This window comes from Mangifera indica, unplaced genomic scaffold, assembly GCF_011075055.1.
Source record: "Mangifera indica cultivar Alphonso unplaced genomic scaffold, CATAS_Mindica_2.1 Un_0083, whole genome shotgun sequence".
NCBI lineage: Eukaryota > Viridiplantae > Streptophyta > Magnoliopsida > Sapindales > Anacardiaceae > Mangifera > Mangifera indica.
In genome coordinates, this window is record NW_025401175.1 from 1 (window position 1) to 121,960 (window position 121,960).

The window sequence follows — 121,960 nt, forward strand, 5'->3', positions numbered from 1 at the left end:
AAACGTTTAAACTGACCATTTAGGATTAGAGCCCAACTTGAGCCAGCATTTGTTAGGGTTCGGTTTGAATCCAGTTATACAATAAATACTAATTATGATATGTCTTTATGATAAGACGTCATTATTAGTTTATAATTAAAACATATTATTAATACATATAATTTTATTAAATACATAAAGAGTGTAATCCCCTTTTTAATTGTATATTCTGTTTTATTTTTTATTCCTTCAAATTTATTTTAATATATAACTTTGTTTCAAAAAAAAAAAAACTATGATATAACTATAATTTATTAAACTTTCCTCTTCTGATTTATTATATTTACTTTTTAGTATGTACTTTAAGAAATTTAGTATATATACTTTGACAAAGGGTACTTCTGAAAAAAAATAAAAGTTTTGGGTGCATTGTACAATTTAAAAACCTTGGGTGTGTAACTATCCTCAAACTTTAAGGAGGAAATTGTAATAATCCCCTAATTTTTTTAAAAAAATCCTCCCACTATTGTAATTTAGATGACACTTTTTTTATACTTTTGTATCAGTAAAAAAAAAAAAATTTTATTCGTTGATGTGATATATACTTATAATAAATATTAATTTTGATACTAATTATTTATATTATTATATGATTGACTCTTGTTTTATCATTATTTTAAATTTTTTTAACTATATAATGATATATTATCATTAATATTTGAGTTAATAATTATTATATATACACATAATTTAGTTGTTTTTTAGCTCATAGAATACATTTTATGTTGGAAACAATTAAACATGCCAAATTGAGTTATGAGAAATTCTATAAATATTAAATTGGGTGTACCCGAATTCAAGTTTGTGATGAAGCATATTCGAATATGATGCAAGATGTTGACATTAATTGTTTCCACAACATCATTTGCCCACGTACTGTTTTCTTTTAGGAGACTTGATCTTTGTACTTTTGGTTTTATTTATGTGTTTTTTGGAGAAGAGGAAGAGTAAAACCTCTTTTATAAACAAAAATAACGTATTTTCAAATTGTAAGGGAAGTTAGTTTTAGACTTTAAATAAAAGTTCAATTGTAAAATAATATCTACATTAATTATCTTTGACAATTAAAGTAAATCAGGTAGATCGACCTGTTATGGATAGACTCAAACATAATATTTTATGTCACATCTCATATAATAAGAAAAGTATTCAACCGTTAATATAAAAGACACTTGCGTCATTTTTATTTAGTTTTAAGAATAAGTGTCCTCTAGTTGGCAATAACCCTATCACATTATTCACCCAGAAAAAACCCTATTACGTTAAATAATCTTTTATTAAATTAAAGGAGGTGATTTAATTTTTTAAAAAATATAGGACCTAAAATTAACTCCAATAAAGTTTTTATACCAAATCGGGATTCGGCGAGGGCTTTTTTTTTGTTTTTGTCTTGAACCGGGCAAAAAGCTGCTTTTGGGCCTTTTAACTCTTCGACTGGGGGTTCAAATCGGGTTAAAAAATTACCGCTGATAGAAGGGTACAATCAATATCTGAAGACCAGTCAAGGCAACATGTTGAATTTACCATTTTACCCCTACGCCTACATCATGCCAAACCTTATGTCTCAATTATAGTTTAACAATTCCAAAAATAAATAAATTTGCCATTCTAGCGCAATATATCTCACTTTTTTTTAAGGGTCAAAGGAATTTTTTTCGCTTAAGTTTTGATACGATCTTAAAATTACATTTTGTGTAGTTTAAAAAAATCTAAAATTTTATTTATAAATTTATTAAAATTAAAATTTTATGTTAGAAACAGAAATAAAATTATTATTTTATTAATAATATTAAAAATATAAAACTGATTATATTTTACCCTTTAAGTTTTAAAAACTAATATTTCACTTTTATATGAAATTTTCTAACTTTGAAAAATCACATTTCCCCCTCTCAAACCTTAAGGTTTTTTTTCTTTTTCCCTCTGGTCAATATCTCCAGTGCTGATGTCCCTCTCTACCACCCTAAATCATTAAATCTGAAGCAAATCTCTTCATCTCTGACTTTTAAGTATTGGTGCAGTAATAATTCGTTGAATTTCATAATGACATATTATCATCAAGAGTAGTATTATACATATTTATTTTTAGTATATAAATATGTATATTATTATATAATTAAGTGTCACTTTATTTTAAATTCAAAATCGTCCAATCATATGATAGCATACATAAATATATACATATTTTTATAGTTAAAATAAATATACATAATTTTATTGTATCATAAATATATAAGTAATGTTAATAATTTGATATCATTCCTTATTAATTAATACTATGATAGATTATTAACATTAATATAACAATTGTTTTACTTACTTTTTTACATCATAATTATGGGATACGATGTGATTAAATAATAAAATTGATAAATGCAATAAACAAAATCAAATAACTAAATTCGCTATGTCACACCAATTTATACAAGTAATAATACTTTAAGTAAATGATTGAGTATTAATGAATATAGATAAAAACGACGCATTATTATATGATTTTAAAGTAAATTATTAGATTATCTAATCATATGATGACACGTCAATTTATTTTTACTGATAATACTCATTGTTTGTACATTTAAAATCACTCGTTCTTCATAATTAAAATAAATTTTATGCATGAAAATGTAATATAAATACCCAAAGTCTTGGTTGTTTTTTAAAAGAGTAATACTATGTATATATATATTTTATATATAATTTAAATATATATATTATGTGTCATCAAATAATTTGATGTTATTTTATTTTTAATTTAAAATTATTTAATTATATAATGATATATTATTTATATACCCAAAGTATATATTAAAACCATTTACACGTAGTTTTATTGTTTTTAAAAATACAAGCCTTTGGCCCGACAAAAAGAAAGGGGTTTTTAATACTTTATTTATTGTTGGTTGAATGGTAAGGGATTTGTGTTTTTTTTTTTTTTTTAACACTTTATTTATGTGGCCTTGATGTAATTTTTTAGAGGCTTATTTGTAACTTCATATTGATTATCCGTAATTTTTAGGATTGGGTTTAAGTCAAGCTATCTAAGCTTAAATTAGAGTTTAAATCGAAGAAGTCAAATTCGAATCAAAGATTAGGCTAGTTTTATAAACAAATCGAGTTTGAATATATTTGAATATTCAAGTTTGATCTGTCTCGAATCTAATACAAAATTAACTTTTTTAGTCGAGTTTGGGTCCTAAGTTATCAATCTCAAACTAAGTTTTTTTTAATTTAATTTGATCTTGTGTTGGGCATTGTTTGGGTCTAACATTGATAAAATCTAACCTTAGTAATTTCCTACATGGTCATAATAAATTTAGAATTTCATAATATACCTAATTGGACGAGTTACTTTTCCATCACAAATAAGGTTCGTACTATGGTTACTTATATATTTGCTTTCGAGTTTTATATAAACAATAAATCTCACATTTTTTAAAAGAGTAAAACTATATGTACTAATAATAAATGTTAAATCTCAAAAGTTAACGAAATTGATGAAGTACTAAACTTTCAACAAAACATACGTAACAAGACTAAAAAAAGAGAGGCATATTGAACTTGTGGGCAAATGCTCTCTATGCCTTTCACTTTTGAGTTATGATGGCCCAAAGATGAATGAATAATTTATAACTTTACAAATGATACCATTAGGAGTGGATTCAAGTTCAGTCAAATCCGAACTGTAAACAAGACAAGTTAGGTTGAAATTTAAAAAATAACTCAAATTTGATAAATTGACAATGAAATCATTAAAAAAGCCATAAAAAAATGTTAGAGAAGAAGAGTGATTATCAAAAATAATGATAAAGATGAATCATTGGAAAAGTTGTTAAGAAACGAGAAGGGTCACCAAAGAATATGAAAAACTATAGAAGAAGATAAATTTATTAACAACTTTCCAACGATTCATTGGATTCAAGTCCACCCAACTGAATCTTAATATAGGGCTATCCTCAAGGTTGTTTTGAGTCAAAACTGAATCGACTCAGTTCAATTTCAATTTTATATATTATATGTACAAATAATAAATACAAATAAATTAATATATTATCATATAATTTAATAATTTAACTTTTTATTTTAACTTTAATTTAAAATTTTTTCGATCACATATTTATACACCAATTTACATACCCATTAATATCCGCCGTTTGTACGTGACTTTTTTCTCTCATCTAGAAACATAATTTAGTTAGTTTCTAATTTCATTTTGACAAACATATATTCAGTCAAATCGAATGGTTTTATTTTTCAAAATAATTGACTTTTTTTTTCTATGTTTCAAAATAGTCCAAATTCCTAATTACATTTTTATGATCAATTATATACTTGACCTATACCTTATTATCTATATTTATATATGACTTTCATATTTAATTTACAAATCTTATTTTTAATGTCATGCATTTTTTCATAAACAACAAAAAAAAATATTACCTCTGCTACCGCAAAATATGTGTAAATTATCAATAATATATTATTATATAATTAGGTAACATATATGACATATCACGATAACAAATTTTTATTCAATAACATGGGTCTTTTCTTTATTATTATACGTTTTTAAAGTGTCATAATCCTTACGGATCTCTTATTAAAGGGGTAGGTATGAAAAAAAGAAAAAAAAACAAGAACAACCCGATAGAAAATTCGTTTTGAAAAATGAATTTAAAGGACATGAACACGTTAGAGTAGGTCAAATTGATGACCAAATTTTGGTCCAAAATTGTTTGCCGGCTGAAAAGAAATTGAATGGTTTATATGAATGGTGCGTGTACCATAGTCAATTCAGAACCAACTGTATAAATTTGGTCAAGAGGCCATCGATCTTGACATGTTGAACACAATAAAAATGCATGCCCATTTATTTTATAAATAATGTTCAATATCAAGCAATTCCCGACTGATCCTTTCCTATTTTGATTCTTTTTACTCTCAAAATAATTTGAGCTTCACTTCTTTCTTCGATTTCCATGGCCTTTTTCTCCAACATCTTCGATTGTTTTTCTGAGCCATCTCCATCCAAACAAAGTGAGTGTGTTTGCAACGGAGACGTTTGTATGATTAAAACCAACAAGGACTTCGGAGAAAAATCGTCGAAAAGCAAGCGAAAACAGGGTTTCCGGATTCCGTTTTCCAGCCTTTCACCGAAGAGAGGTTGATGCAAGTACAATGGGTCATAGGAGCTGCTTGGAAAGGTAGAGAAACAAGGAAGATCCGGGGGGTACTCTGAGATCAACCGGCATACTTCTACTTCACCGAATTGTTAGTGTTACTATTTGTATACGTATAAATTAGTCATGACAATGAATATTGTATAAGACATCTCCTATAACAAAAGAAAGTTCGACATCGTCAAGGTTAATGATATGAATATCAAACGGTGTAGGTTTACCGGTGATGTGTGGACCGGAATAGTTGAATAATCATTATTATTTTCAGATAGGAGATTTGTATGTCGAATATGTTGTAGCAGAGCCAGCTCTGAAAGTAGGCCATGGAAATGAAATTAGACAAATCTACTACTAGTACATGATGTATGGTATTACTTATTTCTATGGAAGTTGCTAAGGATTCTTAACCGCAACAGTTATACGATTTATTCAAGGCGCAAATCCAATCCGAATTGATTTGGATCAAATCCACAACTTGACTCCAACAAATTAATCTCAAAATAAATCTCCAACTGGATAACTAGACTCTAAATAAATCTGTTTGTTTTCTACAAATATTGTTCATCCAACCGATGATACTGTTTACACATTCGATGACAGTGCTCACCATGTCAATAACCCACCAATGATATTACACATCAACTTGAATGAGCTCTCAAGCTGGCATAGATGTCGGCTTAAATCAAATCTATCCCTAATCTAGCCTTTAAACAAATTATCAAAATCCATCCAAGAGATCCAGCAACCAGAGTAGGTGAAGCGGTATCATCAATGCAATTTTGTTGAAGGGCATAAAATACAACTACATTCTAGCCAATAATAATTCTAGTACACCTGTAACCTTATTTACAAGGCACCCATCAAAGAGGTTCAAAGATCAACAGCTTCTAATCAATTGGGCAACAATCATTGAAACAATATCTTCACTTGGCTCAACTCTCTCTTCCAACCATTTGACCCTAGCTCCCTGGGAATATTCAGATAAAATTTAGGGCAATTCCATTTTCCATGCCAGTGATTCTTGTTAGGAAAAGATGACAGAAAAAATAAGAAGCTCTATTCAAAATTTTCCTCCCTTAAAAATTCACCTTGAATGATTCAATATTCTGCAACTTCTAAAAATGGCTTGAGTCGAGGAAGCAATCCGACATCCCCAACTTATTTCATCCACTTCTGAACCTAAAACTTTTCAACTCTAAGTTCCGAGATAGGCCACATTTATGCCAGATCATAAGGAATTGACATTCTTACAAGTTCGCGATGTTGCCAAAAATTACCTTCTGACTCTTCCCTGAGTCTCCAATTGCAGAAAAGCCAACACATACTCAAAGCTGCAAAGCCAGGTCTGGCTGCTGCGGGTCAACGAGAACACCAGAAGACTGTTTTGCTGGAGATCCGGGAGAGTGGAAACCAATGTTCAAGTCAGGAGGAAGTGCTTCCTGTTTCTGTCTTGGTTGGGAGTGTGGACTAAGGCCTTGCCAAGGGGTCTGAACCTGGAACCTAGATAGATCATGAGTTACTACTTGAGGGAAAACCATGGGTCTACTTTGGAACTGAGCTTCATTTACTACACGAACAGGTTGTGGTACAAATGCCTGGGGTGGAAAACTGTTCTTCTCTGACTGAAACTGCATACCTATAGAATGAGGGAATTCCCCTCGAACTCGAGAAATTTGAGTATGGAATTCACGAGTTGGGTTGTATAATGACTCAGCCAAGATCTGATTTCTGGGAGAACTAGAATTTTCAGTTGGTGGTCTGAACCCCCCAGCTCCTATAGACATCCATGCACGGGCAGCTGCAGCTGCAGCGTTGTTTGAATCATCTCTTCTTACAAATGGAACCGAAGGCATAATAGGTGGAGTATTAGATGGGGCCTGATTTGAAGAATTCTGCTGCTTTTGAGCCTTCTCATTTAAGATTTTCATCAACTGAACTGGATCATTGACGCTTTGCTCCTGTCCATAGGGCAAGTACGAAGCTGCCCTGGCCGTCTGAACATTATCAGAAGCTGGACTAAGCACTCTAGCATTCCCGGAATTGCTTGTCACTTTTCCATTGGGCAATCCTCCACTACCAACTCCATTGCTAGTAATGTGCTTTGGAGGTAAAGGCTGCATCAGATTCATATTCCTTGCCACCATCTCATTTGGCCTAGAAGCTACCATTTCTATTTTCTTTGTAAACTGTTTTGCAGCAACAAGATCACCATTATTCTGGCTACCAGAGGGAGGCAAATTCAATTCAACTTGCTTTGAGACCTTATTCTCAGGCTCAGTATAAGTCCTAGAAAATGGATTCTGTTGCTGAAGAACACTAGCAGGGGTACTGGGTTTTGCTTTGGGAGAAGCAAAGAATGGGGGCTTTCCTTCTGAGGATGACCCATTTGGAGGATGAAACAAAGATGAACTCCCTTCAGAAACAGGCTGACTAACATGATGTACCTTAGTAGGAACAGGGGTCTTAAAAGCTGATTCATCTTTTCGCACATCAGCAATAGACTGGTATTTTGTAAACAGGGAAGATTCTTTCTGTGAACAGGTCTCAAGCATCAATACTGGGGTCGGAAGTGGCTCATACTCTCCTACCCATCCACGACCAAACTTGTATCCTGGAGGTAGTGCTTGCTCAATCCTCTGAGAGGCAACTTTCCAAGCAACAGGACCAAGAACTGCAGCAAAACGGGCCAAGCTCCTAGCATAGGAATACTCTGCATGGAGACCAACCTGATTCAAGAAAACAAAAAATAAATTGATTGTACTGTATAGTATATAAGTATTGAAAAAAAGAGACATTGTGCGTTACATACAGCAACCAGCTGCTTGATTTCACCATCAAAAGTTGTAAATACTGAATCTGATCTGACCAAGGGTTGAGTGGATAAGTTATAAGTTGCACGACGGTTCTCATCAACCACAGATGGCTTCCTCCCCATTTTAGATAGGAGACCCTTCCCTGAAACATTGATGTGGTTATTAGGCATCCACAGTTACGAGACATGAGAAAAACCTACACAGTACTGATCTGACCTAAGATAATAACATCACAACAACAATGCTTTGGCTTCACAAACTTGGAAAACAATTAGAACCTAGTTCTAGACATGGGACGATGAAATCTCTCCCACTCAAGCAAAAATATCAACCTCCAAAATTTCAAACAACAATATAACAGAATAAAATCTCTCTAATTATCACACCTGATGACAGTTCTTCCGCCCTCTCTAAATTATTATCAACATGGGAAGAATTACCCTCTACAAGCCCATCAGTAGTACTTGGCCTCTCACAACCACCAGCTTGGAACGCAATAGTACCATTCTGAATATCTCCGGTGGTGGCAAGAGTGGCACCAGATGAGAAGTCAGATCCGACAGGTTCTGGCAAGGTCCGGCTGAAAGGAGGTTTCTTAGTTTGCTTCTTTGCCAAAATATTAAGTTTTGGTCGTTGTTCAGACCTAACATCTTTCTCTAACTTGAGCTCCTTCTCTATCTGGATCTCTTTCTCGGGCTTGAGCTCTTTCTCGGAGCGTTCAATACCAAGCCTTAACCTATGGAATTTTTTCCTTGCCAGCTCTTGAATAGTTCGTGCCTTGCAAAAATAATTGGCCCATCAGATTATTATCCAAATGAGTATGGAACTGAAGAAACAGAAGAGTGCAGCTTACCTGTCTATAATATATACTGTCTGGTGCATTGTATTGCATGGCATTTGAGCATATTAGAAAAACATCACTCTGCATTAAGGAAAACCATCTTTACGGTCCAAATATATTAACAGAATATGAAGCATAAAAGAAAGGCATCTCTAACCAAGAAATGGCTCATAAGATAAATACAACCAAGTACATGGCAAATGAATGGAATCATCAATTTCCAGAGTCAAATAATGTTAAAGATTGCTATTTGTAGCATGCAAATGTCTAATTGGTGATGTAATTTGCCACCTTAAGCAGATGGTTCCTCCAACCTTTTGCCCCTGCAGTCCCTTTCACATATTTATATATCACTCTTAAAAGGTAAAACTACAATAACCAGTCTGAAGGTCAAGTTCCACTTGAAATTTGGGCAGAATTTCCTGTCATGTATTTATCAGAGAAATGATCACCAAATTAACTTTTGCATTGATAAAATAGCAAGCAGGTATTGCCTTTGTCAGACACAAAGATGAAATGGTTCAGAATTAGTAGCAAGAAAAAGGGTTGAGTAACTAATCGGATTGCAATGGAACATGCAACGGCACCTTCATTGACAATCAGCATGAAGAACATGTTCTGGATGTCCCCTTGATATGGGACATTTTCTTTCTGACCCCAACTTTTCAACACTAATCATTAATCTCTCCCATGTAAACAGACAAATACACACACTAGCAGGGGAAATTATCATTTACAGACTCAAACATCCACAAGCACATAATAGCAAAGGTACAAAATTTTCAAATTATAATGCAAGACAAAGAGGTAACAATCATGAATATAACATGCACAAGACCAAGCATGTCTACCTTAAGGCACTGCTACAGAGTTGGCACCCCTATTAACTAAGACATCTTCATTTGAAATCAACTGAACTCAGTGACCAACGAAATCCAACCAGCCCAGAAGCAAAGATAAGCTGTCATGAAGGACCTCAAGTCCACCAAAAGAAGTATAATTCAATCATGTGCACCAGAAGAAGTATAATTCCTCAAACCAGCACATTACAATAACTGAAGCAAATACAGCATCCAACCATTGTATAGATGAACTAAACTCCATTATGACTAGGGACCTAATAGAAATAATTTCAACTTAATCTGGAAATGAAGGCAGCCTTGTATAATCGCTCTTTCTTCTTTCTTTTTCATTCCTGAGTATAATTGCTAGTTCACTAACTAAACAAACAACTTATCCCGCTTCACAATTCTACCATTCTCTTGAATCAGGGGATGGGATGTTCCTCGATGAGTCCTCCTTCATGTAGAAGCATAGTGAATTGAAGATCACATCAGATGTATAAAATAGATGAACAGTGCAGGTAAACACTAAGCACCATAATTAGCATTGCCAGTGCAACAAAAGCAAAGAATGAGCTCCAAGAGTTCAATGTGCCAAATGTTTACTATTATCAGAACACACCACCAAATTGACATTCCTGGCTCAGTGGGCATGTCTTTGCAGTGAGTTATAACAGATGACTATTCATTGATTGCAAAAGCAGCGGCACCACTAGGAATAGAAATTTCAAGAAACCAAGAAAGTCCCAACAAAGCCATCATTAATTGAGCCAAAACGCAACAAACATTGTCACAGCATTCTTAAACACACCCACTTCGGTGACAGAAGTTACACAATCCAGAACAGATCCACAAAGAAGCCCCAATCCCAAGCAAGGAAACAACTCCATGAATCCAAAAATAATGAAAGATATACACTAACCTCAAATTGATCCAAGGTAGAATATGATCCATTTCCCAGCTTCTTCCTCACAGTAGCAAAGTCCATCGGATGCTCTATCACATCATGATAATCCGGAAGCTACAAAAACAATCAATACCTCAATCTTGTATGCAAATTAAGCCTTCCAAAAGCAAACCAACATATCAAACAACACATTCCACACACCTCCTCAGGATCAACTGGCTCTGCATACACACCATATGTATCCTTCCTGCCACAATTTCACACATAGCAAACCATCAGCAACACGACATTAACACCACTAGAAACACAGAGGTAGAAAATAAACAATGAATCACCCACTTTTGCAATTTGTCCAGAATCAACTCCAATGATTTCTTATCAGTCAACGGAATCTCAGCCGGTTGATTCACCGGCGTCCCTAATAAATAAATAAAAGCCCAAGTTCAAACAAACCAACATCGAAGAAACACACAATATCTAAAAACCAACCAGAACCTCACAAACCTGAAGCCGAGTCCTGCCCTTTTGCCCTCGCTTTTCTCCCCCTCGCCTGTCCAAAACCCCACCCACACAAATAAATATTACATGACAGCGTGTGCAAATGAAAGACAACGACAGAGACAGAGACAGTGACAGCTAAAGCAGACAATACGTGAAGTACAACACACAAACAAAAAGAGAGTAACAGAACCTTTGTGCGAAAAAGAAATATAGATATAGTTGTAGATAGACATATAGAGCTGGATAGAGAGAGAAAGAGAAAGTTTAGAGAGAGAGAGAGGAGTGCGATCAGATTCTGTTGTTGTTAGTTTTTGACAGTTGACCCGACCGTTATTTATCTCTCTCAAATTCTCACACAAGTATTTTTATTATTATTTCTGAAAGCCTCAAGAGCACGACACAGTCGCCAAAATCTTGAAAAATCTCCGAGATTTCAGCTGACCTGGATTTTTTCATACGTTTAATGAAAATACAATTTTTTACCTCTTCATCATAATTATTATTATCATCGTCTTCTTCTTCACTTCCACTAAAATCACCACCGTTGATTTTCCTCTTCTTCAACGGTTTATTATCCTCTTCCTCTTCTTCGTCTTCCTCCTCCTCCGAAGTGTGTCCGCCACGAGACCGGTTGAGAGCCGGCTCAGCTGACTCGCTCTTCTGATTCAGTTTCACTACGAGCTTCAGCTTCTTCTCTCTCCTCCTCTCTTCCTCCTCCTCCTCGTCCTCCTCGTCGAAGTAATCCTCGTAGTAGTCTATGTCGTACCGCACATTTCTCCGTCTTATGCTCCGCCGGACCTCCGATTCCGGCGCCTGCGACTGAGAAAGCGGTCGCCGTGCCAGATCTGCCTTCGATGGCCTCCCTTTCTTCTTCCTTTTCACGATCTGGCCCATCTTTCTTCTCTCTCTAAGAACACAGATACTCACTCCACTATCTTTCTCTCTCTAGAACTCTCAGTCCCCCCCTCTCTCTCTCCCCCCTTTTGGCGCTGCTTCTGGCTTGGCTTTTTCGAGTGAGGGAGGCCTTTGTGAGATCCGAACGTCGGTCCGAGCCTGGTTCTGAGACGCAGAGCTGAGGCTCGGGGGCATAAAATGATTGAATTTTTCGTGTCCTGGTGTGTTGTAATAACGGCGTTAGTGGCTTCTAATGACGCCGTTAGATGCTGCCCGCTGCCCCTGTAGGGTTTGCGTGTCACTTTGCCTGATGCCCCGCTCTGTCACGTCACCTCTGCATTTTTCTTTTCTCTTTATGCGCGAGAAAGTGCATGCATCTAACAAGTGATAACCTCGCGCGTGTCTACACGCCCTAAAATATAGCCAAAACCAATAATAATAAATATATTATTAGAGATGCTTATATGCACCTGTTAGCCGACTTCATAAAGTTACATTCCTTATTATTTAAAAAATATTTAATACTAAAAATACAAAATAAATAATAAATAAATAAACTTTTTTAAAAAATCGATTGAGTTGAGACCTATATAAACAGTGATTAAATATATCACAGATTTATAATTTTTATATAAAAATAAGACTAAATAATTTCAAACATTACCATAATATCTTTAATACGACGATTTTTAAATCTATCAATTATCATCCAAAGTTAATATTTTTTATATCACTTTCAAAATTTATCATTTCTTATTATGAGATTACACCGTTATCTTATGTTTTAATGAGATCATTTATCAATAGTTATTATTAGGATAAGTATCTATATTTAGGTTTAAGTGTATTCATATTATAATTATATAAATATTTTTTTCTTATAAATATATGGTGATATAAAGTAAATAAAATAATAATTTATAATACCATTATTAACCCTAATAATAAAATAATAAATATAAATCTTTAAGTAATTAATCAAGCAGTTTTAAAGATGTGACAATTTTTGTTATATTTTGTATTCAATTACACTTAATAATATTTTCAGGGTTAACAAATGTCGGTGATTGAATTCAATTTGTATATATAGTAATTAAAAAAAAATGTTGAGTAATTGCTAGATGAATTAGAATAGAATCTTAATTAATGGATCACTAATTAACTTAGGCTTATTAATTAATAAAAAATTATGAGAAATTGATATTTGGATACTTAAAAAAAAAAATGAAATTTGGAGACAGGAGGCTTTGGTCTAATTATGAGAGTTGTATTGGGAACGGAAAAGGTAGCCCACGCTCCTCAAAGCGAGTGAAAAAAAGATTTTCAAATTTTCAACAAAGTATGAGAGAGGCTGCCGTGACTTCATGTCCAAGCTCTAGAGTCCAAATGGAGACTTTGACTAAACTACCCACTAAATATAGCTTCCTTCGCGGCTTTGTAAAGGGTTACCTAGTCATTTAGTTTAACTTTTAGGGCCTTTGGTTTATGTGCACAAATCCTTTACTTTTCGGTGCCCACATTCAACATATCACACAGATTAATCATAGCCGTCAAAATCAAAATGATCATGTAATCAACGCCTATGATGATATTTGGTTCATCAGAATCGCAGTGATTTTAAACTAATCAGGCGGTGACACAACGCTGACGCTTAAAACTTGTTTAAAATTTTTTAATCCAGCGAAAATATGTTAAGGCATAGGGTAATTATGCTAATTACTGACAAGGCCAAAGGTTTTTTCATAGGCCCAAAAAACCCTGATACGTTTAGATTTTCATTTCAACACCCTCTAATTTTAGAAATGTTACACTAATTCTCTTCCTTCTTCTTTTTTTTTTTTTTCTTATTTGTGGTATGTACTGATCAATTTCAAAAATATTATCAATTCAATTTTTAAATTTACATCATTCCATTCTTTAAAAAAATATATTGCCTCTTGTTAATACAAAAATTTGTACTAATAAATGCATAAAATTTTAAGTATAATTTTATACAAAATTTGAAATTGAGGTGTAATTATATGTAAAATATTACAAGGATAAGGATATTTTCTAACACCGTTTGGCTTATGATATGGTGTGCTATTTACATCTCTGTTGTCAATAATATATTATATATATTTATATTATTATATAATTAAATAATTTTAAATTAAAAATAAAATAAAATTTAATTATATATGTGTTTATTTTTGTATTTAAAGTAAAGTAAATACGTATGCTCATAATTATATATAAAGGGTGTTTATGTCAAAAAATAAAATACAAGGGGTTCTTGAGGGAAAAGAAGAAGGAAGCAGGTAAAAATCAGGAACTGTTGGCTCCTGAAATTCAGCTCCTTAGGGGCCCACGAAAACGTGGGGGCAGAGGAAGAAGGTGAGGGAGTGGGCCCCCACGAAAGGTGTGTTTATGGGTGGACCCGGAAGTTGGTAATGGAAATTATGATGATGACTTGGATCAAATGAACAGTAACATAAAACATGTTAGAAGACGAGACAAGTGAGGGGAAGAATAAATGGTGGCCGTTGGATTCCAGTGATTTTGATGGCGACCGAAACTTGTAGCCAATCACATAACATTCTTTGATTTCGATTTATAGTTAAAAGACCTGATTAATTGGCCTAGGTCCAAGAAATCCAGTGAGAAGTTCATAATTATTCTGTAAATGAATTGAATTAATATATCAATCGAAAATCAAATATAAAAATATGTCATTTGAAAATTAGATTTTACTTTGGTTATTAGATTGTCTTATTTTTTAAACTAAATTAATAAATCGAATTAATATTCCAAATTTTGAATAAAAATAATATTTGAGTGATATTTTATAATTATATTCAAAATTAGTTAATCAAAATTTTAGTTCAAAAATATTTATTTTTTATTTAGTTTTTAATTATTTAATTTATAAATCAATTTAATTTCGATTTATGCTTTTTGTTAAACCAAAAGGTTGGTTTGGTTAAAAAAAATCTTAAATTAATTTAATTAATCCAATTTGAATACATCTAAATATACAAATAGATCGTTTGTGAGTTTATACCCTATATACTTAAACATTATTTTGAAAGACGAACTATACTGATTGGTTTTTTTTTTTTTTGATAAATCAAATTAATCAGTTTAATAAAAAATATATATATCAAATTTGATTTAGGTCATAACTAATACCTATTTTAACCAATGAATTAGATTGGCTTAGAGTTAAAATTGGTAAATGGTATCAAAATACATTTCAGCTTTTAAAATCGATCGTCATGCTAACATCACGTGGTTATAACTTACTTTAAAATTTAATTATAGCATGTCAACATTATTGTTTCGGTTAGTCAAATAGTTGACCCATAGGCTAACACTTTGAAAAATATTGCTTGTATGTTATTCTATAGTTAAATTCAAACTTGTTGAATATTTAGGAGGGAAAATAATAATTTCTCATTTAAGTTTTAGTCAAATCTTAAAAACATATCTATGACAAATAAAAAATTCAAACGCCCACTTATGAATTAATTGTTGTTAAAATTTTCAATTAAAAATATAAATAAAATCATCATTTTACCTCTAAACTTTAAAATTTTAAAAATGTATATTATTTCCCCTCTTAAGTTTAGAAAACTAACAATTTTTTTTCATAATTAAACTTTAAAAAATTTAATTTTTTCCCTTTTTTTAGGTTTTAACTTTAGTGGCTTAGAAAATTTGATCGGTGAACAAGAAGAAACAATAATTATTTATAACGAAAGACAACTCTTCGTTATCCAAATCAGGACAAAGTGACGAAGGATGACATTTCATTGTAGTGGGTGGTCGTCCTTCATCATTTTTCGTGGTTAAATCTAGAAGATCAATAGAAGACAATCAACCATCGACCGAAATAGTGGTAGCCAGAGAAGGGATATAAACCCTATGGGTAAAATATAAAATTTTCAAATAATGAGAATAGGATGAAGTGTTAGTTTTTAAAATATGGGAAAAAATGATATAAATCTTAAGGTTTTAGGGTTTTGAGATAAAATAATGATTTTATCTCTGTTTCTAATTAAAAATTTTGAAGACAATTAATTCATAGGTAGATGTTTAAGTTTTTCATCTGTCGTAAGTATAATTTTAAAATTAAGTTAAAACTTGGGCGGAAAATAGTTTTTTTCCCCTATTTATGACAAATATTGTTATATTATGGAATAATCTTATTACATGAACAAAGTGATATATAGGGTAATGTGAATACTTTGATCTTAGAAGATATATTATGGTATAATGTCATTATAGAACATTCAATAAAAAGAATATTATGGTTATGATATTGAAGGGGATATTAATATTCCTAGAATAATGGAACATATCTATTAAACATTAAAGTATTTGGGAATTTTTTACCGACATGTCAAGCATCACTGTATGCTTGGCAAGAAATACAATAAGCATTAAAGCTTTCAAATTTAAAGTAAGGGTATAACTAACCATTCGAATTGCCAGTAAAAAAATAAATAGTAAAATTGTTAAAAAAAATAGAATTGCTGATAAATCATTTTTTGGTGCAACGATACTAGCTTGGAAAGAAGAATGAAACCGAGCTAAACATCGATTCGAGTTTGTATAGTTTGAATTTGAGTTGAATTCACCTTTAACCTCGAGGTATAACGCTTGGTTGACTACCCATCCAGTTAGCTTTCACGCATTGGGCCCTCCAAGAGCATCACTTACGGCCCATCTACAAACTCCCGGGGCCGTACCAGCCCATTTCGTCCATTTTCTCTTTGCCTCTCATTCCTTTCCCTCCTCGTCACTTTTCCGTTTGCAATGGAGAGACTAAGAGCACTGGTGAACGAAATCGCCTACGCTCAGGACCACGCTAAGCTCAGTCCTCTCCAATCATCTATCGTTCCCTTGCTCTCCTTTGCTTCTTCTCTCTACAGCGTCACTCTCTCCCTTCGTCGTTCTCTCTACCACTTCGGCTTCTTCTCCAAGCACAGGTACTTCCTCAGTCTCCCCCTCTTCTTCTCCTGAAAGAACATAAATATAGTTTCATCAGTGTTACTATGTAACTGGATATGTTAAGCTGAGTTGTATTGACTCAGTTTAGTAATCGGATGGCATTGTTTAATTATGTTTCTTGATTTGAAAGACTGGCAGTACCAGTGATTAGTGTTGGGAACTTGACATGGGGAGGCAATGGGAAGACACCAATGGTTGAGTTTATAGCACACTCTTTAGCTGATTCTGGGATTTCACCTCTTATTCTTACCAGGGTACTCTCTCTTTCTTGTATTTGTTTCCTTTAAATGTTTTTGGAATTATAGATTTGAGAAAGAAGAACCTAAATTACGTTGCTTAAAATTTTTTTTTTTTTAACGGAACCGAAGTGGCGCCTCTTTTGCAGTAATGGGTAAAATTTGCCTTGCCCGCTTGTTGTAAAGATAGAGCTGAATTAGTGTTCCAAGTAGTGGCAAGCAACCTGGATTTTTGATACTATAAGATTAGTTGAAAAATGGATACTACCATCTTTCAGGGTTATGCTGGTGGGGATGAAGCTAGAATGCTTCAGAGGCATCTCCTTGGGAGACCTGTTAAGATTGGTGTAGGTGCAAATCGGGCGGCTACAGCTGCTTCTTTCTTTGAAAAATATGGTTATGTTGATCCTCGTGGTTGTAGATTCTCCCAGAGAATTAACATTGAAGAGAAAGTGGGGGATCATCTCAAATCAGAACAAATTGCTGTTGTAATTCTAGATGATGGAATGCAGGTAATAGTTTATTCTATTTATGTGGGTGATGGATAACTTTGATGCAGTCTCTATAGTGTTTAAATAAAGTTTCTTGATGACCTGATCTAGAGGATCCATGAGACCGTCAATTGTGAAACATTTACCATTTCTCATTTTTTAAGTTAATTCTGAATGGTCTATTTAATTGCTATTTTATCTTTTAATTTGAAGATAGCACTGGAGCTTGTCGCGTGATCTGGAAATTGTAATGGTTAATGGGTTAATGCGATGGGGAAACCATCAATTACTACCACTTGGCCCTTTAAGAGAACCTTTGATGGCTCTCAAACGAGCAGATGTTGCTGTGGTTCATCATGCAGACTTGGTATTACAATATTGATCTCCCAACTTACTGTTTTACATGGTTTCAAATGATTCGACAAATATCCTGCAGTATTGCTGATCTTTTATTTTATAATATGTTCCGCATGCTGTGTGTTTACAGATGGTTTTAAGAAAAGGTGAATAAACAAAAAATGAGTTTATGCTTCTCTCATGCAGATATCGGAACAAAATCTCAAGGATATTGAGTCAGAGATTCGAGAAATTAGGAATTCTCTTCCAATTTACTTCACAAGAATGGCTCCCTCATGCTTCTTTGAAGTGGAAAATGTCAACTCTGAAATACCTTTGACGACAGTGTGTAATTCTGTTCTATTATGTGTTTCTGCAATTGGATCTGCTGATGCTTTCGCACAGGACCTGAGGAAGGTATTTTTACAATCATTTTTTTCCCATCTTTTATGGACATTGTTTAAAGAATTGTTGTCTGTGATCTTCAGTCCATGGTTGATATATTTTGATCCAAATATTTTCATGTAAAGTAGATTGTTTTTATGTGTATCATCTTTTTCTTGACTTTTTCTTCATATTGGTTACTTGATGCAGTTAGGAGCGCATTATGTTGACCGAGTTGATTTTAGTGACCATCACTTATTTCAGGCAAAGGTATCATTATCTTTCTCAACTGCATTGATGGTATATTTGTCATGTGCATGGACAAGTATTATTTCACACAATGTGCTTTAATCACAACTTATTTCTGAACTGTTGAACTACAGAAAACAATTTGATTATAGTTTGCTTATTCTAGCACTAGATATCTAGTCTCACAATCGCATCAAGTATTTCAACCTTGAAACTTTCTTTTATTAATCAAAATAGGACATTGAGATGATCAGGAAGAAGCTTGGAGAACTTGAGGTCAGGTTCAACTCCAAGCCGATCGTTGTTGTGACGGAAAAGGTAAGTAGCGTGTGTGCATTTTTCTATTTCTCTTGATCATGAAACAACTACTTTTATAAACGAAGTTTAATTTCTGAACAACTTCTCCAGCCTTATCAATACTATTTTTGTGACAGGATTATGATCGAGACTCTGAGGTTTTGAAGCATTTGCAGCCGTTTAAAGTTCTGGTTCTATGTTCTAAATTACAAATCATGCCTCACAGAGGATGCTCCGAGGATAGCTTCAAGAAATTGTTAAAGGAATATCTGGAATAATTATAGGTAAAAAAAAGCTCTGCATACACCTCATACATGCATAATGTCTTCATAAAATTTGTTTTCTGTGGGGTGGGTAGGAATGTAATGGATAACATCAGTCATTATCTGATCAGTAACATTTTTCCATGGCAAAAGTAGAAAAAAAAAAAAAAAAAGCTTAAAGACAATGGGGCCTGAGTCCTGATATATACCAAGACTAGGAAGTTTCTTAAGATTATAAAATCAAGACCATTATATATATATGGAGACAAGTGAACGTAATAATCTGAAATTGAGCCGATTTGATTTAAATGTTTTTTTTTGGGGTGTATTTTTGGCTTATGCACGAATTTGCAGCTGAGAAAGTTGGGTTGCCAACTTCACCTCCACATCTTTCCCTTAAATCCAACTAAAATAAGGCCCCATTATTCCTCAATGGTGTCAACTTTGCCTCTGGAGGTGGAGGCATCTTCAATGGATCTGATCAAGCTCTTGTAAGTCGCAAACAATTTTATAAAATTCTTCTATCCCATCTTGTTGAAATAAGTAGGGGTGTATCCAAAGTGAACTGGCTCGGATTGAATGTACAACTTGATTCCTTTGTATATTTAATAACATTGTTTATCCTATTGTTAAAATTATTCGTTTCACCAATGACATTGTTCATTCTGTCCCGATGATATTATATATCCACTTAAATAAGCTTGAGTTAGACATTGTGGGTTTCAATCTAAGCTCGAATAAACCCATGCTTGGATCAAATTGACCCATGGTGTGATTGGATACAAGATGAGTTGAGTTTGAAAATGAGCCAGCTCAATAACCCTTAGTATGATTGAATCAGTTGATTGAACTGAACTAATTTGGTTGGGACGTAGGCCAAACCTAATCTAAGTTTTCCCCAAAATTAAAATAAGTTGTTAAATCGAAGTGAATCACAGTCCAATTATTAGAATTTCTTAACTGGCAGTTTGATCAATGTTTTGTCCTATCAAACGCTTATACTTCTGGTGAATGATATATATATATATGTGTGAGTGTGTGTGTGTGTGTGAGAGAGAGCGAGAGAGAGAGAGAGAGAGAGAGAGACATATATAAAGATTAATCCTAGTTGTGGATAATTATTAGGAAGTAATCTTTAGATTGAAGTTTAATCCTTTGAAAGGCAGTTGGCTTACATAATGTCGTTTTGATTAGATCAAGTCGGCCTGCATGAACCAAGACTTATTGACCCAATAAAATGTTGTCTATGTCACAAGCAATAAGGAAATTATACGTAAAACAACCGGCAACTATAAATAATTATTATGATTACCATTATAATAATAATTATTATTATAATAATAGGCCATGTAAACAACCACAATATTATCATAATTGTGAAAAAGAAACTGAATATAATGATTATTTATTTATTTATAAATCTATAAATTAAAATAAAGGTCTTAAAATATTGTACTATGATGTAAGAATATCCATCAACTTTTACATGTTTTAAGAGACCTGATCCAGTCTTCATTCTTTATGCTTACCATGTCTTTTTGGTTTATAATATATGTTTAATATTAGATTATGATCTTACCTTATATTCTTATCTAAAATTCTCTTTTTACAAATAAATAATAATAATAATAATTTTATCATCTTATTATATTTATTATTTATTCTATCATGTTCAAAAATTAAACATATAGTTGAAAATAATAAAACATCGTATATCATAATTGACAATGACTTGTCATCATATAATAAAAATTTTAAATTATACGTAAAGTAATATTTAATGACATAATAATACATCATAAATTTGAAGTTTACTCCCAAGAATGGATGAATGTTGAAAGAGTTGATCAAGTACAAAAGATTGATGGATAATTTATCTTATTATCACGAGATCAAACATAGTATATTTTGTTCATACGTTGAGTCAATTCATGTATGAGGCAAACCATATTAAGAGGCAACTATGCGAGTTTTTATATATGTCAAAAGTGTGCAAAGTCATGGTTTGTTTTTATGTTAACAAACAACCTTGTTCTCAAAACATATTGTGATTCAGATAGGGCAAGTTGCAACATCATAAGAAGATATGGGGTATTGTATTTTACTTAGAGATTCTCTCATTTCATGGAAATCCAAGAAGCAAACAAATGTCTCAAAATCACATGTAGGAGTTGAACATTGGGCCGTGACAAACCCTCGTTTGGGGTTGACATGATTGCATTATATTTTGAAAGACTTTACGGTTACACAATTCACTCTTACACCTTTATTTTGTTATAATCTTACACATTGCGACAAATCCCTAGTTTCACAAACACGTAAAACACATTGAGATGAGTTGCTACATTGTCTTACAAAAATTGCAAGTAAGGTTGATTCGTCCTTCATACATGCCCACACACTTGTAGTTGGCAGATGTATTCGTAAAAGCTATAATAAAAAACCGTTTATCACATTACGTAACAAGTTCGAGCTTCATAATATTCATTGTCTAACTTGTGAGTGATTATTAAAACTGTTATATTTTGTTTCCATTCTTTGTGTGTGTGTGTGTGTGTATATATATATATATATATATATATATATATATGTATTAAGTATCCTTGCCATGTATTACACATAATATTAGCTTAACATTTACTTCTCTTGTATAAGTATATTGATTTTTTTCATAGAATCCAAAAAAGAAAATATTTTATCAAATTTATTTATTTATTTTTTTATGCAATCCTAAGATAATGTAGTTAAGGATTTTCGTGCTTTAATCAATGAAAGCTCCATTTCTAGTCAGAAAAAAAAAAAAAAAACTCAAAATTATTTATTTATTATGAAGAAGGTGCTACAAGGTTGAATTAGTCAAAAACATTTGTATAGAAGTGCTCAAATGTCCCAGTCCAACCCTAAAATTTTGAAGTGTTACATCAATATTAGGTCAAAAAAACAAATTTTTATAGAAGTATTTTAAATTAAGAGCTTCAATTTAATGCCTCACACCACGTCAAAAAATTATATTACCCGTATCTATTTTACTTGTTATAATTATTATATTACTTTTAATTATGATTGATCGGAATTTGATTTGAATTAACGTTAAAATCACTTTAGAAATGAATAATACAATTAAAACCGTAGTTAAAGTGTAATTTCAACCAACATCACACTTACAAAGGATCTAATTTTACTAGATCATATTTGTTTAATATATTTTCTATTAAATCGCATTTTTTTTTTATTTGATTTAGCCATTTGAGTAGACAATTTTTTTAATTTTTCAAAATTTTGAAAATAGAAATAGCTTCAATTTTGCTTTACCATTTGCTTTTATTTTTTTTACGAAGTTGGGTTTTGAGTAGATACCTTTAGTTTTGGAATTCAGCATGAACACTAGTGAAACCTTGGGTGGGAAATAGTTATTTACTTGCACCGCAATTTTAGAGTATGCTTGTTATATTAGTTAAGCTGAAAAAAATAAACTTATTTCTTAAAAGAGGCATTCAAAACGGCGACGGTTAGGTAGCTTTCTATAAATTTATAGAAAGAAATTTAATATTTATTTTTGAAAAGTTCAAAAAAATATCGAATCTGATTTTTTTTATTTGTTATTTTGTATCATTTTTTATTATATATATCTATTTTCTTTACTTCAGCTCTGAGATCACCCTCCGCTTCTCTTCAACCTTAACGAGAACCATTTGTTTTTCCTACAACAATGCCTTGAATTTTGTCTCGCCTTTCCGTTTCTTAGGCCGTTCCTTTAAGCTACGCACCCCCGGCGCACGTTATGGACACCCCCTCTTTTGTATCTAAAGCCAGGACAGCCTTCAATTCTGCTGCGGCAAAAGCGGAGCGCGTCTTCACTGACTTCAAATCTGACCGAGGTACCCTTGATTTTCTTCGTTATTTCCATTTTTGTCCCTGCCTCGCCCTCTTAAATTCGATTTTTGTTAGATTTTTTTCTCAAAATTTTTTCTTGGTGTTTTTGACTTGATCGGAGAAGATTCGGAGAAAACATCGCGCAGTTTACAAAATGACGGCCAGTCAAAGGTGCGTACAAAGATACGTGCATTTAGTTTATTTGTTTACTCAATTAGATTTTGTTTTTTTTTTTTTTTAAATCCTGTTTGGTTGCCGGTAAAAGTAAAGAACAGGAACCTGAATTTTAGTTTTTCTTTTTTGGAGAAAAGATAAAGAGTTGACTTTGATTGGTTAAGTGTTTGTGCGAGGCTTGTTAATGATTTTTTCTTTTTCGGGAAAAAAATTAAAATTTAGTTATGTGATGTGATGTGCATTTTATATGCTGTTTACTGCATGTTTCTGTAAACCAGACAGCACAGAATTGAACTTTCAAAGTGATTAAATGAATGTTGAAGAAAAACATACGAGCCTTTATATACGACAAACAGGTTCTTTTAGGCTTTGTGTTTGGATTATAGTTGAACTTAAATGGCGTGACACAGGGTCACAATGCGGCCAAGCATTTGGATACGTTACGGAAGCCTGCTTCTCTAGGGACAAAACAAGATTGGCAAGATAGGCTTCGGAACATAAGAATAGGAAGAAGAGGAGCTGAAGAACCTGATAAAGTTGATAGCACAACAATGGCAGCTCCATGTTATGATGAAAATTTGTACTTACTTAACTTGAAAAATGATCTTGAAGCAAAGGCAAGAAAAACTCAACATATGTTAAGTCCTAATGGTCTATATTATTTCTTTTACCTCTGTGGTTGATGGATGAGGTGGTGGCGGTTGTTTCTACAGGGGTCAGATCTGAATTCCTTGTTAGAACAGTTAAATTCCATTGATGTGAATGGGATTCCTCCAGCATCCGTCTTGAAGCAATTGGCTGTAGCTATTGAGTGAGTATTTGGGCTGCTTCTTATATCTTATATTACTTCTGTTGGGTAGTTGAATCTTTCACTTATGTTGTAAAACAGTCTCTCTTTCTATCAAATGATTTGTTTTCCCTGCTTTGTGGGATGTACTAATTTTCAGTTCATTGATGGATGATACGTGATAAGTGTCAAGTATCTTCTCATTTATGCCGATTATGTATCATCCTGTAGAAGACCAACTGTTTTAACTTCTGAGCACTTTATAAGTGGTCAGATGAGTAACATCATTTTTCATCATTTTATGGTGCTTAGAGTATGATTTTGTGACTGCTTGTCCAGGAGTGGAAAGAAGTTTAGATCAATAAAAGATTTATTGGCATCATCTGGGAGTTCTTCACCTATTTTGGAAAGGGCAGGTTTGAGTCTCTCTGCAGTGAAGTTGTTTGTTCTGCGTGACAAAGATGATAAACTTGAATCTGACTTTGACAACAATGAGAAAGTGATGTCGCTGATTCGGTTACTATTTGATGCAGGTAGATTAATGCGTTAAACCTTGATATTTTCATATTTTGGTTAAAAGCTTTTCTACTATAAAACTTGGGCATTATCCTGTGATGATCTTTCACTTCCATTGAAATATCTGCAAGATGTTTGCAGAGGGAAACTTTCTCAGAAGGAAAATTCATTCTGATTCGGAGGCATCTATTACCTTGGCAACTTTGGCCAGAGATATTCATGGCACTCCTGCTGAAAGCTTTGTTGTGAAGTTATCTGAAGTTATTGGAAGCTTTAAAACCCTACGAAGAATGGCATTATTCTGGTGCAAAGTTGTTTCTGAAGTAAGTGCCTTGTACAGAGCTCTAATAGTTTAGTTATTAATTCTGCTTCCTTTTCTGTTTGTCAGCTAACAAACTAAATCTCAAAATTTTACACTTGCAGCTAAGAAGACTTTGGTCTGAAGAGCAACATATTCCTGGCATTCCCGAGGATTGTATACCAGATTTAGACTCCTGCCTTTTGTATCAACGATTTCAGGTTATCAATTGTTGTCTTTCTAGGAAAAGGCGTCGCTTTATTGCTACTGAATCATTAGATTCTGTGATGAGGCAATTCAGTTCAAATATTGAGGGTTCATCTATTTCTATGGGTACATCTCCTGTAAGCTCGGCATTATATGCTAGAATAAGCAATGGAGAACTTGTTCTACGACTAGGTGCTGATCGTCCAACTAATTTAACAATGTTGGAAACTGGTGAACCTGTATATTTCCCTATCGCTCAGGTTTGTTAATAATTAGAACTAAAAGGCTACCTCTTAAAACCTAATTCCATTCCTCTGATGTATGCCTCTCTTTGCATATATAGGAAGGGCCTTTGCTTACAGAAGATCTTATCAAGGAAACAGAGGAGTTTGTGCTTCGAACAGGGAGGTCAGTGTGGATGTTTAGTAACTTTAGTTTGACGTGGTCAATTGCATTTGGATTTTGAAGTATACACTCAACTATTTGAAGATTTTAAATAAACGAAATTAGGGTTTATTAATTTTTTTTTGGTCCTATTATTTTATTAATTTGTTATTTTTCTGTGGGCAGTGTTGGTGCTGGATGTTCTCAGCTCCTTTCCGACATGCAGGCTTTCAAGGTAATGTATTAATTCAAAGTTTGCATGTTATATAGATTGCCTAGGTCCTTTCGATACTTCCGTAATAATCTCTATATGTATTGTTCCTAAAGGTTATGTTTGATTGTGTTAGGCTGCAAATCCAGGCTGCATTTTAGAAGATTTTGTTAGATGGCACTCTCCCCCTGATTGGACTGCTAGCAAGCAGATTATTGGAGATGAATTTGATGGAAGTGATTGTTCGTCTGCGAAAGGTCAACTAAGTTGTCGAATGAAAAAAGAAGGTATCCCTTTTTTCCCTCTTAATGCATTGCTTGGTAACTTATGCATTGTTAGTATTTTAGGGCAAGGGAAGAGAAGATGATTTGTTATATTCTGGTTAACTTTGCAAGTGGAAATCAATTTCATCTGGTTTACCACCTGCCCTGTTCAATGTATAGGATTTATCAAGTTGTTAGGCGAAGCCCATTGCTTTTTGTTTTATCATGTATGAAGGCTCGTTATGCACTTTAAATTTGGAACATATTGTAAAATCACTCTGATACATGATTGGGCATGAATGTTAGGTAATTTGTGGATTGAACTTTGGGAAACAGCTAAGCCGGTCCCAGCTGTTAGACAAGCCCCCCTCTTTGATGAGGATTTAGCAGTGTGAGTCTGGAAGTATTGCAATTGATTTTCTTACTTTTTAAATTTTTGTTTTGTGTTTATGATTACAAGAATTGCATGGTTTGTCCTCTGCAGGGAGGGTATTCTTAATGGCTTAGAGGACATCCCACCTGCCGAGCTTTTTGAACAATTTTTTGTTTCTTTAGTAAGTTACTTAACCATAAAAGAAGATTTATTCCATTTTTTTTCTTCTACCTGTAACGTATTATGGCCAGAATTAACCGTTTGATCTTTCAATGTACTAATGTTCTCCTTTTTTCTGAAAATTTTAGCTGGGTTTGGGATTTGTAATTGCTGAGGCGAGACTTTCTGCTGACGATAATTTGTCCAAGCTTTTCCATGATTGCAAAGACTATGTTGTTGCCACTTTTCAAGGAAGCGGCTGGAGTGAAAAGATTGATGAAATTTGCCAGGTACAATCTGTCATACTGCAGAAGATAGCTTTCAAGTTCATTTATTTATATATAGTTTGCAATCAGTTGATAGAATACTAGAATAGCCTTTTTCTATATATGAAAATTTCCTTATACATGCATGCCACCCTTATTACCAAGGTCTGTGCCCAAGTTTAATAAGGTAGACTTGAAAAAAAGCTATGTCCATGGTTTTCATACCTGGGACGTTGACCCAATGAAAGGATTGGTTTGGGTCAATTGGTAGACAAACTGGTTGACTGATGGTTGGACCAGTGATTTTTTTAAACAAAATTAAAAAAAATTCAACAATTTTTACTATTTAATCATTAAATCTAAAATCTGGATTACATTTACATAAGAATGATTTTGGGTTGATGGCATATACGCACTATGTTAACTTTTTGAGATGTTGGATTCAAGTCCAGCCATGAAATGGCTAAGACCCAGAAGTCATCATAGGAGTTTGACCGGGGTAAACTGTTGGTTGAACTATGACTCGGGGGTGGGTTTGGATCCAATCGAGTATAAAAGTATCTCTGACTGGCTCCTAGTTGAACCGATCAAACCGGCTAGGCTGGTCTAGTTTTTAAAACCATGGGTATATTCAGCTAAGTTTCATGTTGAATTTATGTTCAGGTTTATGAAACAGTGGAAACAATGTTAACTCATCCCGAAGAAGTCCTGATGAATCAGGCAGAATTCGCCACCACAACTGCAGACGAACCGAAAAGCCGATTCAAAAGACTCACTCTCCACTTTGTCAAGGATAGACAACAGAGAAAACTTGCCATAAAAGATCTGAAAAACGCAGACGAGAATTCGACTCATCCGCAGCGTCAACCATTTGCGAGTTTCTTTGATGGCAAGTCTTCATTATTCTCAAAGAAGCATCCTAAGCCAGATAGTCCATCCCCATCTCTTGAAAAACCTCCTCCAGTTGAATCTGAGTGGACCATGGTTTAACCATACCGGTATTATTTTTTAGTCTTTTGGGTAAGGTTTTGGCTGTAAATGTAAATCATGGGAACTGTAAATTATCTTGAAATGAACCAAAATAGGATGCTCGAATGTACAACATTGAATTTTTTTCCTGTTGAAATCCGAAGGAACGAAGAAATGAAATGGCATATTTATCATGAAATATTGAGTTTTTTTTTTTTTTATTATTTAAAGGATTGAATTATCATATTGTTTTTAACAATGCTTCTATTAAAAGCAACTTTGGTGCATTGATGTAGATATATTACGCAATGATGTGGATAATTTATGTGCTGATGTAGGCTTTGATAATCTAAAAAAAATATCAAATTATTCTTTACCACAATTTATTTCCACGGAAATCACAAAGTATACTCGAAATAAGCAAAATATGCTCATAATAAGTAAAACCCAATCAACATTAATCTCTTTGTTATATTTTTGATGGTAGATATTTTCTAAGTTAAATGTTTTGAGTTTGTTGTTTTATTTTTTATAATTGTTTAATTTTGTATGACTTTTTTGCGGTAAATTTGATGATTTAACTGTGAATTAGTTTTAATTCTAACTGTGATTTTGCTCATTTGGGGTAAGTTTTGTCTATTCCCTGTGGGTTTTGTGGCTATTGTGAAAATAAATTTGGGGAATAGATAAATTTAATATTTTTGTGGGTTGCAATTGCCCCGTTTAGAGATGAATTTAAGTTGAGCTTGAATTTAAATTTAGGTTTGACGCGTTTTTCTTAAGTTAATTTAAATTTGACTTGGTTCAGAAAAGGTCAAACTTGAATTTAACTATAATATCGAATCGAATTTAATTTGATATTATAATCGATAAATCAAACCCTTCTCTAAACTTGAATAAGAGTTAATATAAAATCGTTTTGAGTTTGTTTAGTGAACGAACTTGAGCAAGCACCGCTCAAATGCACCTTTACCCGGGTCAACGTTAAGTAAAAAATTATCTTGGTGATTATATCTAAATTGAAACGAAAATCCTTATTATTAATTTTTAATAGCATTTTAGGTGAGGCCTGTTTTTGCGCACAAAAATACAAGTTTGATAACTTAAACGGAAAAATGGAAAAGTCGAATCTCCTCAGTCGGAAAGTACATATTTGTAAGTGTTGTTAAATTACAGGAATTTCTTTGTTAGGCTTTTGGACTTGAATCTTTTTTTTCCTCGTCGAATTCTGAGGACTTGGAGTTGGAGATAATACTTGGAACGAAAAAGTTTGCAATGAAGTACATGAAGAGCATCACAGCACTGCAATTTTATTTTTGCATTAAGAGAGTGAGAATGAGGAAAAATAATTGAACGTTAAAGAGGAGAAATTGTAGGAAAAAAATGAAAAAGACGAACCTGGTTTTGAGAATCACCGATATGTCTCCGGACTTGGGTGGATTAGTGGCGGCGAGAACCACTGAATAATGCGAATCAGAGATGGCGGAGCCCGCCCTTAACGAAGTGAATGTTGGAGTAAGTCTTGTGGGTTTTATACTCCTGAAGAGGCGAAGCAGTTCATCATTGTTGGTGTGCTTGGGATTGAGGTGTGAAGTTATAGAAGGAAGAAGAGAAGGGTGGTGGCAATGGACTCTGGTCGTGGAGATAGGGAGCGTCATGGCTCAACTTGGGCCGATGAGCGACGGAGCAAGGTGGTTGTGAATTGAGTGAGATTTGAAGTGGATAACGTTGGATGAGAGTTGGATATTTCTTCTCCTTCGTAAAGTGTAGACAAATTGATTAGTCACCACCCCAAATAATTTGCCTAAAATGATGAGTTTCTCTGTTTCGCACCCCTTTTTTGTAACTATAACCATTGCCACCCTTATATTTTTTCATCTTCCCACATAATTTAAAATATCCAAACTTCGTAAAATATATAAATATTATAATACCTCATCATTTATACTTCTAAAATATAAATAAATTATATTTTCTTTATTAACTTAAATATTTATCACTAAAACTTTATCATTAATTAAAAAAATTCTTAATGATTAAAATAATAATTGATGACGAATTTTATAATAATATTATAATCGGATAAAAAAAAGTATAACTTTATTATAATTATATTATTTATAATATTTAATTTATTATATTTTTTTCTCTTTTATGGGTAATTTTTGAAAAAATAACCCCTCTTATTACAGATAAAACATCTATCGTGTTTATGTATGGATCACTTCCTTCTAAAAAATTTTCTTTTGTTAAACTTGTAATATTTTTTTCTCATGATACCAAACTCAAATCTATATATTCTAAAGGACTTCTTAACAAGCGAAGTATACAGGAAAGCATGGAGAAGCTTGATCGGATTTGCGCCAATTAATGACCTATAATTAGGCTTAAAAGTTATATGTACAAACAAAGCAGTGATTTGACACGTATTTTTAATGTAATTAATGTGTCTAATCTGAAATTAAAGTAGTATTGACCCTTCTTTTCACCAAATCACATTATTGGCTTGTCATTAATTATTTAATCATGATTGGTTCCATCCCATTTAAGGGGCAATGAAACTCAACTCAACATTGACTTGAAAACTGGCTTGATTTCTTATTAGGGCATAAATTTGTCTTCCTTCGGTCTACTGATTTCATGAGTTTTTGGACTTTATAATCTTAATTGGTTCTAAATAAAGATTTATTTATGTTTAATTTAAATTTAAAATAATTAATTTAAACTTATTTAAATTTAAAATTTATTTGATTTAGACTGTGCTCGGATCTCATCTTCCTTCCACTAGCTTTTTTTTTTTTTTTCCCCTTTCCTAAAGGTGATTAATTTTGGAAACCCACGATAAACTTGAAGGTACTCAGAAGTCAAATTTGGCATGCTTCAAGTTTTTACATTTAATAATATTAATTGCCCAATAAAGGTCAAACTAATTCAGGATGCCTTTGTCCCTCTATCCTCCACCTCTATTTATTTCTACACCAATATCCCTTTATATTGCCTCCCGATGGTAGTTTAACTGATAAATAAATAAATATAGAGATATAATTGTGTTTTATATGTAAAAAAAAATATAAGTTTTAATATTTTAAATATTTTTAATTTATTTGATTTAGTGGTATCAATTATTTTTTCTGGGCAAGCAAACTGAAATCAATAACTCCCACCAAAATGTCCTTCTTTTTTTTTTTTTTTCATGTATTATTTTTTTATCAGACTTCTGTACTAATTCCAGTGTTCTCCATGTGCCTTGATTTAATACGCTGTCGGCTTGACGTTCCATTTGTATGGCTAGTCAATCCTTGTCCACCAGATGCCTGCAATGGTAGATGACCAGTAGACTTTCCAGTATGCTGGACAATTAGCTACGGCCAGCCACCGTCAATCTTATGTTTGAACTTTACGTACGTTATATATGAGCTTTGTTGCAGTATAGCATTGGATTATAACATTAGTGTAAATTTTACAAACTTGTACACAAGATTGAGTACAATATAACACTAACCCAATAATTAGGATGTTTCACTTCAATACAAACATATCATGAGATGCTAGTGTATATACTTAAGTCTATTTATGAAGTGTGAAGTCTAACTTGAGTTTTCTGACTCTACGGTAGATATTTTATACTTTAACCAATTGTTTTATCTATAGTGATTCATCACTTCTATATATTTGATCAACACTATCATTATGTTGTCGAAACACAATACTTGTTAATTAATCTTTGAGTAAGATTATGTGTGCTAATAACGAGTAATTTATATAATAATGATGACATATTATCATATGATTTAACGTTATTTTATTTTTAATTCAAAATTACTGGTCATCGTTAGGATAGGAACTAATACTTATTCTCAGTGTATATAGTTTTATTGTGAAACTTTAACTAGTAGTGTCCGATTTTGTTATAAAATCTTCGAATTTGTATTGGTATATGTCCCATTGTACTGGTATGTTTATCTGTATATATACCATTAGCATTTTCCTCAAAAAAGCAGCTTTTGAAATATCCTTTAGAACTAGCTAGTATCATGAACATATATAACTTTTTTATTCTTAAAGTAAATTTAGAGAGAAAAGGTGGAGATGGGCGGGCATGAATGGAGACTGTAAATGCCGTATAGATGCAACCAGTAATTCATCAATTGATCCATAAATGGTCCATGAAATTTGGATAAACAAAAGCGAACTAGCCCTAAAAAGTTGCAGTAGCAGCTGATAACCATGCAAACATTGAAAAAACTCCATGCAAATCCAGATCAAAAGTCTCCTAATGATCATAAATGACCCTGAAATCAAGTTCCCGATTGGTCAGAATCGATCCCGGTGGGACACCTTTAGGGTATTCTTTTTCAAAAGTGACAGTTGTGTGCATTAAGTATTACAGCAGTGTTTATGGATGAGCCGATGAACAAAATTTAAGACGTTAACCGTACTCCCTCTTAATATATCTCTATATAAATTGCCTTCAAGCTTCCACTTCTCATCCAAGAGTCGTCTTTTTAAAGTGTGTTTATAGAAAAGATGGCTTCTTGTTCTTCTAGGGTTCTTGTTTTCTTGATTCTGGGTGTTCTTGTGTGCAACATTGATGGGAGGAGGCTTGTGGGTGAAAAGGGTGGTTTGGAGGAGGAGAAGAACTTCATTCACCATCCTCGGCTTGGCGGTGGTGGTGGACTTGGTGGAGGTGGTGGCGGCGGGCTTGGTGGTGGAGGTGGGTTAGGTGGGGGTGCTGGAGGTGGAGCTGGGTTTGGAGGGGGTGCTGGTGCTGGGGGTGGATTAGGTGGAGGAGGGGGGCTTGGCGGAGGTGGCGGTGGAGGGTTTGGTGGAGGTGGTGGAGGAGGAGTAGGCGGTGGGTCTGGTTTTGGAGGTGGAGCTGGATTTGGTGGTGGTGCTGGAGGAGGAGGTGGAGGAGGCTTTGGAGGCGGTGGTGGCGGTGGACTTGGAGGTGGCTCTGGGGGTGGTTTTGGAGCTGGAGGTGGTGCTGGTGGCGGCTTTGGTGGTGGACTTCCTTAAGGCACTACTCTTGTAGCAATTTTTAGTCGTTATTATGAAATATGTACTATCAAAGTTGTCATATAATTATCTTCTGGTAATGAAGAAATTAAATAAGCTCTTTGCAGCATAAATGAGCTTAATCTGTAGTTTAATTATCGTAACAAATCAAATTGTATGATAATCACTGTAATTTCATGTGATTTCTATGGATTAAAGACTTTTGTGAGACATTAACGTTTCAGTACAATTTGTGAGGTCCAAAAGTTGGTGATCGAATAATGCACTAACTAGTACATTTATAAATATGTAGCGCTCCGCATTCTTCCTAATATTAGGCAGAGTTGATAATTTTTAACATTTTGGGTAATTTGACATAAATGATACAAAAAATATTAGGTTAAAATTCAGAAATTTTATATAAAATTTATTTCGGATCAATTTGACATAATTCGAATGTTTAAATTAGCTAATATTAGGGTTTAAACTAGCTAAGTAACCTGAATCGATTCGAATGTTTTAGAAAAAATATTACTTTAATAAAATTTATTAAAGATGAATTATAAAAATGTTGAAAGATAATATAAATAATAATTAAAATATTTATATTGTTGTGTTATTGTTTATTTTTATTTAAATATTTTATTTTATTATTAAGTAGCAAGAATTTGATTTGATTAGTCAGATTATAAACATGTTTTAAAATTCTTACTCATATTATAATTATATATTATATTTTTATAATAAAAATTTGAAATCTCTGCAGATTATATATAGTTATATTTTTGTATAATTATAATTACTTATATTATTTTTTATTTTTATTTAATTATTAAATAGTAAGAATTTAATTTAGTTAGGCAGATTATAGACGTGTTTTAAAAGTTTTAATGTGTAAATTTTTAAATAATTTGTTAATAAGATAAAATGTTATATTATGTGTTTTATTAATTGTATATTGAGGTAATTTGATGAAGAAATTAAAATGATAAAAACACTTTAGATAATGAAAATAATAGATAATTTTAAGTTAATTTGAGTCAGATCAGATCAATTCAAATATTAAAGAGTTGAGTTAGAATTAAAAAATTTCAATACGATTTTAATTTGGGTCAGATTAGAGTTAAAGATTTTTTACACGAAATTTGAATTGACACAATACGAACATTATCCAATGATATGAACTATCAAATTTAATATTAGAGTCGACTCAAATAATTTGGGTTTGAATTCAAATTCAGATAAAATAAGTTGAATTTGAACTAAAGATAAAACTCGTTTAATGAATATGTCAAATTTGAATTAATTTAAACATTTGAGTTAACACTAACTTGGTTCGAATCTAAAAATAAATTGATTTCCCTTCTTCCGACATTCAATATTTTGTGGTAGTCTTAGTGTGCTTTGGCAATGGTGTAGGGAGCTGTCGGTGGGAGAGCTGGAGCTGGCTATGGTGGTAGTGGTGGAGGACAAGGTGGGGGTTTTGGTTAATTTTGGAGGAAAATCTGCATTTGGTGGTTGTGGTAGGGCAGAGGTGGCCTAGGTGGTTGACATGGAGCGTTGGTGGAGTTGGCATTGGTGGTGGTTTGGAGGAGGAGTTGGTTTTGACGGTGAACTTGAAAGGGAGTCATTTCTCTAAATACCAAATTTTTCTTTTCTTATGATTTTTTTTTTGCTTTCTCCAAAGATATTATCCATCAATTGAGTGACCCAAGTTTATATCAAATTAACCATTTTAGATTAGGCCCGTTTGTAATTATTCCCATGAGCCCAATTCATAAGCCCAATTTATTCCATTTTTATTTAATTATTCTACAAATTAATATTATATGATATATTACGATATAAATTTGTATGAATTAGTTACTATTTTTTTTTTTTTTGAAATTTAAGGAAACCACGCGCCGCTTCATCTGAAAGTTTATTTTTGTCCAATGAAATCTCGCCACCTCACGAGTTCACAAAAATGCCTGCACGAGATTAAAGTAAAATTTCCTGAACCAATTACAATAAATAAAAAATCAGACTACCCTAAATATATATTCCATCGACTTTGCCGTGGCTGGCTCCAAGACCTCCTCAATAAACAACAACAATAACTCGCTCTTTAAATCGTTCAGGTCGATTTCTCTCAACCTCATTTCATTTATTTATGTAGATTTTATATATTTTTATGTGTTTTATGCATTTCTGTTTGGTTACCGCGAAAGTGAAAGAGAAAACAAAGATAAATGAAATCGTTTCTTTTTTGTTGGAAGAAGCTACTATATTGTCTTGTTTCAGCTCAGATTTGAATTTTGGAGTTTTTTGTTGTGTTTTTTTCCTGCACTTTCTCCGATATCAAACAGAACGCACGCAAACAAGCACGTTTGTAGTTACACGCGCACGCTTGTTGTAGTTAATACTGATTGTGAAATATAGGTGAAAATTGGATATCATCAAATCTATGTTTTTTTTTTTTTTTTTTTTTGTAAATTGTGTATATAATATTGTTGCATTTTCTCGGGAACCAAACAAGGTGTATTAAATCACTAAAGTTTTTATACGATGTATATACGTTTACATAAGATCAAAGTAAAACCTGCTGTTGAAGCTTCTTAAGTTGTGCTATTAATTACTTTTTTGTAGAATTTAGTTTTTGGTATCAACCTATTTTGCAAAATGCATTTGTTGTATGATGGATGTATTGGATGTTTGTGATATTTAACTTATGTAGTCAAATTTTACATGTACTGAGTATAGCTTCAAAATTGTGATGCAAAAGAAATGTGGCATGTGCTATGAGTGTTTTGAGAATATGTATCCCTGGGATTGATTTTGTGAATAGGAAGAGGCTATACACGGTTATAAGTGATGCAAATTAGGGAATGTTTTCTTGGTGTGTCTTTTGAGATAATTTATAATTTTCAATTTGTTTGTGTATAACTTATAAGAGCTTTTGTCTTTGTGAAGGCAGAGATATAAACCACAATGCTGGGGATTATACGGAGAAGAGTCGCCAGTGGAGGCTCATATACTTCGGTTAGAACTGTTCTTTTCATGTTGTTTTGATTGAACTTGTGGCTTTGGGTTTTCTGTTGTGGACTATTCTGTTCTAAAATAGTTTTTTTCTCTTCTTTAAAATCATTCCAGATTTTAAGGAAGTCAATGCAGACAGTTCAGCCGTCAGTGTCTGCTTCTAGAGTTTCAGGGAGGGAGGTGTGTATTTCTTTCTATAATTTCATTTTTCACTGTCTTGTCATCTGTTCCTATCTTAGTCAAGTAGGTGTATCTGATTAAGTTTATGAAAATTCTATTTTGGTGTAAGCAATGGCAGAATACTGAATATGATATTACTGCAAGGTTATATTGGAGAATTATGACCCAAATCTGAGTATTTCATATTTTTATTAATCTTGGTTACAAGATTTACATTGAAACACATGAACAGATACTTATCCATCCGAGAGGACTTGGGCATGTCAGGAAATTTAGTCATGTTATTTTACCAGGTAATCTTATGAGTACTTCTTGTACTCTCCACATCAGTAGTTGATCCATAGTCTTATCATGTGGATAATCTTTAGAATAATTAAAAAGAGTTTTTGGTGGTTGCAGGATGCTCTGTTGGTTGTCAACCAAAGAGGTTAGTAAAAATGTTTTATTGTATACTTATTAAGTGGTATTTTAAGATTACATATGAGAGTGATAATGTTGTGAGCTTAGGACAGCACAATATAAGCATGTATCTTCTTTACTTTTCATTGGATTAGATGTTAAAGGCCTATTCTCAAACTTGACTAATATATAAAATTTTTGGTCTTAACACTAAACCTTTGGGCCTAGTAGGGTTGTTTTATATGATGATCACAAGGAGTCAGTGATAAATTGGTTAAAAAATTAGCTTAGTTTTTTTCCTTTTAAAACAGTTATATAATTCTATGTCCCTTTTCCTTTTTCTTTGTGAGTTCACAAGAAGTGAACTCGATCCCTGATAGGTTTGAGATTTTGAGGGCGCCAATATTATGCCGAATCATGTTATCCATACTTGCCATTATGAACCAAGAGCCTGATTGTATTTTTTCAATTTTGAATAACCTTCTCTGTTTCAATTATTATTAGAGTTTTATTTTTATTTATTCTTTGGCCCAATGAAGGTGTAGTGTGGTGTAATTTATTGATAAGCAAATGGGAATTAATTATTGAGAGGTTAAGACGATACAAATTTTAATGGAAATGTTTCTGCTTTTTCTTTTTAATTTGGGTTTTTGCTTGGCTTATTTCCTCATGATATTTCTTATGGGCAGGGATTCCATTTCCAGCACCCAGCAGGCAATTAACATGCAAATGTGGAGCAGGCTATTTTCTTCAGAAAGCGGTATGACATTGATTGGCTTGTTTAAAGTGACATTGTTTTTCAAAATTGTAGTCTTTAAGGTGCTGTTTACTTTAGTAACAATGAGGAAGGATTGGTTTTCTAAAGGGCTGTGCACTCTTATTATATCAAAGTTACTTGAATCTCAAAATTTTCCTGCTGTTTCCTTTCTTTGATTGTTGAAGGGGATTTGGTTGATGCTGTTGTCCCTTTTATGGGTGAATCCATAACTGATGGAACTTTGGCGAAATTCTTGAAAAGTAGGTTTTTTAGTATTCATTTTCCTGTACAAGTTTTTATTCCTTGTCATCCATCATTGCAACTGTTTGATTGTATATGCTTCTGGTTTTTGAAAATAGATCCTGGAGACACTGTAGAAGTTGATGAGCCTATTGCTCAAATTGAAACAGATAAGGTACTCTGTACCCTTTCACCTCCTTCCCATGCCATGCCCCCTGTTTTCCCTTTTAGCAGTGAATTAGAAAACTGGGATATTTCTTAATACTTGTGATGTTAATCTCCTGCCAGGTAACAATTGATGTTGCAAGTCCAGAAGCAGGTGTGATTAAAGAGGTAATGCTAAAACGTCTATCCTTATTACTTTTCTAGCTTTTTGCACAATGGTTACTTTTTCCCCATCTCTGCTGTGATTAAATTTATTGATGTTGATACTAGCTTCTGTATATTAATTTCGTGCAGCTTGTAGCCAAGGAAGGAGAAACTGTGGAACCAGGTTTCAAAATTGCTATCATTTCAAAGTCTGGTGAAGGTGTAGCTCATGTAGCTCCCTCGGAGAAAATACCAGAGAAGGCTGCTTCTAAGTCATCTCCTGCTGAAAAGAAGGAAGAGAAGCCAAAACCTAAAGTTGAAACAGCACCTGTCTTGGAGAAGCAGCTTAAAGTGCCCTCTCCCCCACCTCCTAAGCGCTCTGCAACTGAGCCCCAGCTTCCCCCTAAGGACAGGGAAAGACGGGTGAGTTTCGTCATGATTCTCTACTTAGATAAAAAAATGTTTGTGGACATCTATTTTTATTATTTTCTCAGACATTATTTAAGAAAACATCTTATTGAAGAAACCGTGATGATCTTGCTTGTCACTTCAGATTGTTCATGATTGCAGGTTCCTATGACAAGGCTACGAAAAAGGGTTGCTACAAGATTGAAGGACTCTCAAAATACATTTGCAATGTTGACAACATTCAATGAAGTTGATATGTAAGTTCAATCCGACTGTATTGACTGCTACGTGTGCCACTTTTTGATATTTATGGTACTTAGATATTATGATTTTCCTTTTTCTCATTTTGTATATCTGGTGTGCATATGTTCTTGCCAACAATTGTAGAAGACTCTCTTAATTTTTATATTCATGCGACCGTATTACCCTTGTTTTTCTAATCCACCACCACCTTGTAATTATATATATCACTTACCTTGTGCTTCTACTGCTATATAAACTCATCTCTGTCTCTTGCAACTTCTGGATGATTTCTTTTATTATGCTTTTAATCTTTCTTCCAAATTAAAACAAGGAGCAACTCTCCATATGTCCATGTGTTCCCTGTGTTTTAAGCTCTGCTGTCTTTCACAGGGCATGACATCTTGATAGGAGTGTTTCTGCTGCTTTGCTGAACATAGTCCTTATTAAATTGAAACTGTATTTCTCCAAAAGCAAGTGTCTATATTATATTTCTCTCCATAAATCAGACATTGTATTACATATATTTCAATTACTCTCAAGTTTGGTTTTGTGGTTTGCAGATTACATGTTGCTTTAAATGAATTCAAATTTTGAGTTGTACTCATTGATTTATGGATTATACTCTATATACTAACTTTTTATACAAACTCTCTCATACAAGGTGACGTGTTTTAAAGTGATTGGATATTTTAAATTAAATAATTAGAGGAGATTGCATGACAAGCATGGAGGGCTGCCATATCTGTTCGTAGGGAATAGTTTGTTTAAATTGTTTGTATATGTGGCATTACTCTTAATTGAAGTGCTCAGAAAACTTCTTGTGGGCCGGTCGGTAGGACTGTACTTAACTGCTCCTTTCTTTGATGCCTGATCTGTAAAATAGCTTGTCTGTGCTTCTTGCGGTTTTTCTAAGATTATTCTTTAATTTTATGTTTGCTTATTGTAGGACTAATTTGATGAAACTCCGCTCTGATTACAAGGATGCTTTTGTTGAAAAGCATGGAGTCAAATTGGGACTTATGTCAGGATTTGTGAAAGTATGTATTACAACTGCTTAATTGCTTAGGTAGAATATGGATGAACATATTTCTTGTGAGGTAACATTTTATTTTTTCCTTAAATTATTTCAGGCTGCTGTTAGTGGGCTCCAGAATCAGCCAATTATAAATGCAGTTATTGATGGGGATGATATCATTTACAGGGATTACATTGATATCAGTATAGCTGTTGGAACTCCTAAGGTTTGTTAGTATTTCTTTAATTTAGTCACTTGTTTGCAACATCTATTACAATATAGAGCAGTGAAACCAGGCACATTACATATTCCCCTTAAATTTCCAAGCCCAAATACATCTTTAGCCTCAAAGTCCTAGTGAAAATATTTGAATTAAATGTTATATCAGATGGATTTGTCAATGGTTAGGGTGACAACCTTGGAAGCCTTGTCTTTCTGGTTTGTAAAGAAATATGTGATTTTAGTAGTATTTTATGTGTATGCGTATACATGTGCTGTGCTTCACTTATGTCTGTATTTTCTTATGATCATGGTGAAGTTGCAGGATCCCTATATCTTAACTTCTTACCTTAATTATTTTCTCATCAGGGCCTTGTGGTTCCAGTTATCCGCAACGCTGATAAGATGAATTTTGCCGAGATTGAGAAAGAGATCAACACCCTTGCAAAGAAAGCAAATGATGGATCGATATCCATCGATGAAATGGCTGGAGGTTCATTCACAATATCTAATGGGGGTGTTTATGGAAGCCTTTTGAGTACACCCATCATCAATCCTCCTCAGGTATGGCTGCTTTGATGTTTTAATGAAACGTCATGAAACTTCATTGCATTGACACTTCAATCTGCTTGGCTAGGTTGCCAACACATAAACCTAAGATCTTCTTTGTTTTTCCTTGTTTCATTTGTCTTTTGGCTGATCCACATATATCATGGGTGTAGGATTTTATTTATTTATGGTTGCGTCTAACTTGATTAACATTTCGACAGTCGGCTATCCTTGGTATGCACTCAATTGTGTCTCGCCCTATGGTTGTCGGTGGCAACGTAGTCCCTAGGCCAATGATGTACATTGCTCTAACATATGACCATCGGTTAATTGATGGAAGAGAGGCTGTTTTCTTCTTGCGTCGCATCAAAGACGTCGTTGAGGACCCACGCAGACTGCTTCTCGATATATAGAAACCAAGCTGCTGTTCCATTTCACGCCACACATTTCTGGTAAACCCAGGATCAAATACTCTTTAATTCATCGAAAAATAACTTGAGTTTGAAGTTTTGTAGGGTTTATTTGTCAATTTACGCCCTTTTCATGAGTGCTTGAAATGCGGCTTTGCCAAGTTGAATTGGAAATGAGAATTTTTTTTTTTGTTTTAATGAACTATTTTTTATTGGTTTTTCCTGTCGGTCTGTCACCTACGCTTTCGCGTTCCAAGATTTCTTGCTTCTGCATGTCTGTTGAAACAGAGAATATATTACCCTAAATAAACTATAATTTTTGTTTGTGATTTGGATGTTTTTTGATATTCATTTATTACCATCCGAGAATATTTTACCCTAAAATAGAGGCAGGCGGATTTGGATCGAGTTAACTAGTGCTAGAATTTATTTGACTTAAATAAATTGAGTTAAAGTTGGAGTTTAATTTTAAAGCTTGGTTTTAATTCAAAAGTTTGTAGGTGTTGTCGCATTAGAAATTTTTTTCTTTTATGATTCTTTTTTTTATCATTTTTCTGACAATTTTTCTTCTTATAATTTTATTTTAATCCTTTGAATTTTTGTTTATCATTTAATTTGATGAATTGATTTTTTTTAAGATGCACAGTTGGCTTTAATCCACCCGATTGCAGCGAACCCACGCAACTGTTCAAAAGTCCAGAAAATGGACGTGTGATCACAGTTTCAACAGTCTTGCGGCTTACTGCGTGTTAAATGTATTCATTGGACTAACTGGCTCCCATTTTTAATCAACTATTGCAGCCAACGTCACAACCTCATACTGAAGTCTACGTCCAAGTAAAACTACCGCTCTCAAATTGCTGACCAACACACCTTCTCTTTCACATTCGCTCAACCAAAATTTCCTCCATAAATCTTCTAACCTCTAACCCAACATCTCTTGATATTTTCCTCAAACTTGCAATCACAATTTTAAAAGGACGAGTCAATGATTTGAAAATATTTTATTTGTTGTAAAAAAACACTCCACAAAACTTTATACACAAATTTGAATTCTCAATATTCAACTCCAATGCGGTTTCATTGTTCACAGAAAATAGTTAAAAAGCTTGTGCTAACAACTATATCTGGTATACTCTTTTACTTGGTGAATTCGCTTCCTGCCCAATGTTTGGGTAAACCACATTTCTCACCCTTTGAATTAAAAAACTACAAGCCCAAAACTCAACCCTATTACCGAAAAAGTCTCTGCATAATATTAAATAAGTAAATTATCATATTAACTCAATATATATCATTTATAAAATTACCATGTTACTCTTAAAGGGGTTGTTGACACCTAAACGAAAGCAAATCAGAAAGATGTAATCTTGTCAAATTACACCACCCTATGTGTGATATTGCTAGATTAGACCAAATTGTATCTTTTTGATATGATTCCAACTGTTGATATGATCTGATTGTCGGTATCACACCTAAAGTATATTTCCTAGATTACACCTTAATTGGTGCAATTTTGACTAGATTACACATTTCCGAGTGAGTGAGAGCAAGTGATTTGAAAAAATTACACCTTACAACAGAATCACACCTAGAAAGATGCAATTCTAATCATATCTCACCTCATCTCCCAATGCGATCTAGCACTGACTCTTTTTTAAGTTAATTTTTAAAAAAAATTTAGGACCCACATTCAGGAATAACATGAATACAATACGTAACAGTTTGTATAGATAAACTATTAAAAATAGAGTTAATAGGTGCAATTTTATCTTAATTTTGAATGGTTATTAAAGAAAACAGAGATGGGTTCTCGCAGGCAAAACATGCAACATTATTTGTCTTTTGCTTTTTTCAATAGTCCGTGACCTGTTGAACATATAGTAACAGAATTTTTTACCTAGGTTCTTACCGTCTGATGATTCATATAGTTGATAATGTCAACCTTTAATTCAGAACAACGAAATTACAACTAAGAATACAAGCAGCACATGCCTGGTGAAAATGGTGGAATCTCTGCACTCTTCCAACTTTGATGAGATAAATCTATGTTGATTGATTGAATCAGATCCTGACTTCTATGCCTTGGTTGAACAAGTGTTCTTTTACAGACTGAATCGGCACCTGCAACTCACAAGACGGTTTTGGACAGCATATTAGATCACAAAGATGCCCAAGGATTGTCACAGAAGTAATTCATTCTGTACAAGGAAAAATGGTTACAAGGACTAAAATAATTAACAGTCGTGTCTTGTTATTACCTCCTTCCGATGGAAAATGCCGGCAGCAAGGGCGGCTGATGCATTTGTTTTCATGAACACATCAGAGAAGTGTTCGACAGCACCTGCACCACTGCTTGCGATGACGGGAATGCTCACAGCGTCTGAGATCAACTTTATCAAATCTATATCGAATCCTTTGCCTTGACCTGAAAAAGTAAGTTACGTCCACAGAAACAAACAAGCATGCTTCAAATTAAGATTTGATGCTAAAAAGGAAAACATATAATTGTAAGTTATTGAAGGACCGGAGAGTTCTTTATACCATCACAGTCAATGCAATTCAATAGTATCTCTCCGGCTCCCAGCTCCTCAACTGCTTTTGCAAGCTCATAAGCTCCAATTGGTCGACCTTCTCGCCCACCGCTAACCTTAAGAGAAATCATAGGGAGTCATTTAAGATGCTCAATAATATAACCCGTCGTATTCAAAACTACACGCAATCTCCTAGCAAACTAAGGAGTTGGTGATTATGATAATATGTCTTGTCTTGGTCATCTGACTCTAATTCACGTATGAGCAGTATAAATGCAAAAATAAAGGAAGGAAAGAAGACTTACTGTACATTGATACCATGCATATTCTTCTCCGTTTGGACCTAACACCACCATTAGAAGAATGGTCACTAACAATGCAGGTAGACGTTGAAAAAGCTTCAATCCAAACCAAAATTAGACAGTCTCACTACATTCGGAGGCAGGAAGAGTAAGTTATTCTTACTTCAAACTGCCAAATAAATCTAACATGCAACTAAACATACTTAAAATTGCCCAATAGTCATTTGAAAAACAATTTGAACAATCAAAGGATAATCAATCTTACAAAAAAGTAGTCAGAAAAGATCCATGGTGAATCTAGGATTCCTCATAGCAATGGCTGATAGTCCAAGGGACACACCCAACCTAACAACTGTTCTTGGTGGACTTAGAACATCACTTCAACATTGGTACAAGACAGTTTATAGTATTTTTATTTCATTTCAACATAAACAATGAATTAATTAAATTCAGAGGAATTAACAAACAGGGTTTTATGGATACCATAACATCGCACCTGATTGGCTAATCTAAGCTAAATGATAAAAAGGAAAAGAAGATGAGGAAAAAAGAAAAAGATAACTGCTTTGTCACCTGGGTTTGTCACTCTTATAGCCTTGAACTCCACATCATCAGGACTATTAAGGTACACTCTACGAGGATCAATACTGACAACCACTGCCTGTAAAATAAGCATTCAATCAACTAATACAGTGTCAAATCTCCATGCCTTTCTAACGATTAACTTCTCTAACCTAAGTGTAAATTCCAACTAACCACCCAGTTTCATACAAGCTAAACATTACCTGGTTCCCATAAACTCTAGATATTTGTTCTAAGCTGCTCTTTCCAGTCTTCACCTGAAAAAAACATGTAAACCTATTAATAGGGGCACATATGTTGATATGATCAGATCAGCTCCAGAACTATCATGGAAATAGATGATCAAAAGTATCGCATACCCCAGTTTTTAAATATTCTTCGGCAACATAAACTGCATCACTTCCAATAGAAATCTTGTCGGCCCCAGATCTGAAATACTCTGAGGCTACTTCCAAACTAGAATAGTACCTGAAAAAGGAACCTCAAGATAATCATGTCCATGCACTTAACGAGAGAATGTCACATGAAGACCAATTAGAAACCACAGAATTACAACACTTCTTGGAGATATCACTTAGAGGACCTGAAGACAATGATACATAAAAATATAAAACAACAGTTTAGACCATAACACCCCACAGTATACCTGCCATTGGCATCAGTAAAATCTCTTATCCCACCTCCAACAGTTAATGGTACAAATACATTCTCTGAAGTTAATCTTAATACCTACAAGACACAACAAGTAAGTGAAAAGAATCTACAGAACAAAAGATATTATAATTGTGCTAAATTAATGATCCACGAGGCAAAATTTGTTAAAAATTCACTTCACATACCTGCAACATTGGCAAATCACCTAATGGGAAATCACGGAAACCAGTAATATTCAAAAAACTAATCTGAAAATCAACCCAATAAACAAAACTGTGAGATCAACATCAAAATTAGATGTACCTCTTTTAAATAAATCTAACTATTAACATTTGTCCTATGCTACGATAGCCTACCTCATCAGCTCCATCTTTATAATACTGTCCAGCGAGCTCTACAGGCTTGCCAAGGTTTCTCACCTGCAATAAATTATGACACTCTCAATCACAACCAAATATACATATGATAAATCAAAGGTTCATTGATGTCAAATTATCATAAATTATAGGCAACCATTTTGGCCCAAATATTTGATGCTGATATCCATACAAATCATATGAACAACATTTTAGAATTCTATGAAGTACCTCATTCTCTTTTGTGTGCTCTCTTACATCATACTGGTCTCCTTTGGTGACAACAAGATCTCCTTTATCGTTTGCTCTCACATCAAGACAAGCAATAACCTATCAGAATTAACATTACAATTTAGTGCCCACGTAATCAAACATGCATATTACAACGAGTGGGAAATAATCGATAAAGCCATTTTATCTATTTATCAGCCAAAACTGATATACACTTCCTAACTTACAATTTCAAAAAAGAACAGAAAGAACTAGTAAGAAATCACAGGATCAACAATTATTACCCTCTTTGCAAGCTGTGAGGCCTTCCCTTCAGTTGGTTTCTGTCTTCAAAAGAACCATTTAATCATTAGATGGATGATAGCAAGGGAAAAATGAGAGTCAAGTACAAAGGCTACCTTTAGCATAGTTGACTTTGGATACAAGAACCTTCTCAATACGGAAAGACCAACATCTGAAATAAGCATTTCATATTAATGATATCAAGAAGAATGCCCACCAGATAATAAACATTTTTAGAGCACTTCTTGCTCCAGATAACTAATAATTGTCTGATGATTATTTTAGTTTTCAAATATATTGACATCACAAATCTAAGCATTTTCCTTTCAAATTTCTCTTCATAACAATATTTTGTTTCAACAAGTTTTAAATTGATCAATGAGAAAAGAGAACTCAGTAGTAGATATCTTAAAGAGAAATTTCCTTACCCAGAAAAAAAAAAAAGGATAAATAAACTCTTAAAAAGAAAAGTACATCTTACCTCCACTCTTCTCTGGATGGAATTGAACTGCATGCACATTTCCCCTTCTAATAGATGCTATAAAATTGTCACCATAGTTGCATGTAGATGAAACCCACTCTTTGTTGTCATCTGACTACCAGAACAAATAAATAAATAATAAAGGGATCACCAACCTCCATACCAAATTAAGAAAACATGATTGATGTGCTCAAGAGCCATTAGCAAGGGAATATATTAAAGGATAGCAAGAAGAGAGGAAGCAAGGCAAGCATACTGGCATGGCACGATAAGAGTGGACAAAATAAACATGGCGGTTTCCAACATCATCCAAAATTTCGGAGTCTTTTGTGATTTGCAAAGCATTCCAACCAATATGTGGTACTCTGAAGCCATTAGATGAATCGAAACGTCCAACCATTCCTGGTATCAAGCCGAGACCTTCAACTGCAACATAAGCAGAAAAACAAAATTAATTTTCTAACATTTCCTTTATAACATGCTAACATAGAAAGTACCATTTTGCTTCACTAGAAAACAAGGTTCAGATAAGCATCTATATTATCCAAGCCTTTGACAACCGGGACTGAATGCTTGTCAACAAGACAAGAAAAAACTTCTCTGAAATTTCAAAAACTAACCAGGTCCATTCTCCTCGCTAGACTCAAAAAGGAGCTGAAGTCCAAGACAGATGCCTAAAAATGGGCGATCCTTCTCAATATAAGTACATAATGCTTCTGCCATTCTGCACCATTAAACGAGAGAAAACTTCCACATTGACACATCAAACATGTAACTAAATAGTTAAATCGCATAGCAGAAAGTCGTAAACACAACAAAACTGAAACCAAATGTAACAAAAGAAATAATCAGAAGTCATGCGAAAAATGTTACCCTGTCTTGTTGAGTACATCCATGGCTGCAGCAAAAGCACCAACACCAGGAAATATAAGCCGGTTTGCATTCAGAATATCTTCAGGAGTTTGCACCTTCATGGAGGGAAAAAATTATATAAATGGAGACGGTTAAAAAAATCAAATTTTGGACATACTGGATAGATTTTTTGATTGTATATTTTTTTTTTCAAAATAATATTAACAGGGTACAAGCTTACACACATCTTTAATGTCAAAACCTAAAAAACGAATCGCATTTCTCACACTACGAACATTTCCCGCGCCGTAATCAAGCAAAGTCACAACTGTATAAAATGATATCAAATGAAAAAAAAAATTATCACTCTCTCAAAATTATATTTTAAAAAAAGTACAATATAATTAAGAATCTGAGCAGAGAATGAGAGAGCACCGGAGTCTGAAGAAGAGGAGAAGGCGCGAAGCGAGAGGGTTGAGGATGATTTGAACTTGACTCGACTGTATTTGTTTCTATAGAAAGCATTGTTGCGAGAAAAAAGAAGAGAGGGAGAAGAAGAGAAGGGGGAGAATGATCGAGCGTTGCTGCACAGTTGTGAAGCTGAAACTGAAGCAAAAGGTGGTGGTGGTGATGGCGGCGCCGCCATTTGCGGCAGCTCTTTGTGTTGTGATGGGGAGTGCTTGTAGTTTGTGGTATCTCCGACTTGATGTTAAATTGTTAATGTGTTATTACACTAGCATATTGTTTTAACTGACTAAACGCAGGCGTTTCAGAATTCTCCTGATAATTTTACCATTTCCACTGTATTTGGAAATTATTTACTAACAAAAAAAAAATCATCGAAAAAAAATAATTACCGGAGAAAAAGAAAAAAATTATCAATTAAACTACCTTTGATACGATGATATTAATATCAATTTCAAATTGAATATTGATAGCTCGACTCAAACCCATTAAGAGTGTAACTCAAGTTAAATTGCTCGACTTTATTAGTGTTAAATTGAGTTTAATTCGATTAATATTAAATTGGGTTCGAATTTGAAAATGATTAACTTCTTGAAATAGCAAACTTATAGTTAAATTCAAATAAAATCTTAATTTTAACGAATAATACACTGACCAAATTTAAAATAATAGTTTAAAAATTAAAAAGAAGTAATAATTTTTTTGAGGTGAGTTTTAGAGTCACGCATTCCTCACTGTATTTTGAATAAATGATATATTATATGGATTATGAATAATATTATATATACTTATTATTATAAATATATAAATAAATATATTTATATATATTATCAAAATATTAAATATTAATTTATTTTTAATTTAAAATTATCCCATGTATACCTTTCAAATAAATGTATACAAAGTAGTTACTAATTGGTTAATTGTTTTATTGATTTGAAATTGGAATAGGAGTAATGTTAATTATTTAATTAAGTCGTTAATCAGAAAAAAATCTTTCATTGGCAGAGTAGATCGGAGTAATTACAGTGGCATTTTAGTCTTTTTGCAGAATTCATATGACATCTTTTGGCTTCTTCTACTTTAACAATTATTTTTCAGTTTTCAGGAGCTCCATCTCCGCACCAGAGAGATCGAGGCACTGACGAAGACGACAAAATCTATTTCCCCATCGCCACCTACTATCCCGGTCGCCGGTAATTTCTAATTTCTCTTTCAATTGCTTTGATAAATTCGAATTGATTATAAATTTGACATAAAAACGTAATTTGTGAAAGCATTGCCGTGTAGAAATACGCTATGTCATCTGCTCAAGATCCGTTTTATATCGTTAAAGAAGAGATTCAAGAATCGGTAAGCTTTTTTTATTTTCAATCTTCTAGAAATTCTATTGAGATCTGCAGCTTCTAATGATTAGGTTTTCGAAATGTTGATTTATGGATAAGCTGAACTGAATTAGTGGAATTTTCATTTTATTTTTTGCTCAGATTGATAAGTTGCAGTCTACTTTTCGTCAATGGGAAAATAGTCCTGGTGATAGTGGAGAGCATATGCATCTCACGAAGGAGCTACTTGCCTCTTGCGAGAGCATTGAGTGGCAGGTACATCAAATTATTGAATTTTTGTAGTTGAAGCTTAAACTTGAGTTTTAATTATATAGATACTATAAAGGTAATGTATGAAATTTGATGAGGATTGGCTTTTTTATTCAGCGTTTGAATTGAACTCTAAGGTGTTCTCTTGCAGCAAAAAGAAAATAAATCTAGTGTTTGAGTTTAAAAGTATTAAGTAATGTATATAAGGCACCTAATGAAATTTAATCTCAGTCTCAATCTAGTTGTCAAGAATTAGCTGAGTTTGAGTAGTAAAGCCTGGTGTGTGTGTGCGCACCCAAATTGTGACCCATCAGTGGGCTAACTTTCTAGTCTGATTTATATAATCTCACTGATCCTCTTTCTAGTGGACCTTCATTAAATTGAAGTTACTATTCTGGTTTAAAGTCGTCTTTTGGATGTATTCTTGATGCAACTTTATAGTGTGAATTGGGGTTCTGGTTTCTTATCTGCAACCACTGAAATCCTTCTTTCTTGATAGGAAGGTGGATGAATTGGACAAAGCCATTGCTGTTGCAAGTAGAGATCCATCTTGGTATGGCATTGATGAAGTGGAACTTGAAAAACGAAAGAGATGGACCAGCACTGCTCGTACTCAGGTGTCCATTAAATAAATTTATTACACAAAAGGTTTTAGTAAATTTGTAAAGATGTGCTAATTAATATTTCATTGTAAAGATAGCTTAAAGAAATTTGTTTGCTACCATGGTCACTCTCAGTTCTATCTGAAGTTTTGGATAGTGTGCTGCATGATGAATCCTGGCTTTAATCTTTCAGTTATGGAACCCTAAAGGATTACCGTACTTCATTAGGTTGGCAATGTGAAGAAAACTGTCCTAGCTGGACAGGATCTGAATAGTTTTGGGACCACTAGTGCAAGTGCGATGCGCCGGGAACTAATGAGGATGCCTAATAATCATCAGGCAGACAGATCCAACCAGTATGCACCCCAGGATAATGATGATTTTATCCAATCAGAGTCAGATAGACAAATGCTTCTCATAAAGTAAAGTCTTTTTACTTCTCCCCATATATTGTCTTTCTTGTTCTTCCATGTGTTTCTTTCTGTAATAGTTATCAGTTTGAACTGGATTAGGTTTGTCTCTGATGACCTCTTCCATGTGTCACTTTCTGTGAAAGTTGATCAGTTTTGAACTGCGTTAGGTTTGTCTCTTATGACCTCCTGATTGTTGGTTTTAGGCAACAAGATGAGGAGCTGGATGAGCTTAGTGCCAGCGTGGAGAGAATTGGAAGCGTTGGTCTTACCATACATGATGAACTCCTTGCACAGGTTTGGATTAATGAGTTTATGTTTGTTGTAATGCCTTCATGCCGTCCACCACCATCTCTCTGGTAGGAGCCGGCAGAAAGGTTACAGATTGTGTCTGTTTCGTCAAGAATTTTGGTGAAGTTACAAACAATAAATATGTATGAACTATCTTGGTCAACTCCAGTTGAGGCATTTTTGCTTATTTTAGTGTTAAACTTCAAATATTTTGGTGCTTCAGGAGAAGATTATTGATGAACTTAGTACTGAAATGGACGGTACATCAAATCGTCTGGACTTTGTACAGGTGATTTTCTTCTTATCCATGATATAAAATGCAGGACATCATCTTCGAGTCCTGTTATTGATCATTCAAGTTGCAGTAAATTTCAATCGATTAATCAATTAAATAATTTGGTGTTAAATTGGAGTTAACTTTATTCTCTGTTGCAGAAAAAAGTGGCTATGGTCATGAAGAAGGCTGGCGCCAAGGGTCAGATAATGATGATCTGTTTTTTGCTGGCTCTGTTCATCATCCTATTTGTTCTGGTCTTCTTTACCTAGGCTAAAGAGTGAAAACAAACTATGATGTTCACATATAGAGAGGACATTTAATCATTCGGAAGAGGAATACAGATGAATGCAATGGTTAAACTGGATGTGTTGAGCTTGAATAATTGGCAGTTTGGAAATGCTCAAACAAAGAAAGAATCTGTGCGCCTGAAAAAAATTTATTACTTTAAACTTGACTAAAATTTCATATTGAAAAGTTTTGAGTTCAAAATTTGTTGGATTGGAGTTTATATAATTCTTATCTTCTGAATTTTTTCTTAGATGTAATGTTTGTATCTACAATTCAAGTTCTCTTATTTATATATATAATGGTATTGCCATTGTCAAGATGTCTTTAGACTCTTACGATCAATGTTGTTTTAAGGGAATGCTTAGCAAACTGTTGCATATAGGCACAACTGAATCACTATTATAAGCAAATGAGCAAGATTACCTTTCAGCAGCTTGAATTCGGTAAGGTTTAGCTTGGGTTGGATTTGCTCTAAGCTATTTGAGCTCGAATTTTAGTTCAAGTTAAAGATTGGGTTCGTTTTTATAAATAAGTTGAATTTGAGCTGGCTCAAACCAAATATAAAGTAAATTGTTTTCAAACTGAGTTTGAGTCTTAGTTTGTCAATCTCAAATTGACTTTTTAGGATTTGAGTCAATTTTGAACTTGGTTTGGATTAAATCTAACCCTAGGTTTTTGAATTCAAGTTCGTGAAGGTTTTTGTTTTAAATTCAAGTTTCTGAGTACAGTAAAGTTGCAAAATGAGTATTAGAGATGTTCTCTTTCCTGCTTGTAAAGAAATTCTGTACCTCAAGTCATGGAAAGTATTAAATTCTTTGATTGAACTGTAAGCTTAGAAAAAGCGGCTGAAGTTTTCCAAAAACTCTAACAAGAACCAAAATGTGGACAACTTTTCATCCCAAGCTTCCCCATATAACTCATTTACATTTCTCTAAAGCCAAATCAAAAGCTTTCCAAGAACTCTGAAGTAATGATTTATCTTTTGTTTACAATTGTGTTGACAGAAATGAGCCTGATTCTGATCCTTGTGTTTAGAAACCCTCTAAGGAATTTGCTGGTGATGGGGTTGGACATGGTGAAGCAGGGGACAGGTCCACTGATTGCAAGAAGTGTTGGAGCAACAATGGTGGTGGTTTTTACTGCAACCCTGTTCACTGCAATGGAGATTCGGAAACGTTCAGAGGAAGGTGGTACAATCAATCCAACAGACGAAGTTCTCATGGCAAACCTCTTTCTTCAAGCATCCCTTATGGGTAACTTATTTCCGTAGCCTTTTGAATATTAGTCTTATTACCTTATATCATCAATAAGGTAACATAATACAACAAGAACTTAATAAGAGAAACCTTAACTTTTCTTCCACCAAAAAACCGACTCTTGTTCTTTATCTCTTGCACAAAAGCTTTTTCTTATTTCCGGTTGAAGACTCGCAAAGAGAAAGTAAACCCACAACCACCACCAAGGTTGTAAAGAGATATACAATGATTGTTCACATTACACACTCAAATAGGTATAGGAGTATACGCAAGAAGAAATATGAGACTTTCATTGATTGATTGAGTAAAAAATCTCCCTTTTTTCTGTTTCACCGAACATTTTTTTCCTTTTTTTTTGTCTTTCTCCACTCTCTTTTTATATGTTTCATAGGATATTATCCCTTTATACACGTTTTTACAGACTATTGTAGAAAATCTTTAATCGTTTTTAATTTATAAAGCTTTCACGAGAAGTTTATTGACAAAAGAAAATTTTCTTCTCATCACTCTTCTCAATTGTCTGAATCCCATTTAATGAACATAACCCATCAATAGGTTATTTTTTTGGATAGTTGATAATCGTCCGAGTGAGCTAGGGATCATGACAGGGTGAGTTGAGTTGTTAAAATACATCGCTTATCTGAGCCTTTGTTTGTGAATCAGGGTTTTCTCTTTTCCTAGCACTGATGGTAGATAGACTACACTACTATATCAAAGAGGTCCATCTGGTGAGGAGGCAATTGGAACAAGCAACTAACTTCAATAAGAATCACTAATGAAGCAAGCAACAAGGCAAAAGTTGAACTTCCAGGTTCTGACTGAGCACCAAAGCCGAAAGGTGCTATCGAAATAGGTTCTTCTAAGCAAACATTTATGCAAGAATAAACTTTGGACATGAATGTTTCTTTGCCTTAATAATAAATTAGAATTTATGTTTAAGTTTATATTGAAAATAAATAAAAATGTATGTGAGATAATATGATTATGTTTCTTTTTCTTCTTCTATGCCTCTTCTCTATGAATTCCTTTTTTCATCTTCAACAACTCTTCTCTATTTTTTTATTTACTATTCACCAATTCGAGGAAGTCAAGTTCGAATTGGTTATTTTAAATTCAAATTAATTTTTGTTTGAATTTGGTTCACTTTGATTTCACCCCTTAAATGAACTTGATATCCAAACTCTATACTAAATTGACTAAGGGATGAGGGGGAGTACAAACTAGTCCGAATAGTAATTGACAAGCATTTTATGATATTATATATAATATTGATCATATTCTTTTCATATTAACTAGAAGAGCTTAGTATTATGACATTAAAACATTAAATATCGACCAAGAATCCAATCATGTTTAAAAGTTATCTTTGTAAAGTTGATCAAGAATCGTAGGGCATAACCTCGCAACCAAATGTCAATGGGGTTCAATAAATTGGGGTTCCATAAATTAACAAGAAACAATCCGCATAGCAACTTAATTAGGAAAACAAGTAACCTAATCCTTTCAATAACAGAAAGACATTTATCAACTTGTAAATCTTAACCAATGTAAACGCAGGACTCAGCAACATGGGGCCAAATAGTATTGATGGAGAAAAGTTGTACTATACCCACCAATCCAAGTTGGGTTGCAAATGAAATTGCCATTAAATCATAGGCAAAAGAGAATGGTCAAGCTGACACACCACACATTACCAAACCAATTGCAGAAAAAACTTCCTCTTCTTATCATGACCAAATCCCTCCAATTGTAAAACACTTTCACTTGGTCATAATTCAACCACCAATTCTAGATATTTGAAAGAAGAAGAAGAAGAGATAATGCGAAAACATTCTTCACCCTCCACCACATACACCCAATCTTCTGTGTTCACATTACCAAAAATGTAGTTGACTAGTTGAACTTCTAATTTTCTTTGCTTTCATTATTATAAAAAGCCAAAAGCTTCAAATCCTCCCCTTTCATGTTGTGCTACTTCAATGGGCACTTGATTAATGTCGTGGTTTTCGTATTCAGATTGGATGTTGACCGGATGAGAAGCCAGTCTAAGTTAACTAATAGTAGGACTAATTAACCATTTAGAAGTGATATTATATCTTTTCATTTGTTTAGGGATTAAATTGATATGTATTTAAGGATGATTTTGTTGTTTTGTTTTTGTGTAGTAACCAAATTGAAAATTTCCCATAAGTGTGTGAAAATCGGGTGAGAGGTCAAAAAACCCTAGTCGCATACTAGTCTCTTTTGTTTTTTCTCTTTATTGATGATCTTTTGGCTAATAATAACTTTTAACATCAATCTCATTATTTTTGTCAACTCATTACTGTCTTAAGTCGATGCTTTACCTGGAAGGGGACACAAATTTTTTAATTGAACTACAATTCAATAAATCTAATGGATAAAAAGCCATTGGACCATCCCCCAGAGGTGGTACCAATGGGTCCTAGTTGGATTGATTAAATTGAAAATTTTGATTTGAGTTTTAAAACATTGATTAATGTAGATTAGGAAAAAGTAAAACAAGGTCTCTTAATTATCTGATATCATCATCTCTTTTGAACAAAATCTTTATAATTTTCTATGGTGGACTCAAGATACCACTTTATTACGTTTCCAACAATTTCTAGGGTTGTGAATCTTGAGATATCAGGAGAAGCAAGATTATTAGGGTTTAGGGTTTGAAAGGAAAAGATTGGTGGCAAAATACAAGTCATGAATGTTGAGATTACAGAATAATATACTATTCATCAATATGAATAATCTAATCATCTGCCAAGATTAAGTAAAACAAACGACAAGGGAAAGTTTGGTGGATCCAGCATTGATAATTAATTTAATTTTACTTCTGTTTTGGAATGCAAGTCATCTCTAGGCATTGCAAGGTCATGGGCATGGCAGTGCATTTCTGACGGGTTCCAATTCCCACTAGGCCAATACTTTGGCCTTGTCAATTGGATCATGTTTCTAGACTTTCATGGATTAGTAACTACCACTGACTTATACAACTTGTCAAAAATCATAAGTCTCCTCTGTTTACACTTTAAAAAAAATCTCAAACCCAACATAGAGATTAGCCGAATAGATGGTTTTGTTAAAATAAATATAAATGTTGACGTATTATCATATTATTGAGTAATTTTGACATAGAAGCGTTTTTACTATAGACAAAGTTCAAACTAGTCACTGCAATAGAGAAGAAACAAAAATGAAAGCAGAAAATTGCAATCTGAAATGAAATCAGTAAAGAAAAAAACAACATGGGCATAAACTGAGATAAATTAAGAAATGAATCTTCATTATCATCTATCTCAAAGCAAACATTTTCTAATACAAAATCATCTGTAAATATAGCACTTTCAACAGAGGATTCCAACAACAAATCTTCATAAAAAATTGAGCTTTGAACTCCTTCTGCAGAAACAAGATCAAAACTTCTTGTTGCAGCAGCTGGTAACACATTTGTTTCTTCAACATTATGATCTTCATCACTGGCTCTAACAGTGGTCCAATCTTCATCATCCCAGCTCCAATCTGCTGCAATTCCAAACAATTTCTGAATCCTTTCGCCGGCAGAGTTCAAAGAACAAACTTTCTGTGTTGAGCTTTCTGGGCGCACTGCAGAATCCCAAATGCCATGATCCAAAACTGTGCAGGGAGAACTCATATTAGCTTCTTCAATGAAACAATCATAAGTCTCAATTGCTTCACTGACAAATGGATGTTGAAGAAGCTCTTTGGCTGTCCATCTTTCTATGGGATCTTTTCTCAAGCACTTGCTCAAGAATTCCTTCGCCTCCACGGACAGCCACCGTGGTGTCTCCGGTACCTCACCGGAGAATCCAATCCGGTAAAGGGCTGAAACCGGGTCACTCAGCTCCGGCCAAGGGTTAGTCCCAGTGGCCATTTCAATGATTGTGCACCCAACAGCCCATATATCAGCTGCAAAGCCTTGTTCTTCTCGCCTCGCCACCTCCGGTGCCATGAACGCCGGTGTACCGGAAAATTCGGATGCTGCAAAACTTTCATCGTCATCAAATTTGTCCACAAATTTAGCACAACCCAGATCAGAAATCTTTGCAAAACCATCTTTTCCTATCAAAATATTCTTGCTTTTGATGTCACAGTGCACCAATCCGTTCATGTGAAGATAATCCAAGCCTTTGAGGATCTGGCTCGTGTAGAATTTGATCCTCTGCTCATTTAATCTTCCTCCACGCCTTTGAATTTCATCGTGAAGTGAGCCACCGGGCGCAAACTCCATGCAAAGATTGTACATTTCTTCTGTCACATTGAAGCCTCTGTACTTAACTATGTAAGGAGAGTTCATTTTGGACAAGAAATTTTGCTCTCTTTGTAAAAACTCAGACTTGGAAGTCTCCGTGGACTTCACCGCTATGAGCTCGCCGGAAGGAACCACCGTGGCCAAAGACACCGTGGAGGTGGAGCCACGGCCAATGACGGGTCCTCTTTTCCACTCCATAATAAAACAATTCTCTGAACACAACTCACAATTGAATTGAAAAATCTGTAGTCTAGTTGGTATTTATAACCGTTTGAAATGTGTTTTTTATCCTTCAAATACATGGGCTCCCACATACTTTAAAAAATAACAAAAACACCCCGACTCTAATAATATAGTCAAAAAGAGTTGAATAAATACTCTAATAGAGATGTGTTATTGTTAATTTTCAAAAATGCCTTAGACTGAAACAATTTTACCAAATTCCACCACACGTTAATGAATTCCTTTTTTTTAGTCCTCACCATTTTTGTCTTCAATTAACATTTTAAATTTGATCGATATATCAATAACGCAATATACACATTATAAAAATCACACGGTTTGTACATATTCCTTTGTCCTAACCACTACCATCTTCAGAGCACTTTGAAACACTAATTCATCGTGAAAACTTTCTCCACATTTCTCCGGGTATATAATTGCTCAAAACCAAACCTTGAGGGGGTGAAGGGAAATATACCATAATTTAATTTTACTTCTGTTCTTGGAATGCAAGTCATCTCTAGGCATTGCATCGTCATGGGCATGGCAGTGCATTTCTGACGGGTTCCAATTCCCACCTGGCCAATACTTTTGCGTTGTCAATTGGATCATGTTTCTAGACTTTCATGGATTAGTAACTACCATTGACTAATACAACTTGCCAAAAATCATAAGTCTCCTCTGTTCACACTCTAAAAAAAGTCTCAAAGCCAACATAAAGATTGATAAATTAAATGACTTTGCTAAAATAAATGCAAACATTGACGTGTAATTTGAACATATAAGCGTTTTGACTATGGTCAAAGTTCAAACTAGTCATTGCAATAGAGAAGAAACAAAAATGAAAGCAGAAAATTGCAATCTGAAATGAAACCAGTAAAGAAAAATACAACATGGGCATAAACTGAGATTGATTAAGAAATGAATCTTCATTATCATCTGTCTCGGACCAAACATTTTCTAATACAAAATCATCTGTAAATGTAGCACTTTCAACAGAGGATTCCAACAACAAATCTTCATAAAAAATTGAACTTTGAACTCCTTCTGCAGAAACAAGATCAAAACCTATTGTTGCAGCAGCTGGTAACTCATTTGTTCCTTGAACATTATGATCTTCATCATTGGCTCTAACAGTGGTCCAATCTTCGTCATCCCAGCTCCAATCTGCTGCAATTCCAAACAATTTCTGAATCCTTTCGCCGGCAGAGTTCAAAGAACAAACTTTCTGTGTTGAGCTTTCTCGGCACACTGCAGAATCCCAAATGCCATGATCCAAAACTGTGCAGGGAGAACTCATATTAGCTTCTTCAATGAAACAATCACGAGTCTCAATTGCTTCACTGACAAATGGATGTTGAAGAAGCTCTTTGGCTGTCCATCTTTCTATGGGATCTTTTCTCAAGCACTTGCTCAAGAATTCCTTCGCCTCCACGGACAGCCACCGTGGTGTCTCCGGTACCTCACCGGAGAATCCAATCCGGTAAAGGGCTGAAACCGGGTCACTCAGCTCCGGCCAAGGGTTAGTCCCAGTGGCCATTTCAATGATTGTGCACCCAACAGCCCATATATCAGCTGCAAAGCCTTGTTCTTCTCGCCTCGCCACCTCCGGTGCCATGAACGCCGGTGTACCGGAAAATTCGGATGCTGCAAAACTTTCATCGTCATCAAATTTGTCCACAAATTTAGCACAACCCAGATCAGAAATCTTTGCAAAACCATCTTTTCCTATCAAAATATTCTTGCTTTTGATGTCACAGTGCACCAATCCGTTCATGTGAAGATAATCCAAGCCTTTGAGGATCTGGCTCGTGTAGAATTTGATCCTCTGCTCATTTAATCTTCCTCCACGCCTTTGAATTTCATCGTGAAGTGAGCCACCGGGCGCAAACTCCATGCAAAGATTGTACATTTCTTCTGTCACATTGAAGCCTCTGTACTTAACTATGTAAGGAGAGTTCATTTTGGACAAGAAATTTTGCTCTCTTTGTAAAAACTCAGACTTGGAAATCTCCGTGGACTTCACCGCTATAAGCTCGCCGGAAGGAACCACCGTGGCCAAAGACACCGTTGCGGTAGAGCCACGGCCAATGACGGGTCCTCTTTTCCACTCCATAATAAAAACAATTCACTGAACACAACTCACAATTGAATTGAAAAATCTGTAGTCTAGTTGGTATTTATATCCGTTTGAGACGTATTTTTAATACTTTTATAACAATTAGCTCCCCCATACTTTAATAACTAACAAAACACCCCGACGCTAATAATATAGTCAAAAAGAGTTGAATAAATACGGTAATATAGATGTGTTACTGTTAATTTTCCGGCAATGTCTTATGCTGAAATAACCTTATCAAATTCCACCACACATTAATGAATTTTTATTTTAGTCCTCACTATTTTTGTGTTCGGATAATCTTATAAATTCGACTGATATATCAATAACATAATATACACACACGATAAAAATCACTTGGTTCGTCCATATTCCTTCGTCCTAACCACTACCGTCTTCAGAGCACTTCGAAACACTAATTCATCGTGAAAATTTTCTCCACATTTCTCCGGGTATATAATTGCTCAAAACCAAACCTTGAGGGGGTGAAGGGAAATATACCATAGTTATAACAGAGTGTAAGAGGGGCCAAGAGAGGAGGGCTGGCTGCAGGCGGACGGCGGTAATTAGGCGAAGGAATAAAGCCGGACATGTGAGCATGTGGCGAGATGGCGTTAATAGCGGTAGATAGGAGAGAATATCCTAAATCAAGGAAGTTGGTTTTGCGGCGGCAGTTAACAGAATGTGAAATTAAAATTAAAAAAAAAATGTAAAAAAATCAATGTGCTCGCAAGCTGTCCTTCTTATTGTGCATATACCATGCCTTTAGACCCGATGGGTCATCATTCCGATGAAAGAGTCGGTTCGGCTCAATGAAAGCTCAGATTTTACCAACATTGAAATTACGATTGAATATAAATTCTACTTATTCAATCTAAATTACGAATTAATTCAAATTATGTTTAATCCGAATTAATATATACCAAAGTATCTTGATGATGAATAAAATATAGTAAGAATTGGTGACTTGGTGCCACATAAATTGATCAGCCCTCCTTAAAAAATTGCCATATTTGAGAAATGGAAGAAACTTTAATCATGTTCCAATGTGAAAACATAATTATTTTCAATAGGCAGGCATTATTATTAGACTCCTATTACCAAATGAAACCGCGTGAATTTCATTCACATGCATGACTCCCTACTTTTTGACGTGAAGAATCAATAAAGTTTTTCAATTGAATTTAAAATAATATATATATCAATGGATCCGAATCAAACCGAAACTAGTTTAGGATCGATTCGATCAATATATCAAAGCTATAATACCCAATTTATATTTAAATTCAAACTCATTTAAATTAGTATATAATGGTGACAAATTTACGGTAAACTTAAAGTTGACTCTTATCGATTTTAAAATATAATTAGTATAATATGTATAAACTATCAATATAACCCTTAAATTTTATTTTATCTTTTAAAGCTTGACCCCTCTATATTTTACTTTTATCAAAATAAACCTTACAAATTTTATTTCTATCAAATGATCACCGTTATAAACAATATCGATAGGTTATTGTAGTAAAATTCTAATTTAGAATCAGGTTATATCCACCCCTGATTGCAAGTAGAAATATGTATGAGTAAGATTGAAGCAATTCCACTTAATGAATTGCAGTCATCTAATCCGTATTTCTTTGCTAGCTTTGTCTTCTTTGGTCGTCGGCCGAAAGCTGGCCGCAACTGCATCTCATCTTTATTGCTTTTCAGTCTCTTATAAACTTTCCAGCTATTTCCATCAGCTGAATCATAATCTTTTTCTCAACTTCTGTTTTCGTCTTCATTTGGGTTCGAATAAAGAGATCAATACAATCACCCCCACTTTTTGTTTTCCTCCATCACTTCCATTCTTATCTCCGATTGCTTTACATCTTTCAGAACTCAGCTTGCATTTCTAGCTTGCTGTTGTTGGGTCCATAAGCTCATGAACCTACAGCTCGACTTTAGTAAAAATATTGAGAAACTCTTAAAAGCTATAAATTATACACTTATACATTTAATAATTTTACTTTTTTGACTTTGATATATGATAATTGATAAATATATAAAGTTGCGAGGTTTAAATTAAATATTTAAAAATTAAATGGTTTAAATAAATTTTTGAAGTGAATTCGGATTAAACTCAAGTTAATCAGTCATATCTTGAACTAGAATTGAGAACTCAATAACTCATCAAACTTGAACCAAACATTACTTAATTTGGTTTGATTCGATTTCAACCATAGTTTAAAATATTACATTATAATTTAATTAAACACACCTAAATAGATATTATTGGTTGAAATACAATAGAAAGAAATATCTAATAATAGGTAAAAATATTTTTACAAATAAGGGTGGATATGATATAAATTGATTCAGTTCGAAATCATCATTCCACTTGAGATTATTTAGTTTAACTATATATTTAACTTATTAATGAGGGTGTCATCTCTCATATAATATTGTTCATTTCATTAATAGATATCTAATGATTTTATGAACTAACTAAACAAACCTTAACTTGAATTGATTATTATAAATTTTATCAAAATTCAAACTTAGCATTGGAACACCTCGTACAAGAATGGAAACACTCAATAATCTCAAACCCTTATTGTGACAGTCAACACAATAGAGAGTTCGACCGAAAAACCTCGAAATTCAAATAAAGTGATTATGGTAAGCAATCAACAAGGCTGACCAGAATCAGTTCAAACCAAATTCCCAATGGAATTTTCGGAGACCCACTTCTTCCTTGAGCAACCCAAACTGTTGCCTTTCTTTTTAGTCAAAATGCCATGATCAATCAATCTTGTAGCCGCGCTTTGTGTTCACACAGTCATTTACCCTATTTTAGTGGCCTGATTTGCGAGTTTCGATTCAGAAATCAAAGTCTTTTTAGTCATTGTCTTCACTAAGTGCTCATCTTTTTTGCAACAAAAATGGATTTTGTGACATCTTTACGAGGTCAGTATGACACCTTTAACAAGGGAATTTTACCGTATTCTTGACCCAAAAGGTGTTTACCAAGCCAACAAGATGATAGCAAAACCCCACTAAGAATTATGGATCCATCAATTATAGAATAGGAACTTATTCTATCACTTTTTCCACCGAAACTATCAACATAAGATTAGGATTACCGGACTCTGAGAATCGACAAGTGTGGATTCAATCCGACTTTACAAATTTGAATCTAAATTATAATATCCAATTTAAACTCGAATTCGAATTTGTATACAGTATCATTGTAGTGTCATTAACACTAAACAATATCATAAGAAGGGACAATAGTTTCACAATCCAAATAAATAACATCACTGAAGAGTTTACATGTAAACCAAACTAAAACTCCAATTCGAAACTGGCTCTTCAAAACAAATTTTAAATTCAATCTAAATTAGCTTGATTCAGGGTTCCTGGGGTTAAATTCACAAAAGGACATATTCCCAGATTTCACGGCCATCCCATCAAAGCTACCACAATACATACGCCTCTTCACCACATGATTGATTAAATTTAAAGCAATTGTATCCCATTGGAATAATTCGTCATTCACATCACAACCAATCCGTTGCAGATGAGAAATCCGTTAAATTCACAAAAGGACATATTCCCAGATTTCATGGCCATCCCATCAAAGCTACCACCATACATACGCCTCTTCACCACATGATTGATTAAATTTAAAGCAATCGTATCCCATTGGAATAATTCGTCATTCACATCACAACCAATCCGTTGCAGATGTGGAATTCAGTACAGCAAAAACCCCAAATACCAAAACCCCATTATCAAAATTTAACCTACTCTCGATTTGAATCCGAAACTTAAATATTTTTCCTAAGACCCAGTTATTCATTTCGCGAATCACATGGGTGCTGATGTATAGAAATAAGAAAGTGGGTGATTTTAGTGAACAGAAATTCTAGTAACCATTATTTAAAAAGAGAACTGCATATACAGCAGGGTAAGATATTAGTAGAATATCAGAGCCTCCGATCCCAACACAGACACAAGTTCCATTACAACAGGATGATTAACCACTTGACAAACATGACGTGATTATATCTCCGTCAATAAGTTGCGACTTACTACAATAGAACGTAATAGACACAGAACACCAACTATTTACATTGTTCACTCCAACGCCTTCAACAAAGATAGAAAAGCAACATTTTAGGCGGCTTCTGCGAATCCAACTCTCATATTGCCGTAGTCAAAAACTGTATGGTAGGTGCCCATAAAAACATCCCCCAAGATCCTGCATTGTCACAAATACAAGTGGCAAGGTTTCAGAGATTATACAAAATCCCCAACATGCAGCCTTTCATAATGATGATTAGGGGTAGATCTGACTCGGTGTTTAACTCAAAACAGTGGAGCTCAACCAGAGATAACCCCAACCTGAGTTCGAGTCAAGCTGACTCAATTTGGAAGAGTCACTAAAATTTATCTTCTCTAATGATTCTTTTTCATTTCATTTTTTGTGGCTTTTGTGCCAAACTCATCGTCAGCTCAAACTAAATTTTCCAGGTCCGTATCCACCCCTGATATAAAAACAGATAAATTAATTTGAGAGAATAGCCATACCAGAGAGGACCACGTGGTGGAGGCACATCTAGCGCTGTAAATCCACTAATGCATTGCGCTGCTTCTCCCTCACCAACTTTTAGGATGTACTGTCATGGCATCATCCATATGAAATTTGTTAAGGATTATCGTGACAAATACAATAAACACAATTACCAGTCCAAACTAATTTATAATGAACCTGCTCAGGACTGAGGCTGAATGTCTTTCCACCGATGGTAAAGGCAACATTAGGCAAGGCAGACAAAGTGCTACAATCAACAGCCGATTCTCCCATAGGACTGGGCAGCCGATCACAGAGCTGCATTACCAGAGGAAAGCCTTGAGGAAACACAAAACTGGGACTCCCACAAACATACCAAATAAAAGGACACCATTTCACCTCATTAACATAGCTAATAATCCGCTCCTGTGTTTGATTCTGCTTGAGCTGGTTCTGCATCCATACAACTGTCATCTCACATGTTGAGCACATTGCATCGTGCACACCACCGGATGATCTCTTTGCATTCTCATCAACGACACTCTCAATGCCCATACTGATCACATCACATTAAAACAATTCAACAAGCAATGTATACTCACACAATTCACACGCATCTATGCAAATTATTTGCGTGTGCAATATTCATAACATTGTCTATGGGTTTAGTAAAAGAAATACATTTTTCAAGACAAACAAGTCAACAATTTACCTTACACCTCGAGTCCCATCAAATGTGCACAAACCAATTTGAGAGCAAATTTTTTCTGGCCCATCCTGGCAAACATATTGATGATAATTAAAAACCAAAAATGAAGAAACAATGCTTTATTATTGATTATTTCTACTAGAGGTATGCCAGCTGCTTATAGATACCTTAGCTAAAAGCATATCAATTATGGTTTCTCCATATTGTGAAATTACAGCCTTGCATTCCTGACTAACTATCCCAGAGGCTCCAATGGCATGGTTGACTTCAGCTATGATAGTCTACAAGTTAAATAGAAAAAAGTACTTCAATCAATCATGTAACAACGGTATGTACACTTATGTATGTAAAAACTGCAGTCAATGGCCCAAAATCATGTAAACTACACACAGATATTGATACACACCATTGGGCCAGCCAATAACGAGGTTCCTGAATCAGCAATTGCTGCACATCCACTAGCACAGAACCCTGAAAAAGAAAGCCAACAGTTAGGAAGAAAAACAATTGATGACCAACTGCACTCAGTGTCTCCATAGAACAATATAAGTGACAAATATTTTACTCACCAGTCGTTTTACCATCAATCAAGACATCACCCATATCAAACTGCCAACAAGACAGCAGTTCATATTCAGAAAATTGAGATGGAAATATCCTACAATAAATACCAAAAGAAGTTGCCACAAACCTGCCAATACCCCTTCTGTGTCACAGGAACATATGTGTGCTCACCCTTGTAGTGATTAGGATCCATCCCACCAAAAACTATTTCCCCCCCTTCTGCTTCATCAGCATTTCGGTTAAACCAAAATGAAAAAACAGGTTCACTAACAAGACCTTGATTCACCATATTGTACCTGAAGCACTAATAAGTTAGAGATCTTGGAAATGGAACTTCTACACCACCTATTCATCTATAACCAATAAACTTGAATAAAAAAATCTAAAAGAGCAAAAAATAAGAGTTAAGGTGCACCACTTTACCACACAGGAACAGCATTCTTAACAGCAATCTCTTGAAATCCAAGGCCAAGAATGCCATCAAACTTGGCCATAAGGAATGTGAGGCCAGGCTCTTTGGTTGCTTCAATAAATTCCTGAAACATACCATAACTGTCAAGCAAAGGCAAAAGCCACAAGGTAAAAAAGTGATATTACAATTATTACTGCAGTTAGAACACAAAATCAAGACCTTATAATTACCTGATCTTTAACCACAAGATCACCAACTCTGACATGGTCTTCACTAAAGAACCCTGAGATAGCTCCAGTTCCATAATGGATATCTGCTGATTTACCTGTGTAAGGATCAAAACTGAATAAGTTCTCTTCCATATATGACAAACTCCTACTACCTTCTTACTATTGAATTGCCATGCACATGAACATTCATCCAATCACACATAAAAACAGTGATGGAAACGGATAAGGCATGATACGGCCAACTATTATCTATAAATTGAAACACCAATTCACAGGCTTCTAAATGATGTGCCTGTTGAACATATTTGATGAGACTCCGGTACAGGGCATAAAAATTGCAACTAAGTACCAGACTGTATACATTAGCATATATCCATAAAAAAAAAGTAATCAAACTATAATAATACTTCAGCCATAGACCCCAGGGGTTAGCAATCTAGGGATTCCCCCATTTCCCAAAAAACAAAGAAGTTCTTCAGTGATAAAATACTTTTGGTCATGAAAAGGGCATACAGAAAACCCACATATAGAGTATGATTGCAAAGAAAAATTTGGCATCATAGCTAAAAGGCAATCATAAAATTAAAAATTTAAGCAGCATTCAAATTAAAAAAAAGCAGTACAAACCATTCTTCTTGTAAGTACTCGAGCTGCTTGATTTGTACTTGGAATGGAAATAGCAAGCAACCTGTGCCCAGATTCACAAACATGATAATCTCATAGAAAATATTTATACCTACATTTCTCAACACATAAATCCCACTTAAGACATTCAGAGAAAAGTAGAATTACTCACTGAGAAATAACACTTAGATGAGGGCACCCACAAATTTGAACTACCAGTGTCAAATATAACAGTGAAATTTTGTGGGGGCGTTCCAATACCAATCTCACCAAAGTACTGAGCATCCATGTAGTTCTTCAGTGCTACAATATCAGCCTCCCCTGACTCTCCTAAGCTTCCACGAAGATGATATTTTCTAATAGAAGCCCTGAGTGACTCTCTCTCCTTGGAGTCAAGCCGCGCAGCAAGCCGGTTGTTTTGATCAAACTTCATCTTTTTGAGTCCAATTTTATATAACCCGCCATTGGGGGTAGAGAAAACCATAGGAAAAAGAAGCAAACAAAGGAAGAAGCTGACCATAATGGATTTCAACTTTGTTCCCATGTTGACAAAACTGTAAATTTTAATGGCAAAATTATTAATTATTAACTACTATATTAATCTTCACTACAAGCTAAGGAAATTGTGAATATCTGCTATGAATTCAGTAATGTTGTACATAACCTGTAATGCTAAGTAATTTCTACAATAGAGGTAAGTGTACTAACAACAATATTAACAAGAAGTAAACAAAATTGTATTCATAGCAAAATAACCGTATTAACAACAATCTTATTAATTTAAAAATAGGGGTTAGTGGTACAAATTTGCAGACCACATTCTACATTGCATTATCATATTTCACCACATTTGTAATCAGATTATGTTTGTGTCTTGAAAATCATGTCAAAATTTCCCAATCCTAAAACCAGTCTTTCCACTATCTTAAATGTTTTTAATGTTTTAATTTTTTCCCCAAATTATCTCAACCTACTACTAGCAAAACATACAACACAACAATTTGTCATGTTTAGAAATGGCCCAAAAAAATTATGTACTTAGACCCTTTAAAATACGCCAATAATCTTAGTAACCAAATCTTATTCTCACAATACAATAAATAAGATAATTTAGTAAATCAAAATCAAGAATAATCACAGTAATTACAACTATATAGAGATATATTTTTATGTAACATGTAAAGATTTCATCTGCTAATACTTGTCCTTTAACATTTCTTTAATTCATCTCCAACAAATTCTACTACAATAACATTTACTTAAGCATTCAAATCAGTTCGGATTACTAGTGTATCAACCCAAACACAATCTAATTTACTATTGAATCATGTCAAATTGACCTGATCTACAATTTGTTGAAAAACTCAACTCTATTAGATTTTTTTCATGTCATGTCATATCAAATAAATAGGTTGTGTTAAAATTTACGAGCACTAGGTAAACATGTGCCCACATAAGCACTTATCAAAAGACCAAAAGACTGAGTTTCACTAGTGTATCATGCCCGATTACTCATAGCATACACACCTACAGTCTAAGACTCCTCAACATCACCAGTCTGGTATTTCATAGTGACAAAATTGTAAGAAACAAGCAAGCCTGTCTGTATCCACCAAATTTAAACAGAATTCATTTTTGTAAGCTACTTTTGTTTGCAGGGACAACAAAGTATACAAATATAGGTAGAGATTTTGCCACTATAAACCGACCACACCAAGTAGGTGACCAACCCTACAATCACAATATTAAATAAATCAAGAGTTTGATCTTGATATATTGCCATTGAAAACCCACGTTCATTGGCTTGGGCACCCTACCTTGGCCACCCAAGCGACCACTTAGCAAAAATTTGATAATCTAGTATATACCAAACCTCTCCTTTCCTAGTCTTTATTTAACCAGAAAAGCAAACCATTAAACATGCCGAACAAACAGAATCATACTTATAATCTAATATTTTCCAAAGGTTTAATTCCCAGAAATTCTTGTACTCCACGATATTAAAACAGGAAAATATTCAATATCTTCCGTGAAATTAAAGTCAGAATGATCAAAACAGTCAACAGATGGAGACCATACTTTTCTCAGCCACTTGCTACTTCTAGTTGTCAATTTTCGAAAGATAACTCTATTATCAGAAACTTTGTAAAATCTAAAACTCATGAAATTAAAACTAAATGTCACAATTATTAAAAACAAGATCCAGAGAGACAGTGCTTCACATTCTCAGCTAATCATTACATTCGGTCGCTTAATTTTTATCAAATTTTCTCAGCATCCAAACAGAACCATAACTTGATTATCCGCATGTTCGATTCCCAAAAAAAGAGCTTCAAACTTCACGAAATTAGCATAAACAACATCAAACATAAAATTAGCGTCAAAATAATAAAAAGCACGTTGGATAAAGACGGCAATCAGTTTTCTCATTCACTTATCACTTCCGATCGGCTTATTTTCTCGCATCTTCTCACCAACCAAACAGAACGATCACATGAAAAAAAATCGAACTAGCAAAAACGCAACGATATTGCGTAATCGAAACTATAATTAAAGAAATTAAAGCGAGAAAATTGAATAGATTCAAATTAAAATTTATAATTACCCACTCAGTGAGTTGGAATTGGAAATCGATACAGAGAGTCGTCGAAACGAGAAACAACTGTGAGATGAGGGATATCAGTGCAGTTTTGGTGCTGTTAATAAAGCGCTGGAGAGTGGGTTGAGCGGGCAATTGTAGGACACGAGGACCGTACACGTGTGCGTGATGATCGGATATTCTTTCCTTGGTGGCTAAGAGATTGAAACTAAGTAAAGTTGATGTCATGCGTCGGTTGACTATCAAGCTTGATGCTGATGCATTACAATGACCATTCGTTTGGGCACTTTTGAAAAAATAACAATAATTAGGTAAGATTTTTAATGTAGGAGTTTGACAAGAAACTCTTATTATTCAAAATTAAATTAAAGTGTCACGCAACAAAATTCGTTATTTAAGGGCAATGAGATTGAATTTTTATTTATATTTAAAAAACTTCTATTATAAATAATATTATTTAATTTGAATAAATTTAAAATGAGTTTAGATTAAGTAAATTTGAATTTGAATATAATGACTTTATATTGTTAAACTCAAGTTTACGAGTTTAAAAAAAATTGATTTAAATTAATTAAAATGATATTATTTTAATCACTTTTAACTAATTTGAGTTCAGTTTGATATTATAATCGAATTTTAACTTGATTTTTCTTAAACTAACTCGGGAGAGCTCATCGAACACAAGTGTAGACTTAAATTTGACATTTCAAATCAAATCAAATTAGAATTTACCCAAATTCAAGTTCAGTTTAAGATAACTTCAATTTTATCATTAACGATAAAATCATATGAATGGGTGGTCTAACTATCTATTTTATATTTAATTTAAGATTATTCAATTATATAATTATTATTTATTAATATCTATCTATTAATTGATGAAGTATTACTTCATATTATAATTATAATTGAGTACCGTTATATGTACTTACTTTTTAATATATCAATAGATATATGCATGATATATTATAATATAATTGGATAATGTTTTATTATTAATTTAAAATTATTTAATAATATATATTAAATATATACCTATTTATATATATATATATATAATTAATATACATAATTTTATTAATATAATTATAACAGGCATAGTGATAATTTCTCACCCAAAGTTTTGTTTATTTATAATTATTTTATACACGTTTGGGTTGGGCTCAGGAGTCTTATGTTTGAAATTTGAATGGGCTGGGCTGAAGAAGTGTACTCATTTCTTTCCTTAGTTCATGTGCCCGTGCCCGTGCCGCATGAACATTTCAAAGGTTACATACTTTCTTTGTATATGGGCAATGAGTAGTGGTATATTGATGCTGAATTGTAATGTAATATAATTGGGGATGAATTCCATAGAAGCCAACCCGAAACAGTGATCGACTCGAATTTATAAAATCTAACTTAATTTTGAGTTGCCGACGAAATCAATGTTAGAAAAAATAGACTTTGAAGATGATGATGAAAAAAAAGTAAAAAAAAATAAATTTATTAACAAATTCCAAACTATTTGTCAGATTTAAATCGATTTAACTCAAACTCAAATTAGAGGCTTGAAGTTATCCAAGCTTGTTTTGAGCCTGTCAATGTAACCCTAAAAACACTTAATAATTCATGTGTTATGTTTCCATTATTAAAGGAAAAAAAAAAAAAAGAAACAAATACTCAGTCAGGAATCAAATCAAAGACACAAAAACCCTAATTAATTCTTTCTAAGAGGACAACTTTGCTCTTATACAAGTTGAAATATCTCTCTCTTTTTTTTTTTTCTCTCTACATTATTGCTTGGTTTGTTGAATATTATTTAATACACATTAATGATTAGGGTTACAATCAATTCATATCGAATTTGAATGAACTCAATTGATATCGATTGAAAATCTAAAGAGTAAATGAGAGATAGACAAATTAAAATTTAAACTCAATTAGAAAATAATTTTTACGTTCAATTTGAATTGACTCAAATTCAACTCATTTCATCTAAATTCGAGTTGGAGCAATTCAATAGAATTCAACCGTATTAATGATTGTTAGGTTCAATTGAAATAAAAAATAATAATAATAATGATAATAAAGCTCAAATGCTTAAGCACTTTGTGTTAACTACAAATTAGCCTAGATTAGGTGGGTACAGCCTTTGAAAAACGCATTTCCTCCATGTTCTTCTCTATCAAAACAGCTTTATAGTCTAGAATATATAAGGCAAGGCAGATAAACCCTGATGCAAATAGGTCGGCAATTGCGACCTACCTTAGTCATTGAACTATCGAACTTCCATAGAAGTAATCACCATAGTGATCATGGGTGGATTCGACCTGAGCTTTTCGAGCTTGGATCACTATTTATTTTGATTTGAATCTACTCTAAGAAATTTCAATCTCCATCATTAATGCACTCTAGAAGAAGAAATAAAATTAGGGCAGCCGATCTACTGCACAACTGGAAACTTATAACATCTAGAACGACAGAAAGATGAACTGTTTCTACAGAAGAGGAGATTCTTACTCTGACTCAAAAATCTTAGCACCGAGGATAAAATATGAATCACGTGTATTTTTTATCACTGCAGTCAGGGCAACTAAATACTTTACAATATTGATAAGATCAGTAATACTTTCAAGATGATCTGAATATTTGAATTCGGATTAATTCAAATAAAATTTAAAATTAAATTATTTCTAAATTGAGTTTGAAACTCAGTTTGTTGGGATTTTGAGCTGACTTTGAATTAGGTGTTACGGCAACACATTAACTCTTAACATAAGCTCATAATAATGAAGCATTTTTTTTACAACTACCCTGCTGGGCATAACAATAACCCACCGCTAAGAACTTTCATTTCAATTAAGAACATTTGGCTTTCCGATAGGATAGAAAGTAGCTGATCCTAAATTTATATAGATCTCTTCTGAGTTCAGATTCTCATGTGTTCATGTCGCTGCTGTTTCCTGTAGTTGTAGAGTTGTTACCATTTTGCTGGTTTTGATCATGAGAATTGCCAAGAATGGAAGTGATGGCGGCCACTAGAGCTGCAGTGAAGCTTGGATCAGATTTAATGGCGGCCGTTAATGCCGCGCTAATGTTGTCATATGGCACAGTCGCCTGCATCTCATTTTGCGGTAAACAGGGAGTTTCAAGTCTCAGTGTTCTAAGAAGACCCAAAATATTGTTTGGTTGCTCATTAACCAGCTGACCAAAAACCTGTGGCATGGCGAGAGAATTGAGAGGCAGGTTTTGAGAAGAGCCATGAACTTGGCTTACTGGGCATTGAAACAGTGTGGGATTTTCGGGACTGTGCTGAGTGAGGTCTAAAGTAACAGTAGGAAATGGCGCTGAAGCAGAGAGTGATGCCAAACTTGGTGAGCTAATCATCCCATCTGGGCTGATCATTGATCCCGAAAGGAGCATGGACGCCGCAGCTGATGTTGTTGATGCCATTGACACAGCAGCAGGAGGCAGTGGATGGTTGTGATTGCCTTCGTAAGTCGTTATAAGAACAGTTCGATCTTTCGCACATCGTTGTACCTATTTTGGACACCAATTTGATTCAAAATTTCAGCTTTTTCTACATAAATTCTCATCTTATCTAGGTCTTAACAAGTTTTTGCACCTGTTTGCGAACCGGGCAACTGGAGTCCATGGTGCAACGATAGTAAGCTCGAGGACAAGGGTTTCCTTTGGCCTTCTTCTGCCCATATTTTCGCCATTGACATCCATCAGAAATCTGTCATATATGCAACAAAATGGGTTTAAAAATATTCAACCTAAATATAAAAATAGGAAACTAGAGAAGAACAGTATACAATGTAGCTCTCAGCCTCCTTTTTGTCTCTTTCTTGAATCTTACTTCAACAAAAGCAGGCGCTTTATTCTTGTGTGCTCGTAAATCTATGTCTCATGTCTGCCATTTGTTTTCGTTTGTTTATGAAATTATTGTCAAAGGAGATGATGTTTCTAAACAGTATTTATACACCCTCCTATGAAAATTTGATCTTGAAACTTGTTTAATACTCACCATAGCCGCTTCTGATCGAACTCGAACTGAGACTCGGGCTTTTCTGATCGTCATTGTCTGTGAAGAATTAAACTTGCGAACTTTGTTTGAAATCCACCCAGATGGATGAACTCGTTCTGGGCTCTCTTCTCTATTATCCAAACGATCAACTGCAACAATTTCGTTAATCTTCTGTGCTTCCATGGACTCAACTATGATATTTTCTGGCGATATAGAAGATTGAGCAAGTTCATGATGATCTTTTCCAGCTTGACCCAGATCCATAAACTGCCTTGCAACACTGACTCCTTCAATCCTCTTCGCCATCTAATCAATTAACATGCTTCATATCAAAACCAGCTTCATAAATAAAGGCGTACAAAATTTACCATTGATGCTGTAATTCCAGTAAAATCAATTAATTACCTCAGGAGTTTGAAATCTTCCATGTCTTAAGACATGCTGAGCTTGCATAAATGTGTATAAATGCATCAGTAATGCACGGTAGTTATTGTTGGCTTGATTAAGCAAGCTCTTTAAACGTTGATTCTCAGTATTCATCTTCTTCAAGTCTGCCCGGATGACTGAAATCTGTCACATGAAGAAGAAGAAAATAATAAACATCACAGAAACAATAGATATAGATGATCAAAATCTCACACAGACAAACCTGATCCGTCTCACTACTCATGCTAATCGTAGAGAGATTTAAACAAGTCTGCAATTCAAAGAAAAAAAAAGAAAACTATACATAATTAGAAAGAAAAATAACACTGAATTTACTGATATATATTATATATATGATCATACATGATGAAAACTTACATTGACATCGAGCTCGATTATTTCTTGCTCATCTCGGTCATGAATGGGAGCTGTTTCTTTGTTGGCATGAAGCAAGGTCGACGTTTCGTTATGATCTTGAGGAAAGAGGTTCATCTCATTGACTACCCTTCTATAAGAACCCTCATCTCCTGCAGAATCGATATTGAGAGTTCGATCTTGAGCAGAAGAAGCGTGGAAATCCATGGTGAAGTCTTTGTTCTTGATGGTATTGAATTGAAGAGGAGTAGAGTTGAGTGGCTTTGTGTCATTAATGGAAAGGAAGAAAGTAAGAGAAAGAGTATCAAAGAAGAGTCACATCCCTTTGTCAAGGGGTTATTGCTTGTGTTGTGGAGAGAGAGAGAGAGATAATTGAAGACGTGTAAATAATAATATAATATCGACACACTTCAAACCCAATTAGGTTTAAAGGGTAACTTCTAATTACCCAACTCTAATAAAAGTTTCTAGCTAATAAAAAATATAATAAACACTATGAATGGAAAACGATTTGGACTTGACATTTCGATCAATCTGAGAACATAAAATATTTAGTATAATGGGTAAACTTCTAATCACTAAATTTAAATCTGAACTCTACACTCTAAAGTTGTATGTTTTTACTATTTAAACAATCTTTTAAAGACAAATGAATCAATACTATAAATTGAATAGATCAATGATGTCAATTAGATATGATTAAAATTTTATATATTTAAGGTATATTTATTAGATAAGATTTAATAATATATATTTTCAATCGAGTGTTTTATATGTATAATCATACTCTTGAAAACTAAATTCAACTTTCATATTAATAACTCAATTCAATGACATAATAATAATTATTAATATATGATATACCCTAATTTGAGTCGTTTCATCTTCAATAAGGGGTTTAGTTATGTTAACCTAAAAAAAGTATGAATCAATAATTGAATTATAGCCGGGTAAAATTCATTCGATTTAACCTCAAATCAATATAATCTAACAACTACATTGGATTTTAATCATAACCAATATGATATGGCTTTTAAAATAATGGTGGGACGAAGAGCAGGAAGAAGAAGAAATCAATAATGTAAAAAAGGGAAGAAATGTGAAGCGTCCAATGGAGGATATACAAGATTCTAGTCGCAATGTGTGAGGTAAGATGGTGCGTCAAATTTACAGGTGGCTTGTAAGTATGAAGTCAAATAGACAGAGAGATTATTTTTTAGTACTAATCAATACTTGAAGGTTTTAAAATATGAAGTAAAGCTTAATTATTAAGTGCTAAATTTCAAAGTAATTTAATTATATTATTCTTGATTAAGACGATACTGAATATTCATCATTGACATATAATAATTTAATACATGTTTTTTAAATCACAGTAGCAGAAAAGCCAAAAAAGTTATCTGACTGTAAAACTGTAGGAAGAAAACTAGAAAGATGGATCTCTTTTTTTCTGTGTCTCTCGTAATCCTTGTGTCTATCTTCAAAGTGACAGTAGAAATTACCTTGTAGATGAAGTCAATGAAGAAAGAAGAAAAGAAGGAGAAGAAGAACTCGTCTTGTTCCTTGTACTTTTTCCTCTCAGTTCAGATCCAACCGCCCAGCTGAGTGGCGTTGAAATCTGCTATGGCTAATGAACTAGATTTATGAGAGTTAATGTAGCGAAAATAAACAAAGAAACTATACCTAGCTGAGGTACCAAAACTCAAAAGAAAATCAAAGCATATACAAGTCCTATTGAAACAGAAAAGTGGTCTCGTAGGATCACCATAACTGCCTTGGTCCTGCTAGTTTTACCATAATATCAGTACAGGTCTGGTAAAGTAGCAGCTCAAAGTCAAGAGTCATCCCCACAAAGTTAGGCATCTACTGGACCATTCAACTTTTTGCCCAAAGATTTTCTATCCAGGAACAACTTTACCTAACCTAAATTTCAACTAGGTGGATTCAAATCAGGTCCAAATAAGGATCAATTTATGTTTGAACCAACTCAAATAACAAACATTGACACTGGAGAAGACAAGAAGTCACCAAAAAAGGAGAGAAAGAATCACTTAAGAAAGAGAAGAAGAAAAATTATTAGAAAATCAAAAGTTTAGGTGAAAAATTATTCAGAGACTCTCAAACTCAAGTCAAACTGTTCAATTTAAACTTCAGCTCGAATTTACTTTATTCAAGTCAAATACAGAAATAAATCCAAATTAACTTAACTCGAACCTATCCCCATATATAATAGCCTTGCAAGTAAGTTTTCATTATATATTTTAATTAGTTGAAACACACAGAATTTGCCACCTAAAGAAAGGGAAAAAAAAAGAGCAGGGATTTAAATACAAAAAATATAAATAAAATTATCAAAATCTTGGCTTATATCATATAATAGTTGTGAAACCCGATCGTTGCATCTAAAGTTTTACATATTTGATGTAAAACTTTCCCAACTAGATACAAAAAAAATGACCAGACTCAAATAAGGGTTACTCATCAGGGAAAAAAAAGGGGGAAAATTGGCTTTCAGTAAACAAAAATAAAGATTAAAGTTAAGAGATATCACAAAAGAAAGTTAAAATGTTATACAGCTAATTTAAGTACATATTACAGGGTTGCCATCAACATAGCTCGGATTTTTGCTCTCAAATCATCAGAAACTTCACTAGTTGAATTGGAGGGCTGAGATGAAGCCCTTCCATCTTGATTTATTTTTGATAAATCCACAGAAGGTTCCCTACTAGCATGATATGATGATTTTGATACATCCACAGAAGTTTCTCTACTAAGGGCATTGCTATTGCTTGCTTTTGATTGATCTGATTTAATCTCCCCTTCCTCCAGGTCTACTTCTCTTTCCGAGTGAGACCTCTTCCTATGCTTTAGGTGTCTGTGCTCCTCATCAGAGCTATATTTGTGCCTGCGATGATGTCGGTGGCGACCATGCTCATCATCTGAGGAGCTAACATGCTTGTGTCGAGGTCGGGAATAGCGATGCTCATCATCATAGGAGCTATCATGCTTCTGTAAATCTTTGGACTCTTGAGATTCATCATCAGAGTATTTATGTTGCCTATGTCGATGTTGTGAGTGCCGATGCCGAGAATCTCTGTCCTTTGATGAGGAATGTCTTTTTCTGTCCCTGCTGTGGTGTGAAGATCGATGAGAATGCCGTTTCTTTTTAGAGCGCTTGTGATCATTTTCTTCCTTTTCTTCTTCTTCCTCCTCTTCTCCATCCCCATTAGATCTTGAACGATACTTCCTCTTTGAACGTCTTTCACTATCTTCACCAAAATCTTTCATTTCAATCTTCTCATTTTTGCTAGAAGTATCAACATCAACTGGAACCGAACTGCCCTCTCTTTCTTTGCCTAAGAGATTTGCAACCTCAGCACTTGATCCAGAAAACCCAGAACCTGCCGCTTCTACAGATAAGCAGTGCAATGTTTCATTTTTTGAAGGTGCTGCTTTACTTTTAATCATGGCGGTAAAAACTTTTGCCCTCTTCAATCTCTCAGCCTTCAACTTCTGTTCTTCTGTCAAGCTGGCCTCAGATGAGTCAGCCTCACTTGCAGCAGCAATAGCAGCTGATTTTGCGATAGCATTTGCAACAGGGACAGGAATACTTGGCTCCCCCTTCTGATCCAACCTCTGTTTAGAACTCTGGCACTGAGAAGTCTGTCCACCCTCACTGATAGGGCCTTGACTGGAACCATTTAAAGACTTATTTGATAGAATGTCTAGATTGGGATTTCTAATGCCTCGTGTAGCTGCCTGAAGAATGGCAGCAGCTGCAGCTGCATCCAAGGTGACACCAGTATTAGGTGCAGTGACTTTTGAAGGTTGTTCTTGTCCATCCTTCTTCGACTTGCTTATTACCATCTTAAACTTTTCCTTCTTGTCAGAATCATAAGGTATATCAGATCCTAAGGATTGCATATCACTTTCTTTGGATACAGCCTTTTTCTTGTCCACCCCCAACCCTGTTGAATCACGCCTATCAGAACTGGAACCCTTGCCAGGTAACTTTGACTGTAAACCAATGAGAAAAAACATATCAGCGAAAAGGGAAAAGAAACATCATGGACATTGATGAACTTTGGGATAGATTCTAAGGGTAGTCATACCACATGGTATTCATGGAATGTAAAGATCAATAGACAAATGGATGACAAACTCACGATGAAATAATTTGTAAGGACAGAAAACATTACATTGGCGAAACTCACCTCTTCAGAACTATTAAGAACTTTTAGATAGTAGGGATAATACAAGTTTGATGGCAGAAGGAACGGAAATCTTCCATAGGCACGGTCCTGTTCAACAAGAACGGTCTCAAATTCTTTCCCATTTCTGAGGATAAATTCAACTATCTTTTCAACTGCTCTCTTCATGTCAGATGGAGGCTCCACAACAGGTAATTCAAACTTGGGCTTGCTTGGTGAAGCAGAACCTTGTGGCTTATCAGCAGCAGGGCGAAGTGAAGCCAAGTCACATTCTTTTTTTGTCCCACTTGAAGTTCTAAACTTTACCGCACTAACTGATTGGTTTCTTTTTATCATAGGAGCCTTCTCTTTTGAAGAAGGAAACGAATGCTTAGAAACTTTCTCGTCCTTCCTAGCCACATTTCCAGGAGATTCTGTCTGCTCAGAACCCTTCGAAATGGTTGCATTAACAGAATCAGAAGCAGCCCCAGACTTGTTTCTTTTAAGTTCCAGGGTATCCTCAGCTCCATCATCTTCATCCTCTCCAGAACCATACACAGAACCAAGCAAAGACAATGCACCACCTCCTCCGACACCAGTGGTTTGATCAAGCCCGCTTTCATTTTTGTTTTCTTCACTCAGAAGATCCGAGTTATCAACGAGAAATCTAAAGTATGAATGCAGATGATGATCAGGCATCAAGAACCCAAATGTTGGGTTGTCTCCTTGTTTGACCCTCAAAACTATTTCAGATTGCCCACCATGCTTGCTAACAAACATAGCAGTCCTAGCAATGATTTGATGTACCTTCTCTGTCGGAGGCTGAAAAAGAAATAAAAGAATATTTGTGTCTCAATAATATGAAACATAAACCAGAAATTCAACAACCAATAAAGACTAACTAAATATCCCAAGAGAAAAATCCAATTGAATCTCACTTATATTCAGATAATCACAAAGATCAAGAAACAGAACTCTACGAAGATATGTATCATCCCATTTGCTCTCAAGGGTTAAGATTTGTGAAAGCAACAGATTTTTATCATCCTAATCCCACCTGCACGGCCCCTTGTCATGACATCACAAGGAAACAAGGAGCCCACGAATGGCAACCTTGGATCACAAGAACTTCCATCTCTGCGCCAAGCATCTGAAACTTAGACATGATAAGCCTTAGAATAACAAATGCACCTTTCACAACTATCATTCGGCCAATCTGGTTAAGTATCAAACAAACAATTATATGCTGATAACATGGAAAATCATAATGTAAATAGAAATCGTCCTTGCAACTACTTACTAGGTTTTGAAGTAAACTTTCTGGCACTGGGAAGGGAGGCCGAAACCCAGACTCAGCCTCAACATTTCTTTCAACAGTGGATTCACCAGTGTTTCCGTATGAAAAGGGAACAGCATTATAGCCACTGTCATTCACAGGTATGGCTCCATCACCCAAATCTGAAAATAAAACAAAAAGCAGAATTAAAATCAATCTTGCATGCAACCATTTCTCGTTTAATGGTACTATCAATCCATATCAGCGAAAATCCCAAGAAACTTAAAAGGAAAAGCCAGAGGCAAGAATATTCTTACCTGTCTCTCTGAAAGATGAAACTGGTGGAAACTACCATTCTTCCTGCAACTTTTGAATATTGATGTAATACATAACATCCACACAAACTAAAAACTATACTCCAAAATTTTGGCCTGATAATGCTTTCAAAAGGGACTACTGTAAAAAATATATTGACCAAGTTTGGTCATTAAGCTTGGCTTCACACTTTTAATAAAGAGAACTGCATGTAACATGAAATTCAAGATTTGTTTCTCTTCCCAGTTTCAATTCTCCACAACCAAACAAGTACAGCACAGAGGAACGTGAATTTAGGTACTAATATAAATTAGAATGCCCCTTCAAATATAGAAATGACATGAAACATAAACCAAATATTTATATTTTCGGTTCAATTATATTCTCAGCCGCCAAACAAACGTCCCAAGAGAATATCGATTTGAGTACTCCCTGATAAATTTAATTTTAGCTAATTGTAACACTTTAATAATGAATGCGACAAATAAACAAGCGACACTTTCATTTTTATATACAACAATTAAAACACAAAATATCACTTTCATTCAAACCCCAATTTACACATAGAACTTCAAAAATTCAATACTTGATATAAAAATATATATTGATAGGTAAACTATTACCTTGTTCGCATTCTGCTGACGTGGAAGGCAAATCGAGGTATCTTTCATGATCAAGCTCCGATTCCGACGGGGAATCCGGATGACGTGGCGGCGAGAGATGACGCTTGACGCGAGGCGGAGGAGAGGAGAGAAGGTGGCGGACGTCGTAACGGTCGATGGAGAGTGAGTTCCACTCAACCAAGGCGGCAGCGGAGTTCACGAACGATGCGTTGGTGTCGTCGTCGAAGAGCAGGGCATGCCGGCCGATCACCTCCAGATCCATTGATTGATTTTTGACCGTTCGATTGGGGAGAGGGAGAGAGAATATATAAAGATTAATGAAACCCTATGTCTTAATTTCACTTCTACAGATACCGGACAAGTTATTATTATTATTATTATTATTTTTGCGCTTTTGTGAGGGGAAATTAAAATAAGCCAAAGGCTTACCCCCACACAAGGTGCAGTGAATTCTCAAACTCAAACTTTCTAATTTTTAAAAATTTAAACACTTATTTATAATTTAGAAAACTAACATTTACCTTCCAAAATTAAGTTAAGATTAAAGAAAAAATCATCATTTAACAATAATATTTAAAGTTTATATCATTTTAACATCTTAATTTCAAAAACTAATAATTTTTTCTAAAATTAAGTTTTAAAAAGTGACATTTTCCCTTTATTTAGGGTTTCCAATTTCATCGAGAAATTTCCAGCTAATGATGGTCGATCTCTCTCCCTCCCAGTGTAGTCTCTCCCTTTAGTGCTCAATATCAGGCCAGATAAAATCCAGACGAAAAGTCGATACTCTTCATCTAAATCTTCATTGTGCAAACGAAGTCAACTTCTTTTGGACGACGACGACTATCCAGAAGAGACCGATCTCCTCATCTCGACCATCGTCATCGTCCAAACGAAACCAATTTCGTCTAGATGATGAAAATCCAGATGAAGAGTTTCAACTCTTCATTTGGATGTCTAGATTGTCAGTCTGATATTGAGCACCAGAGGGAGAGACGACATTGGGAGGAAGAGAGATTGACCATCGTTGACTAGAAATTTGCTGACAAAATTGAAAACCTTAGGTAGAGAGAAAATATCACTTTTCAAAACTTAATTTTTGGAAAAATTATTAGTTTTTCAAATTAAGAAGGTAAAATAATATAAATGTTAAATATTATTGTTAAATGATGATTTTGCCTTTAACCTTAACTTAATTTTGAAGGGTAAGTGTTAGTTTTTTAAATCATGTAAAGGTATTTGAGTTTTTGAAAGTTGAAGGGTGGGAGTTTGGAAATTCACTATACCTTGGGTGGGAATATGTCTTTTGGCCATTAAAATATTCACAAACTAAGTGAAAGTGAAAAGCTAGGGTGACTTGAAAATAATTGGCCATACAATGGGTTGGAAGGCCCTTAATCAAAAAATGAAAATTCATGCATGGTGAACAATATGAGGTGACAGAACATTCAATGTTCAATTTGTCCATTGTCACAAAAAAAAAAAAAAAAAAAAAAAAAAAAAAGAAACTAGAGTGCAATTCATTTTGCAAGATCAAGTTGGTCTGTTTCATATATCTAGTTTCAAGAGCAAAACAATGTTTTTATCTTCGGATCAAACTCTAGCTGATCAACAGATTAGTTTTAAGTTTTGACTTGTTAAATAATTCTAACAAATCTTTATATAATTAAAATTTAAAAAAAAAATTAATTATAGCCAGTTTGACCCAACATGATCCAATCCGGGTTAATCTAATCCGAAGATTGAAATAAGCTCCAGCATAGAAATGTAGTCTACAATTGTTGATTTACAAGTGACACACACCCAAAAAAATGTAAAAGGGTAAGTTTGACAGCGAGACAATTTCCAGGGTTGTTTATGATAGTGTACAAAACTACAATAAAGCTTCTGGATAAGTAAAATTTTTTCAGGATTTTGTTGATCCATCGAAAGTTCGGAAAATCACCAGTAAACTTTACAAGGGACAAAATAAGCACAATAGATTGGCTTGAAAGTAATCTATACAGCCAGCAACCAATCGATACAACTAATTTCTATATGAACTCAACTAGTTTTGCTATAATATTTGTTTCATGTCTCTAAAAATACAAACAAAATAACAATCAAATAATAGAGGGAAGCATGTCGAGCTATGCATCGGATTCAGTATCAAATGGTTTTGTTAACCTGTCAATCCAGAAGTTGACCAGCACTCATCCAAAAACTTGATGGTTGATAGCAGATATTTGTTGCTTGCGTTTAAATGTAGCTTGGCAGTCTCAATCAGTTTCAAGCAGATCAGTCGTATCTCGTCATTAATCTGCTCAAATTGACAGACAACAAAGAGTTAATATGAACACATCAAAATTGGTACAATTGAAAACTGTGGAGAGCAAGACGAAATCATTCTCTTTAGATGTTTGCTTATCAGCGACTAGGAACTCATTCTCAACCATGTTTGATTGGATTCGGATCCCATGCAATTTTCATTACAGAAGTCATTTATGCAAAGTCTGGTTTACTATTAGAGGGGGAAAATGAGGGGATGGAAAAGGCAGAAAAAAGCTGAAAGGTGGAGAAAGTTGAATATACCTTGAAAGATGATACAATGCAACTGCAAGCTTCAAGTGCCATGTTTCCCCGAGCAGTCTAGATTGCAGCATTGTAAAGTCAGTAAATATAAAAAAATTTTCACTCACAGTAATTTATTCAGAGTTACCCTCGAAGGTTCTTGCTCAATGGCTTCAACCAGATTCTTAAGTACACCATCAGAGAAGGAGGCAAGTTCTTCTATGTAGGAGGAATCACCGTAAAACAGTAAGTCATTGCCCGGAATCTAGAAAAATTAAAAAAAAAAAAAAGGTAAGATACAGGAGACCAGGAGATGAAGTACATAAATTAGTATATATATGATTATGGAATGCATAATCCAAATATTATTTTGCACCAATACAAAGCCAAAACAAAATTCAAGAGCATCAAAAATGTTTTTCAACAAATCATATCAGTATATGGATCAAGATCCAGAATCATTTTTAGAAGTTGCAAACGTGCATGAAATGTTTAAAATAAAGTGTGGAATTACCTCAAGATTTGTATGGTAAGGGAGCTTATTTTGAGAAAGTGCGGCTGACAATGAAACTATTGCAGAAAATATCCGCATCTTTGCTCTTGATGTCATCCTACAATGACATCTTAAAGTATCTAATGATTACCAAAAATAATGAACTGAAAAAAAATTAGATTAAAGTTTGTTTCAACATTAAAGACAAGATAACAATGCTCACCATGATTGGGAATTAACAAAAGAAAGAATGCGCTTTAGAGTGCACATGACTCCAAGTTCAGGATTACCTTCAAATGGAAAAAACAAGTCAATGAAATATATATATGTGTATGTATGTATGTATGTATGTACATTCATTCACATCACATCTATATTCATGCACATGCAGGTATATATAGCTTGAAAGAGCTCTCCAAACACTGAGGTTTTCTTTATTTTTAGGAAATTCAATTCAATTCAGAGACTTGATGAATAAGTGAAAATGTGAAAGGGGTACTCCATATTTCATGACAATAATCTATCTTAATTTTCTATTCCTCTTTTCTCACTTTTCTCAGCGGGGTTTTATAGAGAGGAACTAACACACAAATCTTAATCAGAAAATTGGGGAAAATAAATGCAAGCCTCGACAAGATAAGATGAGATCTCCAACAGAAAGATATAAATTAAGGATGTGATTTAAGATTCACCATAAAAAAGATAAAAACTTCTAATGACCTGGGACCATAACCAAGAGGCTGCATAGTTTTTGAATTGAGATTACAATTTCATCAACATCAACCCGCGCTTGGAAGCCTGCACAAAAAACAGGAAACGATGAGTAAGAAACCAATAGAAATAAAAATTGATGAAATGAACAAACAAAATGACCACAAGCAATCTAAGAAGAGCAATAGCATTATGGTGCAGATGTGAGTACTTGTGCAAGTGCTGCAATACTAAGATTTAACTAACCATTTATCAAATCCACACTCTGTAAACAGCTTATTGTTGAATCTATCAATCCATCAGCATGAGAAACCAAACCAGCTAACATGGCAACCTGAATTCTTGTAAAAAAAAAAAATTAGGGTATTAATATGGTGCAGTTGTTGTGAATGAATATATTAAAATAAGAAAGCATTACCTCGGCTGTCTCAAGGTAGAGATTTAATTGCCTAATGTGAATTGAAGTAGATGGTATTGTAACCTCACTAAACGCAATGCAAGATTTCACAAAACTAAGATGTTTTCTTCCATCTTTCAAAGCTTTTGTCGCCAAACAATTGCTTGAGTGAACAAGGGTTTCCTATAAATTGAAGAGCACAACAATGAATGTATGATGTATGAATCCATAATACAGACATCAAAAGACCAAAATTTTCCTCAAATCTAGGATATATAAAACTGACAAGGAATCATAATTGAATATGATAATAAATAATGGCTCCATTTATGCTCCTTAATATAAATGACAATCAAAAAAATGTAACCACAACTGAAAATGGGCTGTATTGGGGAAGCATATAATGCAATTTTCTCAGAAAATTATACAACTTTAATGTCACATTCATACATAAGCATCAAAGGACTTTCGTATTTAAGATTTTTAAATTCATGAATGACTCTATTACCATGCTTGCTTGAAGCAGAGAAAAATAGAAAAAAAAAGTTTATGCAGACCTTGAGTTCATTTATGCCGCCAAAAGCACCACGACATTCAACTAAAAATGTTAAATGCCCTTCCATCTCTAGTCCATAGTCAACCTAACAATAATGAGCAGAAAATGAATGTCACAACTAGAATTGATAGCTACAATATTATGAACTCACAAAGATTAATTTCTAGGATAGAATGTAATTAAATTTAATACCATTTGGACAAAACGAGAAATCATTCGAGCTGGTTGTTGATGATCATCATCTTTCATGTTTGCAAAATCCATACCGTCATGAAGAGATTGGCAAATTTCAAAAAGTATCTGTACAGTGGTTGGATCATGTATACTACCATTTCTGAACAACAAAAAAAGCATAAGTTATATTATTATATATACAAATAAATGACCCATAATTTGAGTTGAAAGAGAGAGAGGCAATTGCAAATTGAAAAATTTAGAGGACCATACAAATAAACTAAAAAGTGGATTCTACACATGGTTTATTGATTGAGTGTTAATTAAAACTTCAGTAGTTAAAATTTTAACCCACTACTACTCTCCTAAAGCATAAGGTTAGTAATGGCTGGTCCACCAAGGTGAGATGGGGTTGATGCAGGTAAAGGGTGGTCGAAGAAATAATGGCAAAGCATAGGGCAAGCAAGATTTCGGCTAGAGGATTTAGGCTGATAAGAAGTAGAAAAAAAAGGTACCTTGTTGCCATATTAAGGATTTGCATGTAAACAAAATTCCGTGAGCTCCCATACATCACATCCAAGATCTCAAGAAAATGTCCCTTCAAAATTAAAAAAATAATAATAAATGCTTGCAAGTTATTCATTTATAAAATTCTGATATGTTATCCAAATATACAAGGTTTAAACCTCAAAATCATGGGCCAAAATCAAGGCTCTAAGTAATATTGATCTTTTTCTTGGAAAAATATATCAGAGAAATTTAAAAATATACAACCAATCCTGATAGTTTGATGCAATTTAAGAACACCTAAGTTTGATACTATTCTAAAAACCCTATATTTTGATACTATTAAAAACCCCCCTACAATTTGACGCTATTAGAAAAAGAAACTAAGTTTTACGCTATTTTTGGAAACCCCTATGGTTGGATGCTATCCCAAGAAAAGCTTATGGTTTGACGTATGTTTGACACTATTCAAAGAGCCCCATGGCTTTAAGCTATTTTAGAAACCCCTGAAGTTTGAAATTTCTTAATATGTTGCATAGAACCCTGAAATGACAACAGCAACAGATGAGTACAATATACTAAATAACAAGAAATAAATCTCTAGTAAATTTTATGAACACCACTTAAGATTCATTTTATTGCCCATCAAATTTTCATTTAAAAGAACATACTTATTTTCATTTATATTATATAAAACACACAACTAAGACTTTAAAATCTGTGGATAATATATATTATCTTATAGAACCATAAAATCACTGAAGATTTTAACAGAATTTTCAAGACTTACAAAAGAAAGGGTGGGGTGATAACATTAAAATTTGGAGGGTTTTAGAATTAAAGCAGAAATGAAGAAGACAAAGGAGAAGAACTACCAAAGCCAATACATCTTCTAAGTTCCTGAAATGAGAAAGAAACTTCATCAAGATGGACTGCAAGCCTACTACTTCATCTTCAACAATCTCTTTATAGCATGCTCTCTCTGAAATACCTTCTAAAATGGTATTCAGATGATTACCCTGCCAGTCATTAGATTCAGAGAACATAAAACGTAGTAAACATATGGAAATGGACCACATATGTTAACGGTTACAAAGCTGCATTGAATTTTAAGTGCAGCAATATTTGAACTTGAAACAGTAAGTGAACACATCATAGAGAGAAGGCAAATGAACAAATGACAAATTTAGCATCCCAGAGACTCTCAGAGCCTTTTATCATTGCACTACTTGGAAGAAATTTTTCATATATATTCTGTAGAATTGAAAGCTGAACCTAGTTTCATGAAACTCTAAACATGAGATTGAGCATAACTTTAAAAACTCCATTCTGCTTAACACACCACAGTCTCACTTTATGCTAGAAGCTTCCTACAAAAAAGTATAAATCTTGAAAGTATAAATTCATCAAATAACCACAAATTAAACAGTCACAGACATTCCTTTCAAGGGCATACAAGACGCTTCCTAAGATGTACTTCATGACCAACAACACAAACTTCAATAATCCTCCAGATAAAAAAACAGACCAAGCTACTGAAAGTGTAATCATTAGAAGAAATAGAGGACCTCAAAAGGTATCACAATTCCACAACCTACTCAAACTCACCATCCGATTCTGAAGAATGATATCCACATAAGCATCCACAACCTTAAGATAGTCATCAAGTTTATCATATACAGTTATAACCTGATTGAAAGCACAAAAAACAATGGAAAATAATTACAACTGTAACGAATAGAGTACAAGCATATCTGTATGTATTTATGTATTTTTTTAATAGGAAGTTTTACTACCCAGTTTACTGCTTTTTGCACATGAGTTGAGCATTTACTGTGAGAAAATTAGTTGGTTGGTTTGACTAAATTGAATTTTTCTCACCCATAAAATAATAATATTCTCCTTAACTATACCCATTGATATATTTAGAAGAATCACTTAACTGATGCCATCTACCATTTAAATAAAATATAAAGATACCAAATAAAGAGACAAATAATTGGGCACTGACATAATTGAAGTAGAACCAACTAGAAAATAATTGAAGGAAATTATACACTCGTGAGAAAAACACATCCAAGAAAATAAAAATAAAAGAAGTTCAGAACAAGCAAACAGGAAAATAACACTCTAAATACCTGAATAATTGTATTAACAACTGCATGGACAATGCCTATTGCAGGTCTGCTCTCACTCAATCTAAATCCAAGTAATCTGTAATTTAAACACTGCTCGTGTGCAAAAGAAAGTTGTATGCAAGACAGCAGGAATAATAATTAATAGTTTATATTGAAAATTTCAGTCATAAGAAACATGAAAATACTTATGAATAAATGTACTCATCAGATCAACACCTGATCAAAAGAATCATCATTGCTGCACTCAATCAGACGAAGAATCTCCACAGCATTAGAGCTCACTATTTCAGTGGGAAGTTCCTTGAGCAGATGATGTAGAATAAGGGAGACATATGGGTTACTCCCAAACAACTCAAATTGATTCCTTCCCAGTCCAAGCTCCACAAGGGCATTGCTTGCTTGCCTCTTTTGACATATAAATCAAAAAGTCAGTATGTCACATGGACAGCAGATTTTGGAGAAACAATTCAGAATGAAATAACTTCACCAGCATCATACCAGTATGCAGAAGAGATGAAATGGGGGGTTTCAATTTAATCATAGAGGAAGTTATTTGGCAACTTTTGCGAAGCCCAAAGTTATATTAGTCTGCTGTACTATATGAATTTTGTGTTTATAAGAGTTCAGAGTAAAAAAATATCTATGTTCTTTAAAAAATTAGGAATTATGCACCACACTTAACTAACTAATCAGTTTACTGCCTATATTTACAGACAAGAATTACAGGAAAATGAAAATTTAAATCAATTTAAATAAATCATTTAAAACAATCAAGATTATCATGGAAATTACTGACCTGAGATGCATCCTTAAAGATGCACTTTATAATGTACTCAATAGTTGGTTCCATTAGACTGACAAGCACCCTTTTGTTATCTGTAGATTTCCCATATGTTGTCTCCTTTGTTGATAAATTCCATATCAATAGAATTTTGATGTCACTAACAGATGTAATTAGGTGTCCTGTGAGAAATTTGAATATGAATATACTGACATTAACTGATGCAAACATTAAATAAGACCTTTTTTACCATGGAACAAGTTTAATGCTGATAAGAAAATACAGCAAGAGTTAAAACCAAAGTCCATAACACATGTAAACACAAGGCTAATTCATAATATCTAATAGGATCATAGAGCCTATTGGATTTATTAGATCTCTATTTCCCAAATACAAGTTTGGAGAATTTCTAAAGAACAGACAACTGTCAACAGGATTGTAGACACTTTAAACACCTGTTTTGCTAATTTTTAGGTATATTATGATTATATAAAGATGGCAAGCATAAAACGCAATAGGCTATGAAATAACATTAGAAGATAAAAGATTATTTCAGAAAAAGGAACAATTTTCAAAGTTTGCAAAAAGTTTTTGATAGCTGAAATCAATCTTGCTAAATGGCCACTATAGCAAGAATCAAACTTCATTGAACCAGTAGTTGAGTCCTGAAACACCAAGAGGTAAACTCACAGCATACCATGCCCCACATTCTTCCAGTTCCACAAACTAAGACTGTTCAGAATATTTGTAAAAATAAATGTCATTTCTGAATAAAAGCATATGTTTCTGTTTGTAGAACAAGTTTAAACTTGCACCTGTATCATATGAGGGTAACTTTTGTGCACGCTGGGCCATATACAGACGACAATATGCAGATGCCAGCGGATCTCCTAAACCTCTTGTCATCAATACTAGGCGATGGAGAGTATCCACATGTTGGTCACGCAAAAAACGCCAGCAAGGCAATATTGCCAATTCCAAATAACTAAAGTACATTATCAAATAGTCAAATAGCAAATATCAACCATCTATATCTTCAACTGCATCAAGCACAACTAGCTCAAAACATTTGATACTAACACTGGCAATATTAAGACATCAACTCTAAGCCACTAATCTATCAAGCTAATACTGACATATAAATGCTTTATATTTCCTCCATCCTTTTCACTTATTTATAATAGCTTTCCTTACCCAATTTTTCAAAAGGCTGGTTGGTTTACCCGTGCTGTGACTAGAGGCCAACACACAAGAAGAAATTAGATTTTATAGAGTAAAGTTTTAATTTTATAATTGGGCTTTTGTTCCAGTAACATAACTCTTAAGCATAATATTCTGGTTAGTACCAATATATTTGAACCAAGGCAATATCAAGCACAGGTTACTCTGGTTGAAATGAAACCTAAATCTACAAACTCATTGCATGTAAGAGTTGAAGCTTGAATCCTTACTGAACTGAAACAACACAGTAATACAGCAACATATTTCTGTCTCATGATATTAAAAAAAAAAATTCATGCGACTATCATCAATGAAACTTAGAATAAGAACATAGAGAATACAAGAATAAATGAAAGATAAGGACCTCACATGCGTGGAAGAAGCTCTCGGATGGTACCAGCTTTGCGAAACCAGTTATTACAAGTTTCTTTGGCATCAAAGCAAATCATGCTCTCTTTAAAATTCTCTGCCACAAATTCAAAAGGTTTCATAAGAAAATTAATAAACTTTTCTCTGGTGAAAGTAAACAACCAGTATCAAAAAAATATTAAACAAATTGATAACGGTAAATTTGATTCCGTTCATACAAAGTAAAACAAAAAGATACCAACACACAAACAGGAAACACAATGCAAGAGAGATCGAGAGAGAGGAACATTAAAACTGATTAAATGGTGACCTGGTAAAGAGCAAATTCTTGTTCCATCCTCAGCAAATTCAGCTTTCTGCTTGATGCGTTCCCACACCATATCCCCAAGCATGTCCATTACCTCTGTGGCAAGAATAAATAATGTGGGATAAAATTGTAAAACAGATGTATCCATCAGAAGCCTAGCCACCTGCAGAGCAGAAGAAGTGATTTAAAAATCACATAAATATTCAGTAATCAGGTTATTTCTATCAGACCAAAAAAATCACAAATATATGCTGATGATAAAGTAATAGCTGCGTGAAATTTTCCATCAAATAGAGTGAGAACAACAAAAAGATATTTACATAAATTTGAACAAAAGAGTAATGAAGTTGCGAAAACAGTTAAACATTAAAGCTAGAACTGCAATCCACATCTAACAAGTAACTTCACAAACTATCACTAGGCAATGGATCCTAAACAATCCAAAGAATTTTCTCAGACAAAAGTTGAAGACAAAAACCTAACTGGTTACACCAATATTTGGTCTTTACTTTTTCTTTCCTCAAATATAAGCCCTTAATTGGATCTTCAAAATGGTACCGATATAAAAATTTGAAAACAAAATAACTGAATTAAAAACAAAAAATTCACCTTTATAGATAATTTCATTGATGTTACACGATCTTCAGCACGCCAAGAACGGTTAATTTCATCCTTCAGTTCATGTAATCGTGAGACATACTCTTTCCCAGTTATGACCTTTACACCCTCATCAGCAAATTTTTGTGGATCATCCAGTTCCTCTAGATGCATACTTGTCAAAGATTTCACATGCCCTACAAATTAATAATACTGCTAACAGATTCATTAAAGATTAAAAAGAGAAGAACTTAAAAACTAAAAAGAGAGATGATCACCATACCCGTGCCACATGTAATTATTACATCAGACATCTGTGGTAAAAAATACAAAATAAAAATTCAAAGTTATGACTTGCAAGCAGATGAAAAGGCATAATTTAATAGGTAATTGTCAAGCTTGCTCAAAAAGGGAAATATCACTATCAATGATGTCAGAACACTCCTTTTTCAAACAATAAGACCAAATAACAGGCATTCTTCAATATAATATAAACCATTAATGACATAATTTAACCAGAGTACATCATATACTTAAATTAAGAAGTGAATGAAGCTATCATAACAACCACCACAACCATTGATTCAGTGTCATTGCAAGCAAATAATAAATATAACCATAAGAATATGTCAAAACACAAAAATCATATCTGTAGAAACTACTACAATAATGATAATTACAATGGAGGGTGTGGCAAGCTAAATTTGAACTAAAATTATAGATATCAGAAGGAAAGAATTAAATGTTTTACTTACTGAAGAAACTGAAACCATTTTGGAGACGGGAAATTTCTGCATTAAGATTCTCTTGAAAGATGTCCACTCTCTAACTGCAACTTGACTTGAAGGTTCACTTGAATGCATTGAACTAATTCCACCATCTTTGGTATCTTCGACAGGAACCACGGCTTTAACATCCGGTGTTCTTAGTGGATCAAAGAAATCACTATTTTCACAGTCCACAACATCCTCAACCTGTAACACAATATTAAGCACCCCCGCCATGGACAAATGCTACAGAATTTTCAAAATCGCAAGCTAGAAATGACACTCAAACAGGGTAAACTGCTATAACAATTTTGAGCTTCATTATGAGCTTTTTCTTCGCAAGATAAAACATGTTTTGTTAGATTCATATTATTATAACACAAATACTTCATAATATAAACTCAATCACAAAAAAAAAAAAAAAAGCAACTGCAATGTCAATCCTTATTGATACCAGAAGTAAAGTCAAATTTAAACAAAAAAATAAAAAGATATGAAATGTGACACGTAATTACTGTGTATAGTACATTTTTTTCGGAGAAAATAGATGAAATAGAAAAATTCGACTTAACATTACAATCTCATCAGAATTTAGAGTTTAAGCAATATTTTCTCGTGAACCAAACAGAAACAAAAACGAATACGCTATGTCTGGTTAATAACAATATTCAAATTCAATGACGCGATGAAAAATTCAAAGATTGAATTCCACGCGTGCAACTAGTTAAGAAGAATACAATAAGTTGAAATTTTTAAATCGAACTGGACCTGGTGGTGGTCTGACAGTGGAGCTGGATAGAAGAGAGGATGATCGTCGGCGCGTAGGCGAGGTAGCGCGTTAGATTCATATTCGGCCGCGTAGTTTCGAGGCCTGAACTCCATTGGAGCTCAACTTGTACTGTGCCTCTGCGAGTTCTTTGATTTTCCCTCGAGCTACAGGATCGGGATCAAGAGTGTTTCGTTTGTGTTTGGTTCTTTCAAAACGCACCGTTTTTATCCAGTTCATATAAAAGAATAAAAACGAACAGTTTGAGGTTGGTCACACCAAAACGCACCGTTTCGGTTACTGTAACTGTAATTTTGACCGGTGGAAGCATTGGAAAGGACAAGAGAGTCATTTCGGCAATACCATCTCACATATAAGGATGAATCTCATTCGAATTGGTTCATAGCTCAAAATGAAAATGTTTGGATTGAATTTGATTCAAGCATATTTCAATATAGACGTGACAAAATAAACAGATTATTTATAGGTACCCATGAGCACCTGTCTAAAAACATGCATAGTTTTTAGATTTTTTGACCCATGCCAACAAATGATAAATATGTTTGGGCGGGTTAAATATATTTTTGGATCACTTGTGATTTATTTTCTGTTAATCTTCATTTTTTTTTAATATCAAATTTACAATATATATAACACAAATTTTAAATATTTTCTCATTTCTTTTATGCAATTAACTTAAATTCATTGTAAATCTAAAGAATTTGTTTATTGAAAACAAATTTAAAAAATATAAGTAATATACATTTTATTATATATATCTATTCTATATTTTTGCTAAAATTTTTCAAATTCATGAAATATTTTTATAATTTTGAAATAGATTTTTGACTTTCTACGAAGTATATTATCTTTCTTTATGGAGTATTGAAAAAGTAAAATATTGACATTTATAAAATAAATTCATTAAAATATTAAGAATAAAAAAATAATATCAACAAGTAATTCGCGAATCAACGCAAACCCATAAAGATCAGGTCCACCCTCATTTTGTGTTCGATCCAACTACCCATTTGCCAGGTCTACTTAATGGGTAAAAGTTCCTAATGTAAGACTTCATTGATATGAACTTCTGACTCCCAAATGGGCCGACCGTGGGTGGAAATGTACAATTAATAAAACTTTGGCCATGGCTGCCTCAATACCGTCCCAACCCATCAAAGGTATATGTTAGCAGATTTGATTATTAAAAGGATTCTTTGGGCTTGGATTAAGAAGGTCAACTTATTTCTTATAAGCATAAATTCTTAAACCCCAAAAGAAATAAATATTTAATTCCCAATTCACACATTAATAAAATATTTGTAATTTTTTATCGAATATTCTTTCTCTAAATCCTGCCATGTGTCACATTTGCATACGATTCTTAATTTTTAATGGCTAACTTCTGAGTCAATGAACATGCTACTGAGTCTATTCTCTTCATTGCTTGAGAGGTTGATTCTACAAAGACCCATTTTTGAGCTTAAGCGTGGCTGCAGGAGGATTTTCAGGGCTCTGTTTGCTTCAATTTGGGTTACAAATTTTCTAAGTTCTAATACTCCCTTTGCTTCTCCTTGCAGCATGCATACATTGTCTCAGGTCGGCATTTGGGTTCAAAACATGGATGAGAAGACAAGTTTGCCCTTTGACTTTTCACATTAATACCAATCATATCAATTCTGGAGATATATACACTTGAAATTTTACAATACATGCATAAAAAAGACATGGGATAGCATGGTCATTTTCAACAAGGAGGTACACAGTTTATGATAATTGAGTTATAAGGTGCTCAAGATTCACGCTGACTTTCTTAATCAAGAACTAAAAAACAAATATTAAAGCACACTCTTTGCAGCACATCCCGACGAGCTTTCTTCTACCTTTTACTTCTTTTCCATTGTCAACTTCCTCCTTTCAGTCCTCCTATAAACCCTAACTTTCAACCCCCATTTCCCCTTACAACTCAACTGCCTCTCTCTCCCTCTCACTCATCTCTCTCCTGTTCTCACCTCTCAAAACAATGGAACTCATCAACATCATCCTCTCCATGGCCATAACAGTGGCCATAACCATCACTCTCATCATGCAAAACATTGGGGACATCATCGAGAAGACACCCTCGTCGTCATCCTTGTCCTCATCCTCTTTCGAGCATCGATATCCTAGTCAAGATAACACCATCCTCTTCCCCACCAAACGGGGCAGCCGGTTTCTCTCAGAAGTGAAGAACCCCAGAGCCGCCGATCACTGCCACAAAGATAACGAAGTCTGCTACGCTCAAGGCAAGAACACGACATGCTGCAACAACAAGTGCATGAATTTAAAGACCGACGAAAACAACTGCGGCGCCTGCAAGAAGAAATGCAAGTACACTGAAGCTTGCTGCGGAGGAGAATGTGTGAATCTCTCATTCGATAAGAGGCATTGTGGCTACTGCAACAACCGCTGCCTCAAGGGGGAATATTGTGTTTATGGACTGTGTGACTATGCATAATATTGACAATAATGATGAATGATACGGTGCGTTTAAGTTCATCAGGTTCGTAATTTAATTCTTAATACAATAAAATAGCCACTTTAAAATATGGTGGTTTCTGAAAAGGATTATAGTGTTGTAAAATTAAGTATTATAAGAAATATACATGTACGAGATTACAAATTTTGGGCAAGGGGAGATTCTTGAAAGTGTATAGAAGGGACAGGAGAGTACAATTCCCTTTCAATTCTGTATGTGTATTATAATTAATCAAAGTTATCCCTATTGTTGCAAATTTTCCTTAGAAATTTGCCACGAGCCTTAAACTTGATTCGAAAATAATAAACAAGCCAAATTTTTAACTCAAAATAGGCTTGTTTGATTTGGGCAACGAGGAAATTAAATGAAATCCAAACCCTAATTGCATTTTAATTACCCTGAAAACATATAAATAATAAGCATTCACTTCGGGGGAGTGAAAAGAAATGAAATGAAATGGGATCTAATTTTTAAATGGCAACATGCATGAAGAGAAAATTTAAGCCAGCTTTCTATTGGCCTTTCGTGAAAAGCCAGAAGGTTTCTTGAAGGCTACGCAAATTAAGAAGCAAAATTGGCCTCCTCAACAGGGCTGATATTTCGCTCAACACCACATGCTGTTTCCATAACAATAGCTCCTGCACACGCTACGTTTCGGCTGCAAAAATTAAAATATTCACACGAACTCAAAACTAGTTATCATGATTCATGAGAGTTCTTATCACCGCCTGATATATGTAATTAGGAATATTACATAAATTAGAAGATAGTAGCAATATTGAAGAACCAATAATAGATTTTGATATTCACTACAATGGTGGAATTTGAATTTGAGTGAATGCGCTGGGTATATAGTGATTTATTAACAAATACAGAAGAATATCCCAAAGGAAACTTGAGGTAGGGGGGTACCTTCAATAAGATTGTTAGGTCCAAAGGCCTTTGTTGCCAAACTTATAATAAAAAAAAGACTAATCCTAAGTGTATCTACTACCTATCTATATGTTACTTTTGCTTCTCTTTTACTCCCTTTCAATCTTGAATATTTGGCCAAAAAACTTATTCCCACCCAAGGCATAGTGAAATTCTAAATTTTCACATTTCAACTTTTAAAAATACAAATATCTATTCATAAACAATTTTTTATTAAAAATTTCAATTAAGGTTAAAGATAAAACTATTATTTACTAAAAAATTTGAAGTTTTATTATATTTTCCTCCTCAAATTTAAAAAACTTATAATTTTCTTTCAACCCAAAGTTTGAAAACTAACAAATATCCCCTTAGGTTTATTTCTCTTCTCTTTGGTGCCGATTTACCCTCTCCGACCATTAGTTATCCTCCCTCCCACCTTATCTCTTCCTCTCTAATTGTCTTCAACCGAGACTCCCACTTTATCTCTTTCTCCGGTCACTCTCATTTCCTTCTCCGATTGTCTTCATCTGAGACAAAGATGATATCGTCTTCGTCTCAATCAAAGAAGGCCAAAGAGGTAAGAGAGAGTGACTAGAGAGAGAGATAACGATTGGAGATAGTGAATCGACGCCAAAGAGAAGAAAAACAAGGGATATTAATTAAAATAGGCAAAAAATTTTCCGCTTATACCTTTTTAGGCAAACGCACAGTAGTTTTACTTTTATAAGCAAATTTTTTTGTAACTCCAAAAATACCCTTTCAGCCCCGTATACGTAGGCACTGGAAGAAAGGTTTGAGTGCGTGGGTGCGTGCGGAGTGCGCACGGAATGTGTGGGTGCATGCGGAGTGCGTGGATGCGTACGGAGTGCCCGCAGAATGCGTGAGTGCGTGCGGAGTACGTGGTGCGCTTGGTGCGCACACTGTGAGTGCAGTGCGCGCACTGTACATAGTGTACAATGAGTGCGCAGTGTGCAAACAGTGAGTGCACAGTGCGCGCACAGTGCGTATGCAGTGCGCGTACTGTACATATATTATATATATATATATATATATATATATATATATATATATATATATATATATATATATATATATATATATATATATATATATATATATATATATATATATATAATATTATATTATTATATATATTTATTATATTATAATATTATATATAATATATATATTTAAAAGAAAGGGTGCGCGCACCGCACGCACCACGCATGCACCGCGCGCACTCTGCACGCACTCACGCACTCAAGTTTTCCTTCCAGCGCCTACGTATACAGGGTTGAGAGGGTATTTTTGGAGTTATAAAAAGTTTTACTTATAAAAATAAAACTACTATGCGTTTGCCTAAAAAGGTATAAGCGGAAAAAATTTTGCCTATTTTAATTATTATCCCGAAAAACAAACTTTGGGGGATATTTGTTAGTTTTCAAACTTTGGGTTGAAGAAAAATTATAAAATTTTTAAAACCTGAAGAGAAAAATATAATAAAACTTAAATTTTTAAAATTTTTTAATAAATAACAGTTTTACCTCTAACTCTAATTAAGATTTTTAACAGAAATTTGTTTATAATTAGATGTTTAGATTTTTTAAAGTTAAAAGATAAAAATTTGAGATTTTACTATATTTTGGGTGAAAAAAAAGTCTTTTGGCCTCAAAATATTATAGGATTTAGAAAATGAATTACATCGAGAAGGATAAATGTTACTATAGAATAAGCCAAATGCGGATTAGTTATTATATGTCGGGATTTAGTTATTATATAATCAAATATCTTATAAAGGGCAATTGCATCAATTTATTTACTTGAATTTTCAACTGTTTGGGTGCATTTATTACTATCTCAAAATGCTTGGGTGCCTTTGTACTTACGGAAACTTTGAGGATGAAATTGTTATGCCCCTTATATTTGTCATAAAATGGAAAGCACAATTATTTCATCCTTACAAATTATTCACTATTTTTTATCCACAAAATTAAAAATAAAATAATAAAAAAATCTTTAAAGTGAAGGAGCCTCTCCCACGTTTACTATTCCAGGAGCAGAACAATGGCTGCTCCAGCTGTTGAAGGCGCAACTGTCGCTGTGACAGCCCTCCGTTCGGTCCTACTCCGAGTCCGACAAGCAGCGGAGCGATCTGGACATCGTCCTGAACGAATCCGGGTCGTGGGTGTGTCGAAAACCAAACCAGTTTCTCTCATCCGCCAAGTGTATGATGCTGGTCACCGTTGCTTTGGCGAAAACTATGTTCAAGAAATCATCGACAAAGCTCCGCAAGTATATCAATAAATTAAAAATAAATAAATAATGAATTTATAGGTTGAGGATTTACGTTTAATTATTGATTAGATGCTTTAATTATGGAATTATTTCTGCTGTTGCAGCTTCCAGAGGACATCAAGTGGCATTTTATTGGGCATTTGCAGAGCAACAAAGCGAAAACGCTTCTGGGTATGTTGCATTTTGGTTGTTTATTGATGCTTGTGTTGTTAAAATGTTATGTACTGGATTTGAACTTGTGGCTGGAGGAATTCCTTGAAAAAGAGAACTGTTTTGTTATAATGAAGTGTTGATAGAACTTTGCAATTTTTTTAATTATTAAATTTATGTGCGAGGAATTGAATCAGATTTCAGAAAACTTTATATATATTGATGTGCTTGTATGTGTGGAAGAGTTGACAAAGTAAGCGAAACATTGTCCCTTGATCGTGCTTAACTTGTTTTTCAAGCTGCTTGTTTTATAGTACATGAGAAAATTTATGGGAAGTACAGGGGCATAGCTAGGAGTCCAACTCTGTTTGCCAAATTAATGTCATGTGTTTTCACTTTTATTATGTTTGGACGTTGTGGGAATTACACTTTTATCCGTTAAAATATGGATCATGTCACATTTTCCCACTTTTATTATGATTATGGGAATTTCAAAATGGCATTTTATCCAACGTATAAAAGTTATGAATGAACTGTGTAGGAATCAATTTAGTCTTTTCGTGTCTAAGTTATTACATTTTATTTAGAAGCTCAAAAATTTTCAGTCTGTAGGGGCCATGTTACCCTCTAGTCTGAGGGTACCTCCGCCCTTGGGCAAGTGTAAAGGCTTTGTTTTAGTTATGCAGGTGGAGTGCCAAATTTGGACATATTTGAGGGTGTAGATAATGAGAAGGTAAAGATGTGATTCTTTCAACTTCTGTTTCATGTTAAGAAACTTTAGATATTTGGATATTAGCTGTGATAAGTTGAAAATATATATATTTTTAATGCTTTTAAGCGTCTTAGAAGTGTCTGATTGCAAATTTAATCTCAATTATCAAAAAAATTAAGCAGTTTTCATAAGATGTAGCAATCTCTCATTAAGACAAATGTCTTTATTTTATGCCTTTGTTATTTGCAGATTGCAAATCATCTTGACCGAGCTGTTGCAAATCTTGGAAGAAGTCCTTTGAAGGTTTTTGTCCAAGTGAATACAAGTGGAGAAGCATGTGAGCAAATATGCTAATTTTCATTATTGCGTTAATTGCTTCCTAATTCTACTAAAGGAAGAACAAACTGACTTTATGCAGCCTCCTTATTTATTTCTAAAGAACTGAAGTACAAAGAAGACTACCTATGATTTCGGATGTCATGCTCACTATGTTCTTATGCGTTCTTGCTGTTTTACAAGTCATAGTTCTGGATCTCTATGTATTCCGTGTCTTGAATTTATTATTATCTACTCATAATTGTAGTATGATCATTCTGACCTGTGAAACCTCTTTTCCATTTCCATTTCCTAGATGATCACATTTATTAACCTTTTATGTAAAATTTTTGCTTCTCTACATCATTATACTCCTCCATTCCATGTAACCTGTGCACAAATTTGTTTGACATCATGTATACCCATTCACCTTTTCATATTGTTACTGGATTACTCTGTTCATTAATTATTTTGCATTATTGCAGCAAAATCAGGCATTGATCCTTCAGGTTGTTTAGGGGTTGTGGAGCATGTAAAACTGCACTGCCCAAATTTGGTGTTGTCTGGCTTAATGACAATTGGGAACAAAGACTATTCATCAACTCCTGAGAACTTTAGGGTAATGGATCCTTCTTTTATTTTTTGCGCTTAAAACATGGCATAAGAACCAAATATGTTTTGTAGTTTTGCTTCATTTGTTTGTTCTCCCTGACATTTTTTCTTTTGTCTGTGCTTTGAATTTGGTATTTTAATGCAACAGACTTTATTAAATTGTAGACATGAGGTTTGCAAGGCGCTTGGAATGGTAGAGGATCAATGTGAACTGTCAATGGGCATGTCTGGTGACTTTGAGCAAGCTGTATGTAATTCTGACTGGTTTAAACTTACTAATGCAGTAAACTTCCATTCTTCTTGATGATGGGATGGCATCTTTCCCAGCTTGATTCTGTATTACGCCAGACTACAAGAAGTTCAAAACCTTGAATTCCTTGATAAATGTGCCACTTAAAACTATGATAGGATTGAATTAGAAACTTGGTTTTGGTCATTGTATGAAATTTGCTTCCCAATCCTTTTTATGTGAAGCATTTCCAAAATACTAGGAGAAATTAGCAATTTCGGGGAAGTGTTAGGATAAATACTTACAACTTCCTTCCAAACATCTAAACAACAAAATTATGACAAAATTACCCCTGGAGTTTGTGAAAACTGGGTTTCCAATGATTTTTGTCTTCAAGTTTGAAGCTTCTATAATGATAATTAAATATTTACTAACCTTTTTCCTGTCAGGTAATATATTAGATTTCTGGAACATGCTTTTATGTCCTTCATTTCGTTTATCTATAGATTTTTCCTAGGTTTTGGATGTGATTGATGGGTTAGAGTTTATGATTTATGCAGATTGAAATGGGAAGTACCAACGTGAGAGTTGGATCAACCATTTTTGGACCTAGGGACTATGCAAAGAGGCAGCTGAATTAGTGTCAATTCTCCTGCACTTCTGCTTCTGCTAATGTGTTCACTCTACAAACATGAAAATTATTGGTCAGAAGTGTTTACCCTTCTTTGTATCACATCAGTAAGAGTAAAGAAAAAAAGAAGTTTAACTTCTGCTTCTCATTCCAACTTGGCAAAGGTCTCGTCTCCAATTGATGCTCAGAGCACAAGCTGGAGGCTGAAGGGCCTAATTCCGAGAAGCAACCTTACATAATGTTGTATTTGATCTTATTGAATGAATTATTGGCTTAGCAGACTATTCTTAAGCCAAATTGATGCTACATGGACTGTAAAGATTCTTGCCAGTTTGTTTAATTCAAGAAGCAATAAAATAAAGCTCATATGATTCTATGTATCAGTTGGTTGTACCTTGCAATCTGTCCTTCAAACCTGACAGAGTATAGTTGGATAATCAGACCTGTGTTTGTTCTCAGTGTCTGGGATTGAAGTTTCCTATAGGCTACATAGAGAAAGACAATTGTTTCCCATTTCTTTAAGATTATAGGGTTCACTTAGAAGTTCAGATTTGCAAAGTTTGAGGGGATAGAGTTAAAAGATGTTGAAGGTGGTGAATTTTATTGAGAAACTACTGCACTGAAGGAATCTGATTGGTGATAATTTAAATGATTTTTTTTTTTCATTTCATAAAAAATAAAAAAACCTTAATATGCAAATGGTGAATTCAAATGGAGCTAATCTATATTCGGTTTGAATGAATTGAATTTAAGATAAAGTTTTAACTCGACAATTCAATTTGAGTTTGAAGGTTCACTGATGATTCATTGGTGAAGCTTTTATTCTCTACTGGTTTTTTATTTTTTTCCAATAAAAATTATTTACTTTTTTCTATTTTTATTTTGATAATTCATCGTTTTCTTTAATATTATTGTTTATTGTTTGAGTAGAGTCAACCTCAAACTCAAAGATAACTTGTGGTCAAACTTACTAATCCAAAATTGAGTTAAGTTTGAGTTAACTCTTAATTCTTATTTGGGCAGCTCAACTCAAACCCAACGGATATTGCAGAAGGTTGATTACTACAAATGGAGAACCGCAATCTGAGATAGCGTTTCTACCACAATTTCAAATAGCCCAAGTCCGCTGAAAAACCTCACGTTTTAAGTAAAAATAAAAATAAAATAAGTTTCCATGCCCGCCTCTTATCTAAAAGGGCACGGGACCATGTCCCACCCAAAGGACCCTCCAATCTCAATTTTTTAACATTAATTTTAAAAATCTCATTTATTTATCTATAAATAATTAAAATTAACAAATCTTTAATTTATTAAAATTTTAATTCTTTTTTTTTTTCTTAAATCCTAAAAACTAACCATTTTCTTTATATGTCAAGTTTTAAAAAATAATATTTTTTCCTTAAAGTTCAATCTTCAAAATCTAACACTATTTTTGACACTTCTCTAATTGTATCTCTTTTTTCTTCCTTCAACGAACATTTTCTCATCATCTTTTCTTTTAATAGATATTCTTAAACCCAATAAAAAAAAATGTTTTGTCGAGAAAGACAAAACATTATTTTTTCAATGAAGATGAAAAGTTAGTTTTCATCTTCTCAATGAAATTAAGTTATTTCTAACGTCAATCGACTTTGTCTAAACTTTTAGATAAAATAAGCTTGATCGTTGAAGGGAGAGAAAGCATAAGGAGATATTTGTCATTGACGATAACGTCAAATTTAATATCGGAGATTTAGAAACTAAACTTTAGAGGGGAACTATAATTTTTTAAAATTCGAGTTAGAGGAAAATTTTTAGTTTTTAAAGTTTAGAAAAAAAAAAGATTAAATTTTGTATATTTTTAATATTATAGATAAAATCATTATTTTATTTTAAAAATTATTAAATTTAATTATTTGTTAGTGAGTATTTTCGTAATTAAAAAATATAAATCGAGGTAAGAGGATGCATTGGGTGGGAATAATTCTTTGGCCTATCTAAAACCCCGGACACCGTCGCAGGCTCTCAGCAAAAACCTCATATTTTTTTTTCTCAAAAAATGGCTTCACTTTCTCTGAAAACAAAATTTTCTATCCATCCAAACAGCACTCAACTCCAATTTCACTCACGAAACAAACTTCAAAGCATCAGTTTTCCCAACAAAGTGAAAGTGAAAATCAAAGTCAGATGCTCGGCCGAAGGCCAACAATCACAACAACAAGAACAAAAACAACAAAAACGTTTTAAGAAGAAGGGAAGTGTAAGTGGAGGAGAGAAAGGAGTTGACCCTGTTGGGTTCCTTACAAAACTCAACATTACACATAAACCCTTTGCGCAGTTTCTTCGGGAAAGGTAACAACTTAAGCGAAAATTGTGTTAAAAAATGAAAATTTGAAGTATGAATGACATGTTCTATTTGGTTGCTGGCAAAGTGAGAGAAAAAAAAACTTGAAATGTGTAAGGAATTAATTTCAACTATAGGGCTTGGATGAATCATAACTTTTCTTCTACTTTGGAGTTTAAAACTGTAGTATCATAAGATTGGGAATATATATTTTGGTTACTGAATTTTGCAGGCACAAAGCACTGAAGGACCTGAAAGATGAGATTTTTAAACGTTTCCTCAATTTGCAAGAGCTCTCAACTGGGTTAGTTTACTTACCAATTTCTCAATTTTTTTAAAAAAATATTTCTGAGGATTATGTTAAACTGTGATGACTCTTGCCAAAAGAATTTGAAAAAGATAAGAATTTGGCTGCATCCATTTAAGTTTTTACAAGTCTTCACTGTTGAATGATCTTTAATATCTAACCTTAAGGGGACAATCATTAAGATGATACTTTTTAGTTTATATTTTATATTCAAGTTTTACTAGCTGAGAAGGTTAACTATGTGAAGAGGTTGGATAATATGTGTTTCATGTTTATAATATTGGCAATTTGATAGTTTTGATCTCTTGAATGTTGTAGGATTTAATTATTTTTTATTTTTTGCACATTAGGTTAATAAGAATTTGAGTTGCCAAAATAGTTTTTGTGTGGTTCAGGATTTGTGAATTTTTAGTGATTTTTGGTGTATTTGTGTAGGTATGAGATAGTGGGTATGCATCGACACACGGAACATCGTGTCGATTATATGGATTGGGCTCCAGGTTTGACCTAATTCTCAAGAGTTGATAAAATGCATTTGCAAGCATAGATTTTGACCTCATTTGAGAATCCCAATTTTTTAGAATATAGAAAATAAAAGTGCTATATTTTCAGTTCACTCGACCTAACATTTTTGCAAAGGCCTTCTTGGTTGCTACTCACCTATAATTATCATTGTCAATCTTAAATTTTCTGAAGAATTCACACTCTCAATTATTCTTAACTTCTTTGTTGGATCACATGTAAAAGTTAAACATATTGGATACAGGTGCTCGCTATTGTGCATTGGTTGGTGACTTCAATGGATGGTCACCAACAGAAAATTGTGCTCGTGAAGGTCATTTTGGCCATGATGATTATGGGTACTGGTTTGTCATTCTTGAAGATAAACTAAGGGAAGGAGAGAAACCAGATGAACTGTATTTTCAGCAGTATAACTATGTGGATGACTATGACAAAGGTGATAGTGGTGTTAGCGTTCACGAGATCTTCAAGAAAGCAAATGATGAGTACTGGGAACCTGGAGAGGACCGGTTTGTAAATCACCGTTTTGAACTGCCTGCAAAGTTATATGAACAACTCTTTGGACCTAATGGTCCTCAAACAATAGAGGAATTAGAGGAAATACCAGATGCAGAAACAAGATATAAGGCATGGTTAGAAGAACATAAAGATGATAACCTACCTCCATATGATGTGATTGATAATGGAAAAAATTATGATGTATACAGTATTGCCAGTAATCCTTTCTTTCAAGAGAAATTCCGTTCAAAAAAGCCTCCCATTCCATACTGGTTGGAGGTACGTAAAGGAAGGAAGGCATGGTTGAAGAAGTACACTCCAGGGATTCCTCATGGAAGCAAATACAGGGTTTATTTCAACACTCCTGATGGGCCATTGGAACGTGTACCTGCCTGGGCTACTTATGTACAACCTGGTGAATACTTTTTGAATCTGCTAGAAGTCCTACCTTGCTTCACCACAGTACTTCTATCTAGGAGCTGATCCCCTTGTGCTGTTTGTTTTACTTATTTATATTTTGTAAAGGGACCTGTTTATGCGAATTTTGCCAAAAAGTCTGTTTAATAGATATAAGAAAGATAAATAGATTATTAAATTGATGATATATATAGGTTGCAGACTTATTTATAACATGAATTTATGCTCACTTATTCTGAATTCTGTTAATTATATTCAGATGCAGATGGAAATCAAGCTTTTGCCATCCACTGGGAACCACCCCCTGAATGTGTGTACAAGTGGAGGAACACACGCCCAAAAGTGCCAAAGTCCTTACGTATATATGAGTGCCATGTTGGAATAAGTGGATCAGAGCCCAAAATATCTTCATTCAATGAGTTTACAGAGAAAGTAACTGCATGAAATTCCTTTACTTATTGATGTTTTATATTGTACTATGATAATATGCATATTTTCATTTTTGCACGACGATTTTTCTATTATAGGTCCTTCCTCATGTAAAAGAATCTGGATACAATGCAATTCAGTTAATTGGAGTTGTTGAACACAAAGATTACTTCACTATTGGTTATAAAGTGAGTTGTTTCTAATATTGAACATCTTGATAAATTGGAGCTTCCATGTTCATTTTTACTTTTTCTCCTTTATGTCCATTCTATAATCTCTTATCTTTTAATATTTGAGATCTGAAACTGAAACAATTAATAAGTAATTGCGGTTGAACTTTTATTTCTATGACACCTAGTTTGTTTCGGTTTTATTATTGATCAAAATTGATGTAAATGCACCGTGTAAGTCACATGTACGAAATGTGTGGTTTATCTGCATGAAAAACTGGATGAGTTATACGTGTGTGCGTGTGGGGGGGGGGGGTGGGGTTGTTTATCTACATGAAACACTGGATGAGTTATATATATCTGTGTGTGTGTGGTTTATCTACATGAAAACTGGATGAGTTATATATGTGTGTGTGGTTTTCAAGTATTTTTGCCATTCTTGTTAAGATTTCAATTGGTGTTGTCTTTTGACAAATGTTCAGTCACTTTTCACTTTCAGTTGATTTAGTTTTAATTAATGAATTGTTCTATGAAGGTTCTCAAACATCTGTTCTGTAATTCAGGTCACCAATTTGTTTGCTGTTAGCAGTCGGTATGGCACTCCAGATGATTTCAAGCACTTGGTTGATGAAGCACATGGTTGTCATTCTACATCTGTTTCCATCCATTGTATTTTCATTGGTTGTCAAAGCTAAGAATTACCTATATGCTAGGAAAATGCTCAGTGACTTTGATGTTTCTTATCAGTTAAAAAAAAAAATCTAACGAATTTAAGTTTAGAAAGTCTGTTATTCAAATGTATTAAGGTCTTGTAAAAAGATAAACTGACATGATTCTGCACTTTATCATTTTTTATTTCACAGGATTAGGACTTCTGGTCTTCTTAGACATTGTCCATTCCTATTCAGCTGCAGACCAAATGGTTGGACTATCAATGTATGATGGATCAAATGACTGCTACTTCCATTCTGGTAGAATTGTCAAAACTGCTAGAATATTTTTTCTAATTTAAGTAGTTTTCTGTCTTACTGATTCCTGTGCCCAAAATATTTTATGTAAACAGGTAAGCGAGGTTATCACAAATACTGGGGAACCAGGATGTTCAAATATGGTGATATTGATGTGCTACATTTTCTCCTTTCCAATCTAAACTGGTAAGCATGAGTGGAAATCATAATTCATTATGTAATATGCACTATTCTTCCAAGTTTGTGCTTCATTGTGTGCGCCCTTGCATTTGGCTGTTTGTTGATCTTTTTCTTTTTAATTTCTGGAAGAAACATCCATGTCCTGTTTGACTAGGAAATTTAAGTATTGCTTACGAGATGATCTTTGAACAGGTGGGTTGAGGAATATCAAATTGATGGTTTTCAGTTCCATTCACTCTCATCAATGATATATACGCACAATGGTTTCGAGTCCTTTACTGGTGAATTGGATGAGTAAGGCATCTACTAAACATTTTTATCTCCTTCCTCTAGTTACATTTACTCTTTGTAGTGTTTTTCGTTATTCTATTGGGAGTTCTTGTGTTAAATTGTTTTTGAAATACTAACTTGTGTATTGTACTTTCTGAATAGCTTAGCTTAATCTTCTTTTGGGCACTTTTTAGAACTGTATTGTCTTTAAGTTTCAAATCTGGAATTTAGCATAAGAAGAATTTCATTTGACTCTTAATCTGATTTTAATTGGAAAAATTAAAAATTTTCATTAATGACATTTTAGAAAAAGAATTGAAAAGGAATCAAATTTTTATCGTCTATTATGATTAATGTTCACTTGTCATACATTCCTTGTAGTCTCAAGTGAGCTTAGATCAATAGATGATCTTAATTCAGTTAATGGCAGTGCCCAGGACCATAAATGCAAGATATTGTTTTGTTTTGAAACCAATATTCTGCCCCTGGCTTATTTGAACATAATTTCTTCTTGTTGCAGGTATTGTAATTCTGTTGACAAGGATGCATTATTATATCTCATTTTGGCAAATGAGATACTGCATGCTCTTCATCCTAATATTGTAACTATTGCTGAAGATGTAAGTGATAGGGGTTTCTCTCTCTTTTCACTACTGATGGGATTAAGTTAGTCGATTGGCATATCATGTAAATATTGAATTCAAATGCATCTCCTTTTTGCGATTTGGGGGGAAGAACAAAACTAAAAAAGGATTTAAACTATAACAGCAACAACTTCTCAAATTATTTATTTATTATTTTTCTCTGTTCAGAGCACATATTATCCTGGACTGTGCGAGCCAACTTCTCAAGGTGGACTGGGATTTGATTATTTTGTCAATCTTTCTGTGTCAGAAATGTGGCTATCTCTCCTTGAGAATACTGCTGACCATGAATGGAGCATGACCAAGGTTGTTACTTGATATGTCATCCCAGCCCAAATGAGATACTGTTGTTGCTTAATGAATTCTGTCCTTTATCATTTCTTTTTCATAATGTTTATTGAATTTTTTTCTTTAATGCAGATTGTCAGCACATTAGTGAGCAGTGGAAAGTATTCAGATAAGATGCTTGTGTATGCTGAAAATCATAACCAAGTAATCAACTGCTTTTGTTTCAAGTCAAACTTTTTGTTTTTTAATACTACAACAAAATTTTTGGATGATGACTGCAACTGGCCATTAAATCTTGCATTTCAGTCCATTTCTGGAGGGAAGTCGTTTGCAGAGATATTGTTTGGTGAAATTACAGAGCATTCTCCTGGCTCTAGTGATTCATTGCTTAGAGGGTGCTCACTACACAAAGTATGCCAGACACCCCCATATATTAGTGTTTCTTGCTTTATTATCTTTGAAAACTTTCTTCTAACCCTTTGCAGTACCTAGGAAAAAAATATATCTTAATGTAACTTTCAGACTTTGTCAATGTCCTACATGCCATTGAATAGAAATCCTTTTTCACCTAGTATGAGACATTTCAAGTCAATATACACAGCGTAAACTTGGACATGTGGCTGATATTTTTATATGTCTGCATGTCTTACATGTCCTTATTTAGTTTATTTTTAATTTTATCATTATATAGATGATCAGATTGATTACATTAACAATTGGTGGACGTGCTTACCTTAACTTCATGGGCAATGAATTTGGCCATCCAAAGGTATGGTTACCTTGTCTGCAATATTCTTGAATGCTTATTTTTCCCTCTTTTTCTGCTATTAATGATCTTCTCATTGGGCAGAGGGTTGAGTTCCCAATGCCAAACAACAACTTCTCATTCTCACTTGCGAACCGTTGCTGGGATTTGCTTGCCAATGGAGGAATATATGAGTATTTATACTCCTTTGATAAGGTGTCAGTCTGTCATTTATTAGTACAGCTTCCTTACCGTTGGGGTTAATCTTTCTATTGGAGCTGACTTCAGTAATGTACTAGATTATGGCGCGTTTTACTGTTTATCTTAATCATATATTCCACAAGCAATGTTATTTGTAGACACTTTTGAATACACAATTGATATGTCAATATATGATTGAACATTATTTTATCTTTAATTCACAATCACATGAGTATCCAATTGTATACTTAAAAGTGTGTACATATAGTTATATTTTTTTTTCACCATGAATGAAGTGTACTGCATACAATTTACTTATGATACCACCTGCTCTTATTCATGATTTTTTATCATATGTTAATGTTGTTGCTAAAGATATGCTTGGATCTTATAACCAAATTATAACTTTGTCTATCTTTTTTTCCTAGGAACTTATGAAGTTGGATGAAAATGAAAGGGCTCTTTCAAGACGTTTGCCAAACGTTCACCATGTGAATGATACCAAGATGGTATGGAGTCTCTTTTCTATCAATTACTGCACTTGGTTGTGCATTTCACACGGCACATCTTTAGCTTATAGTGCTTCTCACAAACTATTTTTGGATTGGTTTGCTCAGTGAATTTATGCCTATATGCTTGTGTGTGAGCTTTGATCCACCTGGGAATTTACTAGGACTGAGATAACCTATTAGTAGATTTCTTATGATTATGAATGTTAAAATTATTATATCAGGTTTGAATGTCTGTAAGAAGTTTACAGATGAATCGTGTTTGTCATTAACATTAATTCTCTGTATTTTTGCCTTTGATGGATGGTAAGCCTTAATATTTTGTTCAAAATGTCGCTGCCATTTCCCTTTGCAGGTAATATCTTACACAAGAGGTCCTCTTCTCTTCATATTCAATTTTCATCCGACAAATTCTTATGAGAAATACACTGTGGGTGTTGAAGAAGCTGGAGAGTATCGAGTAAGCACTAGTTTACTGCTAATTGTGATGACTTTTCCCGTCAGTTACGGAAGTTTTAATTCTTACAGCACACAATTTCTTCAATCTGGACTGATGATAACATTATACACTGTTCTGTGTACAGGTAATACTAAATACTGATGAAAGCAAATATGGAGGTCAAGGGCTCATAAAGGAGCAGCAATATGGTCAAAGAACTGTTAGCAAACTGTAATGATTATCGACTTCCATGAAGTTATTTCCATCTTCAGATTGTTCATTTTTTCATTATACGTCATCTGGTTTGATTCTTTTCATATGAATCTGGCACCTTTGTCTATGCAGAGTTGATGGCCTCCGAAACTGCTTAGAGGTGCCTCTGCCTAGTAGGACTGCCCAGGTTGGTAGATTTTTCTGCTATTTCGTCTTTTATCCTTTGTCACATAGACGGTTTTGTCTTTTCTATGTTATATTTAGTCTTGACATGTTCAAGCTTCCTAAACTTTTGCTTGTATGTATCCAAAATTACAGTGCAGAAATAGATAAAGATGTATGCGTAAGAACCCATTTCTGTGACAGGGATCTAATCATTTCCACCTTTGCAGGTTTACAAATTAAGTCGAATTTTGCGAATCTGAGTAGTTCTGCCGTGTGAAGAAAACTTGGATGGTGGAATACCAAGACTAAAGCAAATTTTGGTTGCTCATTTATCACGGCTACAATGTTGTTAAAATCACTGCCAGTAGAAACTTTCTTCGATGGATGGGTTCCATGATCACAATCCTTATCAGCAAATCAAAAGACAAGGGCTATATTTGCCAATGCATCTATGTACCAACGGGGAATGACTACCAATTAGTCTTCCCAGCAGCATTGTGATGCCTACTCTGAACATTTAACTCTTTATCGATGATGTTCGAAGAAAAAGCCTCTGGTGACCACTGAAATCTTGACTGGAAAACTTGCTGTGTGCGGCTTTTAATGGAAATTCTGGCGAATGGAATGCCACATTCCTGCACAACACAGAACTTAATTTAATTGCAGAATGGGCATTTTGTTGTCACCCTTTTTGTATATTTAGTAATTTTTTTAAAATAATTTTCACTGGTTTATTTCAATGATCCAAAAATGTTGCTTAATATAAATGCATCCATTGTAGGCCTGCAAACGAGTCAAACTGCTTGCGGGGATAGCTGATTGGCCTGTCTCAAGCTAAACTTGAGTGTGATTCTTGAATTGTGTTTGAGTTTGAATTGGATTGGTTTGATGAATTTATGAGCGCACAGATTAATTTAAATAAAATATTAATAAATTTTTGTTTTGATCAAAATATATTATATCATTGTAATTTTGTTTGTCTAAATGCAAAGTTGAGTCAAACTCAAATTTTGCTCTATATTAATGAGATTTAAGTTTGACTCTCTATAAACTAAACAAACCTCACTCCAATCCGATGAGACGTCGATGAACTCAGTGCCTAGTTAAACTCACTCAAACCAACGTGAATATGAAGTCTGAACCGAGCCAAACTGAGGCATGTCTTGTTTCGAATCCAACGGTACAAGCGTAAGTAAAGCACGTGTCAGTAGATCTCGCCTCTCCAGGACCCACAACTTGAACTAATACACAACAACAATAAACAGTCTTTTTCTGTCTCCCTATTAAAAGCAAGCTTTCAGAAACCGCAAGAAACTTTTGAAAAAAATGGCGAATCTGCCCCCATCGCTGTCCCTCAACGTACCATTCGGTGGTGGACCCAGCGCGTCGAACCCAAGCGCTGCTGCTGCCGGAGCTGGAGCTAACAAGGACCGGAAAATGGCTTCAGCAGAGCACTTGGTTCTCGATCTAAGCAACCCCGATTTGAGAGAAAACGCTCTTCTTGAGCTATCTAAGGTGACTTTTATGTATATAATTTTGATTCGATGGTCGAAAGCTAAAGCTTTGATTCTTATTATTAGTATTTTTTTTATGTTGTGTATTGTAGTTTCTTGGCATTGGAAAATTAGGGTTTTACTAGAATTAAATAAAGTTTTGTGCGTATATGCGCGTACAAAAGGATTATTTTTTCTTTTTATATTTATCTACTTTTAATTGATATTTGGGTTTGTGATCACAGGGCGAAAGTAGAACTTGTAAATTATAACATTTGGTTACATAAACACAGGTTATTTCATTAGATTTTGCCTAAAGATGTAAAAACAAGCTGGGTTTTATTCGTTTCACCAAGACTCTCTTTGTTTAGTATTATTGTTTTTACTTTTGCTGTACATGAAAGATTTGCTAACTTGGGGCAGTATGGAGAGTGGTTATGCTGATAAGTGTAGTTTTAGGTGCCGTTTCTTCTGTTTTAAGTATCAATATGGGAGGAGGTTGGGTCATTGCAAACTGTCTATCAGTAGTTGCAAGCTTCTAAAAATGCTTGGAGGTTTGATTGAATTGCAAAATATTGTTAAGGACCAATGTTTATGTGTAGGATTCTCTAATCCTTTTCCTAATGAATGAGATGAAAGGCTGAAGATAGGATTTCACTTTCGCAAAGTAGGCATTAGATGAAATCTATGTGCTGTTCGTTATTTGTGTGCTTTAATTATAAACTAATCTCCGTCTTTGGATTTTATAAGAAGGAATTATTTCAAGATTTGGCTCCGTTCGTGTGGAATTCTGTTGGCACTATATCTGCACTCATACAGGCATGCTTAATAAACTTGTGTTTTGTTTTTATCATTAGAAGAGAGAATTATTTCAAGATTTGGCTCCCTTGTTGTGGAATTCTTTTGGTACTATTGCAGCATTACTACAGGTATGTGCCTCATGGTTTGTATTCAACTGTTTTTACTTCCTCCTCAAAACACCCATGCATGCCATAATTTTGTTTAACGCATAATAAAATATGCTTGAGCCTAAAAGAAGACAGCCTTTTTGCCTCTTTTATTCTCCGCTTAAATTGGATTGCTGAAGCATCCGGCTCTTTAAACAATCTGTTATAATGATACTGTTTCTATTGTCTAGTCGTCAATTACTTCTATGGTTGTAATGTCGTAATTTAATGAAGGTTAACCATAGGCAAAGAATCAGAATATTTCTTGAAGGAGTGAAAAATGTAGCAAATTTATGGTTAGCAAGCTTTTTTTATTGTATGAGAGTAGTAACCCAAAAACAATCAGGTTGTGTTGCTTCTAGGTTTTATATCAATATGTTCTTAGTCTAATATGTCTTTCTTATGGGCAAAATATGAGTTCTTTTTTATAAGTATGTTGCTATTTCTATATTGTTATAACTATTAAGTTTTATGCCTATCTTGTTGAAATCCTCCACTTCTCTCCCTTTTTGTGCTTGCAGGAAATAGTTTCAATATACCCTGTTCTATCACCACCAAACCTCACTCCTGCACAATCGAACCGAGTTTGCAATGCTCTTGCTCTTCTTCAGGTTAACATTTTCCTTTTAAGCATTTCTCTAATAATTTATTACTCATGTTGATGCTGTAATTGCTATATCTCAGCATCTATTGGGAGCCTGGAGATGGTTCTTTACCTTTTCACATATTGATGCATATTTTGATGAGTTCAGATGATGTCAAACAACCCCTGGTGCAACTTGAGAGATGAATGTATTTACTAAGTAAATTTAATGCTAATTTCATTGCCTCAAATGTGAGGATTATGCTTATGTTCAGTAGTGTCAAAGAGAGTTGAATGTCTTTATTATCTTCATTTTACATTATCCTTAATAGAGAGGGCACTTGTTCTAATACTTTTATTGGCTTTAGTTAGTGTCAAATTTTGTACATGTTTTTATTGATTAGTTTGGGTGTTTCTAATGCTTCACAATTTTTAAATCTCTTGTTGCAGTGTGTAGCCTCTCATCCAGACACAAGAATGTTGTTTCTTAATGGTAATATTTCTGCCCTTTGTGTACTTGAATTAGTTTGGAAAAGTTCTTGTCCTTGTTGTTTTTCATGAAAAAAGGGATAATTTTATTTCTTATAAATCAGGTTGTATTCTTAATTTTTTTTTTTTTTAACTTTTAAATAAAGATTCTATAGTGTTTTTGTTAGTTATTATACATTTACGTTGATTTCAAAATATTTCACTCAAATGGGGTAGCTCAATATTTACCATACTTTTGATCAAACAAATGTTGTCTACAGGAGAAGATTTGTTTAGCAAGATACTGATCTGTTGAATTTGAGTTGATGTTTTCCTCTTGCAGCTCATATACCTTTATATCTGTACCCTTTCCTAAATACAACGAGCAAGTCAAGGCCCTTTGAGTATTTGAGGCTAACAAGCTTAGGTGTTATTGGTGCTCTGGTGAAGGTACTTGTTGACTTCCTGCTGCACCGATTCATACATATTCTTGTATTTTTTCTGATTGCTAGGGTGCTTTCTATAAGTTTGGCCAAGTTTTACAAATTGTTTCTTAAGGTCAAAAGTTAGAACCTAATATTCCTCATTTCTTTTCCATTGCAGGTTGATGATACAGAAGTTATTAGCTTCCTTCTCTTAACAGAAATTATTCCACTCTGCCTGCGCACCATGGAGATGGGCAGTGAATTGTCAAAAACAGTTGAGTATACTGATTCTGTAGATTTTTTTAATCATTTCTGTTTTGCCTGTTTGCCCATTTGAATTTTTTTTTTTTCTTTTTTACTATAGATTTCACTCTATAGTATGCTTGTGACACAGTTCTCTAAAATTCCTCAGTTTTAAGCTCTAAAATCTTTTGGAGTAAATTTTCCTTTTATGTATCATATCACTTCTTCATGGACTAGTATAGTCAGTGGGGAGTAAATTGCTCAGAAGTTATTATAGTCTAAAGGGCAATGATAGCCTGTTCTGGATGTTCATGAGACAAGATAAATTTTGGGCCTAAACTTGTGGCTTTTGCTTACCACCTTAGCTTGAAGTTGAAGTGGTTAGCGAGCTTATAGTTGCTTTTGGTTATACTACTAAGATAGCCGACTAGGATCTCTTCACATTATTCTTCTATTAACTTCTTCATTAATATGTATTTGGCCAGTCCATCATCCAAGTTTCGCCCTCATTTCTTCAAAAGGAAGCAGGTTGTTTCAATATTTTCAAATTCGGACCAAATGTCGATTTGAAGAGAGGGGTGGCTCGGTTCAACCAGTGGTCAGACCAGTGAACCATTTAAAATATTAAAAATAATATTCAAAGTATAATTAATAATTAAATATATGATCTACTTTGTTTTAACATAAAAATAAACTTAGTTTGACAGCACACATACTCTAAATTGATGGATGAGGTGCTGGGAATAAGTCCTAGCAATGAAAAATTTTATATCTTCTTTATAAAATATCATGCTGATGTTAGCAACCGGATTTGACCAGTGTCAAACCATAAACCGGGCAGCTCTAGTAGTTGGACTACAGTCCAGTCTGATCCAACTGCTAAAACGGTTTTTTTACAAACTGTTTTCTTTTTGCTTAGCGGGTGGCTGTCCAACCGATCCGGTCCGGTTTTCGGAACCTTGGGATATTTATTAATGCTTGACAAAATATTTTGTGATGGCAGGTGGCCACATTTATTGTCCAGAAAATCTTATTGGATGATGTGGGCTTGGATTATATTTGTACTACAGCTGAGAGGTTTTTTGCTGTAGGACGGGTTTTAGGTAACATGGTTGCAGCACTTGCTGAGCAACCCTCGTCACGACTGTTGAAACATATTATTCGATGTTATTTCAGACTTTCTGACAATCCAAGGTTGGTTAGATACCTTATGAGATGCTAGTGACAAAATATCATTGTCAGGCCTCACCCCTTTTTCATTCTTGTTCTTGTACCTATTTCACAGGTTCGTGCTCACAGTAGATATGTTATTTGGCCTCTTTGTTTCAGGGCTTGCGATGCACTGAGAAGTTGTCTTCCAGACATGTTAAGAGATGCCACCTTCAGTACTTGCCTTCGAGTAAGTGCTATTTGTTAAAAGGATTTTTCATTACATCATTTTAGGGTTTCAAAGACTCCTATCTTGCCTGCTTCAGTGATTGGGTCTATGTAGATTGCTGCTTAACACTGATACTTTTGGGCTTTTTGCAATCTGTACTTTTCACTTTCCTGCATTGGTCGTGTCATTGTGATACAAGTACCTTACAAAATCAGTTTATTTTGAGTCTATAGCATTTGTATATCTTGTAAATTCCCAGTTTCCTTAAATTAATCAAATGCATACAGGAAGATCCGACGACAAGGAGGTGGCTGCAACAGCTGCTTCACAATGTGGGAGTCAATCGAGTTCCGGCACTTCAAGCTGGAGGTGGATTCGAACATATGCTGGTGAACTGAACTTGAAAGAATGCAAATTTTCTTCATATTTATATCAATCTCTTCTTGTTCTTCTGTTTCTTCATTTTTGGTCTTCCCAAAATAGGCATCACAGGCGGAAGCGTATTATTTAAATCTAAATTACCTTTTGTCCATGTCAATATATCATAGTTTAGTGTCATGTAATTAATTATTTTATCTTAAGAGAAAAAGCGAGGTGGGGTTGTGGGTTGAAGAGGGAAGTAGCTTTCCTCGCTTTGCTTGTTCATAAGGCGGAATGATCTGTAATGGTCATGTTTTATTTTCTCGTATATAATGAGAAGTTGGCTAGTCTTTCCATGTGTATATGCTCTCTACTGTTTTATCCAATCTTTTTTTGTTGAGATGAAATGTCACCCATAATGTAGAGGTGGATACTAGCTGGCTCTGGTTCGAATTCACATTCAACTCAAACAAACTGAATTCAAGTTGAAGTTTAAACTTGGTTCAAGTTTGACTAATTGTTTTTTTTTTGTGATATTATTTATTTTATCGATGATATTTTAATCTTTTTGATAATATTTTTAGGGTGAATTTGATTTAAATCAAGCTTAAGGTTGAGTGAAGCTCTGATTGAATTTGTAGTATCTTCTCTAATTTGTTCAAGCTAATGTACATCATTGTTGAAAAGTTATCGATAAGGTGAACGGTGTTGTCAACAAGTAAACAATGTTAGAAGAGTAAACAATATTGTTAGAAAGATTAATGGGTTGAATTAAAGTTAAACAGTTGGGTTACAGTTTTAGTTTAAGTATGACTTGTTTACATCAAGTCAATTTGGATGTACAATATTTTTGAAATATTATTGATAAAATGGATAATATTGTTGATAAGTGAAAAATGTTGGGATATATAATATCATTATAAAGACAAATGAGTTTAATTTATGTTGAGTTGTCAAAATTGAAACTCTAATTTGAGAATCAAACTCACTTAGAGTAAATTCACCTTAAGACATTGTATATTTTATTATTAATACTATTTATTCTGTTAAGAGTCCTCACTTAAATAAACTCGAGTTTTAAGTTGGATATTAGGATTTCAAAGCCGATCTTTGTTTTGATTCGATATGTATCTAATCTTAGTTCATGCGGAGAGAAACAGCGCAGATGAACATTTGGGCTTAAAACAACCCAAACAGCCCAGAGACATTTTTTCAGCGACCGGGCAGTCCAGGGATGTCTTGCCACGACTAGTGGTGGGGCTGCTCCAAATGCCATGGCACCTTGACATCCATCCATAAGCGAAAACAATTATGGTAATAATTCTGATATTTAAATATATAGCAATATGACAATAATTATCAGACAAAATTTGAGATAAAAATGAGCTCCATGAAAGTAATAATAAATGAAAGTCCCAATAATTTATTATTACTTACCATTTCAGTGTTACTTCTAAGTTGTAATTTACAAAGCTGTTGCATCCATCAACAGTTCCACTTGGCTCACAAAGTACCAAAGACAGCTTTAATTAAAATCAAGCCAAAACGGTTCAAACAAACAAAAGTGTAAAAGCCAGCACACCAGGCCACACACAGCGGAAGGGGAAATGATACTTTGTTATTTATCATTATTACAAGTATTTAATCAAAAGGTATATGATGACGACCAGAACTACAATCCCGACTACTGCTAAAAGCATGCACATACAAGAGCAACCACCCTTTGTCTTCTTATTCAAAATTGCAAGGTTCTTCTGCACTCGCTGTTTCAGAACAAACAAAAACGGTGTAACTGAATTCCGGTAGAATAGGGTATCTTACAGAGAAAAGGTAGAGCTAAAAACTTATTACCCTTAAGCGAGAGTCTGTAACATCCACATGTTGGTCCAAGTCATCCTGCGCAGAGGGATAGCAATGAAATATAAGACTAATGAAAGAAGTACAACTCATTCAAATTAAGTATAATATCAGAAGGGAGGATAAAATCATACAATGAGTCTAGTGTGTAGGTCAAGCTCTTCGTTGACTGCCAATGCAATATGTTTTGTACTAATTACAGTCTCTTCCAGTTTCTCAAGCCCTTCATCTTGCTCTGAATCATGAAAAGGCTCACATAAAAAGGAACCTATACAATATAACATGTCAAAAGAAGTAACGGGAATTTCAGAGTAGCTTGCCTTTCATGATTTGTCGTTGAAGACCAACTAGGCCATGGTTGTCCAGGCCGGTTGTTCTGCTCATGGGATCAGCCTGCTTAATTTCTGGCCCAAGCAAGCTGTCCCTATTGGCAAAGTTTGACATGTTCAATGTGGAAGCCATCTGGATCACTTTTGATCTCAAATTAGCAAGCATGTCCTTGCGACGATTCATCTCTTTCTCTGATCTGTTTGCTTGCAATCAATAGCATCAAGAAGATTCAGAAAACTACAACCTATCATCACTTCTGCATCATAAAGCATTGTAACATAGCCATCAAGTTAAATACAAAAAAGTAATGTCGTGGATCTAGGGAAGCCTGTTTATAAGTGTCAAGAAACAATCTAGTGAGCTACCAAATGCAAATTCCATGCACCTGAAAAACTGATAACAGAGGGATATTATAATCCAGTGAGAAGTAGTAAAAGCTATCTGCCTGACCCATGTTTTGCTGTCCCCTCCCCTCTTTTCTCCTTTGTTCTCTATTTACTATTAAATTGAAACTGCAATTCATTGCAAACATAGAGATAAAAGGACATGGACCCATCAGCTTTCAAAACCTATGTGTTCACAAAGAGTTGACCTTTCTTTCTTTCCAGGGAAAAAAAAAAAAGCAAGAAAGAAAGAAAGAAAGAAAGAAAGAAAAGCAGAAAGAAAAAGATGAATTGAACTTCACCACAACTGAGATTTTTGTTAAGCATTTAAGCAGATGAGGCTGCTGTAAAATTTGTAAAATGTAAAGACTTGTTACTTCTTCACAAACATCTCATCAGAAAGAGCTCCAGCACAATACTTTTTAATACAAGAACATGTTACTTCCCATAAACATGTGCACAGACAAACAAAAATGCATAATTGTATTTAAAAGCAAGTACAAAAGAACCAAACATTAACAAACTAAATAAAATTTATCAATCAATTTTGCATAAAGATGCAACAGAATTAGTAAACGTACATGGGCTGTTTCCCTGGAAGCTTAGACAATAGGGACTGTAAGCTATCAAGCCTAGTTCCCAATATTGTAATCTTCCTCCGTATAGCAGATGCATGACGCTGCGATTCAGGTCCAGATGCTGGTAATGAACTCCGTTCTGATATCATGCCATTAATATCATCCGCAAGTTTTACTGCTTCATTGTATTCCTTCACCCACGAGTCAGATGAAGATGCCATCGAACTAACACAATAAATGATATTAATACAAACTGATCTAATTCAAATATGCCTAGCACACAACAAGAAATAACAAAATTACTATCAATAACACATGGAACTCACTCAATGATGAACTGGTGAAGTTAAAGTCTATAAAAACACCAAAAATTGAAGCTTTCACCATAATTCTAAATTCAAATACAGAATTTTGTAACACTAAAATAATTCAAAACTTACCCAATTCTCAGCTTCAGTTTTTCTCTCAAAATATCATAATCAAATCAACAAACCCGCCCAACGTCACAAATTTCCCCTTTAATAACAACAAATTCACATTGATCTAAAAAAAAAAAAAAGTCTAAAAATTTCACATAATTCAACCTGCATTGACCCCGAAACAAAGAAAGCCAAACTTTATATAAACGAAAATTGGATTTTCAGAACCTCAAAAAAAATCAATCAATTCCACAATTTTCCAAGAAATAATTAGAACAACTTGCCCCCTATGGCAACCCAAAACCCTAATGCAAACAAATCATCATCCAATTACAACACGTGATTGAAATCGCACATCTCTGTCAAGTTACCGACGAATCGATTCCCTGATTCTGGCGAGAATTCTGGATTCTGATCTGTGAGAGAGGGGGATTGCCTCGGAGAAAAAATAGAGAGAGTGAAAACGATGTCGTATTAATGAGCTAAGCGACAGGGCAAATGCTTAAGAAGGCGCTGCTCGTCCGGATCCGTCGTCGTTTTACCTCACGCGAATATCCTGAATAATCCAAGTACTTTATACTGGCATGAAATCTGAATTTCACATTCAACTTTCACCTCTTTCAAATGGACTCACATCAGCATCTTTACTAATAGTTTTAGATCCGAATCAAGTACATTGGAGGGTTTACGGATTGATTTAATTAAAATTTTAAAACAGGTTATAATTATGATAATTATATCAATTTGATTCAATAATTAAATCTCATTTCTATTTTGTCGTATAATTAGAATTGTTTTTAATTATGGCCCATATAATGTCTTCAATTCTCAGTTAAATCGGGTTTATAATTATTTAATTTCTCTTTAAAAAAAGTAATATATAAAATTATAAATTTAATAGTTTATTAGTGTATATACAAGTTTTAAGTTCACTTTAACTTTGTAATGCGCTATCGTTAAGACTGGATTTGATTTAAATTTAAAAGAGATATATCAAGATTGATATTCGAATATCCAAATAAGAATTAAAATTAATTTAATTTTATATTTAATCTGAATTAATTTGAATTCAAATATTTATGAAATCATATTTTTTGGTGCCACTAAACACTTATTAGTACAAATTTTCATATGGACACATCTAAAAATGTAAAATAAATGTATAAATCAATGATTAAGAACTTAATCTATATTCCAAAATCCAAAAAGAAAATATGGGGCTAATGAAGAACATAAAAACGTTAACATGCCAACATTGAACGAGTAAAAAGTGTAGGGATCAGTTGTTCATCAAACGGGGGTGAGTTAAGGATATATAAAACTAGAGGGACAAAACTGAAACAAAATAAAAGTAGGTAGTATAATAATCTACACAGGAACGCGATACGCCGATACCCACTACCTAGTAGTGGTAAAGAGAGGAGAAGTTGTAGATGCGGAGATTCATACTTCAGAGATAGGGAGAGAGTGAGCTGAAAAATCGGTCGAGTTTTGTTTTTTTTTTTTTGAGTTAGAGAACTAAAAGCCGAAGCCGAGGATGTCGGATTTAGATAGGCAAATAGAGCAGCTAAAGAAATGCGAGCCCTTGAAAGAGTCGGAGGTCAAGGCTCTTTGTCTCAAAGCCATGGAGATCCTCGTTGAAGAGAGCAACGTTCAACGCGTTGATGCACCTGTCACCGTAACTACTTTTTTTTTTCTATTTTTTATTATTGGTTTTTTGGTTGGTTGTGATTTAACGGGGATAATGTAGGGATTGGTAGCTGTATGGTTACAGGAATGCTTAATACCCGTTACTGTTACCGTCCTGATACTGTAGTTGTAGTACTTTGATTTGGGTGTGAATATATTTTTGACTTGTGCCTTGGTTTTACTTTGTTTGATTTATGCAAATATGTGTTCAAGGACTCGTTACTGTGTAAAAGAGGTAAAAGAGAATATGGTAGTAATAATATTTGTGAGTTGATGTGTGTTTATTTTTATGAAAGAAGATTGGTGTAAGTTCGGATTTTGAGGTGATCGAAAGTCGCTTGTTGTTAGTAAGAATTTAGTGGGATGAGGTTGGTTTTACGGGCATGGGTTAGGAGAGAGATTGGTTTAAAATGTATTTGGTTCCTCAGTTTTTTTAATATGGTGGGGAAATGGTAAACTTAAAAGCCAGTGAAGTGAATAAACCAGCTCTTTTTGGTAATTTAACATTTCTGTGATTTCGTTTTCCATCTTCGGTTACTTTTTCAATTTCATGTTTATGAACATAGGGCTAGGGAACTGTGTTTAGTGTGAGTTTGAGGCATTCTGGCTGAGTACATGTTCTGGATTTATGACGTATAAAGTCATGACAAACATGAAGTCAACTTGGCAGTTTTACTTAGGAAGTTGATTGGTGTATATTGGGTGGTATGGTTGGCCATTTACATGTTTGGTTGGATTTATTGCCAAATGTTAAGGTGGTTGATGTTTAATCAAACCTCTACCAAGCTGATGATATGGGCTCTCTGACAATTTAAGTAATTGCTTAAAACCTATTTATTTAGATTGAGACCTTAAAATTTTTTTCAGTTCTTGACCACTTAGAAACCTTTGCCAAACTACAATTCATGTAGTTCTGGATTTTGGGGTTAAAACCTTGTTTAAAGTGGGGTTTCTGTGTAAAAGAATAAATGTTCCGATCATTTCTAATTCAAAATATATTCTATCAGATTGACCTGCCAATGTAACTCAATGCTAGAAAAATTTGTTATTTCAGAAAATGATGGGGTGTTTTTTTTAAAACATTGTGTAGACTTGGTGGAACTCCTGGGATGCTGTTTCTGCTTTCTGAATGCTTGAAATTGACAGTCTTTTTTTTTTTTTTTTTAGTTTTGAATATTTGTTTAAATTCCAAAATTCTAAAATTTTTAGTGTTATCTAAATTGTAATTTGGTTTGAGTGAAATTAGTGGCTATTTTTTTACACAGATATGTGGTGACATTCATGGACAGTTCTACGACATGAAAGAGCTTTTCAAAGTTGG

The 121,960-nt window shown here is 34.0% G+C and overlaps 21 protein-coding genes across 43 annotated transcripts; 10 read left to right on the forward strand and 11 right to left on the reverse strand.

Moving 5' to 3' along the window:
* Positions 1 to 5,714: 5,714 nt before the first annotated feature.
* On the reverse strand, positions 5,715 to 12,187 carry LOC123207501. Of its 2 annotated transcripts, XR_006500371.1 has the most exons (10): positions 11,607 to 12,187; positions 11,127 to 11,172; positions 10,962 to 11,040; positions 10,824 to 10,869; positions 10,638 to 10,736; positions 8,886 to 8,954; positions 8,419 to 8,809; positions 8,029 to 8,174; positions 6,308 to 7,945; positions 5,715 to 6,186 (listed from the first exon to the last, which is right to left on the reverse strand). XR_006500371.1 is itself a non-coding variant. In XM_044624981.1 (9 exons), exons 1-9 carry the CDS (start codon positions 12,015 to 12,017, stop codon positions 6,545 to 6,547), a joined length of 2,688 nt encoding a protein of 895 aa, XP_044480916.1. In that variant the 5' UTR covers positions 12,018 to 12,187; the 3' UTR covers positions 5,715 to 6,544. The 2 variants fall into 2 exon arrangements, 1 of the variants encoding a protein (XP_044480916.1); XM_044624981.1 differs by having other exon boundaries at positions 5,715 to 7,945.
* A 4,606-nt stretch (positions 12,188 to 16,793) lies between these two features.
* Positions 16,794 to 19,919, forward strand: LOC123207500 (probable tetraacyldisaccharide 4'-kinase, mitochondrial). 2 transcript variants are annotated; one of them, XM_044624980.1, is made up of 9 exons: positions 16,794 to 16,990; positions 17,143 to 17,266; positions 17,527 to 17,760; positions 17,957 to 18,106; positions 18,283 to 18,492; positions 18,670 to 18,729; positions 18,946 to 19,026; positions 19,143 to 19,289; positions 19,623 to 19,919. In XM_044624980.1, exons 1-8 carry the CDS (start codon positions 16,818 to 16,820, stop codon positions 19,281 to 19,283), a joined length of 1,173 nt encoding a protein of 390 aa, XP_044480915.1. In that variant the 5' UTR covers positions 16,794 to 16,817; the 3' UTR covers positions 19,284 to 19,289; positions 19,623 to 19,919. The 2 variants fall into 2 exon arrangements, with proteins under 2 accessions (XP_044480915.1, XP_044480914.1); XM_044624979.1 differs by having other exon boundaries at positions 19,143 to 19,919.
* Positions 19,920 to 22,904: 2,985 nt separating this feature from the next.
* On the forward strand, positions 22,905 to 27,947 carry LOC123207499 (rab3 GTPase-activating protein catalytic subunit-like). The gene is made up of 14 exons (XM_044624977.1): positions 22,905 to 23,146; positions 23,266 to 23,312; positions 23,726 to 23,932; positions 24,029 to 24,126; positions 24,442 to 24,635; positions 24,760 to 24,941; positions 25,042 to 25,383; positions 25,467 to 25,531; positions 25,694 to 25,742; positions 25,855 to 26,005; positions 26,288 to 26,372; positions 26,466 to 26,535; positions 26,663 to 26,803; positions 27,443 to 27,947. The coding sequence occupies exons 1-14, from the start codon at positions 23,050 to 23,052 to the stop codon at positions 27,767 to 27,769; spliced, it is 2,055 nt and encodes a 684-aa protein (XP_044480912.1). The 5' UTR covers positions 22,905 to 23,049; the 3' UTR covers positions 27,770 to 27,947.
* Positions 27,948 to 28,763: 816 nt separating this feature from the next.
* On the reverse strand, positions 28,764 to 29,491 carry LOC123207511. The gene is made up of 2 exons (XM_044625004.1): positions 29,147 to 29,491; positions 28,764 to 29,050 (listed from the first exon to the last, which is right to left on the reverse strand). Exons 1-2 carry the CDS (start codon positions 29,404 to 29,406, stop codon positions 28,936 to 28,938), a joined length of 375 nt encoding a protein of 124 aa, XP_044480939.1. The 5' UTR covers positions 29,407 to 29,491; the 3' UTR covers positions 28,764 to 28,935.
* Positions 29,492 to 32,180: 2,689 nt separating this feature from the next.
* Positions 32,181 to 32,898, forward strand: LOC123207508 (glycine-rich protein 23-like). Its single transcript, XM_044625000.1, has one exon. It carries the CDS (start codon positions 32,276 to 32,278, stop codon positions 32,762 to 32,764), a length of 489 nt encoding a protein of 162 aa, XP_044480935.1. The 5' UTR covers positions 32,181 to 32,275; the 3' UTR covers positions 32,765 to 32,898.
* A 1,817-nt stretch (positions 32,899 to 34,715) lies between these two features.
* On the forward strand, positions 34,716 to 40,670 carry LOC123207493 (dihydrolipoyllysine-residue succinyltransferase component of 2-oxoglutarate dehydrogenase complex 2, mitochondrial-like). Of its 3 annotated transcripts, none has more exons than XM_044624963.1 (15): positions 34,716 to 34,863; positions 35,696 to 35,764; positions 35,876 to 35,941; positions 36,174 to 36,234; positions 36,341 to 36,368; positions 37,030 to 37,100; positions 37,283 to 37,357; positions 37,457 to 37,512; positions 37,626 to 37,670; positions 37,797 to 38,069; positions 38,217 to 38,311; positions 39,244 to 39,334; positions 39,428 to 39,538; positions 39,901 to 40,095; positions 40,302 to 40,670. In XM_044624963.1, the coding sequence occupies exons 2-15, from the start codon at positions 35,714 to 35,716 to the stop codon at positions 40,491 to 40,493; spliced, it is 1,410 nt and encodes a 469-aa protein (XP_044480898.1). In that variant the 5' UTR covers positions 34,716 to 34,863; positions 35,696 to 35,713; the 3' UTR covers positions 40,494 to 40,670. The 3 variants fall into 3 exon arrangements, with proteins under 3 accessions (XP_044480898.1, XP_044480900.1, XP_044480901.1); XM_044624965.1 differs by having other exon boundaries at positions 34,739 to 34,863; positions 35,700 to 35,764; XM_044624966.1 differs by lacking the exon at positions 34,716 to 34,863 and adding an exon at positions 34,971 to 35,164.
* Positions 40,671 to 42,247: 1,577 nt separating this feature from the next.
* On the reverse strand, positions 42,248 to 47,489 carry LOC123207492 (imidazole glycerol phosphate synthase hisHF, chloroplastic-like). Its single transcript, XM_044624962.1, has 19 exons — positions 47,200 to 47,489; positions 47,010 to 47,092; positions 46,786 to 46,880; positions 46,533 to 46,636; positions 46,169 to 46,338; positions 45,913 to 46,027; positions 45,548 to 45,603; positions 45,434 to 45,472; positions 45,150 to 45,248; positions 44,919 to 44,981; positions 44,748 to 44,810; positions 44,555 to 44,637; positions 44,268 to 44,376; positions 44,112 to 44,165; positions 43,900 to 43,987; positions 43,330 to 43,367; positions 43,035 to 43,140; positions 42,752 to 42,918; positions 42,248 to 42,614 (listed from the first exon to the last, which is right to left on the reverse strand). The coding sequence occupies exons 1-19, from the start codon at positions 47,408 to 47,410 to the stop codon at positions 42,555 to 42,557; spliced, it is 1,803 nt and encodes a 600-aa protein (XP_044480897.1). The 5' UTR covers positions 47,411 to 47,489; the 3' UTR covers positions 42,248 to 42,554.
* Positions 47,490 to 48,297: 808 nt separating this feature from the next.
* On the forward strand, positions 48,298 to 51,011 carry LOC123207497 (syntaxin-61-like). 2 transcript variants are annotated; one of them, XM_044624974.1, is made up of 8 exons: positions 48,298 to 48,425; positions 48,520 to 48,582; positions 48,717 to 48,830; positions 49,328 to 49,441; positions 49,655 to 49,848; positions 50,043 to 50,133; positions 50,351 to 50,416; positions 50,563 to 51,011. In XM_044624974.1, exons 2-8 carry the CDS (start codon positions 48,529 to 48,531, stop codon positions 50,671 to 50,673), a joined length of 744 nt encoding a protein of 247 aa, XP_044480909.1. In that variant the 5' UTR covers positions 48,298 to 48,425; positions 48,520 to 48,528; the 3' UTR covers positions 50,674 to 51,011. The 2 variants fall into 2 exon arrangements, with proteins under 2 accessions (XP_044480909.1, XP_044480910.1); XM_044624975.1 differs by having other exon boundaries at positions 48,308 to 48,425; positions 48,507 to 48,582.
* Positions 51,012 to 51,139: 128 nt separating this feature from the next.
* LOC123207498 lies at positions 51,140 to 52,915 on the forward strand. Its single transcript, XM_044624976.1, has 2 exons — positions 51,140 to 51,945; positions 52,612 to 52,915. The coding sequence occupies exons 1-2, from the start codon at positions 51,663 to 51,665 to the stop codon at positions 52,722 to 52,724; spliced, it is 396 nt and encodes a 131-aa protein (XP_044480911.1). The 5' UTR covers positions 51,140 to 51,662; the 3' UTR covers positions 52,725 to 52,915.
* Positions 52,916 to 54,920: 2,005 nt separating this feature from the next.
* On the reverse strand, positions 54,921 to 56,428 carry LOC123207510 (mitogen-activated protein kinase kinase kinase 18-like). The gene is made up of 2 exons (XM_044625003.1): positions 55,133 to 56,428; positions 54,921 to 54,977 (listed from the first exon to the last, which is right to left on the reverse strand). The coding sequence occupies exons 1-2, from the start codon at positions 56,426 to 56,428 to the stop codon at positions 54,921 to 54,923; spliced, it is 1,353 nt and encodes a 450-aa protein (XP_044480938.1).
* Positions 56,429 to 57,182: 754 nt separating this feature from the next.
* On the reverse strand, positions 57,183 to 58,568 carry LOC123207502 (mitogen-activated protein kinase kinase kinase 18-like). Its single transcript, XM_044624983.1, has one exon. The coding sequence runs from the start codon at positions 58,566 to 58,568 to the stop codon at positions 57,183 to 57,185; it is 1,386 nt and encodes a 461-aa protein (XP_044480918.1).
* A 3,930-nt stretch (positions 58,569 to 62,498) lies between these two features.
* On the reverse strand, positions 62,499 to 68,513 carry LOC123207507 (aspartic proteinase-like). 2 transcript variants are annotated; one of them, XM_044624998.1, is made up of 14 exons: positions 68,281 to 68,513; positions 65,844 to 66,225; positions 65,675 to 65,735; positions 65,048 to 65,142; positions 64,829 to 64,941; positions 64,533 to 64,701; positions 64,411 to 64,450; positions 64,248 to 64,312; positions 64,009 to 64,122; positions 63,845 to 63,909; positions 63,532 to 63,688; positions 63,331 to 63,450; positions 63,150 to 63,238; positions 62,499 to 62,820 (listed from the first exon to the last, which is right to left on the reverse strand). In XM_044624998.1, exons 1-14 carry the CDS (start codon positions 68,496 to 68,498, stop codon positions 62,736 to 62,738), a joined length of 1,773 nt encoding a protein of 590 aa, XP_044480933.1. In that variant the 5' UTR covers positions 68,499 to 68,513; the 3' UTR covers positions 62,499 to 62,735. The 2 variants fall into 2 exon arrangements, with proteins under 2 accessions (XP_044480933.1, XP_044480934.1); XM_044624999.1 differs by having other exon boundaries at positions 68,277 to 68,365.
* A 2,506-nt stretch (positions 68,514 to 71,019) lies between these two features.
* LOC123207509 (probable WRKY transcription factor 31) lies at positions 71,020 to 71,985 on the reverse strand. Its single transcript, XM_044625002.1, has 2 exons — positions 71,878 to 71,985; positions 71,020 to 71,792 (listed from the first exon to the last, which is right to left on the reverse strand). The coding sequence occupies exons 1-2, from the start codon at positions 71,905 to 71,907 to the stop codon at positions 71,190 to 71,192; spliced, it is 633 nt and encodes a 210-aa protein (XP_044480937.1). The 5' UTR covers positions 71,908 to 71,985; the 3' UTR covers positions 71,020 to 71,189.
* A 204-nt stretch (positions 71,986 to 72,189) lies between these two features.
* On the reverse strand, positions 72,190 to 73,399 carry LOC123207503 (probable WRKY transcription factor 31). The gene is made up of 4 exons (XM_044624984.1): positions 73,087 to 73,399; positions 72,932 to 72,979; positions 72,688 to 72,852; positions 72,190 to 72,588 (listed from the first exon to the last, which is right to left on the reverse strand). Exons 1-4 carry the CDS (start codon positions 73,288 to 73,290, stop codon positions 72,190 to 72,192), a joined length of 816 nt encoding a protein of 271 aa, XP_044480919.1. The 5' UTR covers positions 73,291 to 73,399.
* Positions 73,400 to 75,592: 2,193 nt separating this feature from the next.
* Positions 75,593 to 79,852, reverse strand: LOC123207506 (splicing factor, suppressor of white-apricot homolog). Of its 9 annotated transcripts, XM_044624992.1 has the most exons (5): positions 78,867 to 79,624; positions 78,574 to 78,731; positions 78,212 to 78,489; positions 77,298 to 78,095; positions 75,593 to 77,100 (listed from the first exon to the last, which is right to left on the reverse strand). In XM_044624992.1, the coding sequence occupies exons 4-5, from the start codon at positions 78,051 to 78,053 to the stop codon at positions 75,676 to 75,678; spliced, it is 2,181 nt and encodes a 726-aa protein (XP_044480927.1). In that variant the 5' UTR covers positions 78,054 to 78,095; positions 78,212 to 78,489; positions 78,574 to 78,731; positions 78,867 to 79,624; the 3' UTR covers positions 75,593 to 75,675. The 9 variants fall into 9 exon arrangements, with proteins under 9 accessions (XP_044480927.1, XP_044480924.1, XP_044480931.1 ...); XM_044624989.1 differs by lacking the exon at positions 78,212 to 78,489 and having other exon boundaries at positions 79,488 to 79,852; XM_044624996.1 differs by having other exon boundaries at positions 78,331 to 78,423; positions 78,574 to 79,624.
* A 1,527-nt stretch (positions 79,853 to 81,379) lies between these two features.
* Positions 81,380 to 92,028, reverse strand: LOC123207512 (VPS35 endosomal protein-sorting factor-like). 3 transcript variants are annotated; one of them, XM_044625005.1, is made up of 23 exons: positions 91,824 to 92,028; positions 91,044 to 91,262; positions 90,572 to 90,602; positions 90,301 to 90,485; positions 89,695 to 89,854; positions 89,385 to 89,481; positions 88,610 to 88,779; positions 87,810 to 87,976; positions 87,230 to 87,418; positions 87,014 to 87,103; positions 86,484 to 86,564; positions 85,751 to 85,894; positions 84,884 to 84,966; positions 84,387 to 84,528; positions 84,196 to 84,279; positions 83,660 to 83,821; positions 83,488 to 83,575; positions 83,251 to 83,328; positions 82,754 to 82,820; positions 82,552 to 82,648; positions 82,186 to 82,302; positions 82,059 to 82,115; positions 81,380 to 81,786 (listed from the first exon to the last, which is right to left on the reverse strand). In XM_044625005.1, the coding sequence occupies exons 1-23, from the start codon at positions 91,935 to 91,937 to the stop codon at positions 81,649 to 81,651; spliced, it is 2,760 nt and encodes a 919-aa protein (XP_044480940.1). In that variant the 5' UTR covers positions 91,938 to 92,028; the 3' UTR covers positions 81,380 to 81,648. The 3 variants fall into 3 exon arrangements, with proteins under 3 accessions (XP_044480940.1, XP_044480941.1, XP_044480942.1); XM_044625006.1 differs by lacking the exon at positions 91,824 to 92,028 and having other exon boundaries at positions 90,301 to 90,501; positions 91,044 to 91,133; XM_044625007.1 differs by lacking the exons at positions 81,380 to 81,786; positions 82,059 to 82,115; positions 82,186 to 82,302; positions 82,552 to 82,648 and having other exon boundaries at positions 82,806 to 82,820; positions 83,223 to 83,328.
* Positions 92,029 to 93,844: 1,816 nt separating this feature from the next.
* On the forward strand, positions 93,845 to 94,318 carry LOC123207491 (stigma-specific STIG1-like protein 2). Its single transcript, XM_044624961.1, has one exon. The coding sequence runs from the start codon at positions 93,845 to 93,847 to the stop codon at positions 94,316 to 94,318; it is 474 nt and encodes a 157-aa protein (XP_044480896.1).
* Positions 94,319 to 97,246: 2,928 nt separating this feature from the next.
* LOC123207495 (pyridoxal phosphate homeostasis protein-like) lies at positions 97,247 to 100,482 on the forward strand. 2 transcript variants are annotated; one of them, XM_044624972.1, is made up of 7 exons: positions 97,247 to 97,546; positions 97,654 to 97,720; positions 98,386 to 98,432; positions 98,661 to 98,748; positions 99,212 to 99,345; positions 99,487 to 99,585; positions 100,128 to 100,482. In XM_044624972.1, the coding sequence occupies exons 1-7, from the start codon at positions 97,319 to 97,321 to the stop codon at positions 100,206 to 100,208; spliced, it is 744 nt and encodes a 247-aa protein (XP_044480907.1). In that variant the 5' UTR covers positions 97,247 to 97,318; the 3' UTR covers positions 100,209 to 100,482. The 2 variants fall into 2 exon arrangements, with proteins under 2 accessions (XP_044480907.1, XP_044480908.1); XM_044624973.1 differs by lacking the exon at positions 99,487 to 99,585.
* A 1,683-nt stretch (positions 100,483 to 102,165) lies between these two features.
* Positions 102,166 to 110,270, forward strand: LOC123207504 (1,4-alpha-glucan-branching enzyme 3, chloroplastic/amyloplastic-like). The gene is made up of 21 exons (XM_044624985.1): positions 102,166 to 102,529; positions 102,754 to 102,825; positions 103,264 to 103,328; positions 103,595 to 104,263; positions 104,525 to 104,697; positions 104,793 to 104,882; positions 105,428 to 105,503; positions 105,728 to 105,835; positions 105,928 to 106,018; positions 106,205 to 106,306; positions 106,803 to 106,902; positions 107,095 to 107,232; positions 107,347 to 107,418; positions 107,521 to 107,625; positions 107,906 to 107,983; positions 108,065 to 108,175; positions 108,589 to 108,669; positions 109,025 to 109,129; positions 109,254 to 109,339; positions 109,454 to 109,508; positions 109,714 to 110,270. The coding sequence occupies exons 1-21, from the start codon at positions 102,237 to 102,239 to the stop codon at positions 109,744 to 109,746; spliced, it is 2,703 nt and encodes a 900-aa protein (XP_044480920.1). The 5' UTR covers positions 102,166 to 102,236; the 3' UTR covers positions 109,747 to 110,270.
* Positions 110,271 to 110,749: 479 nt separating this feature from the next.
* On the forward strand, positions 110,750 to 115,745 carry LOC123207505 (CCR4-NOT transcription complex subunit 9-like). Of its 2 annotated transcripts, none has more exons than XM_044624988.1 (9): positions 110,750 to 111,001; positions 111,840 to 111,908; positions 112,448 to 112,537; positions 112,960 to 113,002; positions 113,321 to 113,427; positions 113,581 to 113,676; positions 114,649 to 114,839; positions 114,975 to 115,044; positions 115,311 to 115,745. In XM_044624988.1, the coding sequence occupies exons 1-9, from the start codon at positions 110,813 to 110,815 to the stop codon at positions 115,419 to 115,421; spliced, it is 966 nt and encodes a 321-aa protein (XP_044480923.1). In that variant the 5' UTR covers positions 110,750 to 110,812; the 3' UTR covers positions 115,422 to 115,745. The 2 variants fall into 2 exon arrangements, with proteins under 2 accessions (XP_044480923.1, XP_044480922.1); XM_044624987.1 differs by having other exon boundaries at positions 110,751 to 111,001; positions 111,837 to 111,908.
* Positions 115,746 to 116,881: 1,136 nt separating this feature from the next.
* On the reverse strand, positions 116,882 to 119,484 carry LOC123207494 (syntaxin-51-like). 5 transcript variants are annotated; one of them, XM_044624968.1, is made up of 6 exons: positions 119,306 to 119,484; positions 118,535 to 118,804; positions 117,561 to 117,766; positions 117,375 to 117,475; positions 117,235 to 117,279; positions 116,882 to 117,146 (listed from the first exon to the last, which is right to left on the reverse strand). In XM_044624968.1, the coding sequence occupies exons 2-6, from the start codon at positions 118,750 to 118,752 to the stop codon at positions 117,015 to 117,017; spliced, it is 702 nt and encodes a 233-aa protein (XP_044480903.1). In that variant the 5' UTR covers positions 118,753 to 118,804; positions 119,306 to 119,484; the 3' UTR covers positions 116,882 to 117,014. The 5 variants fall into 5 exon arrangements, with proteins under 5 accessions (XP_044480903.1, XP_044480906.1, XP_044480902.1 ...); XM_044624971.1 differs by having other exon boundaries at positions 118,535 to 118,756; positions 119,322 to 119,483; XM_044624967.1 differs by having other exon boundaries at positions 118,535 to 118,756; positions 119,306 to 119,482.
* Positions 119,485 to 121,960: the final 2,476 nt, after the last annotated feature.

Bases quoted from the DNA above. Each gene is read 5' to 3' on its own strand.
- LOC123207501 (XM_044624981.1), bottom strand. From the start codon at position 12,017: ATGGGCCAGATCGTGAAAAGGAAGAAGAAAGGGAGGCCATCGAAGGCA. The intron at 10,870-10,961 runs GTGGGTGATTCA...AAATTGTGGCAG, and splicing joins ATTCTGGACAAATTGCAAAA to GAAGGATACATATGGTGTGT. The intron at 7,946-8,028 runs GTATGTAACGCA...TTCTTGAATCAG, and splicing joins AAATCAAGCAGCTGGTTGCT to GTTGGTCTCCATGCAGAGTA.
- LOC123207503 (XM_044624984.1), bottom strand. From the start codon at position 73,290: ATGGATTTCCACGCTTCTTCTGCTCAAGATCGAACTCTCAATATCGAT. The intron at 72,853-72,931 runs GTTTGTCTGTGT...TTCATGTGACAG, and splicing joins TGAGTAGTGAGACGGATCAG to ATTTCAGTCATCCGGGCAGA. The intron at 72,589-72,687 runs GTAATTAATTGA...TTAATTGATTAG, and splicing joins GAAGATTTCAAACTCCTGAG to ATGGCGAAGAGGATTGAAGG.
- LOC123207504 (XM_044624985.1), top strand. From the start codon at position 102,237: ATGGCTTCACTTTCTCTGAAAACAAAATTTTCTATCCATCCAAACAGC. The intron at 104,264-104,524 runs GTGAATACTTTT...AATTATATTCAG, and splicing joins GGCTACTTATGTACAACCTG to ATGCAGATGGAAATCAAGCT. The intron at 107,419-107,520 runs GTAATCAACTGC...CTTGCATTTCAG, and splicing joins ATGCTGAAAATCATAACCAA to TCCATTTCTGGAGGGAAGTC.
- LOC123207498 (XM_044624976.1), top strand. From the start codon at position 51,663: ATGATTTATCTTTTGTTTACAATTGTGTTGACAGAAATGAGCCTGATT. The intron at 51,946-52,611 runs GTAACTTATTTC...TTTGTGAATCAG, and splicing joins TCTTCAAGCATCCCTTATGG to GGTTTTCTCTTTTCCTAGCA.
- LOC123207493 (XM_044624963.1), top strand. From the start codon at position 35,714: ATGCTGGGGATTATACGGAGAAGAGTCGCCAGTGGAGGCTCATATACT. The intron at 35,765-35,875 runs GTTAGAACTGTT...AAATCATTCCAG, and splicing joins GTGGAGGCTCATATACTTCG to ATTTTAAGGAAGTCAATGCA. The intron at 38,312-39,243 runs GTAAGTTCAATC...TGCTTATTGTAG, and splicing joins ACATTCAATGAAGTTGATAT to GACTAATTTGATGAAACTCC.
- LOC123207506 (XM_044624989.1), bottom strand. From the start codon at position 79,749: ATGGATCTGGAGGTGATCGGCCGGCATGCCCTGCTCTTCGACGACGAC. The intron at 78,096-78,573 runs GTAAGTAGTTGC...TTTCTTTTTCAG, and splicing joins AAAGTTTACTTCAAAACCTA to CCTCCGACAGAGAAGGTACA. The intron at 77,101-77,297 runs GTGAGTTTCGCC...ATTGGTTTACAG, and splicing joins TTCTTAATAGTTCTGAAGAG to TCAAAGTTACCTGGCAAGGG.
- LOC123207495 (XM_044624972.1), top strand. From the start codon at position 97,319: ATGGCTGCTCCAGCTGTTGAAGGCGCAACTGTCGCTGTGACAGCCCTC. The intron at 98,749-99,211 runs GTGAGCAAATAT...GCATTATTGCAG, and splicing joins GAATACAAGTGGAGAAGCAT to CAAAATCAGGCATTGATCCT. The intron at 99,346-99,486 runs GTAATGGATCCT...TTAATGCAACAG, and splicing joins CAACTCCTGAGAACTTTAGG to ACTTTATTAAATTGTAGACA.
- LOC123207508 (XM_044625000.1), top strand. From the start codon at position 32,276: ATGGCTTCTTGTTCTTCTAGGGTTCTTGTTTTCTTGATTCTGGGTGTT.
- LOC123207507 (XM_044624998.1), bottom strand. From the start codon at position 68,498: ATGACATCAACTTTACTTAGTTTCAATCTCTTAGCCACCAAGGAAAGA. The intron at 63,910-64,008 runs GTATCTATAAGC...TATGTTTGCCAG, and splicing joins TTGATATGCTTTTAGCTAAG to GATGGGCCAGAAAAAATTTG. The intron at 62,821-63,149 runs GTATGGCTATTC...GTGACAATGCAG, and splicing joins CCACCACGTGGTCCTCTCTG to GATCTTGGGGGATGTTTTTA.
- LOC123207494 (XM_044624968.1), bottom strand. From the start codon at position 118,752: ATGGCATCTTCATCTGACTCGTGGGTGAAGGAATACAATGAAGCAGTA. The intron at 117,767-118,534 runs GTACGTTTACTA...GCAAGCAAACAG, and splicing joins CTTCCAGGGAAACAGCCCAT to ATCAGAGAAAGAGATGAATC. The intron at 117,280-117,374 runs GTATGATTTTAT...CCCTCTGCGCAG, and splicing joins ACCTACACACTAGACTCATT to GATGACTTGGACCAACATGT.
- LOC123207502 (XM_044624983.1), bottom strand. From the start codon at position 58,568: ATGGAGTGGAAAAGAGGACCCGTCATTGGCCGTGGCTCTACCGCAACG.
- LOC123207505 (XM_044624987.1), top strand. From the start codon at position 110,813: ATGGCGAATCTGCCCCCATCGCTGTCCCTCAACGTACCATTCGGTGGT. The intron at 113,003-113,320 runs GTAATATTTCTG...TTCCTCTTGCAG, and splicing joins AAGAATGTTGTTTCTTAATG to CTCATATACCTTTATATCTG. The intron at 113,677-114,648 runs GTTGAGTATACT...TTGTGATGGCAG, and splicing joins GCAGTGAATTGTCAAAAACA to GTGGCCACATTTATTGTCCA.
- LOC123207510 (XM_044625003.1), bottom strand. From the start codon at position 56,428: ATGGAGTGGAAAAGAGGACCCGTCATTGGCCGTGGCTCCACCTCCACG. The intron at 54,978-55,132 runs GTGACTAGTTTG...AAGTGTAAACAG, and splicing joins TTTGTTTCTTCTCTATTGCA to AGGAGACTTATGATTTTTGA.
- LOC123207499 (XM_044624977.1), top strand. From the start codon at position 23,050: ATGGACACCCCCTCTTTTGTATCTAAAGCCAGGACAGCCTTCAATTCT. The intron at 23,313-23,725 runs GTGCGTACAAAG...GGCGTGACACAG, and splicing joins AAAATGACGGCCAGTCAAAG to GGTCACAATGCGGCCAAGCA. The intron at 24,942-25,041 runs GTAAGTGCCTTG...TTACACTTGCAG, and splicing joins GGTGCAAAGTTGTTTCTGAA to CTAAGAAGACTTTGGTCTGA.
- LOC123207509 (XM_044625002.1), bottom strand. From the start codon at position 71,907: ATGGACTCCAGTTGCCCGGTTCGCAAACAG. The intron at 71,793-71,877 runs GTGCAAAAACTT...TGTCCAAAATAG, and splicing joins GTTGCCCGGTTCGCAAACAG to GTACAACGATGTGCGAAAGA.
- LOC123207497 (XM_044624974.1), top strand. From the start codon at position 48,529: ATGTCATCTGCTCAAGATCCGTTTTATATCGTTAAAGAAGAGATTCAA. The intron at 48,831-49,327 runs GTACATCAAATT...CTTGATAGGAAG, and splicing joins GCGAGAGCATTGAGTGGCAG to GTGGATGAATTGGACAAAGC. The intron at 49,442-49,654 runs GTGTCCATTAAA...GTACTTCATTAG, and splicing joins CCAGCACTGCTCGTACTCAG to GTTGGCAATGTGAAGAAAAC.
- LOC123207492 (XM_044624962.1), bottom strand. From the start codon at position 47,410: ATGGCGGCGCCGCCATCACCACCACCACCTTTTGCTTCAGTTTCAGCT. The intron at 47,093-47,199 runs GTGCTCTCTCAT...CATTTTATACAG, and splicing joins CTCCTCTTCTTCAGACTCCG to TTGTGACTTTGCTTGATTAC. The intron at 42,919-43,034 runs GTATAAAGAACT...TTACTTTTTCAG, and splicing joins GAATTGCATTGACTGTGATG to GTCAAGGCAAAGGATTCGAT.
- LOC123207491 (XM_044624961.1), top strand. From the start codon at position 93,845: ATGGAACTCATCAACATCATCCTCTCCATGGCCATAACAGTGGCCATA.
- LOC123207500 (XM_044624979.1), top strand. From the start codon at position 16,818: ATGGAGAGACTAAGAGCACTGGTGAACGAAATCGCCTACGCTCAGGAC. The intron at 17,267-17,526 runs GTACTCTCTCTT...ACCATCTTTCAG, and splicing joins CACCTCTTATTCTTACCAGG to GGTTATGCTGGTGGGGATGA. The intron at 19,027-19,142 runs GTAAGTAGCGTG...TTTTTGTGACAG, and splicing joins TCGTTGTTGTGACGGAAAAG to GATTATGATCGAGACTCTGA.
- LOC123207511 (XM_044625004.1), bottom strand. From the start codon at position 29,406: ATGACGCTCCCTATCTCCACGACCAGAGTCCATTGCCACCACCCTTCT. The intron at 29,051-29,146 runs GTTCGTCTTTTT...ATAAAATTGCAG, and splicing joins TCGGTGATTCTCAAAACCAG to TGCTGTGATGCTCTTCATGT.
- LOC123207512 (XM_044625005.1), bottom strand. From the start codon at position 91,937: ATGGAGTTCAGGCCTCGAAACTACGCGGCCGAATATGAATCTAACGCG. The intron at 90,603-91,043 runs GTAAGTAAAACA...TTTTTACCACAG, and splicing joins AAATGGTTTCAGTTTCTTCA to ATGTCTGATGTAATAATTAC. The intron at 85,895-86,483 runs GTGAGTTTGAGT...AATGACTGGCAG, and splicing joins TCATTCTTCAGAATCGGATG to GGTAATCATCTGAATACCAT.